At 38.6% G+C, this 144,179-nt stretch overlaps 5 protein-coding genes and 3 non-coding genes across 11 annotated transcripts; 3 read left to right on the top strand and 5 right to left on the bottom strand.

Annotated features, from left to right (window-relative positions):
• Window positions 1-38,518: 38,518 nt before the first annotated feature.
• On the top strand, window positions 38,519-53,732 carry LOC113038238 (far upstream element-binding protein 1). Of its 4 annotated transcripts, XM_026195527.1 has the most exons (20): window positions 38,520-38,710; window positions 39,303-39,396; window positions 39,741-39,776; window positions 39,892-39,931; window positions 40,039-40,085; window positions 40,965-41,036; window positions 41,146-41,203; window positions 41,291-41,453; window positions 41,575-41,673; window positions 41,768-41,866; window positions 41,970-42,072; window positions 42,279-42,515; window positions 42,627-42,787; window positions 42,944-43,080; window positions 43,179-43,255; window positions 49,014-49,139; window positions 49,443-49,517; window positions 50,019-50,078; window positions 50,364-50,518; window positions 50,747-53,732. In XM_026195527.1, the coding sequence occupies exons 1-20, from the start codon at window positions 38,618-38,620 to the stop codon at window positions 50,753-50,755; spliced, it is 1,941 nt and encodes a 646-aa protein (XP_026051312.1). In that variant the 5' UTR covers window positions 38,520-38,617; the 3' UTR covers window positions 50,756-53,732. The 4 variants fall into 4 exon arrangements, with proteins under 4 accessions (XP_026051304.1, XP_026051322.1, XP_026051312.1 ...); XM_026195519.1 differs by lacking the exon at window positions 50,747-53,732 and having other exon boundaries at window positions 38,519-38,710; window positions 50,364-50,740; XM_026195544.1 differs by lacking the exon at window positions 49,443-49,517.
• Window positions 53,733-53,735: 3 nt separating this feature from the next.
• Window positions 53,736-76,762, bottom strand: miga1 (mitoguardin 1). The gene is made up of 13 exons (XM_026199571.1): window positions 76,733-76,762; window positions 62,361-62,553; window positions 61,706-61,842; window positions 59,736-59,856; window positions 58,344-58,444; window positions 58,141-58,259; window positions 57,711-57,783; window positions 56,318-56,404; window positions 56,142-56,240; window positions 55,898-56,032; window positions 55,751-55,804; window positions 55,520-55,636; window positions 53,736-54,570 (listed from the first exon to the last, which is right to left on the bottom strand). The coding sequence occupies exons 1-13, from the start codon at window positions 76,760-76,762 to the stop codon at window positions 54,352-54,354; spliced, it is 1,485 nt and encodes a 494-aa protein (XP_026055356.1). The 3' UTR covers window positions 53,736-54,351.
• Window positions 76,763-76,848: 86 nt separating this feature from the next.
• LOC113041170 (proprotein convertase subtilisin/kexin type 6-like) lies at window positions 76,849-91,530 on the bottom strand. The gene is made up of 8 exons (XM_026199557.1): window positions 91,411-91,530; window positions 90,936-91,040; window positions 87,304-87,414; window positions 84,314-84,457; window positions 83,084-83,160; window positions 81,059-81,147; window positions 77,916-78,088; window positions 76,849-77,127 (listed from the first exon to the last, which is right to left on the bottom strand). The coding sequence occupies exons 1-8, from the start codon at window positions 91,414-91,416 to the stop codon at window positions 76,849-76,851; spliced, it is 984 nt and encodes a 327-aa protein (XP_026055342.1). The 5' UTR covers window positions 91,417-91,530.
• An 11,230-nt stretch (window positions 91,531-102,760) lies between these two features.
• Window positions 102,761-119,858, bottom strand: LOC113038231 (helicase with zinc finger domain 2-like). Its single transcript, XM_026195508.1, has 12 exons — window positions 117,173-119,858; window positions 117,003-117,094; window positions 111,634-111,762; window positions 111,146-111,316; window positions 107,331-107,475; window positions 106,579-106,680; window positions 106,146-106,338; window positions 105,482-105,616; window positions 105,149-105,361; window positions 104,629-104,785; window positions 104,198-104,368; window positions 102,761-103,337 (listed from the first exon to the last, which is right to left on the bottom strand). The coding sequence occupies exons 1-12, from the start codon at window positions 119,821-119,823 to the stop codon at window positions 103,204-103,206; spliced, it is 4,293 nt and encodes a 1,430-aa protein (XP_026051293.1). The 5' UTR covers window positions 119,824-119,858; the 3' UTR covers window positions 102,761-103,203.
• Window positions 119,859-125,115: 5,257 nt separating this feature from the next.
• trnak-cuu (transfer RNA lysine (anticodon CUU)) lies at window positions 125,116-125,188 on the bottom strand. Its single transcript has one exon. It is a non-coding gene; the product is annotated as a tRNA-Lys (tRNA).
• A 70-nt stretch (window positions 125,189-125,258) lies between these two features.
• LOC113038224 (uncharacterized) lies at window positions 125,259-136,910 on the top strand. The gene is made up of 10 exons (XM_026195495.1): window positions 125,259-125,360; window positions 125,926-126,075; window positions 127,329-127,400; window positions 127,513-128,015; window positions 129,229-129,550; window positions 130,452-131,253; window positions 133,563-133,772; window positions 134,227-134,465; window positions 135,079-135,177; window positions 136,116-136,910. The coding sequence occupies exons 2-10, from the start codon at window positions 125,929-125,931 to the stop codon at window positions 136,827-136,829; spliced, it is 3,108 nt and encodes a 1,035-aa protein (XP_026051280.1). The 5' UTR covers window positions 125,259-125,360; window positions 125,926-125,928; the 3' UTR covers window positions 136,830-136,910.
• Window positions 136,911-137,797: 887 nt separating this feature from the next.
• On the top strand, window positions 137,798-137,871 carry trnan-guu (transfer RNA asparagine (anticodon GUU)). Its single transcript has one exon. It is a non-coding gene; the product is annotated as a tRNA-Asn (tRNA).
• Window positions 137,872-138,709: 838 nt separating this feature from the next.
• Window positions 138,710-138,783, bottom strand: trnan-guu (transfer RNA asparagine (anticodon GUU)). Its single transcript has one exon. It is a non-coding gene; the product is annotated as a tRNA-Asn (tRNA).
• Between the last annotated feature and the right edge of the window lie 5,396 nt (window positions 138,784-144,179).

Genomic DNA, 144,179 nt, shown 5'->3' with positions numbered 1-144,179 from the left:
GGTGCTGACTTGACTCTGCTCATGAAGATTATTGTTGACTTGCATTTGTTCATGAAGATCAATGGTGACTTGCCTTTGTTCATGAAGATCAATGGTGACTTGCCTTTGTTCATGAAGATCCCCGGTGACTTGACTCAGTCCTTGAAGATCACCGGTGACTTGACTCAGTCCTTGAAGGTCACCGGTGACTTGACTCAGTCCTTGAAGGTCACCGGTGACTTGACTCTGTCCTTGAAGGTCACCGGTGACTTGACTCTGTCCTTGAAGATCACCGGTGACTTGACTCTATCCTTGAAGATCACCAGTCACTTGACTCTGTCCTTGAAGATCACCAGTGACTTGACTCTGTCCTTGAAGATCACCAGTGACTTGACTCTGTCCTTGAAGATCACCGGTGACTTGACTTGACTCTGAAAGGTCAATGGTGAATAGCCTTGTCTCTGGAAAGTCCATGGTGACTAGCCCTGACTCTGGAAGGTCAATGGTGACTAGCCCTGATTCTGGAAGGTCAGTGGTGACTAACCCTGACTCCGGACAGTCAACGGTGACTAACCCTGACTCTGGAGGGTCCACGAGCATCTGACTCGACTCTGGAAGGTCAATGGTGACTAACCCTGATTCTGGAAGGTCAACGGGGACTAACCCTGACTCTGGAAGTTCGACGGTAACTAACCCTGACTCTGGAAGGTCGACGGTGACAAACCCTGACTCTGGAGGGTCCACGAGCACCTGACTCGACTCTGGAGGGTCCATGAGCACCTGACTCGAATTTGGAGGGTACACCGGTCAACCGGAATCTGACTCAACTCTGGAAAGTCAGTGGGCACCTGACTCGACTCTGGAGGGTCAACAGGAATCTGAATTGATTCAGGAGGATCAACTGGAACGTGACTCGACTCTGGATGGTCAACAGGAGCCTGACTCAACTCTGGACAGTCAACTGGAATTTGACTCGACTCTGGAAGGTCAACAGGAACTAGCCCTGACTCTGGAAGGTCAATGGTAACTAACCCTGACTCTTGAAGGTCGACGGTGACTAACCCTGACTCTGAAAGGTCAACTGGAATTTGACTCGACTCTGGAAGGTCAACGGGAACCTGACTCAACTCAGGAAAGCCCACTGTAGCTGCCATCCTCTGCAGCTCCGGGCTGGCGGCCATCTTGTGCAGTGTCGCTGGGTTGGTGACCATCCTATACTGTGGTGCTGGCTCACAGACGTGATGTGAACAATTTTTGGAATCTCTAGGATTTTTGACAGCATGGCGAAATAATCCAAAAACATCTCTGCGGCCATCTTGGGTGTTGGCACTGGGCTGGCAGCCATCTTGCCTCGTGGTGCTGAGCTGGTGGCCATCTTGTGCTGTGGTGTGGGGCTGGCTTCCATCTTGCCTCATGGTGCTGGGTTGGTGGCCATGTTGCCTCGTGGCACTGAGCTGGCGGCCATCTGGTGCTGTGGTATGGGGCTGGCTTCCATCTTGCCTCGTGGTGCTGGGTTGGCGGCCATGCTGCGCAGCGGCGCTGGGTTGGTGGCCATCTTGTGCAGTGACACTGGACTGGCAGCCATCTTTCACAGATTTGTGCCTCCTCTCCCCTCACTGTCCACAATGGGTAAATGGCGGCTCCCTTCCGAACCCCGGGTCAACGGGAGGCCACAGTGGAGATCGCTGCTGGACCTCCTCTCGACTACTCACTCCGGAACACAACCAGGCGAGTACCCTCAAAGCCATTCCTCTCCCGTTTGATGGCTGGGGAGGAAATTGGAGCAGACATACCGCTGGATCTCTTGGATGGAGTCCTTCTGTAACGACCGTGCACCAGAGAGACACAGGGAGAGGGAGAGATCCAATAGCAGGTAAGATTTATTAATCAAATGAGGTTATCCAAATAAACAGTCCAAGGAACAAACAAAACAAAAGAGGGAACAGGAAGGAAAGGAACGGGAACTTGGAGGATGAGAAGGCAAGGGTAAATCTCGGGAGACGAGAACACTGGTAACACGAAGGGTAAGGACTCCATACAAACAACAGGGAAAGACTGGTATTTATAAGGAGGCTAATGACAATAGATTTCCGCACCTGGTGCAATTAACTGGAGTGCAATTACTGTGAAGACAGAACTAGACTAGAGGAATTCTAGTGCCTATGGTAAAGAGCCTAAGGGGAAGTGAGCCCACTAGATGACACCCAGGGAAACAGAGACTAGACAGCGTGACATTAGGCCACGTCAGCATCACAATTCAAGACTTATTCCTCACAGTGCATCTTCTTTCAGATACGAAATGTAGCTGAGATGAACCTGAATCTTTGTTTTGAACACTTGTGTTCGCGCATCTCCAGCCTGGTTTCGCGTAAATGATTATCCTATAGTGCGCGTTGTGCACGGACATTATAGGTGATCTCAGATAGAAAAGACAGTTTCATACGGATTATTTTAACAGAGAATATTTGTTTTCAACATGACTAACTTCATGTAATAAAAGACACAAAGCTTTCTTTAGATATACTGTATTTCTCAGTTTCTTCAACTTTTTAGATATTGGGAGTGTATAGGCTATAAAACTAATAGGCTTGTGTATTTTTTCCGTCATTATTGAATTAATTAAAAAACTATGAGTTTATCTTTGTAGTGTATAGGTTGGATAACCTGAAAAGTAAAATAATCTTGAAAGTAACCTGAAAGTAAAGTAATTAGTACTTTTTAAATGCAGTAATCAGTAATGCAATCAAAATGCAGTTTTAAAGAAGTAATTAGTCATTGTGGATTACTTTTTTTGATTAACTAACCAACACTTCTGCTATAATATCTGCATCTGTGCAGTTCATACAGTTTACAAAATATCATTGGGGAGCAATGAGTTCCCCATCTACTGTAGGCTAAGTTTTTGCTGTGTTCACCCCTCATCACACAACAGGTTTCCTCCAGTGAAAATGAAGCATATATGAAAGCATACTTTTTAAATGATCATGTTGCTATTTTCATTTGAAAATGTAACTTTTCAGTGTAATACATATTCCAGTGCATGAGGCAAAGAAGTTTGCATACTTGAGCTAAGGAAAGAGGGTTTCACTAGAAATGCAGATAGTTAAATTTTGTGTTTGTACAGTAAACGGGTGTAGGTGTAGGTGTGTGTCATATCATGAAGACTTGCATTTGGCTTATCCGTTTTTCCATTGTCATACCAATCTATGCAGCACAGTAGCAATACTGTGTGTGTGTGTGTGTGTGTGTGTGCGTGCATGCGTGTGTGCGTGTGTGTGTGTGTATATGTATGTACAGTATTGTTCAAAATAATAGCAGTACAATGTGACTAACCAGAATAATCAAGGTTTTTAGTATATTTTTTATTGCTACGTGGCAAACAAGTTACCAGTAGGTTCAGTAGATTGTCAGAAAACAAACAAGACCTAGCATTCATGATATGCACGCTCTTAAGGCTGTGCAATTGGGCAATTAGTTGAAAGGGGTGTGTTCAAAAAAATAGCAGTGTCTACCTTTGACTGTACAAACTCAAAACTATTTTGTACAAACATTTTTTTTTTTTCTGGGATTTAGCAATCCTGTGAATCACGAAACTAATATTTAGTTGTATGACCACAGTTTTTTAAAACTGCTTGACATCTGTGTGGCATGGAGTCAACCAACTTGTGGCACCTCTCAGCTGTTATTCCACTCCATGATTCTTTAACAACATTCCACAATTCATTCACATTTCTTGGTTTTGCTTCAGAAACAGCATTTTTGATATCACCCCACAAGTTCTCAATTGGATTAAGGTCTGGAGATTGGGCTGGCCACTCCATAACATTAATTTTGTTGGTTTGGAACCAAGACTTTGCCCGTTTACTAGTGTGTTTTGGGTCATTGTCTTGTTGAACACAACCATTTCAAGGGCATGTCCTCTTCAGCATAGGGCAACATGACCTCTTCAAGTATTTTAACATATGCAAACTGATCCATGATCCCTGGTATGCGATAAATAGGCCCAACACCACAGTAGGAGAAACATGCCCATATCATGATGCTTGCACCTCCATGCTTCACTGTCTTCACTGTGTACTGTGGCTTGAATTCAGAGTTTGGGGGTCGTCTCACAAACTGCCTGTGGCCCTTAGACCCAAAAAGAACAATTTTACTCTCCTCAGTCCACAAAATGTTCCTCCATTTCTCTTTAGGCCAGTTGATGTGTTCTTTGGCAAATTGTAACCTCTTCTGCACATGCCTTTTTTTTAACAGAGGGACTTTGCGGGGGATTCTTGAAAATAGATTAGCTTCACACAGACGTCTTCTAGCTGTCACAGTACTTACAGGTAACTCCAGACTGTCTTTGATCATCCTGGAGGTGATCATTGGCTGAGCCATTCTGGTTATTCTTCTATCCATTTTGATGGTTGTCTTCCGTTTTCTTCCACGTCTCTCTGGTTTTGCTCTCCATTTTAAGGCATTGGAGATCATTTTAGCTGAACAGCCTATCATTTTTTGCACCTCTTTATAGGTTTTCCCCTCTCTAATCAACTTTTTAATCAAAGTACGCTGTTCTTCTGAACAATGTCTTGAACGACCCATTTTCCTCAGCTTTCAAATGCATGTTCAACAAGTGTTGGCTTCATCCTTAAATAGGGGCCACCTGATTCACACCTGTTTCTTCACAAAATTGATGACCTCAGTAATTGAATGCCACACTGCTATTTTTTTGAACACACCCCTTTCAACTAATTCAACTATTTGCCCAATTGCACAGCCTTAAGAGTGTGCATATCATGAATGCTGGGTCTCATTTGTTTTCTGAGAATCTACTGAACCTACTGGTAACTTGTTTGCCACGTAGCAATAAAAAAATATACGAAAAACCTTGATTATTCTGATTAGTCACATTGTACTGCTATTATTTTGAACAATACTGTATGTATTCTCATTGGGGAACGAGGCCCCTTAAAACGAAAGTAGAATCACCCTTGGTTTGTATTAAAGTAAAAATGATTGATAAATACGTATTTCGAATGGAATGAATAGCAAGTAAATTGCGTGTCTTGTTCTTTATATTTGTTTTCAAATAAAAGCAACAGAAACAGAAAGGATATGATATCATGTTTATCAGCAACACAATGCATAAGTGTGAATAACGCAATATCCGCCTTTGAACACAGGTGTCTGCTCTAATTCAAGAAGTCAAATCTTTCCATCTTGACTGCACTTATTTCACTCCTCCCCTCACTGCAGCAGCCTACTATCACCTAAATGTCAGGCGAAGCTAGCCGTGTCTCGACAAGCCTATTTTATTTTTATTTGTATTTTTTTGGTAGGTTATGGTGAATGACTGGTCTGGCTTTTAAATGGAAGTGTCTCCATGGTTATAGAGAGTTATTTTCATATATATGGAAATTGTCAACATTAAGACTGACGTTCTGCAGCTTTCTTTCAGGTGTAGGCTATTTAAAATTTCTGCTTCTGCTTTTTCACAAACCTTACTATTCGACATTTCGTAAAAAAAAAAAAAACAAAAAAAAAAACAGCTTTTTTATGTTTAGAAATTAGATGAGCCGTGACTTGATCTGAAAACTATAACTAACAGGAAACAGCTTATTAAAAAAGGGAATGCAAATTTGAGGCAAAGTGAATGGCTTAGCTGTCATAAATTGTTTAAATGTCACATAAGCCTGTTTATATAAAAAAGTTTTACTCTTTAAAACATTTAATTTCTAAAAGTTATTATTATACACACACACATTCAATCTATTCATAAAAATAAAATAAAAACTTTAGTGGTTTACCACATAAAGAGCAGCAGGAGGCTACTTCCTCACATCATGAATGAATGCACTGTCTGTATCTGGATCTCTTTACAACTGGTTCTCTAAGAGATTTATTACCAGAATATTATTATATAATTGACATTTTATTTATGTATTTATCTATTTATTTATTATTATTTATTTTTTGGAGAAACAGCCAGAAACACAGTTGTGCAAAACACTAGCAAAAATTGAAGTTATACATTTATGACAAACATTGATTTATGACAAAAAGCTATAAATGCATCAAATTACATTCACAGAAATACAACAACAAACACAAACTTGCAATGTAACATACATACGTTTGTATTCTAATTCAGTTTGTAGTCCAAACACAGATCAGCACTTTCAAACAATTGCACATGCAGTACCTTTTGTGATACTTCTGTTGCAAAGTTAGCTTGTGATCTTGTATGTCCAAGAAGGGCTGGGAGTCGGGCAGAAGCATCTGTGACTTAAAATAGCAGACTGATAAAGTCAGACCTTCGAAAATGCACACGATACACAATGACCATGATGTTATGAACTAGATTTGTAAATCTAAAAGCAGGATGGAACTGTCAGGGCAAGAAACACTGGATCCAGTTGCGAATGAAAAAAGTGTTTATTTAAATGTTCAAGAGAGCAAAAGAAGCCAGATGGTAGGAACAAGTCTCCGGTCGGCAGTCACTCCTTGGCAGCGCAGGGACTGCAGTGGGCATAACCTCGAACACAGGAACTGAAACAGGAAACAGTGAAGGCGGCACGCCAACTCGAACCCGTAAATCCAAGCACTAGGACTACGGCATGAAACTCCAAACAAACTGGACTAGACGGCAATGTAAGGAGCGAGAATGACAGAGAACAGTAACAAACAATCTGACACCAGACAAGACAAACACAGGACTATCAGTAGGCCCACAGAAACAAGACACACCTGTCGCTGATCTGATTGCTCGTCAGCATCACCTGACACTTATGGCAAATCAGAGCAGTGACACAGAATGAGCAAATGGATCTGCGATCCGTGACATTACCCAACCCCTAGTAGAGCGTCACCTGACGCTCTCAGAGGGTCCTACCTGTTGATTGTAGTCATCGATAAGGGAGTGATCCAATATGTCCCGGGCAGGAACCCAACTCCTCTCCTCCGGACCGTAGCCTTCCCAGTCCACCAAGTACTGGAATCCATGTCCCCTCCACCTTGTGTCCATAATACGACTTACCGAATAAGCTGGTTCCCCATCTACAATTTGCGGTGATGGGAGAACTGGGGTAGGCGGATTAATAGCAGAACGAATGAGGGGCTTAATTTTGGAAACATGGAAAATGGGATGAATTCTCCGGTATGCCGGAGGAAGTTTAAGGCGGACCATCACCGGACTAAGAATCTTGGTAACGGTAAATGGGCCAATCAATTTGGGAGCTCATTTTCTACAAATGGAGCGGAGTGGAATATCAGTAAATGAAAGCCACACCTTTTGACCAACGACGTAGACGGGAGGCTTTGACCGGTGGCGATCGGCCTGGGCCTTGGTGCGTAACCCTACCTGGAGAAGAGTTCTTTCTAAATACTTCTGCTTAAAGGGGGGGTGAAATGCTCGTTTCACACAATATCCTGTTAATCTTGAGTACCTATAGAGTAGTACTGCATCCTTCATAACTCCAAAAAGTCTTTAGTTTTATTATATTTATAAGAGAAAGATAGTCTGTACCGATTTTTCCTGGAAAAACACGACCGACTGGAGGCGTGACGTGTGGGCGGAGCTAAAGAATCATGAGCGCGAGTAGGCTTTTGCGTTGAGAGCGTTTGGAAGCTGTGACACCGTGAGGAAAAAACCAACCAAAACAAACCATGGCTATCAGTCAGATTCAGTGTATATTTATGATCCAGAATCAGATCCCGAGGCTGAAACTGAACGAGAGCAGCAGCAGCAACGACTCGCTCCGAGCGGGGCTCGAACCCGGGTCTCGGATGGGAGGCGGACGCACTAACAAGGAGGCAGAGATATTTAAAGCAGTTTTACTCACCGCCTGCGGTTCCAACACACAATCGTGGCCCTTTTTCGTTGGGATTGCATCATCCTTAAGAAATAAACGATACGCAAATCCATCGTCAAACTGGGCCTTGTTTGTAAAACAAGCATCTTCGAAATGCAGGGAACAAACACTTGCACAACTCCGTTGATGCTCTGTAAAAATAAACTCCATCCACTGGTCCCTTAATGCTTTTTTTTTTTGGTAATCTGTGCAGGGTTGTCTTGTCCTGGCAACCAAACACACTTCTTTTGTGACATTTCGCAACGCGCTCTCTCTGATCACTGAATGCCTCTGCTCTAGGTGCTCTGCTATACGGGAGCACACGCTCTTCCGGCAGACGTGCCCTAGGACCCATATAAGGAAATTCCGCTCCATCTAATGTCACACAGAGCCATACTCGAAAAAAACTTTCCTAAACTTGTGACAAACCGTCACAAGTGTAAAAAACTCAGTATGCATGAAATAGCATTTCACCCCCCCTTTAATGTTACACTGTCTGATATGCAAAAGAAATCTATTGTATTGCCCTGGCTACTGTGTATAAACCACCAGGGCCGTATACTGAATTCCTAAATAATTTGCAGATTTCCTCTCAGACCTTCTGGTTACAGTTAATAAAGCGTTAATTGTCTGAGATTTTAATATTCACGTTGATAATAAAAATGATGCATTAAGACTTAAAATAAACTCTTTTGTAGTCAAGCAAAATGTCACCGGGCCCACTCATCGTTTTAATCATACATTAGATTTAATGATATTGCATGGAATTGATCTTACTGATATAGATATCGTACCTCAAAGTGATGATGTTACAGACCATTTCCTTGCATCATACATGTACATGATGCGTATTACTGATATTAACTATATGTCTCAGCGCTACTATCTGGGCAGAACTATTGTTCCAGCCACCAAAGACAGATTCGCAAATAGCCTGCCTGATTTCTCTCAAATGCTATGTTTACACCAAAAATACACATGAACTAGTAGAAATGACTGGCAACATGGGAAATATTTTCTCTAATACATTAGAAGCCATTGCCCCCATCAAATTGAAAAAGATTAGAGAAAAATGTACTGTGACATGGTATAACAGTAATACTCACTCTCTCAAGAAAGAAATTCGTAGTCTTGAGTGCAAATGGAGAAAAACTAACTTGGACGTTTTTAGAATTGCATGGAAAAACAGTATGTCCAGCTATAGACAGGTTCTAAAAACTGCCAGGGTGGAGCATATCTACAAACCTATTGAAAATAACCAAACCAATCCAAGATTTTTATTTAGCACAGTGGCTAAATTAACAAATAACCAAACGCCACCTGATTCAAATATTCCATCAAAGTTTAATAGTAATGACTTCATGAAATTCTTCACTGATAAAATAGATAACATCAGATATACAATTACAAATGTAGATTCTACAGCATCTAATACTTCAGTTTCATCCATCGCACCCAAAGATAAGCTGCAGTGCTTTACATCTATAGGACAGGAAGAGCTAAATAAACTTGTCACTGTATCTAAACCAGCAACATGTTTATTAGATCGTGTACCCACTAAATTACTGAAAGAGTTGTTACCTGTTGCTGAAGAACTGCTTCTCAATATCATTAACTTATTGTTATCTTTAGGTCATGTCCCAAAACCATTCAAGCTGGCAGTTATTAAGCATCTTATTAAGAAACCACAACTAGATCCTAGTGAACTGGCAAATTATAGGCCCATTTCAAATCTTCCATTTATGTCTAAAATTTTAGAAAACATTGTGTCTGCTCAACTGCTCCTTCCTACAAAAAAATGATCTGTAGAATTTCAGAAGAATTTCAGTCAGGTAACTGCACTTGTTAAAATTACAAATGACTTGCTTCATGCGTTAGATCAAGGATGCATCCCATTGCTAGTTTTACTTGATCTTAGTGCTGCGTTCGACACCATAGATCATGACATACTCATAGATCAATTACAAAACTATACAGGTGTTCAAGTGCAGGCTCTAAAATGGTTTAGATTCTACCTGTCCGATCGCTACCATTTAGTTTATTTAAATGGGGAGTCATATCATTTATCACCAGTAAAATATGGAGTGCCACAAGACCTGTCCTAGGTCCTCTTCTATTTTCAATATACATGTTGCCCCTTGGTAATATTATTAAATATATGGGATTAGTTTCCACTTTTGGCTGATGATACTCAACTATATATCTCAACGAGACCAGATGAAACTTCTAAATTATCTAAGCTAACAGAGTGTATTAAAAATGTAAAAGATTGGATGACCAATACATTTCTCCTGTTAACTTAGGATAAGACAGAGATATTACTTATTGGACCAAAAAAACAGAACACAGTTTGCAACTAGACGGATGTACTGTTATTTCCTCTTCAGTCAAAAATCTGGGTGTTATATTAGACAGCGACTTGTCTTTTGAAAATCATATTTCCCATGTTACAAAAACATTGCCAAGCTACGAAACATGTTACCTGTATGCTAAATATGGTTTTAAGCATAAATATGTTTCATTGCACCATGACTATTATAACCAAATACAGGGAAATATTCTTAAAATTTTATGGGGAAAAAAGTGATAAATTTTTTGATTTGTATTAATGTATAGTATAAATTGCTAACAATAACAAAGCGGGATCCTTATATAACTGCTTTTATTTTCACATCCAAATCCATTGGAAATCAAATCCTTAAATCCTGTCCACTGTTTACTAATTCGACCAATCACCGATGTCTCATCCATATCACCTGGCATCACATAAGCATGATATTTCTGTGCATCAGTTAGACACATAAAATGGTGTAGAAGTTAATTTCTAAACCAGTGGAACTCCATACTGCAAGCACAAAATATGACATACACAAAATAATCTCATTCACAGCGAGACAATTTATCTTTTATATTCGACAATGGAGTCATAACAGGGTCACATATTCAGTATCACAAGAATTTAAAATTTGCAGTGGAAAATTAAAGTATTGAGAAAAAATGTAAATGCTTTTTAAAAATTTAAATAAAGAATTTCAAAAGAAAAAAAATATCTGTTCTTAATTTGATTCTCCCATTTATATGGACACTGGATGCTTATACAATGTGTGTGGGAACAGCATTTTCATGTAAAAAAAAATTAAATGATTCTGCAGATGACTGCTCTATCCTGATTGACCAACTAGATTCCTCTTTTGTTTGGAGTTCAATAGCAGAGCTGAGATGTCTGGATTGTGGTAGTCTCATGTAGGCAGACCGAAATTCATGGTTGCTTTCACTGGCCAAGGCCCATCCACAAGGCCATTTGACTGACATGACAAACAACCAGCCACAGTTCAATTCATTCATCATCACATTTCGAGGCATGGAAATGTCGCCACAATAACAGACGGTGTGTAAAACTCTCTAACATATTTTAAAGATTCAATGCTGCGAATTTTAAATATGTTGCATACTTTTGAAAATCCAGCATTTAGTTGATCCTGATAAGTGCTCGTTATCACAGTTGTAAACAGGATGGCTTTCTTCATCCATGAAAGAATTTGGCGCCACGGTATCTTTGTCATAGGCGGGTGACGTCAGAGACCACGTAGCTTAAAAGCACGTGCAGCTAAACTGGCATTTAGCCTCTAGGAATGAAGTGCCGGCAGGGATGCCGGAAGTATGGCCCTGAGATGCAGTGTCTCATTCCCTTGAGGAACCATGGTTACATGCATAACTTCAGACGTTCCTCTTTAGGAGCTCGAGCAGTGTCGGAGGATACTTTGGGAATGAGTATGCTCGCTGCCAGATTTTAAAATCTCTGCCTAGTGTGGAAGAGCACAGCTAAGGCGAGAGAAAGAGCCAAGAGCCTTATAAGTAATTGGGGACATCCCAATTGGGGCCAAATACACAAATATTGCTACTTACTATGCAATCACATAATAATTACTGTTAATAGTGTTCATGGTCTGGTTAAATCTTTTTTTTTATTATTATTATTTTACTTCTGTCATATGCACAAAAACTGACAGGCACCACTTATAAGCTACTTCTAAATATTGAAGAAACTTAATTTTCTGTAAAGTTGCTTAGCAATGATTTGTATTGTAAAAAATGCTATAATAAACTTCAATTGAATTGTATTGCAAATCACAAAATGGGCTCAGGAATACTTCCAGAAAACATTGTCAGTGAAAACTCTATAAGATCAAAAAAGAAGCCATATCTAAACATGATCCAGAAATGCAGACGTTTTCTCCTGGCCCAGGCTCATTTAAAATGGACTGTGGCAAAGTGGAAAACTGACGAATCAAAATTTGAAGTTCTTTTTGGAAAACTGGGATGCCATGTCATCAGGACTAAAGAGGACAAGGACAACCCAAGTTGTTATCAGCACTCAGTTCAGAAGCCTGCATCTCTGATGGTATGGGGTTGCATGAGTGCGTGTGGCATGGTCAGCTTACACATCTGGAAAGGCACCATCAATGCTGAAAGGTATTCCCAAGTTCTAGAACAACATATGCTCCCACCCAGACATCGTCTCTTTCAGGGAAGAACTTGAATTTTACAACATGACAATACCAGACCACATACTGCATCAGTTACAACATCATGTCTGCGTAGAAGAAGGATCCGGGTACTGAAATGGCCAGCCTGCAGTCCAGATCTTTCACCTATAGAAAACATTTGGCGCATCTTAAAGAGGAAGATGCGACAAAGAAGACCTAAGACAGTTGAGCAACTAGAAGCCTGTATTAAACAAGAATGGGACAACATTCCTATTCCTAAACTTGAGCAACTTGTCTCCTCAGTCCCCAGACGTTTGCAGACTTTTATAAAAAGAAGATAGGGGTGCCACACATTGGTAAACATGGCCTTGTCCCAACTTTTTTGAGATGTGTTGATGCCATGAAATTTAAAATCAACTTATTTTCCCCTTAAAATTATACATTTTCTCAGTTTAAACATTTAATATGTCATCTATGTTGTATTCTGAATAAAATATTGAAATTTGAAACTTCCACATCATTGAATTTTGTTTTTATTCACAATTTGTACAGTGTCCCAACTTTTTTGGAATCGGGTGTATAGATTCATGGTCATTGTGTATCCTAAAATTAACATTTTATGGATTAGTTAAACATTGACATGTTTTAGAGGACTGACATGTTACATTTACAACAGAATTATGGGGACACACCTTTCTTTATTTAACTAAATAAAGGTGCAGTGACAAGAAGAAAAAAAAGTGTCTGAAAAGGATCTAAAAGAGTTTACTTCTGTTATTATATAGATAACTATGAAAAGGGGGTGAGGGTGGAAGAGGAAAACTGTAAGAATTATAAGTCAGGTGAGATAGGTGAATGTTTTAACACGACAGTTTTGTAAAGGAAAATCATGTCTATGACCCACTCAATCATAAGTTATGATATGTAGTTTGAAGAGAAAATTGTACAGCATAAGTTTTTCAAAGAAATACATAACTTAATCAAATGGGGAAAAAAGCCCCAAGATGGGTTTCACTCTTGCTTTTGAGTGTGCTCAAAATACATGAAATTCTGTATAATTAAAATGAGAAAAAAGCCGAGAGATGTGGGAACGAACGAGGCCGGTAGGGTGATTGGGAAATCCGCGACACCTGCGCCCCACCGCCGGTCTCTAGTCCCACAGAGGAGATGGAAGGATATAAAACTGGAGTGACGATAATGCAGGACGAGAGAGGACCAGGCTGATGACTGCACTATCCTGATTGACCAACTAGAGGAAATGTTTGGAGTTAAATAGCAGAGCTGAGATGCCTGCATTGTGGTAGTCTCACGTAGGCAGACCGAAATTCATGGCTGCTTTCACTGGCCAAGGCCCACCCACAAGGCCATTTGACTGACATGTCAAACAAACAATCACAGTTCAATTCATTCATCGTCACATTTCGAGGCATGGAAATGTCACCACAATAACAGACTGGTGTGTAAAACTCTCTGACATATTTTAAAGATTCTATGCTGCGAACTTGAAATATTTCACATACTTTTGAAAATCCAACGTTTAGTTGATCCTGATAAGCGCTTGTTATCACAGTTGTAAACACGATGGCTTTTTCCTCCGTGAAGGAATTTGGCGCCACGATATCTTTGTTTCAAGGAAGACCATTAAAGAATGTGACACACCCGTCCCACGGAAATCCTGTAGAATTCAACCAATCCGATGACGACTTCGACACTCCTGAAGTGTTTCCACTTTTGAATCCCATATTTTTTGTCGGGGAAGCTGTATGGAGGTGGTTACCATCTATTTTTACTTGACTATATTAACTTTTTCTCCTGTTTAAGGAAAGCAATGGAGTTAGTGTTATATTTTGTACTTTTTTTCTTTCTTGTTAGATTAGGTAGATTGCTTTTGGGGTTATGTTCTGTTTATTATGTTGGCCTTGACCCCTCCTGAAGTATGCTTCCTTGTGTTTTGTATCGTTTACAGTGTTGCATGTGAGTCAGTAGAATGGGAAAGCATTCATCCCTCCACCACTTTCTTTATTTCTCCTTCACAACTCTAGACTGGGGAGATATGTAACTTGAGAAAAAAGTCCCAGGTTATGCATGTAACCATGGTTCCTCGAGGGAATGAGATATGGTGTCAGAGGACACTTTGGGAACACCCTTCAGCTTGTCTGGCTCTGAACCATGTGTGTAGTCAGTCCAATGGATGGGCGAGACGTGATAGGCCGGTGATGTCAGAGACCAGGAAGCTTAAAAGCATGTGCAGCTAAGCTGGCATTTAGCCTCTAGGAATGAAGTGCCGGCAGAGATGCCAAAAGTATGGCCCCGAGATGCAGTGTCTCACTGGTGTCTCATCTCCTCGAGGAACCATGGTTACATGCATAACCTCAGACGTTCCTCTTTAGGAGCTCGAGCTGCGTCGGAGAATACTTTGGGAACGACTATGCTCACTGCCAGATTTTAAAATCTCTCCCTAGTGTGGAAGAGCACAGCTATAGCGAGAGAAAGAGCCAAGAGCCTGACAAGTAATTGGGGACATCACAACCAATGGCCAAACTTCAGAAGTATTGAGTCTTGACCCCAAGAGAGGGAGATCAGAGGACTTGAGGTTTTAGGATAGCATCCTGATCCACCACTTAGCATAAACTTCTTCTGGCCGGAGGCCTCAGCGCACTGTGGAAGAAACATGTAACAAGAGGGTGACTACACACTGACTGACAAAAGAGAGGGGGCGCTAATCCGAAGTGGCCACCAAGTACACTTTTAGGATGGAGTGAGTGAACCCTGCGGAGAGAAAGGCCTGCAGGAACTCCAGAACTGTAAAATCTGGGCAGGTAACTGGGTCGAGCTGGCGGTCTCCACACCAAAAACCTGTGAAAGGTTTCCACCTAAAGGTGTACAGTTTCCTCGTGGAGGTAGCTCTGGATTGGAGGATGGTCTCAGCAACCTCGGTTGAGAGACCGGAAGCTACAAGCTGTGCTCTCTCAGGGGGCCAAATCCATAACTTCCAACTCACAGTGGGGGCATGCCCTCCACCTGTGAGAGGGGGTCCCTCCTGATGGGAATCTCCCCTGGAAAATCAGGTCCAAGAACCATACTCGGCCCAGCAAGAATGGAGCTACTAACAACAGAACAACCCCGTCCTGGCACACTCTCTCCAGAACTCCGGGAAGCAGAGCAATCAGGGCAAAGGCATACAGACAAAGCCTCAGCCACGTCTGTACCATGGCATCAAGCCCCAATGAAGCTGGATGAGACAGAAAGAGAACCAAAAGGGACAGTGCAGATGCCCAGGACTGTGTTCTCAGTGAGAGGAGTTTGCCCTGGGACCACACAAGGATCTGGTACGCTAGTTTGTACATACACTGTGAGCGCAGACCCCCTTTGTGTTTGATATAAGAGACCACCACTGTGTTGTCAGTGCGCACCAACACATGGTGACCTCTTATGTATGGGAGAAAGTCAAGGTACAGAAAAGTAATGATACTTTAAAAATAATGACTTTATTCAACAGTTCGTCTTCTCCATCTCTCCCCATGTCACTGTAGGGACATTTTTGAGAGTGTGAGCTGATGCAGGCAGCGTACACTCTTCCGACAAGGTTGGGAACAAACCACACAATCGCACATCTGTCTTAACCCAACTCCTGCAAAGTATAAATGTGGAGTTGATGCAGCTGAACAATTCATATATTTAAATAAAAAATTATTAAAAATGTAAAAAAAAAAAAAAAACACAGTTGTGACTTGATGTTATCAGGATATGCACAGGAGACTAATGTAGGTGAATTCAGTACACAGTGTTTATTTGTGATTTAAGTGCACAGTGGATACTTCGTGTTTCAAGTTTGGGCAGTGCGATGATGGGAGTAAGTTTGTTTCAGGAATGTCACAGCCACAGATCGCTCATACTCGTTCTCTTCCCTTACAGATGCCGAAGTTAATTCCAGCTCAGGATAAACATAAGAGACAGAGACTGTTGGATCACAGATAGCGATAGAATGCTCCGGGGTCCTGGGGGCAGTAGAACAAGGTCACAGGTTAGTGTTTCAAAAGGGTGAGGATACATTACGTCTGGTTGGTAATGATGTGTCGGGGGCTCAGGAGACAACTGCGTATGGTCTGTTCCTGTTAGAGGCTTGACCCAGAACTGGGGCTGAGATGACTGCTTTATAGTGCCCTGATGAGATCGTTAATGCTGATAAGGAACAGGTGTGGCTGCTTAGCTTGGCAGGTTCCTGACAGATGTGTTTTATTAATGTTTATTTTTTCATGACCAAAATGATATTTACAAAGAGTTAATTTAGTTGTCAGAGAGAGTTTACCACACATTACAAAAACACGACTTTCAAATATTTATTATAATTATATTCATGCTTCTCCTGTATTCAAACCTAAAGTGACAGGTTCTGAACAGGAGCGAGGCCAGAAATGTTTAACTGGGGGGCAGAGTGTAGCATATGAAAACTGCATATTGAATTGCCAATAGAACATACAGCACAACGATTCAATACACGATACTAAAGCAATGAAAACAATCATTTTAATTTCAACATTTACTAATACGTTATTCAAATTAAAAGTTATACATGTTTACCATAACAAAATTATTTAATGTTAAGTTTAAAGTTTTCTGTATGTAAAGCCTTAGACGATGGGGCTACGCAGATGAATGAATTATGCTTCAACATTTAAATTTAACACTATGTTCAAACATGCGTCCTCACATAGTTAACAATTTAGGTGTGACTAACAGAAACTGACCAATCATTATTTTGACATGCGTATGGTATGCACCTATAGTAAGAGGGGAAATTAATAAACTGCCTGTAATTGACCAAGAAAACTCACATTAAACTTTAAAGCACATAAGTTATAATGAAACTATACATTTATAACTTTTGATAAATAACATTCATCTCGAAAATGACCAGCTTCTTACAGGGTGGGCCACAGCTTCGCCACTGGTTCTGACAACATGCCAGGTGTGCACACTAATCCCTCCCCCAACCTGCATGCTGAAAGACAAGTATAACATATGTTAAATTCATTCAACTGATTCATTACCAATGCTGTTTCAGGGCAATATTAAATGATCACTATGTGTCACCGTGGAGACAGGTGTCAAATGGTTTCAAAGCCTCGCCACATTTGCTTCGACTGTTTCATGAAGCCTCAGCTGCCCACCACTACGAAAAAGTACCCAGTAGTCAGAAATAACAGCACTGGCTCCGAAGTTAAAGATATACCATAATTTAACAATGCTCGTTCCTCCAAAACAGAGAAAACTTCTTTCACAGTCATTTATATATCTCTCTTTTAAAGTTGTAGCAGAAATGAGTCAAATCAGACAAATCAAAGAGTCTATCAGAGCTGTGTGCATTGAAACATGAGCTGAATTCCTCAGGAAGTCATAAATCAGTTCTAGTGCCACAAGAACCAAGCAAGATAACCAACCAACCAACTTGTTCACACAACAGCTTTCAACATTAACACCAATAGAACAATTATTGACAATTTTAATTCGAAGAAGAGATTGTCAAATTTATTGTTCGTGATTGGAATGCAACGCTGGACATCACATGTAAACCCAGGAGATCAAGTTAAATACTTGCATTGACTTCCCCCCCCAGCCAGTGAAACCAGACTGAAATTCCTAAGGGGGAAGGGCTTTAAACCTTTGTCTTCACAGAAAAGTCCTTTGCCAGAGAATGGCAAAGAAACCCTTTTTATACATTATATATGGACCAGAATGAACTCAAAAAAGACTTATGAATGAATCATTCCATTGCTTAACTCCATATTCATTTACGTGTAACCCACACATTTGACTATCATGTATAATCACTTATTGTGTATGTCTTTTGATAACTATAGGATACATAGTCATGTCTAGTATTGAAATAATCGCATTTTCTTGCTTGATATTGTCCTGACAATCATTTATTTGTAAAATATATCATAATCATGTTATAGGAATCATGTCCAAAATTAGACCCTGTGAGGCAAGAACCACATGCTTGGTAAGATAAACAAATGATTTATGATACCCACCCCAAGAACATATCTGATTGGTCAAGGCAACATTTGAGGGGTGGCCAACAGGAAAGTTTAAATACTTTGGATACGATTAAATTTTTGCTTTTAGTTCTAGTCTAGCTGCTGCTATTAGCCATGTCGGCTTTTAGTCTGCTTTTAGTCTAGCATTGCTTGTGCTATCAGTCATGCCTTGCTTTTAGTCTGCTTTTAGTCGCTAGCTGCTGCTATTAGCCATGTCGGCTTTTAGTTCCAGCCTCGTGCTATTAGTCATGCCTGCTCTTAGCTTTCAGCTTGTAGCATTGCTACATAGCTTTAGCTTGTAGCATCTAGCCATGCGGTTAGTCATCATTGTTCTTTGAGCGCGGCTCCAGCGTGCCTGCCTGCTGCTACTATGAGAAGGAACACAACCTAGTCTCGTCAAACTTTATTTCTTTTCTTTTCCGTTTGAGAGTTTCGTGTTCTGAGTTAAGTTTTGTAACGTCCATTCAACTTCAACCAGCGAACACGACTCTGCACTTTCAGCCAACGCCCAACAACCACGGGCTTCCCAAGACGTCACTTCAGAGACTGAACTTCCAGCCAATCAACGACCTCGGGATAGCCCTTTCACCGAGGCTCCTTCTTCACAGGAGATGCAAGCAACTTTACCTCCAGACTGTGACCTTTACTGGTGTATCTAATATAATTTTAACCTCATTGAGGAACTCAATGCGAGCGCTAATTACGTGATTGATGGTTGTTCATGTTTATGCAATTTAACGTATTGCTGTTAACTTGGGATTCCATATTTCCATTCTCTTAAACTCATCTTTCCCTAACTTTCGACCTTCCTGCAACTTGTGTGAATGTGTGTGTGCGTGCGTTTATGTGTTAGATTAGTTTATATTTCTTAGATTTATCTAATAAAGCCTTATTCATATTGAAAAGAAAAGTATCTTGTGTTTTGTGCTTACAAGTTAATGTCTTAAACTGCCGATCTTGTTACTGTGCTAATTGATAGTGTTTTCACTATAGTTTGGATATTAGTATCCAGCGCAGATTTGATGTTAAACGGCTCGTTCACTGAACCGCAGGCGCGTCTCCGTGAACAGCCGTGAAACAGTGATTCTGTTCAAATTCCCTTTAAAATCTTAAATGATTCCCTTTGAGCTAAATTGACCTGTTTCCCTTACATTTATAATGGTGGAGAATGCGGGCAGTTTAATCTAAATTGTGAGCATAAACCAAGTTATTTAATCTTTGATTTTGCTAAAGGAATGAAAGGTGAGAAGCTTGTGAGACTGGAGTGTGTGTTTGTGTGACGCGTGACGAAAGCAGCGCGCGCCCTCCCGCTTGAATGAAAGGAGCTAGAGGAGACTTTAACTCGAGTCCGTTTCCCCTTTGTTAACAGCAGTAAGTGAACTTAAAAGTAAACATCTGAGATCGTACAATAAGGTAGAAATTGAGCGTGTTCCTCATTTGTGTAATGCCTTGTTTTATAGCTGATTTGATTTCACTGCGTGTTCCAGTGTCTCAAACGTTATCTCAGTCACTGTTTGCTGAACGGAGCTAAACTGTTAGTGTTTAAAAAGGGATATAAATCGGTGAATAAAGAATAGTTTTGAGCGGGTTCCTCAATCTATTTATCAAAGTCCCCGTATTCATATTTCATATAGTTTAATTGCCAGTGCGTGTTCCACTGCCGAATCAAATTTGATATTCGACTCCCCTAAGTTTGTACAGTGTTGAAATGAGCCGACATTTCATGTAACATGCTTAACTGTATTTGCAACAATGCAACGATTCATGTGCTAATCCACTAGAATGTGTTTTGGTTGCCATAGTGACGACCGTGACCCGGAAGCCTAACGTATTTCCGGAGCAACTCTGAACTGTGCACGCGCAGCGCACAAACTCCGCGGTGTCGCTAAGCTAACGAAACCATTGCATTTACATTGAAGTCTATACTAATGCCACTAGCCTCAAAGGTTAGCAGTTAGCATTACCATCCAGTGGTAGAATAATGTGTGTTTGGGCAACGCTGACGTGATTTAACCATTTTAAACATCTTAACTAACACTTGTTAGTCTCTTACTTTTTATCGCTCTCTTTTCTCACTAGACCACTTATTTTGATTTTACTAGAAAGGGAAATACTGACTCACAATTATTAATTGTCAAATTGAAATTTAATTGAAACATTAAATTTATTTGGAAGCATTTAAAATTTCCCTTTCAGATCATTTCATATGATCTTTTATTTCTAGTATTCTCTTTTGGGTCTAATTATTTTAGGAATGAATAAGCCTTGAACTTTGGAAGTTAAAGTAAACTTATTCTTCCTAATTTATGTATTACCCATCTGAATATATGCTATTCAGACCTTTACTTATTTGAATGCGTTTTACCCCTCTTCCTGTTTTGGTTATACACTTAACCACTATTGTTTTACTTATTGATTTACTCTTTTTAATTTCATTTTTGCATATTTTGCCCATTTATTAATTTTTTTTAATTTTCCTATTTCTTACCATTTCTTTTGTGTATCCTAGCCTGGGAACGACAAACCTGAGCCCTAAAAGGAGACATTGTTATCCCTCACTACGAGTTCAAATAAATTAGAAAGACAACTCTCTTTCACTTAAAGTTTATTTTGTTTGATAAGTTGTGCAGCAACTAACACAACGCTCTCATTGTAGTTAAGATAACCGCTACTGAGACTTACCATCTCCGTCCTCTCTCTCCTTTACTTTCCTCTTCTCTTTTTACATTTGTAGGACATGTAAGAACCATCAATCAATTCTAAGTGAAGTAAATACACAATCGTGCCAAAGACGACGAATCATCCTTATGAATTTGATTGTAATCATCCTCTCACTTGTTCTTCCTAACCTCCCTACATTTGGAAACGCAATCCAAGTTTTAGCATCTCATCCAACGTTGAGATCAATTTAATAGAGATACGTGTTGAACAACTGTCGCCTTCGCAGCCTCCCTGGTGAGCGGTCCAACTGAAAGGTGTACGGTGTCAATCCTGTCAGACTAAGAAAAGAGATATCAGAATTATTATTGTATTCTTTTGTCCAAAGCAAGAAATATAATAATATTGTTTACGTTTTTGATAACATTTAATTGGAAAAAATAATTTTCCTCATTTGAAAGACAGAAATTTTGCTTGTCATTTGAATTTGTTTTTCATCTCTGTCTCTCTTTTCCTCTTCCTCATTAGAGTGACAAAGTCTTCGCATCTCTAGTCTACTTAGACACCCTGAGACCAACACAGTCATCACCACATTTCACTAGTGGTTCACAATCACTGATACAACACTTAGTTGTCCCACCACACATAGGCTTTTACTCCACACAGATCTGTGTCAGTCTCTCTTCTCCCCAGCGTGCCAACATGCCGCAGACTGCAGACCCCATTTCCCATGGGGAAGATGTGAACATTTGGCTGAGAGGCATAACAGACAGCCTCACTCCAAAGACATTTGAACTGTTATTATTTTTAATAATAATCCTAATCCTGAGAAGATTCCTGACACAAGATTCAAGCCAGAACAACAACCACAAGGAGCTAGTCAAGATCACGAGCTCACTAAGCTATGCCTTCACAACCCAGCTGAAACTGAGCGACAAGCACATCACCCACCTTCAAGAGGAGCTGACACGTGCTCAACGTCGCATAGACAAGCTGGAAGTGAAAGTTCAAAATCAACTCAAAGCACCCAGCGAGAGGGAGCAGGATACAACAGAACAAGTTATGAAGCTCCAAGCAGCCCTGGCAGCAGCTCAGCTCGACCAGCAACATACAACGGCTGCTCAGAAAGACCTGGTAAACAGACTCCAGTATGCCGAACAGCTACTAGAGAAAGCCAAGATAGACATCAGAAACAAAAACTCTGAAATCAGTGCTTTGAAAGACCACCTTGAAAGGTACAGAACTGAAATGGACAATCTGACCCAACAATTAGACGATACCAACGATGAGCTCTACATGGTCAGAAAAGAACTCCAAAATGCTTACAAGCACAAACTAGAGCCAAGAAAAGAGAAACATCTCTTAGCCTCATCACTGCTGAGCAGAGCAGAGTCCCACGACCAAGAACTGGCATATGACGAAAGGAGCGAAGGGCCACAACCCAAAACCTCACCTGCCTTCGCCACACAACCCTTTCCTGCCAACGAAAGAAAACCTCCCGTCCAAGGCCTTGAAGCTGCACACGGGATGACCATCAAAGACCTCAACAAGCTGTCTAAAAACATCAGCAGGTTCAACCCGAACTCCACAGAGAGCCCCGACATCCAAGCTTATCTGCGAGATATCGAATTTCACCTGGAAGTGAGACCTCATGTGACTGACAGAGACTGGTTATACCTCCTAAGAGCCACGTCCAGTTCCGAGGTACGAAACTTTCTAGATCGACAGCCCAGTCAAACCAAGTCAAACTACCAGCGACTTCGTGAGGTCCTGATTAAAGAGTTTACAGACCCAGAGTCTGAACATGGACTGTTAACTGCCTTGGAAACCAAACAAGGTCGTCAAGAGACTCCACAAGCTTACTACAACAGACTCCGACAATCCTACTTTGTTGCACACAACAACTCTGACCTTGAAGAGGATGTGAACTTCAAAACCCTCTTCCTAAAGAATCTGCACCCTGGAGTCAGTCACCATCTAGGTGTCATGGCCTGTCCGAACTCCATGACCATCCAACAGTTGCGTGACCTAACACAGAAGGCCTATAACAAGCAGAAGTTGGCCTCAAAGAAAGGTAACAAAACATCCACACTCTTGAACTCTGTCAACAAAGACTCAAGCCTTGCACTGGACGACACCCAGTGGCATCACAACACCAGAGTCTTCCATCAAGAGCACAGAGAACGTGACGCCCATATCCACGACCGCTTTCAGCCCAACTGCTGGAAAAATCCATGGGACCAGCCACGCTTCTCAAGAAACCAAAAGGATAAGAACATCTGGAAACCTAACCAGATATCCAAAGGTAATCAGCTGACTCATCCAAGAGCAACTCGTGTGGGTAAGCGACAACAAAACCCACCTCAGCACCACTCAGACATGCACAGTGCTGAGTATGCACAAGAACATAACCGCTTACCATTAGAAGACACGGAACAAGTCATGGAACAACTAAGAGAGTTCCTTCAAGACAATTTACATGCATATGACCACAAAGTTGAGTCGTGCTCGCTGTGACCAGCGACAGAACGGAAGGCCGGTGATCACCTGGTGCACCACATCAGAGATGACAAGCACCTGTTCAACAACGACCCAGAACGAACAAGTCTTTCACGGCCAACTGTTGATGAAAAATCTGAGGTACTAAAGGATGATGTCCTTTAGTACCTCAGATTTTTCATCAACAGTTGGCCGTGAAAGACTTGTCACTCAGTCACTAACAAACTGTCAAATGAACTCCAACTCCAAGTTCCAAATTCCCTGTCTGTGCAACAGCAACCACCAGAGCACAGAAGGTCAGAAAGTCTGCTACAGCCAGAAGGCATCACAAGAAGAATGCAACATAGGAGACAAGTTTTGCAACTCAGCTTCACACAGCCATGCCAAACTGCCTCCGACTGTCTGCCAAAGAACCTCCTGCCTTGCTGGACTGACCCCTCATTAGACCATGGACACGCCCTCATCCAAGCCAAGGATGCAGAGAGCCAGTCTTCAGTGACATGCTAGAAAAAGGGGGAGACAACACAGACTTGAACAGATCTGACCACACATGCACTACACCAGTAACACACAACATTACCTACACCCAGAGGTAAACACATCTACTGATAACACAGTCAACAAACATATTCTTCCCACAGGTAGAATATCCAACTTTTAGTGTAACAAAGTTACACATACCCACCATGAAGAAACGTGCAGCCATCCTCACAATAGGTAGAACACCTGACACTAAGTTAAGGTTCATGACACACTAGCTGCACCTGACATCCTAGCTCAATAGTAGTTGTAACCCATGCTAGGAAAACCCACAGCAGCCTTGTTTTGTTTTGTTCTTCTTCTACCTATCCTTCTCCTTCCCCTCTTTCCTGAGTAGGTGAAATGCCTAGACACCCTGCGAGGGTCGAAGGTCTGATATTAGGATTGACTCGCAACACCTAATATCCGCCAGCCACTCTAAACTGAATGGAAGCCAGAGAGCTCCATGCATGATAGGTCAATTCATTGAATTGAAAATGAAATTACTAGAAAACTAATGGTAAACATGTAAAGTAAGACAACCTAGAAGAACCAAACAAAGTTAACCACAAATTTGATTGATGAATCAAAATAAAAACAATTTCCAAGACGATCTAAACTATCCTCAATGTGCTAAACTACATTGACTAATTGAACTTAACCACGTGTACCTAAATAACCTGATGCCTGCACCAGTACAGTAACTGTCATGGAGGTGTTGTCTTGCTGTTTGCTGTGTTTGTCTGCTTCTTCTGCCTTTGTTTCTCCAGCGATCGACGATGTCTTCACCTAAACACCTCGCCAATCGAAAGGGGGATATATGTAGCAGAAATGAGTCAAATCAGACAAATCAAAGAGTCTATCAGAGCTGTGTGCATTGAAACATAAGCTGAATTCCTCAGGAAGTCATAAATCAGTTCTAGTGCCACAAGAACCAAGCAAGATAACCAACCAAACAACTTGTTCACACAACAGCTTTCAACATTAACACCAATAGAACAATTATTGACAATTTTAATTCGAAGAAGAGATTGTCAAATGTATTGTTCGTGATTGGAATGCAACGCTGGACATCACATGTAAACCCAGGAGATCAAGTTAAATACTTGCATTGACTTCCCCCCCCAGCCAGTGAAACCAGACTGAAATTCCTAAGGGGGAAGGGCTTTAAACCTTTGTCTTCACAGAAAAGTCCTTTGCCAGAGAATGGCAAAGAAACCCTTTTTATACATTATATATGGACCAGAATGAACTCAAAAAAGACTTATGAATGAATCATTCCATTGCTTAACTCCATATTCATTTACGTGTAACCCACACATTTGACTATAATGTATAATCACTTATTGTGTATGTCTTTTGATAACTATAGGATACATAGTCATGTCTAGTATTGAAATAATCGCATTTTCTTGCTTGATATTGTCCTGACAATCATTTATTTGTAAAATATATCATAATCATGTTATAGGAATCATGTCCAAAATTAGACCCTGTGAGGCAAGAACCACATGCTTGGTAAGATAAACAAATGATTTATGATACCCACCCCAAGAACATATCTGATTGGTCAAGGCAACATTTGAGGGGTGGCCAACAGGAAAGTTTAAATACTTTGGATACGATTAAATTTTTGCTTTTAGTTCTAGTCTAGCTGCTGCTATTAGCCATGTCGGCTTTTAGTCTGCTTTTAGTCTAGCATTGCTTGTGCTATCAGTCATGCCTTGCTTTTAGTCTGCTTTTAGTCGCTAGCTGCTGCTATTAGCCATGTCGGCTTTTAGTTCCAGCCTCGTGCTATTAGTCATGCCTGCTCTTAGCTTTCAGCTTGTAGCATTGCTACATAGCTTTAGCTTGTAGCATCTAGCCATGCGGTTAGTCATCATTGTTCTTTGAGCGCGGCTCCAGCGTGCCTGCCTGCTGCTACTATGAGAAGGAACACAACCTAGTCTCGTCAAACTTTATTTCTTTTCTTTTCCGTTTGAGAGTTTCATGTTCTGAGTTAAGTTTTGTAACGTCCATTCAACTTCAACCAGCGAACACGACTCTGCACTTTCAGCCAACGCCCAACAACCACGGGCTTCCCAAGATGTCACTTCAGAGACTGAACTTCCAGCCAATCAACGACCTCGGGATAGCCCTTTCACCGAGGCTCCTTCTTCACAGGAGATGCAAGTAACTTTACCTCCAGACTGTGACCTTTACTGGTGTATCTAATATAATTTTAACCTCATTGAGGAACTCAATGCGAGCGCTAATTACGTGATTGATGGTTGTTCATGTTTATGCAATTTAACGTATTGCTGTTAACTTGGGATTCCATATTTCCATTCTCTTAAACTCATCTTTCCCTAACTTTCGACCTTCCTGCAACTTGTGTGAATGTGTGTGTGCGTGCGTTTATGTGTTAGATTAGTTTATATGTCTTAGATTTATCTAATAAAGCCTTATTCATATTGAAAAGAGAAGTATCTTGTGTTTTGTGCTTACAAGTTAATGTCTTAAACTGCCGATCTTGTTACTGTGCTAATTGATAGTGTTTTCACTATAGTTTGGATATTAGTATCCAGCGCAGATTTGATGTTAAACGGCTCGTTCACTGAACCGCAGGCGCGTCTCCGTGAACAGCCGTGAAACAGTGATTCTGTTCAAATTCCCTTTAAAATCTTAAATGATTCCCTTTGAGCTAAATTGACCTGTTTCCCTTACAAAGTGTTTAGTATATATAATGAGTGGGGTTATTATAGCACAATTCCCACCCAGACCACACTGACAGAAATGATGGGTGGTTCAAAAATACATGGTCACATGATAGTAAAAGTGCACAGTTGCCAAGATGAAGGAAGTGGGTCAATTTACACACTGGCTCAACTTACCTCACTCTCCCCTACTTGCATTGAAGATGAGGCAGAAACAGGCTCAGAGAGTGAGGGAGAGCCCACTCTTATCAAAACATCTACAATAAAGGCAAATATTCCAGAATGTGCTGTATTCTCTTTCAATTGTATATTTGTAACAACTGGATAATTTGTAATAACAAGCACCCACTTTCCTTTTGCCCCCTTTTTTTTTTTTTGGCCACTCTCCCTACCTACAAGCTTCAGTGTAAACATTGAATCAAAATCTAATCGATCTGAGCGTGATTTAAACCTGGATCGCCGTAACCATTCTAAGTTTGTCTGCCTTGGGAAAGCTAGCGTTTCTCCGACATGGTGACACTCGTTGCCTTCTCTACTGCAGCTCAACCAGGTCTCGTCCTGGAAAATATGCATTGTAGTTCAAACAAGTTGTTTGTTGTAATTTTTGAAAAGTTAGATTTCTGTTAAATAAACAATTGGTAACACTTTATGGTAAGGGTACACAAATTACCATGAATACATTAATGTGTGAATTATGCATTACTTCATACATTAATATCTCATGAATTATCAGGAACTAAGATGAGTTCATAGTCTTTCATTCATGACTTCATGTGTTCACCGACAATGTTTTCTGGAAGTATTCCTGAGCCCATGTTGTGATTTCCATTACAGTAGTATTCCTGTATGTGATGCAGTGCCGTCTAAGTGCCCAAAGATCACGGGCATCCAGTATGGTTTTGTGGCCTTTACCTTTACGCACGAAAATCGTTCCGGATTATCTGATTCTTTATGCACTGTAGATGATAACTTCAAACTCATTGCAATTTTTCTCTGAGAAACTCCTTTCTGATATTGCTGCACTATTTTTCACCGCAGCATTGGGGGAATTGGAGATCCTCTGCCCATCTTGACTTCTGAGAAACACTGCCACTCTGAGAGGCTCTTTTTATAGCAAATTGATAAGTTGCAAATTGGTCCTCCGGCTGTTTCTTATATGTACAACTTTTCCAGCCTCTCATTATACCTGTTCAAACATTTTTGGAATGTGTAGCTCTCATGAAATCCAAAATGAGCCAATATTTGGCATGACATTTCAAAATGTCTCACTTTCAACATATATTCTATGTGAATAATATATAAGTTTATGAGATTTGTAAATTATCCCATTACTTTTTTACTCACAATTTGTACAGTGTCCCAACTTTTTTGGAATTCAGTTTGTAAATTTTTTTGAATGTGTATTTAAAAACTTGTTATGAATAGGAATTGTTAGGAAGGATTAAATTGGAATCATTAAATTACTTATGATTCCCATTCCTATATTCCCATTACACAGATCCTAGATAAAGGTTTACATATAAAGAATTACTTTTCTCAAGTGAATGTAACTGTTTAATTGTTGAGAGTACTGTTATTCACCTGGGTCAGGTATTCCAGGGCCAGTTCAGCCGGGCCGTCCGTCTTGCACTGACATGACCATTGGGACCTGAGGTTGCATATAACCTGCAGCAAAGAAGAACATGCTTACAGTATGTGAACTCTATACATTATTAATGTTTCTGTCTTTACCTGCTGCTGCTGGTGTAGGATAAACTTAATTTCTGTCTGGATGAGGCCAGTGGTATATACTATGGGAGAAAGAAAAAATAAACAATCAGATATCTGTACAGGTACAGATCATATGTTCAGAGACATGACACATAAAGTGAAGAGAATGTAAATGTTGTTGTTGATCTAGAAAAAGTAACACTGAAATTATATTTTGACTTTTAATTGACTTTGAAGTGTTGTTAATATTTTTTATAAGATTGTCAAATATATGTCAACTCTCACCAGGTGCCACCGACACATTGTCTGAAGGTACATTTGCTCCTCCCGTCTGTCCTACAAGAAGAATGCAGTTGAAACTAGATTAGATCATTCAGTTATCATACCAGAAAAGTGCTTTGTCATTATGAGAACAATCCATATCATTGTGTGCATTTTCTCAGAACTGAACCGGTTTCCTGGTAATCGCCAGATCATTAACCATAACTATGCCAACAAAAGTCTGCAACAAACTGAAACTGAAGCAAACAGAAAATAAGTGTGATATTTGGTTTGCACATTAGAGTGCAGTGGAGTAGCACAAGCAAGAAACACTACCATAGAGCAGTAATGAGTATCATAGTTAAAGCAGAAATACAGTTACATCTTGACTTACATCATCCTTTACAGGATGTAATGGATGAATACATTATACTTTACATTTGTTTTGAAAAGTGTCACACTTTTTGTAATTTCAGATGGTATAAAATTATGGGTAATCACTTACCTTTTAAAAAACATGATAGGGGGTTATAATGTTACTCTAAACTGAAAAACAATAGTAAGGGGGGATACATTGAATTCCATTGTTAGTCAGTGTATATTTATGTGTATATACATTTAATATGCAGTGTTTCAATGTTTGTAATTTTCTTGCATTCTTAATTTTCTGCACACATAGGGAGTCCCTGACCAGTGGTGAAAAAAGGCAGAAAAAGTTACTTAAGTACAGTGGTGGACAGTAACAGAATAGCTTTACTTCGTTCATGTACTTAAGTACATTTTTCAAGTATCTTTTCGAGTATCGTTTAGTGCGAGTCTCCAGTGAACTGAATTCACAAGTAAGAACCAGGAGATCTTGTGAGCGCGCGTGACTGATGCTGCTAAAAGTAAGTTACTGATGTCGAATTTTGGGATTAATTATTGTAACTGAAAATCATATTTAGGTCAAACTGACATTTGTTTGTGAACTAAATCTGCTGTAAAGTGTGATCTATTCAAGCCCTTTGAAATGCTTGAATGCAGACACATTAGCATCAGCGCCTCTTATGTCAAAAAAAGGAAACATTAAAATAAAAAATTAAATAACTCATGCACTTTCAAATTCCCTGCTTCTGCAATGTTAACAGTTTTATTAAAATGCTAAGTGTTCAGCCCTACATGACCTCTGTTTTTATGTTGTTTATTAACAGTATATATTTTTTATATTGTTTGAATTAACTAGCCAAGTAGACAGATATTAATTTTTATTCATAATCATACTGAAAAAATGTAAATATTGTTAGTTGATGCTAACTGTCTAGCTAACAAGCTTGCTGGTGCTAAGTTGAGGTCATTTTTATATAGAAAGTCCAAAAAGTTTTATCAAACCATCTATATAGATTACATCTGGGGAAAAAAGAAAGGATGTACATTATTACATAAAACATAAAAACAAAAATTAGCAGTTCTGGATCCACCTATACTGGCAGCATTGTCCTCTTGTCAGCTCTCCTTTAGCAGCATTGTTATGCGGCAGAGTGCTAATCGGAAACACCTGGTGGTGTAATTAGGAAATGTGTGTGTGTATGTGTGAGTTTATGGCCAAAATTATGCTAGTGGTTGAGCAGGGCAGGGGTCTTTCAAGTTTCAAGTTTAGTTACTTGTAATTTTAACATGCCCCATAGGCTAATTATCATTCTGGTAAATTCATGTAAGTAAATAAATGTGTCATAAAGGTCACAGACCTGTAAAGAAATTTTTTACAGACATAGTTAGAGACATTTCCTTGATTTCCTTGTCTGTAACTACTGGATATCAGTTTCACAAGGCACTAAATTAAACATTATGAGCACATAAGAAAATACAAATTTAAAAGGTAGGAAAGTTGTATTTTTTGTCATAAAAAGGTGAAGCAGGTGTGCTGGCTGTGACTGTTAAGTTTATACTTGACTGATGGCACAGAAGCTGCGGGTTATCGCGGTTTTTTTATTTGCTGCAGTAGTGACTACTTGCTGGTACATTTTATATTTCCTATAATATTCATCACTGAGACATGTTGACCTGAGATCTGTTGTAATTTTTTGTAAGCAGAATGTTGTCCCCCCAAAAAAAGATTTTAAATGTGTTATTTTGGAACAACATAGTTGCAAAAATTAAATATTTATCTCTGTTAAAATTAAGCCACTTCAAGTATTTTAGTGTGATATAATTGTACTTCTTTACATTACATACATAAATTCCAGCAGCATATATAAACTATTGACCAAAATAATAATAATAATAATAATAATAATAAATCATAAGAAATATCAGAACTACCTAGCTGGAGATAGATCAAGGGGAACACACCACCTCCTCAGCAAAACACAATTCTACAAAAGCATTCAATCTTTGAGACCAATTTATAAATCGCACAGAACCTTTAAAATGAACCTTTAAAATATATCATATGTATTATAATTTGCATAGATATGCTTAATTTTTTTCTCAGTTTACCTTTCAAAGCTTTACTAAATCTTCATCAAGCTTGACATGAGTGTCCATTTTTATCCTCGTCTGTTGTCATGTGTCAATATTTTTTTTTTTGTAAATGAAAATTATTTATGTCAACAAACACAAGGCATTGTATTGGGCTCTTGATTTGATCAGGTAGTTGGGAGACACTGCTTTTTACTTACAAGGATGAAAAAAAAAGGATTGGGTGGATTTTTATCATCATAGGGTGATTGTGTACACACATTGCCAACACACATGTATGTCCAAGCTACATGTGAAAGTGAATTTTGCATAAAATTCTCCTTTAAGAAAACTAAGTATTTGCAGAATGGACTGATACTGAGCCAAGAAAACTGTATAATTGTGATGATTGCGACCCAGTGAGATACAGGGAGAGAGAGATCCAAGTGCAGGTATGTTTTTATTAGGGTAATCCAAAACGTAATCCAAAACAAGCCAGGGTCAAAACCAGAAAACAGTCCAAACAAACAAACAAAGAAGAAGCAGGAAGGGAACAGGCACCGCGTGACATTACCCCCTCCTCCACGGAGCAGCTACCAGATGCTCCACCCGAACCCAAGAAGAGACCAAAGACACAAATAGACCAGGAGGGAGGTGGAGCGGCGGATGACCAGGGGGAGGGATGGAGGGCCAGGTAAAATGGGGAAACAGAGACAAGAGGACCAGGTACAATGTGGAAACAGAGACAAGAAGTGCACACACAAAATCAAGGAGCCCAGGAGGGTGGTGGACCGGCGGATCAGGGGGAGGGACGGAGGGCCAGGTCCATAAATGGAAACAGACAGGAGAGAAACAAAAATAATTTGTCAAAACAAGTCTGAAACAGAGAACATGAACAAGTTAAGGGTAGCCTCCGTGACCACAACAGGATCGGTCGGGCACTCAGAGAGTTTGACTGAGACGTGACGAGGCTCTGGAAGTTCCGCAGAGATGTGGAGAGACTCTGGTAGATCCGCCTAGCCGAGGAGAGGCTCTGGTAGTTCAGCAGAGATGTGGAGAGGCTCTGGTAGATCCGCCTAGCCGAGGAGAGGCTCTGGTAGTTCAGCAGAGATGTGGAGAGGCTCTGGTAGTTCAGCAGAGGCGTGGAGAGGCTCTGGTCTTTCAGCAGAGACGTGGAGAGGCTCTGGTAGATCCGCCGAGCCGAAGAGAGGCTCTGGTAGTTCAGCAGAGACGTGGAGAGGCTCTGGTAGATCCGCCGAGCCGAGGAGAGGCTCTGGTCAGCAGAGACGTGGAGCGGCTCTGGTAGTTCAGCAGAGGCATGGAGAGGCTCTGGTAGTTCAGCAGAGGCGTGGAGAGGCTCTGGTAGTTCAGCAGAGATGTGTACAGAGGCTCTGGTAGTTCAGCAGAGATGTGGGGAGGCTCTGGTCAGCAGAGACGTGGAGCGGCTCTGGTAGTTCAGCAGAGGCGTGGAGAGGCTCTGGTAGTTCAGCAGAGGCGTGGAGAGGCTCTGGTAGTTCAGCAGAGGCGTGGGGAGGCTCTGGTAGTTCCACAGAGACGTGAAGTGACTCTGGTAATCCCATGGTGTTTCTACTGGATTCCAGAAGATTATTGCTGACTTGACTCTGCTCATGAAGTTCATTGGTGGCCTGACTCTGCTCATGAAGTTCATTGGCGGCCTGACTCTGCTCATGAAGTTCATTGGTTGCCTGACTCTGCTCATGAAGTTCATTGGTGACCTGCGTTTGCCCATGAAGATCAATGGTGACTGGCCCTTGTCCGTGAATTTCCTCGGTGACTGGCCCTGACTCCGGAAGGGTCAACGGTGACTGGCCCTGACTCCAATGCTGACAATTGTGTTTTTTGTAAGACAGGTTTGTATTGTCTAACAACCCTCTCAAACAGTAATCTTCTATCATACATTCAAGGGCTCAAAGGAGGAATATAGTCTTTTCATGTAAGTGAATTGTTTTTGTGGTTTTATTAAATTGAGTATGGAATACAATGATGAAGAGCTTCCATTTCTTGATCCTAAAGTTTTAATAGTGGATCTTATCAACAATGGTATATAAAAAACTGACAAACGGAAAAAGCCTATTACATTAAGCAGCCATGTGCAACCAAGACATGGTTTGATAGTTTCTTAAAGGGGACCTTTAATGACCCTTTTCACAAGATGTAAAATAAGTTTCTGATGTCCCCAGAGTGTGTATGTGAAGTTTTAACTCAAAATACTTTACAGATAATTTTTTATAAATGTTTTTCAGAACATTTTTGTGTCTTCCCCTTTAAATGCAAATGAGCTGGTGCTCCAAGGAAGAGGACGGAGGGCGGAGCTTCAAGAGCTCAAGCCAGGGGGGCAGGGTTTCATATTTTATTGAAGCTTCTCCAGGCACCGCCATTGATTAGCGGACCCCCACCTGCTGTTAGCATTCCATTGACTCCCATTCATTTTGGCATCACTTTGACAGTGAATAACTTTACATCTGAGGTGTTTAAAGACTCCATTTGCCCATTAATTATTTCTAAAGAAACACGAAATTGTATAAAATGCTTCATTACCTAGTATCCTATGTTATGCCCCATAGAAGCAGTTTTTGTAAAAATAGACTAACGATTGCATGTGTGTGGTGCCGATACAGGATGGCTGCCTCCGTGACGTGCTCCGCATATGTTTTTGTGTTTTTGTTAGTTTGTCCTGTCTTTAGTTATATTCCTGCCATCAGTTTCACCAGGGATGAACTGCTGAACATTCGGCAGAACGCACCACAAGATGTTTTTCCGGATTTCAATTATTCAGACGTTTTAGTGAACATTGTTATCGGAGGAGCAGCGGCGCTGATCAAACGCTTCAGGACGCACAGACAGGGGAAGCGAGCGGGAGCGCTCGTCAGACTCAGGAAGCGCGGATTTCGAACGCCGTTTCCTAGCATCCATCTTGCAAATCTCTGCTCTCTACCCAACAACAAAACCTGGCTGAATGACACCATACCGGACAGCGCGCTCCATCTGCCGGACTTTCAGCTGTTTAGAGCGGATCGCGACGCAGAATCAAAAGGGAAATCGCGCGGCGGCGGGACATGCTTTTACATCAATGAACGGTGGTGTACAGATGTAACTGTGTTAAAGAAGACGTGCTGCTCAAATCTTGAAACACTCTTCATTAACTGAAAGCCGTTCTATTCGCCGCGGGAGTTTCACTCGTTCATTCTGGTCAGTGTTTACATCCCTGCGCAAGCCCATGTGAGCTCAGCTTTACAGAAACTCGCTGATCAGATCACAGACACAGAACAACATCACCCGGACTCTGTTTTAATAATTCTCGGGGACTTTAATAAAGCCAATCTCTCCCGTGAACTGCCAAAATACAGACAGCATGTTACATGTCCCACAAGAGACAGTAATATATTGGATCACTGTTACACCACAATAAAGGATGCATATCACTCTGTTCCACGAGCAGCTTTGGGACGTTCTGATCACCTTCTGGTTCATCTTATACCGTCCTACAGGCAGAAACTAAAATCAGCTAAACCTGTATCAAGGACTGTTAAAAGATGGACTAATGAAGCAGAGCAGGATTTACAATCTTGTTTTGACCTCACTGATTGGAGTGTTTTTGAAGCTGCTGCCACCGATCTGGATGAACTCACAGAGACCGTAACATCATATATCAGTTTCTGTGAGGATATGTGTATTCCTACAAAGACTCAACTAATTTACAATAATGACAAACCGTGGTTCACTGCAAAACTCAGACAGCTCCGTCAGGCCAAAGAAGATGCTTACGTGAAGGGGGACAATGTCTTTTATAAACAGGCTAAATACACACTGGAAAAAGAGATCAAAGTGGCAAAGAGGAACTATTCTGAAAAAATAAGGACTCAGTTCACTTCCAACAACTCCGCAACAGTGTGGAAAAGTCTAAAGAAGATCACCAATTACAAGACACCACCCCCCAGCACTGTGGAGAATCAACGACTGGCAGACGATCTGAACGAGTTTTACTGCAGGTTTGAAAGAACACCCATCACCTGCCCCGAACGCCTCCCCACACAACCATTCACACCATTCATAACTCCTGCATCCAGCCCTGAATGCCTCTCCAAACAAACGTTCACACCACTAACAGCTCCTGCAACCCATCCTGAACACCTCTCCAATCAAGCACTCTCAGCATTCTCACCTCCTGCATCCCCCCTCTCCCCCACACCTGCAATTCAGATCAGCGAGGATGCGGTGCGCCAGGTCTTCCGGAAGCAGAAAAGGAAAAAAGCACCGGGCCCAGATTGTGTTACACCAGCCTGTCTAAAATCCTGTGCTGACCAGCTGGCCCCCATCTTCACACGGTTTTTCAACAGATCGCTGGAGCTGTGCGAAGTCCCTTCATGCTTCAAACGCTCCACCATCATCCCCATCCCTAAGAAAACCAAAATTACAGGACTAAATGACTACAGGCCTGTGGCTCTAACGTCTGTAGTCATGAAGTCATTTGAAAAACTGGTGCTGGCCCATCTGAAGGACATCACTGGGCCCTTGCTGGATCCTCTTCAGTTTGCCTACAGAGCAAACAGGTCTGTGGAAGATGCAGTAAACATCGGACTGCATTATGTTCTGCAACACCTAGACAGACCGGGGACTTATGTGAGGATCCTGTTTGTGGACTTCAGCTCGGCCTTCAACACGATCATCCCAAACCTCCTCCTGCCCAAACTAAATCAGCTCTCCATGCCCACCTCCATCTGTCAGTGGATCAACAGCTTCCTGACAGACAGGCAGCAGCTAGTGAGGTTGGGAAAATACACATCCAGCACCCGTACAATCAGCAACGGAGCTCCCCAGGGCTGCGTTCTCTCCCCACTGCTCTTCTCCCTGTACACTAATGATTGCACATCTAAGGACCCCTCTGTCAAGCTCCTGAAGTTTGCAGATGACACCACACTCATCTGCCTCATTCAGGACGGTGACGAGTCTGCTTACAGACAGGAGGTAAAAGAGCTGGCTTTCTGGTGCACTCTCAACAACCTGGATCTTAACACGCTCAAAACAGTGGAGATGATTGTGGACTTCAGGAGAAACCCCCCTGCACTCCCCCCACTCACCATCATGAACAGCACTGTGACTGCAGTGGAGTCATTCAGGTTCCTGGGCACCACTATCTCTCAGGACCTGAAGTGGGACATTCACATTGACTCCATTGTGAAAAAGGCCCAGCAGAGGTTGTACTTCCTTCGCCAGCTGAGGAAGTTTAACCTGCCACAGGAGCTGCTGAAACAGTTCTACTTCACCATCATCGAATCCATCCTCTGTACTTCAGTAACTGTCTGGTTCAGATCAGCTTCTAAATCTGACCACAGAAGACTACAGAGGGTAGTCCGGACTGCTGAGCGAATCATTGGTACAACCCTCCATTCTATTCAAGAACTGTACTTATCCAGAGTGAGAAAAAGGGCTGTCAAAATCACTCTGGACCCCTCACATCCAGCACACTCCCTCTTTGAACTGTTGCCATCTGGTCGACGCTACAGAGCACTGAGCACTAGAACGACCAGACACAGGACTAGTTTCTTCCCCCAGGCAATCCATCTTATGAACAGCTGATAATAACTGCGAACACACTACACTTTATATTTATATACACATACACTTATTTATCTAACACACATACTTAGTATACACTTAAATTTTGCACATAATACACATGTACATACATAACTGCATTTTGTAATATACCTGCCTACAATTGTCAGTTTGTATATTGTCATTCACTATCTACTTATTTGTATTTTTTATTCTTTTATTATGTGTTTTATGTTCTGTCGCTGTCATTCTGTTGTACTGTGGAGCTTCTGTCACGAAAACAAATTCCTCGTTTGTGTAAACATACCTGGCAATAAAGTTCATTCTGATTCTGATTCTGATTATGACCTGTGACTCTCTGTCACACAGTAGAGAAATTACCTTATGGACAGGAGGAGAAGTTCGCAGACCATCTTTTACTGTCTATGAGGCAATCGGGGGAAAGTGGAGCCATAATGTCAAGGGAGAAGCCCATAGAATACTTACCAAAATTTGCTTCTGTTTCATGTTCACCGTCTCAGCAAGATTCGATGGGTGATTCCGTTTTCTCTTGGAACAGCTATTAGAAGACTTACAATTGTCAGACAGGTTGCTCACCTCACATTTATGTCATCAAGCTCAGTTTGAGTCTGCACAGTATGCTAGACCCCCAGGAAGTGTGTGCTTCTAATTGACTTCACTTGTCTCAGTTGAACCCAATTGGGTCGCTGTGCCCATTTCTTTTACTGTTAATGGCTCAATCTACTACAATACCGGTGCTAGCCTTTGCAAAATAAACAATCCACTATTAGTAAAAGCCTATTATCTTTACAGAAAATGCACTCGGTTTAAAAGTCAGTCATCTGATTGCACTGTATAAAAAATTGCACTTTATGAATACAAGGACAGGAGCATGGCATGATAAAAAATAACTCATGGTGCCATCGCATGCTTTTACAAACTTGTGATTAGATTTCAGCGGTAGATTTCACATTGCTTTCATATGCAATTTGAACTCCCACTTTATTCACAATCATTCTGGTAGCACTTGAAGGCAGCATCAGTAAAAAAAAAAAAATGACCATGGTAGCTTTAGCAACATTAGCCTTACAGAGTGCCAAGAATTTCTTTCAGAAAGGCAACTTGGAAAACTATTACATGATACTTCTTCTGGAGGTGTAGCTGGATCACGAACAGTTAGCACTGCTTCATCCTTCAGGAGGAACTTTTGTCCAAAGACTGCTTTACACTGACCCTCATTCACAAAGCAGGCTGGTGTAAATGATTCGTGGAGACATAAACAAATTTCAGTAGAGTTGAGGGAACATTTTCTTCAAAAACAAATTTAATCTACATCGTCTTCAACGGCTCAGATTTCAGGAGTAAATGGAGAGAGCTAATTAATAACTTACCCTCATGTTGTTCCAAACCCCTATGACCTCCTAAATTTTATCTAGCAGACGCTTTTATCCAAAGCGACTAACAAATGAGGACAGTAGAAGCAATCAAATCGAAAAAACAAAAGAGCATTAATATGCAAGTGATATATAAGTATATTAGTAGTGTTATATTTAATTTTTAAAACATTGTGCAGCATTTCTGTCCAAGCAATAATAAAATGACACATTTAATTTATATTTTTTCTTAAATCTAATTTTGTAAAAAAAAAAAAAAAAAACATTATTATCAAAATTAGCCTAGTAATGATAATAGGACTACTAGTAGTATCGTTAATAATAAATATAATGTTCATGATAGAATTAAAATGATGAGTATTATGGTTGGGCAGAAACAACCACAGTTAGGACTTTTATCCCATCTCCGTGGTATTCTGCCGGCCGGAAGTGGAGTCAGGATCGAAGCGGCTGCAGGCAGTTTTCTTCATCACGCTCTCCCGCTCGGCCATCTTCCTTCAGCTCGAAAAGACCGTTCCTGCAGACATGGCCGACTACTCTAATGTCGCTCCGCCATCCTCAAACACCGGTGGAGGGATGAACGATGCTTTTAAAGACGCCCTTCAGAGAGCCAGACAAGTGAGTGTTTTGAAAACGTCAAAAAAACTGTTCGTGTCTTTAAACTTTAAATTTAAAAAATTGATATGAAAGGTAACCGTCTCGTTACGTTAGCTAACGTGCTAACTTGAGGCCTTGATGCGTTGTAACAAAGAGGTTTCAGTTGTGTGTTCAGATTTTTCTTCTATTTCTTTCTTTTTTACTCTTTTATTTTAAAGCTTAATTTAAGACGAATGCTTTTGATAAATGATGAACCCATTTCACACTCGCTCCAACGAGCTAAAGAGCTAATTGTTTAAACTTACGTTACGAATTATTAGACAGTTAAGTAAACTGTGATTTTGCGTATGCACAAATAGTCACCTATTGCTGGAATTAGGTTACAAGGTATAGGAGGACCTTAATGTATATGTTTTTGATAATGTTTCCTTCCATCCAATTATGAATAAGGCATGTAAGTTAACGTTAATTCCAACTTCCTACGGTTTTGGGTCCTGCTGAATCGACCTAATTTGTTCAGGACAACAGTGCAGGCCACACACTGTTACAGTGTTATAATCATACTGAGTTATTGAAAAACTTTTTAACTCTGCCTATCACTATATTATTTTAGATAGCTGCCAAAATAGGAGGTGATGGAGTATCCCCCTCTCCAGTTTCCAATGAGTTTGGTTATGGAGGACAGAAGAGACCTCTTGAAGATGGAGGTAAGCTCATAGGTGCATTGTAGTAGTTTTGTTGTTGTACATAATAGTCAACATAAATCACAGTATAATCTCCTTAAATCCTGTGGTATTCTTAACTTATATAATGAATATATTGTTATATTTTAGTTAATGTATTTTTTATATTTTGACTGGATTTTATGGTATGAAACAATACTCACTGCCTCACAATATGCAACATTTGGTGTTATTTTTTTTTTTTTTATACTTATTTTGTACTCTGGTCAGCGATGCTATTAATTGTTTTAGATTCCAGTGTTTTGGTCTAAACTGTTTTGGTCTTCTTTTCTCTCTCTCTCTCTCTCTGTCTCTCTCTCTCTCTTCAGATCAACCAGAAACCAAGAAGGTTCCACCAAGTGATCGTAAGCATTGCGATTGTCTTCTAGAAGGAACAAATTAGCTATTAAATATGTATTTAACTGTTTTAAAGATATGTCTGTAGCTCATCTCATAAATTCATGCTTTCATTTGCATCAGCTTTTTCATCTGTAATGGGAGGCATGGGTGGCCCAACAAGGTAACAGTTTTATTATTTAATGGTTAATATGATCGTTTGTAATTTAAATATAATGGTACATTTCTGCTCTGCCTTTCGTCTAATGTTGTTTTCACATCTCTCTGCAGGTCTATATCAGAAGAGTTCAAGGTTCCAGATGGCATGGTTGGCTTCAGTAAGTGGACTTGTGGCACATTTTCACTGCGTTGTACGACTCGGCATGGCTCTGATCGGCTTGCTTTTCCACTGCAGTTAGTACTAGGGCTGGGATAATAAATGTATGCATCATAAATCGAGAAATGAATCTTGCATTGTTTCTAAGATTTTCCGAAGGCATCGCGATTCTCTCTTGAATCGATTCTGAGCTTAGTTTTTAACAGCAGATGGCTGAATTATTATTATTTTTTACTTAATTATTTGTGCTATAACTATATACCGTGGTAAAAGCTTCAGCGATTGTGAAAATTTGATGCCGTCACATATCTAATGTACATACAATAGGACTATAATAGGGCTGGGATAAACGATTATTTTTTAAACGATTAATCTAGCGATTATTTTTTCAATGCATCAATTAATCTAACGATTAATTTTTTTCAGACCGATTCAATTTCGATTATTTCCCCATTAATTGACTACTAACAATTTGTATATGTTGATTTACATATCTGAATGAAAAAAACATGAATTCCTTAACATTGCAATATACTATACTATAATACAGCAACCAATGTAAACTTGAGGGCTTTAAGCTAATACAGAAAGTGCTTTTCCAAAAAAAAAAAAAAATCTATGCTTGTAATTTATTTCCTAAGCTGAATAACTCCCCTACAAAATCATCCCCATTACTGATTCTTTTTTTCCAAATAGAGCTATTGAAGTCATCTGGGTTTTTTTTTTTTTTTACATCGCAAGATATGAATTTTCCATGCAGTGGAAAAGCAACATTACGAATTCGGAAAAACAAATATCCATTACTACGTGCTTTGGAGAAATTGCATTTAAATCTAATAAAAGAAAAAAAATGCCATTTTAATTAAACCCTTGTTTTCAGTTATTGGAAGGGGAGGAGAACAGATTTCTAGAATACAGCAGGATTCCGGTTGCAAAATACAGATTGCTCCTGGTGAGTCAAATTGCTGTGTCCTTGCTGTGTGTGTTTCACAAGTCTGATTGTTGTCAGCTCTTTAGAGGAAAAATAAATGGCAATGCTTATTCTGCACTCTACCCAACAGACAGTGGTGGCATGCCTGAGAGGTCAGTGACATTAACAGGCGCACCTGATTCAATCCAGTGAGTATCTCCACACATTCAGAAATTTTTGGTGGGGTATTTTTTTTTTGTAGTGGGTGAAATTAAAAAAAGAAATTTTTGTAATAGGGCTGCAAAGAGGTTGCTCTCGGAGATTGTAGAGAAAGGCAGACCTTCTCCAGCATTCCACCACAATGATGGACCAGGGATGTCTGTTCAGGAGATGATGATCCCTGCCTCCAAAGCTGGTCTGGTCATCGGAAAGGGAGGAGAAACAATCAAACAGTTACAGGTAAGGTGCACAAATTATGTTATTTGGTTTAAAGTTTCTACATTTTCTTTCACTTTTTACCATAAAAGTTTTTTTCTTAACAGACATTTACTTATTTAATTGTTCAACACTTGTGTAATAGGAACGTGCTGGAGTCAAAATGGTCATGATTCAAGATGGACCCCAAAACACAGGTGCTGATAAACCACTCAGGATCTCTGGCGATCCTTTTAAAGTTCAGGTGGGTACATATAAACCTTTGCAATTCTGCGTTGAAGTTATTCCAAATTATGGGCTGTATATCTAAATCAATTTAAATGTCTTGGTCTGTACAGCAAGCTAAAGACATGGTGATGGATCTAATCCGAGATCAGGGTTTCCGGGAACAGAGAGGAGAGTATGGTTCTCGAGTTGGCGGTGGAGACAGTTTGGATGTATGAACTGTTTTATAAGAATAACCTTTAGATTCTTTGTGATGTTATACATTTAGATAGAAATTTGAAAAGCAGTTTACTAAGTGTTTTGCTGTTGCTTTAGGTCCCTGTGCCAAGGTTTGCAGTGGGAATTGTGATTGGTAGGAATGGTGAAATGATCAAAAAGATTCAGAATGACACTGGTGTGAGGATTCAGTTCAAACCAGGTAAGAAAGATTTCCTATGTGCTCTTTTTTTTTTTTTTTTTTTTTTTTTTAAATCCAAATAGCTTTCAGACCTTTGATATAAAAATAAAAGTTTTTTTTTTCTCTCCAACTAGTTTATCGCCATGAAAATAGTTAAGGAAGTTAGCATGATGTTAAATCACTAGCCAACCAGACTTTTGATACAAATACTTGTTGTTTTGCTTCAGATGATGGCTCCACACCAGAGAGGATCGCTCAGATTATGGGGCCTCCAGACAGGGCACAGCATGCAGCAGATATCATATCTGACCTGCTGCGGAGTGTTGAGGCCGGAGGCCCCCCTGGTCATGGGGGCAGAGGGAGGGGCCGTGGACAGGGAAACTGGAACATGGGCCCTCCTGGAGGCTTGCAGGAATTCACTTTCACTGTGCCTACCATGAAGACCGGCCTAATCATTGGAAAAGGTAAGTTGTTGATAATTGCTTTACCTTTAATGGGATATGCAATTTTTATATGACAGAAATTTGTAATGAATGAACATGATGATGATTTCTTCGCACTCTCTCTCTCTCTAGGTGGTGAAACCATTAAGAACATCAGCCAGCAGTCTGGAGCCAGGATAGAGTTACAAAGAAACCCTCCACCTAACTCAGACCCTAATATAAAGATCTTCACAGTCCGTGGATCACCTCAACAGATTGATTATGCCAGACAACTGGTCGAGGAGAAGATTGGAGTGAGTGCCTGAATTTTCACTATGCCTAAATGTGCTCATTTTTGGGGTTAACATATTAATTGATTGTCTTTCTGAAATCTTTCTCAGACAAATTATCTCAATTTATTTATTGCTTATTGCCTGATTTATACTTAAAATGATTTTGGTTTGTCTTAGGGTCCAGTTAGCCCTATGGGTGGTCCTCCTGGGCCCCATGGAGGTCCTTCTCATGGCCCTCCCGGTCCACCAGGACCACCTGCTCCCATGGGTCCATACAACCCTGGGCCCTATGGCCAGGGCCCTCCTGGACCACAGTAAGGAGTTTCTCCTTCATGTTTAGCATGTGTCAGTTTTTTTCAATTAGTCTTTATTGACACTTATTTTTAAAATAAAATGTATTCTTATTCTACAGTGGTCCCCCGGCACCATACCAGCCTCAAGGCTGGGGCAACGGATACCCTCACTGGCAGCAAGGTCAGCCAGATCCCAGTAAGTGCTCATTTCATAGCTGTGCTAACTAGGGTTGGTTTGGAATTAGGTTACCATTTATGACTGTTGTGTACAAAACAGAATCAGAACGCAGATTTCAATGCCATTTAAATGCTTATGCTGTTGATTAAAGTATTTGGAGTAGTTAGCCTACCATTAGCTAGCTACATTAACGTGCTTAAAATAAAATGCCTAAAGCTAAACTTCCCTTGATGATTTGCAATGAGAAGTGTTTCTTATCTAAGACTGTTCTCCAACAAAACAGAACATTAACATATTTTTACCACACAACATCAGTCAGATGCTTTCTTTTGTGATCTGACGTGACTTCATATCACAGAATTAGGCAGAAAATATATTCTATACTGTAAAAAAGGCATGTTGATTAGCAATGGATTATAAATCTACTTCTGATAATACCAGACATGGCTTGAAGAACAGATGAACCATTCATCATTGCAGTCAAGTGTTTGTTCATTTTTCATCATTCAAAACATTTTCTGTCTTTTTATTCAGTCACATTGATGGCTGGATGGCTTAGTTTATATTAGGAATTTCAGGAGTGTCATGAGTTCTGTTACTTCTGTGATCCATATGTGGAGTTTCTGCGTGAGGGTGACCTCAGGCTTCCAGTACAAATGAAACTGATATTACATGCATTTAGCACTCGAGAAATAATACTTCTCTCAGAAGAAATTTGAAGTAGACACATAATCATCCATGTTATTCTCCAATGTTCAGGAGTTTTTTTTTTTTAATCGCAAAAAACACTCTGATGTGCCAAGCCACCAGAACCAAGCCTAACTGTATTGTTGCATCCCTACAAAGAATACTGTCTACTTTCCTGTTATTAGTACTGTAACTGATATTATTGTAGTGGGGTTAGGTGGCTTAGGTTTTATTGTAAATTTAATTTGCAAGAGCTACGTCACAATTCAAGGATTAACGTTCAAGAGCTCCCTTATCGGTTCTGTTTTCAATACCGGAGAATAAAAGATACATTCTTAGATGTTTTGTTAGTACATGTTATCTTACACATTTTATCTCCCCAACAGATTAATTTAAAATAAGTTTATAATGCATGTTCACTATTCCCAATTCAGAAGACTGCACACACAGACTACGTCTCTGAATGCTTCTCATACTCCCTCCTCTCTGCCCCATGCGGTGCAAATCCTGAGTCGTGGACGAGCCGTATACAGTTGCCGCATTCACGCAGCTGGTTTCGTAATACTCGGTTATATTCGCTTGTGGCCCTGCACCTCTCCTTGAGCGCATCTGGCAGTATGGATGAGGCTTGACGCACGTGCGCAAACTGCGTCGACTTTTGCCTGGCTCCGCGTTTAAAACGAATGTAAATTCTAACTGCTTGCTAATATCACATGAATGAAAAGAAAAATTCAGCACATTTTCCACTTGTTCTTAAAATCCAAAATCCAATGTAACAAATGTAATACTTTAATAATTGACTAAAGAAATAGTTCTTTATAAAAAATAAACAAATATTTCCAGTGAAATTCAGTAAGTTCATTCTGTAAAAGTAGTTATACCATTACAATCTTACAAAAATATATATAACTATTGTGAATAAATGTAATAATAAATCCTCTATGGACTATTTGGATATAAATATGAGATTAATAAAAAGAATAATTGATAATATTGTGAAACCCTTAACACATATATGTAATGCCTCATTCCAAACTGGAACTTTCCCAGACAAAATGAAAATAGCAAAAGTGTTACCACTATTTAAAAATGGAAGTAAACATATATTTACAAATTATAGGCCTGTCTCTCTGCTGCCACAGTTCTCAAAAATATTGGAGAAAATGTTCTATAGCAGACTGGATACATTTATTGCGAAGCATGAGTTAATTAACGAGGGGCAATATGGATTTAGACCCAAAAGATCAACCACTATGGCTATTATTGATGCTGTGGAAGAAATCACCAGTGCTGTAGACAGCAAAAAACATGCTGTTGGAATCTTTATAGACCTAAGGAAAGCATTTGATACCATCAATCATTCTATCCTTGTACAAAAAGTAGAAAAATACGGTATTCGGGGAGTAGCTGGGAACTGGATTAAAAGCTATTTAGATGAGAGACAACAATTTGTTAAAATGGGGGACACTGAATCAAAATGTATGAGCATTGTTTGTGGGCTGCCTCAAGGGTCTATACTGGCTCCCTTGCTATTCAACTTATATATTAATGATATATTTAAAGTATCAGATTTATTAAAAATTGTATTATTTGCTGATGATACCAACTTATTTTATTCCAACGATAACTATAATAGACTTATAAAGGATGTTAATCAGGAATTAGCCAAATTTAAAACATGGCTGGATTTAAACAAATTGTCACTCAATCTAAGTAAAACAAAAATGATTATTTTTGGCAATTATAAGGAAACTCCGGAACTACTGATACGTATAAATGGTATTGAAATAGAAAAAGTAACAGAAATTAAATTCTTGGGAATCACAATAGACAACAAATTGAGCTGGAAATCACACATTGGACACATACAAAGGAAGATATCAAAAAATATTGCAATCATAAACAAAGCTAAGTACGTTTTAAATTACAAGGCGCTGTATATATTGTATTCCAGTCTGATTTTGTCATACTTAACGTATGGAATTGAGGTCTGGGGTAATAATTATAAGAGTTCCCTGCATTCCCTTGTAACTCTCCAAAAACGAGCAATCAGAGTTATTCATAAGGTAGGATACCAAGAACATACAAATATACTGTTTTTACAAAGTAATATGCTTAAATTCATGGACTTAGTCGTTTTTTATACTGCACAATTAATGTATAAAGCAAATTGGATCCTACTACCTGCAAATATTCAAAAACTATTCATAAAAAGAGATAGCTGTTACAATTTGAGAGGTTATGGTCATTTTAAAGTACCGGCTTTCAGAACGACGAAGAAAAGTGTGTGTGTGTCTGTGTGTGGTGCCAGGCTCTGGAATAACCTGAGAGCCCAACTCAAGCAGTGCCCATTCATTTATCAATTTAAATCAAAGTATAAACAAGTTATACTGTCTAAGTACAGGACAGAAGAATGTCCTTAGGTGTAGAAATGGAATTAGCTGCAGAGCAATCTATTTATGTTGTATTTTTTTTGACTGACAAACTAAAAAGATAATATAAGTTAATCAAGATAATATAATTAAACTATTTATAATTATAAACAATTGTGGCCAGTAAATGTATTGAACTCATAACAAGTAAGGAACAAAAGATCAAATTAAAAGATTGGTGACTAGCGAGTTTTTTTTGTGTGTGTTTTTTTTTTGTACTTATTGAAGATTCTTCTTTTTGGAATTAGCAGAATGATTGTGAGTTAATATTGTTGATTGTACTGTCACTGGAATAGGACAACACTAATATGTGGCAACTGTCTTATCGATTATAGTAGATACCTACGGTTTAAATGTAAAAAAAAAGGGGGTAGGCGTCAATAAGCTTAAGCTTCTGCCTACTCCTTTTGAGCATCAGATCCACGGTTTTATTTATTTGTTTTAATGTACTTGATCATCTGCGCATGTATCCTTTTTGGTTTCGCCTGTTGTGTTGTGTTGATGATTGTTAGTTGTTACTATGTTGATTTTGTGGAATTCTGATGCCCAAATAAAAACAGATGATGATGATGATGATATAGAACCCCTCCCAAAACACAATTGAAAATGTATTGAATTTCAGGGTTATAATGGGAATTCTATTGGTTTTAATGTAAACTAAAATGGTGTCTATTTGATGGATTCTATTGGTGGGATGTAATATGGCAGTTGGCAACCAATAGAACAACAGCAATTCCTATTGGAATAATTCCTAAAACAAAAAATTTTGTAACCGTTTAAATGGAAACTAAGATTTTTTTTTTTATTATTTTTTTTTTTATAAAAGCAGGGTAATGATACTCAAACGTTGTTGCACATTATTTACAATATTGAGCTGAAGCTTGACTTTGCAAATTTAAAATAGCAAATCAAATCGCAATTGCACAAAATTGCACAGCCCTACAGCCTGCATAAAGTAGTTGTGATTTTTCACTGTTGTGACTTGCATAAAAAGTTGAACGACAGTCACTGCCTTCAGTCACCACCCCACCATTCTATTCTACTTTTGCCAAACCCATAGACAACATCATGACAAAAAAGCTGCACTCAAGCACACCACAAAGAGTGCAGTTGACGGCAAATTAACGTGCGTTCTGCGCATGCGTGAGAGGAACGAGCTGTCCATATCAGCCACTGTTAATAGTATATATTCGTCATTCAAAAGGAGAAACTGAATCAAAGATATAGGAGATAAGCGCAGCTATACAAAATGTAAACAAAACCGTGGTTGTTTATCATTTAGAAAATCACTAGTTGATAACTTTAATAATTTTAAGCGGCTCATGTGAAAACATTTGTGTATAAGAATGAATGGGAAAGATCACGTAACGTTTAAACTGCCTTTTGTCTGTAACGCCTATATATACGTGCTTGTTTTGTTGTACCTATAGAGTAGTACTGCATCCTTTATATATCCAAAAAGTCTTTAGTTTTATATTTCTAAAAGATAAAAACAGCTTTCTGATTCTCTCCAGAAAAAGCAGAGCTCCTGGAGGCGTGCCATGGGCGGAGCTATGATACTGATGTTTCGTGTTGTTTCCATTAACATATATTCACTTATGTGCTGTGATTTCCAACAAAAGACAGAAATCTGATGCAATTTTACTTACATGAATGGGGTCTTTTATCACTGGGATCGCTCCATGTGTCAAATCAGTGTCGGACCTGGGCCTTGTTTATAAAACAACATTCACTCAAATGACCAGAACACACAAACGCACTTGATGCACTCTGTTACTGCCCCAGAAAAACAAACTGCATCCACTGTTCATGTAACCCTGGGTTCTTTGGGAAGCTGAACACGGTAAAAACGCACTTAATTTGGAGACGTTCTTGAACAAATCCAGCACTGGCGACTATTTCCCGATGAAGTGCGTTGATATGCAAGATCTCACTCTCCTCTGGTCAACGTGTGCGCAGGTGGGCTTTTCCGAGAGAAATGCTCATGTAAGGAGTTCCACTCTCATCTACGTCATTGAATCCATGATCGAAAAAAAACAGCCCAAACTTGTACCAACCCGGAAGTAAGATTTTCAGCACAGAAATTCTCAGTCATTCTTCTAAATTATGAGTGGAACACACCAAACAAATTAGCCTAACCATTGTTTACCATCGGCACAACATTGGCCAACCATCAGCTTGGTGTATCCCGGCATTTACATACATTAGAATCTGCGCTGGATTGAATGGGCCGTCTCCAGTTTCCCTTTTGTTTTGCTGCCTCCAGCTAGTGCGGTGACGTTGGCAAACACTAGTTACCTGTGATTGGCCTTGTTGTGCATCACTCAACAACAGGCCAATCAGAAGAGGGCCTCATGAATATTAGAAAGGCAAAAATCGACCTGTTCTCAAGCAGACCCATTGAGAAAGGAACTGTAAAAATATTTTGAGATGGTTTTTGGTACTTATACCGCAAATATATATTGTTAAGGACATCAAAACCTAAAAAAACTCCAGAAAGGTATACATCATGTGACCTTTAAATTAAAGGTTATTATAATTATAAAAAAAAAATATATATATATATATATATATATATATATATATGTATGTATATGTGTGTGTCCTCCACTGTCGGTTTGTGGCTTTTTTTTAAGTATCGCTTGTTTGTTCTGCAGATAAAGCAGCGGCTGATGCTAATGCAGCTGCATGGGCAGCCTATTATTCTCAGTACCAACAGCAGCCCCAGGGCCCCATGACACCAACTTCTGCAGCCCCTGGCACAACCCAAACCAACGGACAAGGTACAATTATTAGTAGTAGTATTTAAAAAACTGTCAACCTTCACTCTAGATCTACTGTTGTCTGTTGCACAGTAGTACTTAGTAGCCTTTCAGTGTAGCCATCACTGCACAGTACAGTGTTGTCTTTCTATTAGTTTTATACTTTGTTCTGGGATGGCCATTTTTGACTAGCATTCATGGACAGGGCATTTTCTGAGACACTCGACCTGTTTGTGCAAAGTGCACCACCTAGCTAGGTGGAGGACTTTCTGCAGCCTTAGAAAGAATGGTTCTCAATTTCTAAAATTGTACCATTTTTAACAGGTGACCCGCAAGCTCCAGGTCAAAGTGGACAGGCAGATTACACCAAGGCCTGGGAGGAATATTACAAGAAATTGGGTATAAATATCTTGCCAAATGTAGCTTGAGGTTATTTTCTTTGAGGGATCAGGTTAAATAGCAGCAGGGCTTGAATAGCCAATCAGTCTAGCGGGGTAAATTAGTGGCCGAGTTTTGTCTCTGGTGCTTGTCCACAGAAATATTGGTCTCAAACCCTGCTGTTCAGAATGAGGAGCTGTAGTGTCTCAGATAGAATAGGATTACCACAAACTGGAAAAAATCTGAAAAACTGGAATGAGATTATACTGGTCAGTTTTGTATATGTAATGAATACATATGTACACATTCTCAAATTTGTGCCTGAGTTTACGGTTTCATTGTAATTTTAAATATGATATTTTAATGCTAACTAAATTTGTTTTAATTGAACAGTTATTTTAATGTTAGTATAAAAAAAATTGGTGGTAGACTTTTAGTATAGTTGCATGTTTTTGTCAGTAAATAATTGTAATTGTTATGTTTTAGCTCTTGATTAATGTCTGTTTAATCTCGTCTCTTCAGGTCAAGGTCAGCCTCAGCAGGACTACACAAAGGCATGGGAAGAGTACTATAAAAAACAAGGTAAGATATGGTAGATGCTTTGTTTTCTAAGTTTTGGGCAGCTGCAGCTCTTTCACAGTCCTCTGCAGTAGAGCTGCTGTGGTCTCGGGCTGCCCTAGAGTAAATTAGTGGGTTTCTGTCCCGCCACTCGGAGGTAGTGTGGCCGGGGTCGTTCCCCCTCTTACAAACATTGTCATGGAGTATTTTATCCTAAAATCTTGTATTAAGTAGTGGTTTACAACACTGCCAGACTCTTTTTCTGCTTGACCTTCCATCTGTAATGCTTTGGGTTTGATTTAATCTCAGGTCAAGCTGCGCCTCAGGCAGCTGCAGCGACGGCGTCTCAGCCAGGAGGTCAGCCAGATTACAGTGCAGCGTGGGCAGAATACTACCGCCAGCAGGCAGCGTACTATGGCCAAGGTGCGCCTCAGGCGATGGGAGCTGCACCCCAGGCTCAGCAGGTACACCTCCGCTAATGCACTGCTCTGTCTCTTGCACTCTACACCTTTTTTTTGCTTCTAACATTTACTTTCACAGGTTCAGCAGGTTTCCAGATGAGTCATCGATACAACACAACCTAACTCTTTCCTCCTCAAACAGGCTTCTCTTTTTTGGGGGGGTGGGGGGTGTTGAATAAATGTTTCTGTTCTTAACATGTTGTGTATTTCTTATGTATTTCTTCTGCACAGGGCCAGTAATGTGAAGTGGACATAAAGTAAATGCTACATTGTCAGAAAAAACCTTTGTTAAATGTTTGGATGCAGACGCCGTGATGAAGATCTTAATTTCATTGGTTTGAGTGTTTAAGCTAGATCGCAGACCAGCTCTAAAGTCAAGTATAAATATATATATATTTTTTCCTTTCTGTTTTGCCACTCTTGTAAATGAACGGTTTGTTTTTAGTCGGGTAATATTGGTCATTCCAGCTTCTGTATATCCTGTATCTCATGTAGTTTTGAGACTAATTAATAGTCATTTTCTTGTAAATCATCTCCGTTCTAAAATGATATGCCTGTTGTGTTTTGCAATAAAACAATGAAACCTCCTGTGTTGGTAAGTGGGGTGTAACAGTGGGGAATGTTCTGTGAAAATTTCATTTCATGTTTTGGGACCGGGTTGGGGGAGTGGTATGCAAATTTACAAAAATGCTCTTTCCTTTTTATTTAATTTTTTTTTCAACTGTCTTTATTGCCCTGAATTTTTCTTTTGATTCCTGGTTTGTTTAAAAACCTCGATCATTTGACATTGCTTGTTTAACAAATGGACAGCTCTGTTTTTATTCTGCGTTTTGTTTTTTGACTGGTCATTGCTGTGGATGTAGGTGTAGGCAGGTTATCTAAGGCAAGGTGGCTTGGTGTTGGCAAGGTATGTGACTCATGCAATAACTCTTCAGTGCTGTAGTGTTGCTCATTCTTGTACTGCATTTTACCTGGTGTGTTGAGGTAGTTTGCACTGTTAATGAGAGACATTTCCTCCCTCACAGGCGAGATTAGGAAGGTGGTAAGCAAGTATGCGTCTTTACATAAACTATTGCTTTTTATATTGTGACTGCAATCATGTTGCAAGTATTTTAGTTTGTTCTCCAAGTTTGCTGCTTTTTTACAGGGCAGGTCAAGTATTCTGATCAACAGTTATGTCTTGCGAAATTATTTTTCCCACATCCTATATTTTGTATGTCTAAAATCCAAATATCGTGTATATATATTTATATCAATAATGCTGCCATTTTAAAAACATTTTGATACAATTAAAAATAGCTTGAGAATGCAAACGTCGACTACTTTTTCTGCCCATTGTCTGTTAGCATTCCTCCAATATAGGCCTATAGGTTTTTGGAGACTCTGGCCTCCTACACCAGTGATATGAGCTCTCCACTGTAAGTACAAAATGTACATGACTTAACGGGCCAATTTGATTTTTTTCCTCCTGTCAATGCATTCTTTGACTGAATGAAACGCAATGTATTTAAATCTCTAAATGTTCAAATGCCCTTTTTTGGGGTAAGTATGTCAGGGGTGTAATTTTGTTTTGACATGTTTAAGATAATGACCTGACCCTTTTTCTCTTTGGATAATCTTTGGATAAACTAAACAGCATTGTGTGATATTTAAAAATTGAGTCGTTGCTATGTTGACACTGCTTTAGTCATTTAGGTCTTCTCTCGGACTTATATGAAACTGCTAACTATATCACTGTTTTTTAATCAGTCACTGTAGAAACAGCATCTTTTTCCATCTGCAAATGTGTGGTTTAACATTGAATAGACCTGGAAATTGTCTGTCTTGTGATTTGTCAAGTATTTATACTGCATAGCCCATAACTACCATCAACCAATTGCCTCTTACAAATACTGATTAGTTTTAATGTCCGGTTTCTGACCTGTTTGTGATTTAAGGTCATTGAGGCTGTAAATTTGATGCTATGACGATTTTTGGCTGTTCATTAGTGAGCAGTGCATTGTCTAATCTTGCAGTGTCATCTCTGACCTTGCACCTTAGGTTCTTCAGCAATAACACAGGTAAGAGTATCCTAAGAAATCAAAACGATTGAGCCTGTGATCTAGTGTAATGCCTTTCACCTTAAAAACCGAGGTCAATATGTGCCGCTGTTTTAATGAAGGATGTCTCTAATAGGAGATAAACTGACGTATGCCACAATCGTCATAATTTAGATATGTCGGAAGTATGTTTATTTATTTTTTTTCCATATAAATTGCATGAGATTGACCTGTAGTTAACAAATGTTTTCCCTCTATTGAGATCTAACTAGGATTATCCTGTTTACTTTTTTACTAATTGAAACCAATTTGATTTTGATTTGATTGCTTAATTGTTAGCTTCTGGTAAGTCTTCAGTCTGGTCCTCTTCTACTGTTACACAATGCATGCAGATGTGAAATGATCCAGAGTTAGCCCTATGAATGCATTCACTGATAACTGACGTATACTTGTATGTATGCTCATGTCATTGGTTCATTGGTTTGCAGCTTTCTTGTTGCCCCTCTGTAGTGCTAATGTTTGTCCCACATTGCTGCCTTCATTCTCACTCACAGTGTTGAAGATGCTGCAGGCGTAGTTCGTAGAAATCAGGTCCTGAGCTAGTTTGTCCTTGAGGAATCCTTTGAGTCTGTCCCTCCACTGAACGTAGACTGTTCAAAGGCTCCAATTATAAGGTAAAAATATCACAAGGAATCTGTCAATGTTACTGTTAGTTTAGGGTAATGCCAGTTAGTTTTGATTATATGTGGCAATGTCTCTGTATTATTGGTTGTCTGATGGTTCTATGAAATGTTTTTGAGTACATGCTTTGCCTTTTAAGTGTAGTCATCAGTGCTGTACAGGTGGATCATGACCAGGAACTTTTTTTTTTTCTTTTTTTCAAAATACATTTGCTAGACTGGTTTTTGTCAGTTAAACGAGAGTTGATTTAAACAAAGTGTTTATCTACTGCTGCATATCTATTTGTATGCATGCAAGATGTTTCCTTTTGAGCAAATTGTTCACAACAGAATTCGTGGGGGTCTTAAAACGAAGAGAAAATCGGAGGCTATCTGAGAAATTTGGAGCATGCCTTTGAGGTAAAACTATCATGAACTGTTAGTTGTTGAATGTACTTTTTGATGTTGGTCTGAAATGTTGAAGATTGTTGCCATTGTCATCAATAAAATTGTAATCACACATTGTTTTTTGAGGTTTTTATTTAGCAGTGTTAAATCGAATTCATACTTGTGTACTAGCTTAACATGTTTATGAACAAAATGCAGCTTTAATCCCAAAGAACATTACAAAAAACATCAATTGTTTGAGCTTTAATAGATCATGTAATGACTTAAATTTAGAACAGCCAGCTGTTTCATGTATTCTAACTGTTGGGAAATCTAAACTGAATTCATGGCTAGTGTTAAATTAATTCCCATAAATGTTCAGAGACTCTTAAGTGACCTACATGAAGACATTTGGTTTAAAAACCTCGAGAATAAACTTTTGTTTTCAGAACTATGAAAATACTCATACTTAAAACACAGTCTCAAAACATCAAGTACCCAAAAATTTTGATCATTCATTGAGCATATCACTCAAGTATAAAAATTAAAGCTACTGGAATACCACATGGAAGGCATATAAAATATACATCTCTTTCTGTTCTTACCCACTTCATTTTAAACAGTAGACAAACTTTATAATTCATTGACATGGCACTAATAACAACTTGAAAGACAAGAGTCATGACGTACAGTGGACTCCGCAGCTGTAGGTAACCATGAAAATGTGGAGGGTATGACAGACAGATGTAGCTCACTGAACCTGTGCTTCCAGCAACGCACTGGGTACCAGGTGCAAAGGTGTGCCACTACAGCCGTTTAAGTGATGGATCATGTCAGTGCCCAGATAGGCAAGAAGCAGTTCAGAGCGTTCGTGAAGCAAGTGCAGGATGTCCTCAGCCAAAGTGTCCAGACTACAGTAACGTACTTTATCCAGATCAAAAATGTCCTTCATGAAGAACAGCACCTGTTCCTGTGGACAAAAGACCGTTTTATTACTGTACGACTACATTCAACAAATCTGACATTGAAGACATGTGGTGAAGATTATACCTTTGTCTAACAGACCCCTGATCATCAGTATAAAGTTATGGAGAACACAGTCTTATTCTAGCCTACTCAGGGTTCCTCAAATCCAGCCATGGAGGGCCCTGCAGAATTCAATCTCTACTCAGACAAACCTGAGCAAGCTAATCAACTTAAATCAAGGTCTTCAGAGTTACTAATGAAGTTTTATCAGGGTTTGGGCTATACTCTGGAAGACAGTGGAACTCCAGGGTAAACCCTTCAAAGGGCATATGGTTGAGCCCTTCAAAATGGAATGCAGCAGAATGAAGCTTTTCAGGGTTACTAGTTAACTTCTAGGTTGGAGAAGGAAGTTGGCCCTCCTACAGCAAGATCGAACACCCTACTTTCATCAAAAAAGACCCCCTCCTGACCAGGGGTGCCCAAACATTTGTCTGGAGGGCCAACATCCTACAGAGTTTAGCATCAGCCAGCTTCAACACACTTGCCTGGAAGTTTCTATCGAGTCTGAAGACCTTGATTAGTTGGTTCAGGGGTGCTTAAATAGGATTGGAGCTAACCTCTGCAGGACAGTGGCACTCCACAGGTTTGGATACCCTTGCTCTGGACCAAGGATATCCAATTCTATGGAGATTAGCTTTAACCCTAATTAGACACAACAGAAGCAGCTACTTAGGATTTTCGAGTTTACCAGAAACGTCAGGGTGGGTGTGTTGGATTGGGTTTGAGGAAACTCTACAGGAAAGTGGTCATCTAGAAACAGGATAGGACTCCCAGGACAAACCATGGTCTTTTTCAGTTGTGCAAAAGTTCATGGACAAGTACTAGCCCTTGTACCGTAGGCATGCCATCCGAGACTGACATGCAGATACAGAGGTCATCAAATTACAGCTTACCTTGAAATAGCAGCAGAAATCATGCAGGGAACTTTTAGGGCCTAGAAACCCCCAGGCCAAGACAGGACTTATTTGTTCACACACTGCATAGAAATGCACGATGAAACCATCTTGAACCTGCACACAAAATTAAATATTATCAAAAAATATTTCTTTTAAGTCTGGCTGTTTGGATAGATTAAAATATTCTACTCTCTACAGCAATCAAAACGTTTACATTACCCACAATACCTTCATATGTTGCCTCTTCTGTTTCAGAACGGACCAACAACTTGATGCAACAGCCTATGATAGGAAAATACAACTTTATTAAATATCAGTGTAACCGGAATGTAATTTTGTTGAGGTTAGATCAAATGTTGGTGATTCTGTACGCACCGTTTCTTTGAAAGAGTTGTTGAGCCAACGATTGTTGACCACATTTTGAATGGATATGGGTGGATTCTCAAGATCCTCAAATGAGTCCATAAGGATGAAGTCAAGAACAATGTCATAGAAGTTCAGATGTTTAACCTGAAGAGAAAAAGCACAAACCTTAAACAACAAGGTTAATGTCTTTAAACTTGAATAGGGTTTAATATTCAGGACCAGTCTTGTATCTGTATAACAAGAGATGTTTCACCCCTCTGGAAGAAAGCTCCATCTCAGTGTTCTCCCAATGGTCCGTTTCCTCCAGAAAGCAGATCATTTCTTCAAACACCTCCTCAAATCTCTTTGGGCTCTTCAAACCACACAACAGGTCAGTTGGGTTGGGGACACTTTATGTGGAACCACATGGTAGAGAGAAAGAACACTCACCTTCCTTGCTTTGACTATAATCGAAGACAGTATCTTCTTTCCTGTATCAGCCAGAAATGCTCTGGTGGCTCTTTCACATAAGATGACCTGAATTAAAATACAATGTACAGTTACATTTTTTTCCCCAAACAGGCCCCATTCCAAATGACTCACTTCATGTACATTTGCAGTCTTGCAGGCTTAATGGACACATGTGCATGCCCAACATAATATAAGATCAGGCCCTTTCTATTAGAACATGCTATACTACTCCTAGTTCAATCTCTTGTTTTGTCCAGGCTGGACTTTTGCAACACTCTCTTGGCAGGTCTTTTTTAACCAGTTCTATCAAACCTCTACAACTAATCCAGTATGCGGCTGCAAAATTAGTCTTTAGCACATATCACACCTCTGTTCATCAGTTTGCACTGGATATCAACACTTACACTTTGTTGATTTGATTGGTTCTATTGTCCTCATGTAAGTCTATTGCCCTCATGTAAGTCCATTTGAATAAAAGCATCTGCTAAATGCTTAAAGCTGCAGTCTGTAACTTTTGACGCTCTAGCGGTTAACAAACAGAACTGCTTGCGTCTTGCGGAAGAACATTGTAGCCGGAACTACTTCTCTCTGTTTATGTCAATGAAGAATCACAAAGGTACTGGGTTACTCCGCCGCGGTACCCCCGAAGCAATCTAAACTAGTCCGAATATAAACACTTATTATAGATGTACCCTAATGATTCAGGACAGGCTAAAAACATGGTTTGGAAAATGGATTCATGGTGTACTCGCTTATTATATACATTTTGTAAATCTTGAACACAAAAAAAAAAGTTACGGACCGCAGCTCTGATTGGTTGTTTTTTACCGGGAGCGGATGAATTTCTGCAAATGGCAATAGGACCACTGGGAGGAGCCAGAGGAGCTTGATTTTTTTCACAGATTATCTGGCTCATATTCTACTGTCAGGACATGACAGGTTTCACATATACATTTTTACAAAAGTTACCTACTTCAGCTTTAAATGCACAGCAGACTTCAACCCTAAAGTTAAAGCATCTTAACGTTATAAAAGAGTGGATTTGAAGGAAGACCAATGTCAACAAGTCTGCAGTTTTCCTGCGGAATTGGGCTACTTTTATTTTATTTTATAAACACTTTGTTTAGCAAACCCCGTCCCCTCAGAATGAAGTATGTTTTTGAGGACCTGCTGGGCTGATTTTGTTACGCAGACCTTGCAACCCTGAGGAGGAATTATGAGGGTTTATGGTGCCATGTGGAACGGGACTACAGAGTAAATTAATCTGTCCAATGCAACACCATTAACATAGACTGTCAATTAAACATGATGAATTAAACGAATGCAATACCACCCCAAACCCCAATCAGGACATAAGAAAGAAATAATTTACCTGACATGCCTGCCGTATACAGTGCAGCTTTGCCAGGAAGTCTGTGTCTCCAAGACATTCAAGCATTTCAGTTCTGTTGTTTAAAAAAAAAGACCAGTGAACAACACAAAGCATATCGACCTAATATAGTATCAGCTCTGTGCATTATTTTTTAAATTTGAGCAAACATACCCTTACCTACAAAATAGATCTGTTCATACTCTCAAATCAGTTTGGATAAGCCACATTCAAATATCCAATATAAACATGACTAGACTTTATTCAAGCATCTAGTCGACAATATTATAGTCTGATGAACTATACACATCGGACAACTGAATACAGTGATTTGCATGAATATATTATTAATTAAACAACTATATAAAACACTTGATTCTGATTGGCCAATCAGGTATTCTGTGGTCCCCAATCCCTGACATACTCGACTCACCTTAGCACTCGGCAGGAGATCTTTCCTTCCTCAGCCATCTGCAGGGCGTCCTCATAGAAGGGGTGATGACACAGTGACTCCAGGGCATGGGCACTTCTCATCTCTCTGTGCTCAGATAACTGAAACAATATGCTAAATTTAAGAAAACATTTCTCATACCTTCTGTTTCTGTTACACAGGTTGCACAAAGACTTCCCTCTCACCTCTGCTGCAGAGACGAAGGAATCTGTTGAGGCGATACTGATTGAATCTCTCAGACATGTGTCCTCCAAGTCCTCCCGCACGGAGAGATCCATGTGCTTGTCTGCACAAATGAGGGAAGATTAGATTGAAGTGCCCTTATCTCGTATAGGTGAGCAAACTGGTCTAATTCCAAAACAGCAGACTGCATAAACCGATTCAGGACAAATGAGTTAATGGGGTTTGCATGTGGATGGGTGTGAATCGAGTGCCATGTGCTCTGAGGAGTGGGTAAGAGATAGACTCGTAAACAGTTGTAAGGTTGGCCCATGACCAGCTTCTTTATTTAGATACAGAACATGAGCGGAGTAATGAGACCTCAGTAATCAGAACACGCAAAGCTGCACATCTACGGTGTCTGGTTCTTTGTTTGATTTAGAACTTAAAATATGAACAGTTTGTAATTTATTCACCCTCACACTGTTTCAAATGTATGTGACTGACTTTTTTTTCTGCAGAACAGTTTTTGGTCCAACTGATGTTCACTGTATGGACTAATATGACCAAAAAAAAAAAAAAAAACTTCTTCAAAACATCTTGTGTGTCCCACAGCAGAATGAAAGTGGCCATTGGCCACAGTCGGTTTACACCTGCAGCCAGTTATCATCTAAATGGCTTTAATTGATCTATTCATTGCTTGAATATACAAATGAGTTCAATTCCAGACCCAAAGACCCTTGGACTGGGAATGCAGTATTGTTTTTACTTAGTGTTTATTCAGTGCACTTACTGTACAGTGTTTTTCTTTTCCTTACACAAGGCAGGCTTCTAATGTCCTTGCGGTCTCAAGTGGTCTGTTGTTCATTTTCATGTGTTTATTTTTTGACTGGGAAAAAAAAAATGGACCAGACCAGTGTTGCCAAAAATATTCAAGGTGCATGTGCGAGCTGACTGTACACAGTAAATGCTGTTAGAAAAATTTGGCATTACACGTAGTATGCTGAAACTTGATGGCTAGATATAGATGGCTAATTTAATTCCACAATCAGTTGCTGTTGTGTGTGCTATTTGTTATAAGAAATCTTTGGGACACTTTAGTCTCTTATCTGTAATTTTTTTCTGTGCAATACATTCTTGACAAGTATAAATTCTGCCTACAAACTTTAAACAGCCATAGTTTTTAGACTATTATCATTATTTTTTACATATGAAACCAGTATAAATTACGGTTTAAATATTTAAAAATACAAATTAATTGAACAACAATGCGTCAACCTGTCACACGTGAATTAAAAGTCAATTTTTTAGAGTAGAGTTACAGTTCACAGAGCCAATCCTATTGATAAATATTACATACGACCATTCATTCACTTCCACTCACTCATCTATTGATGTATCTTTAGTTTACCGCTCACCGCTTATAGGATGTGTTGAAGGGTCTGTCATTTCCAGCGCTCCCTCAAACTCCTCCTGGAGCCGATATGCTCTCTGTAACAGGGACTCCAGCTTTCGAATGAAATCTACACTGATGATGTCCTAATAAAGAATCAAATTTATCATTAGAACAGTTTGTTTTAAGAGCACAGAGATTCATCTTAGAAAACATGGCTAAGTAAACTGGGCCCAAACATTAACATTTGGTTTACATTTAACAGTATTAACCAGTTCAATAAACATTTAAACAGTTCAACAATAACAAGTTAACTTGTATAAAAATTTAGACACCGTATTCTGTTTTGCTCATCTTCTCCAGAGAAAGGCAGTGCCTGAGCGCACGCAGTGATCACACTCTCTCTTTTGTTTGTGGTCTATGTTAACAGTTCTGTTTAATACGAATAGAAGTCTGTCTAATAATCAGATGGTTAAAAGAATTAATGTATACAAAAAGTATTCTAAAGATTGCTTTCTATTTTATTAGTAATAGACAGGCAATTCTAATACTTTCTCGTTTGCCATCAGCATTAAGCAAATACGCATTTATATAATTTAAACAAATCTTTGAATGACTAATGATTATTTAATTTCACAAACCTTGTGGAGTGTGCATTTTTATCCTGTATGATCGTGATGGTCGGTCCGTGTGAATTGAATGCTTTAAACGTGATTTCCAATTATGCTGCACTTTATGCATTTGCTCACAGTAATAGTCATGTCAATTTCTCTGTGTGCTGTATGAAAATGAGTGTAACCTTAGCTTTATTTGAAAAATATGATTCCTAATGCACACAAACTTCCCAGAATACTGAGTGCCCTGTTGATTACAGTTGTTACTTCCTTTTAAATTATATTTTTATTAAATATTTTTTTTTGGAAAAAAATACTGCGTCATCTAAAGTAGAAGTAGGTTTATTTTGCACATTTATTTTATAATCCATTGTCAAATGATTTAAAATTCTTAAATATGAATAAAAAATTATGTTTATTTTCCAAGATATCGGCATCGGCTGTGAAAACAAAAAACAATATCGGTCGACCACTATTAAGACCTATTGGCAGTTTTATAATTTTTTTTCTTCAATATTCATCTATATAAACAAACAAACGGAAATACTATTTAAAATATGGTAAGTATGGGTAACCTATTAAATAGTATTAGTCATAACCTCTGACTACTGTTGAGACTGGCGAGTTTGTGATAGCGGGGCACACGCAAGAACAGCCGTCGTGGGGCACCCTGAGCGACCTAGATTCCTAATGAACGAGTAAAATAAATGTGAAAGTAAAACAGGATTGTCAAACATACACCTAAATTTAATATATATCAAACATCTCTTCTAACCCTTTTCATTTTTCGAGTCATATGAATAAAAGAGGTAAACATGTAAGAAAAATGTATTTAATCTGATATCATTGCGTTATATGAAAGGAAAGACAGCAACGCGCAAGAATCCTTCTACCGGATCATTGGCTACCGTCATTGGACCAGTGGGCGGACCTTACACAAACATTAATACCCATATATTATTTATGCACGACTGAATTTAAATATTTTTCCTTAAGCTACCTTTTAACATTTCTATTCAATGGTTTTAAAAAAAATTATTTTAATGATCTTTTAGGGGGCAAATTCTCAACCAAACCTTTATATGTGATTTATTTTGTGATTTATTGGCACATCATATAATTAATTATATTATACATTTAAATAGCTTGACAGCCCTAGTTAACATATTATATTCCTTTATTATTGGAACTCATAAACACGTTGGTTTAACGGGGAAAATAGTTTTACAGTTTACAGCACATTATTATTCTTCTAGTTATTTACCAATAGCAGCTAATGAATTGCAAGTCACACATTCACTGAAAATAACATACTTCCGCTTTGCAAAATGAGGAATATCACCCGTTCCTACTGAGGACTACAGTGGTTGGGGAGTAATACCTCCATGCTTTCTTCTGCAATGGCATCTCCAGCTCCCAGCTTCACGGATGCACAACTTTCCTCATCTTCCGCTTGCCTGCTGCGGAACGTTAGCGCCTGTTCCCAGCGCCGCAGAGCCTCCTCGAACAACTCCATTCCTGTAGGTGAGACATCAATTCAACATGTGGAACTTTCTGCAGATGAATGTATGTATGTATGTGTATATATATATAGTACACAGACATATTATGTAAAGAAATCTTTTACTTTAGATGCGAATAATTGCGATGAATCATTTGACGACATTAATAATGTTTCTATTTTATCTTCTTGCTTTCTTTTTATTATAAAAAAAAAGAAAAACTATGTGTGCTGCGTTAAACTAATCGAGACTTGTCACAGCACTTAACATATTTTTTTTTTCTCTTAGTTCATTTCTCTTGGTTCATGTCAAATTAATTTTGATAAATGAGTCGCACCTGACTATAAATCGCAGGACCAGCCAAACTATGAAAAAAAGTGTGACTTATAGTCCGGAAAATACGGTAAATATTATAGCTCTCCTGTTGGTTCTGACTGCTTCTATATTTTCCTCATTTGTAAGTCACTTTGGATAGAAGCCTCTGCTAAATAAATATAAATGTAATGTAAGTGTGAATGTAAGATGAGTTTTTACCCATCAGGTAGAGGTTCTCTGGAGTTGTGACAGGGATATTGAGCACGTTACAGACGTCACTGTCATCTCCTGCTCCGTCCCAGCAACTGGAGCCATTAGCACAGGTGGAGCTACTGGAGGAGTGCCTGCTCCTCACCTGAGAAGAGATTTCAACATCGCAGTTTCGCAGTAAAGCACTCACTTGACAAGACTGCTGAAGTCACAGATATAATATACAATTAAAGCTGCAAGCAGCGATGAACGGGCCCTCGCACCCGGGCTCACCGGCAGCGAGTGGCTTTAGTTAATAGGTGAATGGTGAGAAATATGCGTTTAAACTCATAAATATAAGTAGAATATATGAATGTTTATTCCATATATGTGCCAATCTTCCTGTTGCCAGCAGGTGGCGCTATCATTGTAATGGAATATTGGCCTTCAGATGTGTTCAGGGCAGGACTTTTATCGAACATGTGAGGTTTGGGGGGGATTGGACATTTTATGCCTGAGTTACAACAACTTCTCTTGCTGTGGCGAGACATCAAAATTTGTCATGGCTCCATGTACACGCCCTTTAACAAAAACTCAAGATCTCCACAAGTTAACATTGCACAGGCCTTTAGATTAGACTGAATAAAAAAAATACTTTAATCTCAAAAAAATTCTAGGAGTAGTTTGTTGCAGCGTAAAACATGTAACTTCCTGTTGCCAGCAGGTGGCGCTATGACTATAACTGAAAATGGGCATGTAGATCTGTTAAGGGCAGAAGTCTTATCTAACATGTGAAGTTTGGGGCAGATTGGACATTGTATGTCTGAGTTACAGCAACGTCCTTTTTCATGGCGAAACATCGAAATTTGGCAGGCCGCCATGGACACGCCCTTTAACGAAACCTCAAGATCTTCGCAATTTAACATCACAAAGGCCTTTAGATTACATTGAAGAAGTTTGGTGTTGATCTGAATAAATCTCTAGGAGGAGTTCGTTAAAGTACAACCCCTGAAAATGGCAAAAACAACACCAATTTTGAAGGGAAAATTCTAAATAACCGACTTCCTGTTGGGATCCGGATTTCGTACCAAGAGACTTTTTTGTAGGTATTGGAGTGTTACATGTGTGTACCAATTTTTGTACATGTACGTGAAACATAGCTCGAGGCGCACTCCGTTTAAAGTGTATAGGTGGCGCTATCGAGCCATTCTGCCACACCCAGTGGAATATTGGCCTGCAGATCTGTTCAGGCCAGGACTCTTATCACACATGTGAAGTTTGGGGAAGATCGGACATTTTATGCCTGAGTTATAACATCTTTTATTCCCATGGCGAGACATCGAACTTCGTTGCGGCGCCATGAACAAGCCTTTTAACGAAAATTCAAGATCTTCACAACTGAACATGGCACAGGCCTTTAGATTAGACTGACCACAAAAAAGACATTGATGTCATAAAATTTGTAGGAGTAGTTCGTCGCAGCGTAAAATATGTCACTTCCTGTTGCCAATAGGTGGCGCTATGACTATAACTGAATATGGGCATGTCAATCTGTTCAGGTTCGGAGTCTCATCAAACATGTGATGTTTGGGGCAGATTGGACATTGTATGTGTGAGTTATAGCAACTTCATTTTTCATGGCGAATCATCGAAATTCGCCAGGCCGCCACGGACACGCCCTTCAACGAAAACTCAAGATCTTCGCAATTTAACATCGCTAAGGCCTTTAGATTAGGCATACCAAATTTGGTGTTGATTTGAAGAAATCTCTAGGAGGAGTTCGTTAAAATACAACACATGGAAATGACCAAAATTACACAAAAAATGCTCATAATATTAAAAATAACCGACTTCCTGTTGGGTTTAGAATTTCGCTCCAAGAGTCTTTTTTGTAGGTATTGGTGTGTTACATATGTGTGCCAATTTTCGTGCATGTACGTGAAACATAGCTTGAAGGCTGTTGATTTTCTTGGTATAGGTGGCGCTGTCGAGCCATTTTGCCACACCCTCTTCTGAATCCTATATCACACGAAAATTTTCACCAGGTTTGACGCGTGTGCAAAGTTTCATGACTTTTTGAGCATGTTAAAGCCCTCAAAAATGCGATTCATTCGGGAGAAGAAGAAGAAGAAGAATAATAATAATTAAAGCTGCAAGCAGCGATGAACGGGCCCTCGCACCCGGGCTCACCGGCAGCGAGTGGCTTTAGTTAATAGGTGAACGGTGAGAAATATGCGTTTAAACTCATAAATATAAGTAGAATATATCAATGTTTATTCCATACATGTGCCAATCTTCCTGTTGCCAGCAGGTGGCGCTATCATTATAGTGGAATATTGGCCTTCAGATGTGTTCAGGGCAGGACTTTTGTCGAACATGTGAGGTTTGGAGAGGATTGGACATTTTATGCCTGAGTTACAACAACATCCTATTTCATGGCGAAACATCGAAATTTGTCAGGCCGCCATGGACACGCCCTTTAACGAAACCTCAAGATCTTCGCAATTTTAGATCGCAAAAGGCTTTAGATTACACTGACCAAGTTTGGTGTTGATCTGAATAAATCTCTAGGAGGAGTTCGTTAAAGTCCAACCCCTGAAAATGGCCAAAACAACACTAATTTTGCAGAGAAAATTCGAAATAACTGACTTCCTGATGGGATTCGGATTTTGTACCAAGAGACTTTTTTGTAGATATTGGTGTGTTACATGTGTGTACCGATTTTTGTACATGTACGTGAAACATAGCTCGAGGCGCACTCCGTTTAAAGTGTATACGCACTCCGTTGAAAGTGTATAGGTGGCGCTATCGAGCCATTTTGCCACATTCGATGGAATATTGGCCTTCAGATCTGTTTAGGCCAGGACCCTTATCACACAAGTGAAGTTTGGGCAAGATCGGACATTTTATGCCTGAGTTATAACATCTTTTATTCCCATGGCGAGACATCGAACTTCATCACAGCGCCATGGACACACCTTTTAACAAAAACTCAAGATCTTCACAACTAAACATCACACAGGTCTTTAGATTAGACTGACCACAAAAAAGACATTGATGTCATAAAATTTCTAGGAGTAGTTTGTCGCAGTGTAAAATATGTAACTTCCTGTTGCCAATAGGTGGCGCTATGACTATAACTGAATATTGGCATGTAGATCTGTTCAGGTCAAGAGTCTTATCCAACATGTGAAGTTTGGGGCAGATTGGACATTGTATGTCTGAGTTACAGCAACTTCCTTTTTCATGGCGAAACATCGAAATTTGTCAGGCCGCCATGGACCCGCCCTTTAACGAAACCTCAAGTCCTTCGCAATTTATTATCGCAAAGGGCTTTAGATTACACTGACCAAGTTTGGTGTTGATCTGAATAAATCTCTAGGAGGAGTTCGTTAAAATACAACCCCTGAAAATGGCAAAAACAACACCAATTTTGAAGGGAAAATTCAAAATAACCGACTTCCTGTTGGGATCCGGATTTCGTACCAAGAGACTTTTTTGTAGGTATTGGAGTGTTACATGTGTGTACCAATTTTTGTACATGTACGTGAAACATAGCTCGAGGCGCACTCCGTTGAAAGTGTATAGGTGGCGCTATAGAGCCATACTGCCACACCCGATGGAATATTGGCCTGCAGATCTGTTCAGGCCAGGACTCTTATCACACATGTGAAGTTTGGGGAAGATCGGACATTTTATGCCTGAGTTATAACATCTTTTATTCCCATGGCGAGACATTGAACTTCGTCACGGCGCCATGAACAAGCCTTTTAACGAAAACTCAAGATCTTCACAACTGAACATCGCACAGGCCTTTAGATTAGACTGACTTCAAAAAAGACACTGATGTCATAAAATTTCTAGGAGTAGTTTGTCGCAGCGTAAAATATGTCACTTCCTGTTGCCAATAGGTGGCGCCATGACTAAAACTGAATATGGGCATGTCAATCTGTTCAGGTTTGGAGTCTCATCAAACATGTGAAGTTTGGGGCAGATTGGACATTGTATATCTGAGTTATAGCAACTTCATTTTTCATGGCGAATCATCGAAATTCGCCAGGCCGCCACGGACACGCCCTTCAACGAAAACTCAAGATCTTCGCAATTTAACATCGCAAAGGCCTTTAGATTAGGCATACCAAATTTGGTGTTGATTTGAAGAAATCTCTAGGAGGAGTTCGTTAAAATACAACATATGGAAATGACCAAAATTACACAAAATTTGCTCATAATATTACAAATAACCGACTTCCTGTTGGTTTTAGAATTTTGCTCCAAGAGTCTTTTTCGTAGGTATCGGTGTGTTACATATGTGTGCCAATTTTCGTGCATGTACGTGAAACATAGCTCGAAGGCTGTTGATTTTCTTCGTATAGGTGGCGCTGTCGAGCCATTTTGCCACACCCTCTTCTGAATCCTATATCAGACGAAAATTTTCACCTGGTTTTACGCGTGTGCAAAGTTTCATGACTTTTTGAGCATGTTTAAGTCCTCAAAAATGCGATTCATTTTGGAGAAGCGGAAGAATAAGAATAATAATAATAAACAGAGCAGATACAATAGGGTCCTCACACCATCGGTGCTCGGGCCCTAATAAATATAGCTGCAAGCAGCGATGTCGGGCTCAAGCCATCAGTGCAACGCCACCCTGGTGGCATCGGGAAAACTGTGCCCAGCGGGCATAAGCATTTACAGTAACCCTCTGACAATCAAGTTTTAAGGGATGTGGCAGTTAAAGGGTTAATCCGACCAATCTAGACTTTGAAATCACATACACAGAACAATATATATAACTTTAGTAACACTTTATTTTAAAATGTATAAAAAATGTATAAGGTGTGCATTGTAGCTGACACCTATATGAACACATTACAATTGTTTTGTGACTACAAGTCTTTCTTCTCAAATGCTATTGAGTGGTCGCGAACGCGGATGGGAGAATGGCGCATATTTGTTTTGTTTTTTTTGAGCAACTGGTGCCCCCTCTGGGAGTTGGTGCTCTACAAAGACTGCATACTCTGCATATAGGGAGCGGCGGTACTATCTGGAAGATATATTCCTCAAACCATCGTACAAGTGAAGGTGATGCTAGTCCTTCAAGAATCGCTCAAAACCTTTTCAAGTGTACAGTTTCCTTTTATTGCATCTTGAAATAAATATTTCTGAATTCTGAATCAAACTGGGTTGTGTTTATTGATTTATTTTATAAGACAACTGAAACTTTAATCTCCTTTGTAATATATGTGCTTTTAAACCAAGAACAATGTAATTAGAGATGTATTCCTGCTTAATAATGACTATTATTAAGGGAAAAGGCTTTATAATCATGAACTATTTACTAATGCTTAGCTAATGAGTGCAGTTATTATAAAGTGTTACCAATGCATTTACTAATGTTAACAAATTAGACATTATTATACAGTGTTACCAAACCCTTTAATAATTTATTAGTGTTTTGTAATGATTTTAATGACCTATAAGCATTTGTGAAATAGTTTTGCTTGCATTGCAGCTTAATCTGTCAGTTGAAGAGTTTTACTGTTACATCCATGAGATTAATAAATGTCATGTCATGTCACAGGTTGTCATAGGTCAGTATCAAATGAGTTTGAAATTATAATTTGCAGCACAAATAAGGCTTCTTAGGATGTTTTTAAATCCCAAAAACTGTCAGAAAAGGATAAGGCCTAAGAGATTTCTTAACCTGTAATGAAAGGAAAAAAACACCACCATTAGCAACAACAAAAACAATAACAATTTAAAATATAGATTTTTTTTCCTGATTATTAAAGGAATGATTAGGTCTCTCTCTCTCTCTCTCTCTCTCTCTCTCTCTCTCTCTGCCAGACAGCCCCTCCCTACAATCCACACACACTGTCAGTCACCAAAGATTCACAGTCACCAACCCCCTCACACTCACACTCCCCCTCCCTCTCCCCCTCCCTTCCCTCACACAGACGGAGTGGCCAGAGTGAGATCATGTCAGTTGAGAAGTCTGACAGTTTTTTCTTTTCTTTTATCCATACAGTGTTGTAAAGTCATGAAACTATGCATATTTCCTCATAATGATTTGATCTCTGTATGAAAACATGCCTTGAAGTGTTTGGAAGCTGCAATTTAGACATACAATACAATTAATGTTTCCCTTCTTACTGTCATTTCAAAAAATCACCACGTCAAAACCGTTCAAGCTAACCAAAATCCGTTCGCAATTTAAGTTCCTCGATGTTGTTTCTTCATGTAGTCAAAGTTTGGTGTGTATAGTGTACTTCCCATGTGAGGAGTATGCATTAATTCACAACTGTAAAATCTCAAAAATACACATTCAAATCAAAATAGCTGACTTCCTGTTGATCGTAGCTTATGACTGTGAATTAGAAAGTTGTCCGTCTTGATAAGAACAATTTAAGTACCGAGTTTGGTGTCTGTAGCTAAAACTAAATAAAATGCATTATTATTATTATTAGCTGTACACTTGCTAAACATTTTTAAATATAAACTTATGCAATTGTGTGTGTGTATATATATATATATATATATATATATATATATATATATATATATATAAATTCAAGTGTACAGTTTTCTTTTATTGCATCTTGAAATAAATATTTATGAGTTCTGTGTTTGTTTATTTTATTTATTTTATTTTTTATTTTACATTTTTTTTAGGGAGATTACAGCCTTTAATCTCCTCAAAATAAATGTGCATATAAACCATGAACAATTTAATTATAGCTGTATTTATAAAATGCTTACTAAAATATTAATTTTGGGAGAAGGCTATATAAAGCATGAACTGACTATTTACTAATGCTTAGCTAAGAATTGCAGCTATTATGAAGTGTTACCAATGCATTTACTAATGTTAACAATTGAGACATTATTTTAAAGTGTTACCAAATCCTTAAATAATTTAAAAGTGTTTTGTTATGATTTCATTAACCTATAAGCATTTGTGAAATAGTTCTGCTTGCATTAAAGCTTAGTCTTCATCTGTGAGCTGAACAGTTTTACTGTTACATCCTTGAGATTATGTAAATTCAAATAAATGTCATGTCACAGGGTGACAGAGGTCAGTATCAAATGAGTTTGAAATTATTATTTGCAGCACAAATAAGGTTTTTTAGGATTTTTTTTAATCACTGAAACTGTCAGAAAAGGATAAGGCCTAAGATATTTCTTAAGATGTAATGATAACAGCACAATTAGCAACAACAACAAAAAAATAACTATTTAAAATACAGTTTTTTTCTGGTGATTAAAGAGATGTTTAAGTCTCTCTCTCTCTCTCTCTCTCTCTCTCTCTGTCTGTCTGCCACTCAGCTCACACCCCTCCCCCACTCACACTCACACACACACACAGAGTCAGCACACAGAGTGACAGAGTGAGATCAGATGTCTGACAGTTTTTTAATTTTCTTTTAATCATACAGTGCTGTAAAGTCATGAAACTATGCATATTTCCTCAGAATCACTGGTTTTCTAAATTAAAAATGTTTTTTAAAGGTTTGGAAGCTGCAATTTAAAAATACAAGACGATTAATGTTTCACTTTTTACTGTCATTTCAAAAAATCACCACGACAAAACCGTTCAAGCTAACCAAAATCTGTTCGCAATTTAAGTTCCTCGATGTTTTTTCTTCATGTAGACAACGTTTGGTGTGTATAGTGTACTTCCCCTGTGAGGAGTATTCATTAATTCACAACTGTAAAATCTCAAAAATACACATTCAAATCAAAATAGCCGACTTCCTGTTGATCGTAGCTGATGACTGTGAATTAGAAAGTTGTCCGTCTTGAAAAGAACAATTTATGTACCAAGTTTGGTGTCTGTAGCTAAAACTAACCCCCCCACTTTTGACAAAAGGTGGCGCTATAGAGTGCCTCCTTCACGCCCTTTTAAAAGCTTTTGCCATTGTCTAGCTATCACTAATACTGATATGTGTTTTGAGTTTCATGTAAATCTGAGCTTGTTGTCTGCCTCAAACTCACCATAACAGAACATTCAAGTTTGACACGTTGCCATGGCAACACTATATCAGATATCAATATCCCCACAACAGATTTACATCGGCCGTGTTTTGTCATTATTCTGATGAAGTTTTAAGTAAATCGAGTAAAAATAAGATGCTGAATTCAAAGCATTTGGAAAATGACACACTTCCTGCTGCCAGTTGGTGGCGCTATAACGTTGACTCTTAATAGCCACATATATACAATCGGTATCATACAACGAACAAACCCATGAAGTTTGATCAAATTCAGGAAATGTATGTGGATGTTATTAGACATTTCCTGTTTCTCATTTCTCGCCATAAGTTCCATGCCTCGCCACGGGCAAACCGTTCGAGATATCAAAAATCCCCTCGCAATTTTTCATCCTCAATGTCTTGAGATCATGTTCACCGAGTTTCGTGGCGAACGGGTTGAAAACCTCAGAGGAGTATTTCAAATTCCAGAGCATGCTTTTTTTAAACAGCCCTGAATAGCTGACTTCCTGTTGGGCGGAGCCTATGACATAAAGTGTGAAAGTTGTTCGGCTCAATGAGATCTATAAGTGTACCGAGTTTGATATAAATACATGCAAGTGTGTGTGAGCTATGGTTCAAGAATTCTGACTGTCTTCCAGGGGGCGCTGTAGAGCCCCTGTGCCACGCCCGGGTCCCAGCCTCTGCGGCGTCCTGATGGCCGCAGATTCCAATGTGTGTGCCAATTTTCAAGAGTTTTTGAGCATGTTAAGGCCCCCAAAACACCCCGGAAGGTTTAATAAAAAATAAAAATAATAATAAATATAGCTGCAAGCAGCGATGTCGGGCTCAAGCCATCAGTGCAACGCCACCCCGGTGGCATCAGGATAACTGTGCCCAGCGGGCATAAGCATTTACAGTAACCCTCTGACAATCAGTTTTAAGGGATGCGGCAGTTAAAGGGTTAATCCGACCAATCTAGACTTTGAAATCACATACACAGAACAATATATATAACTTTAGTAACACTTTATTTTAATATTTATAAAAAATGTATAAGGTGTGCATTGTAGCTGACACCTATATGAACACATTACAATTGCTTTGTGACTGCAAGTCTTTCTTCTCAAATGCTATTGAGCTTCAAATTTGCATTTGAGCCCATGTGAAAAAGTTGCATAATTTACATATGACTTACAGTTTGTTGTAATAAATATCAAACATTCAATTTAATTGTGCATTATAGCTGTCACCTAGATGAACAATTACAGTTGTTTTTATGACTGTAAGTCATTCTCTTCAAATGCTACTGACGTTAGAAAAGTGTATAACAATATCACATGTAACTTTAGAGACCTTCCCTAAATTTGAGACTCTAGAAAGTCCAATGTCAAGACAACTTTATGCCTGTTTTATTTTCTTTAGTTTTCTTTTCTCTGTGCCGGATTGCTGATGTCCTATACCCAGGCATAGATGTCCATCCATCAATTACGAACATTCAGCCGCAAACATGAGGTGTGAGCGGTCGCGAGCGCGGATGGGAGAATGACGCATGTTTTTTTTTTTTTTTTTTTTTTTTTGAGCAACTGGGATGGTGCCCCCTCTGGGAGTTGGTGCCCTACGAAGACTGCATACTATGTTATACTGCATAATGTTAACAAATTAGACATTATTTTACAGTGTTACCAAATCCTTAAATAATGTATTAGTGTTTTGTAATGATTTTAATGACCTATAAGCATTTGTGAAATAGTTTTGCTTGCATTACAGCTTTATCTGTCAGTTGAAGAGTTTTACTGTTACATCCATGAGATTAATAAATGTCATGTCACGTCACAGGTTGTCATAGGTCAGTATCAAATGAGTTTGAAATTATTATTTGCAGCACAAATTAGGGTTCTTAGGATGTTTTTAAATCCCTAAAACTGTCAGAAAAGGATAAGGCCTAAGAGATTTCTTAACCTGTAATGAAAGGAAAAAACACCACCATTAGCAACAACAAAAACAATAACAATTTAAAATACAGATTTTTTTTTTCCTGATTATTAAAGGGATGATTAGGTCTCTCTGTCTCTCTCTCTGCCAGACAGCCCCTCCCTACAGTCCACACACACTGTCACAGTCACCAACCCCCTCACACTCCCCCTCCCTCTCCCCCTCCCTTCCCTCACACAGACAGGGTGGCCAGAGTGAGATCATGTCAGTTGAGAAGTCTGACAGTTTTTTAATTTTCTTTTATCCATACAGTGTTGTAAAGTCGTGAAACTATGCATATTTCCTCAAAATGATTTGATCTTTGTATAAAAAAATGCTTTGAAGTGTTTGGAAGCTGCAATTTAAACATACAAGGCAATTAATGTTTCCCTTTTTACTGTCATTTCAAAAATTCACCACGACAAAACCGTTCAAGCTAACCAAAATCCGTTCGCAATTTAAGTTCCTCAATGGTTTTTCTTCATGTAGACAAAGTTTGGTGTGTATAGTGTACTTCCCCTGTGAGGAGTATGCATTAAATCAGAGCTCAATTTAAATATTCAAATCAAAATAGCCGACTTCCTGTTGGTCGTAGCTGATGACTGTGAATTAGAAAGTTGTCCGTCTTGAAAAGAACAATTTATGTACCAAGTTTGGTGTCTGTAGCTAAAACTAACCCCCCCACTTTTGACAAAAGGTGGCGCTATAGAGTGCCTCCTTCACGCCCTTTTAAAAGCTTTTGCCATTGTCTAGCTATCACTAATACTGATATGTGTTTTGAGTTTTATGTAAATCTGAGCTTGTTGTCTGCCTCAAACTCACCATAACAGAACATTCAAGTTTGACACGTTGCCATGGCAACACTATATCAGATATCAATATCCCCACAACAGATTTACATCGGCCGTGTTTTGTCATTATTCTGATGAAGTTTTAAGTAAATAGAGTAAAAATAAGATGCTGAATTCAAAGCATTTGGAAAATGGCACACTTCCTGCTGCCAGTTGGTGGCGCTATAATGTTGACTCTTAATAGTCACATATATACGATCAGTATCATACAACGAACAAACCAATGAAGTTTGATCAAATTCAGGAAATGTATGTGGATGTTATTAGACATTTCCTGTTTCTCATATCTCGCCATAATTTCAACGCCTCGCCACGGGCAAACCGTTCGAGATATCAAAAATCCCCTCGCAATTTTCCATCCCCAATGTCTTGAGATCATGTTGACCGAGTTTGGTGGCAATCAAGTAAAAGACCTATGACAAGTATATCAAATTCCAGAGCATGCTTTTTATAAACAGCCCTAAATAGCTGACTTCCTGTTGGGCGGAGCCTATGACATAGAGTGCGAAAGTTGCTCGGCTCAATGAGATCTATAAGTGTACTGAGTTTCATATAAATACATGAAAGTGTGTGTGAGCTATGGTTCAAGATTTCTGACTGTGTTCCAGGGGGCGCTGTAGAGTCCCTGTGCCACGCCCGGGGCCCAGTCTCTGTGGCGTCCTGATGGCCGCAGATTCCAATGTGTGTGCCAATTTTCAAGAGTTTTTGAGCATGTTAAGGCCTCCAAAAACCCCCGGAAGGTTTAATAAAAAATAAAAAAAATAATAATAAGAAGAAGAAGAATAATCCTTAGAAGAACAATAGGCTCTCGCCCCTTCGGGCTTGAGGGCTCTTCGCCCTTCGGGCTTGAGCCCTAATTAAAGCTGCAAGCAGCGATGAACGGGCCCTCGCACCCGGGCTCACCGGCAGCGAGTGGCTTTAGTTAATAGGTGAACGGTGAGAAATATGCGTTTAAACTCATAAATATAAGTAGAATATATCAATGTTTATTCCATATATGTGCCAATCTTCCTTTTGCCAGCAGGTGGCGCTATCATTATAGTGGAATATTGGCCTTCAGATGTGTTCAGGGCAGGACTTTTGTCGAACATGTGAGGTTTGGGGAGGATTGGACATTTAATGCCTGAGTTAAAACAACATCCTATTTCATGGCGAAACATCGAAATTTGTCAGGCCGCCATGGACACGCCCTTTAACGAAACCTCAAGATCTTCGCAATTTAAGATTGCAAAAGGCTTTAGATTACACTGACCAAGTTTGGTGTTGATCTGAATAAATCTCTAGGAGGAGTTCATCAAAGTCCAACCCCTGAAAATGGCCAAAACAACACTAATTTTGCAGAGAAAATTCTAAATAACTGACTTCCTGTTGGGATTCGGATTTCGTACCAAGAGACTTTTTCGTAGATATTGGTGTGTTACATGTGTGTACCGATTTTTGTACATGTACGCGAAACATAGCTCGAGGCGCACTCCGTTTAAAGTGTATACGCACTCCGTTGAAATTGTATAGGTGGCGCTATCGAGCCAGTTTGCCACACTCGATGGAATATTGGCCTTCAGATCTGTTTAGGCCAGGACCCTTTACACAAAAGTGAAGTTTGGGCAAATTGGACATTTTATGCCTGAGTTATAACATCTTTTATTCCCATGGCGAGACATCGAACTTCATCACGGCGCCATGGACACACCTTTTAACAAAAACTCAAGATCTTCACAACTAAACATCACACAGGTCTTTAGATTAGACTGACCACAAAAAAGACATTGATGTCATAAAATTTCTAGGAGTAGTTTGTCGCAGTGTAAAATATGTCACTTCCTGTTGCCAATAGGTGGCGCTATGACTATAACTGAATATTGGCATGTAGATCTGTTCAGGTCAAGAGTCTTATCCAACATGTGAAGTTTGGGGCAGATTGGACATTGTATGTCTGAGTTACAGCAACTTCCTTTTTCATGGCGAAACATCGAAATTTGTCAGGCCGCCATGGACCCGCCCTTTAACGAAACCTCAAGTCCTTCGCAATTTATTATCGCAAAGGGCTTTAGATTACATTGACCAAGTTTGGTGTTGATCTGAATAAATCTCTAGGAGGAGTTCGTTAAAGTACAACCCCTGAAAATGGCAAAAACAACACCAATTTTGAAGGGAAAATGCAAAATAACTGACTTCCTGTTGGGATCCGGATTTCGTACCAAGAGACTTTTTTGTAGGTATATGAGTGTTACATGTGTGTACCAATTTTTGTACATGTACGTGAAACATAGCTCGAGGCGCACTCCGTTGAAAGTGTATAGGTGGCGCTATAGAGCCATTCTGCCACACCCGGTGGAATATTGGCCTGCAGATCTGTTCAGGCCAGGACTCTTATCACACATGTGAAGTTTGGGGAAGATCGGACATTTTATGCCTGAGTTATAACATCTTTTATTCTCATGGCGAGACATCGAACTTCGTTGCGGCGCCATGAACAAGCCATTTAACGAAAACTCAAGATCTTCACAACTGAACATCGCACAGGCCTTTAGATTAGACTGACCACAAAAAAGACATTGATGTCATAAAATTTCTAGGAGTAGTTCATCGCAGCGTAAAATATGTCACTTCCTGTTGCCAATAGGTGGCGCTATGAATATAACTGAATATGGGCATGTCAATCTGTTCAGCTTCGGAGTCTCATCAAACATGTGAAGTTTGGGGCAAATTGGTCATTGTATGTCTGAGTTATAGCAACTTCATTTTTCATGGCGAATCATCGAAATTCGCCAGGCCGCCACGGACACGCCCTTCAACGAAAACTCAAGATCTTCGCAATTTAACATCGCAAAGGCCTTTAGATTAGGCATACCAAATTTGGTGATGATTTGAAGAACTCTCTAGGAGGAGTTCGTTAAAATACAACACATGGAAATGACCAAAATTACACAAAATTTGCTCATAATATTAAAAATAACCGACTTCCTGTTGGGTTTAGAATTTCACTCCAAGAGTCTTTTTTGTAGGTATTGGTGTGTTACATATGTGTGCCAATTTTCGTGCATGTACGTGAAACATAGCTGGAAGGCTGTTGATTTTCTTGGTATAGGTGGCGCTGTCGAGCCATTTTGCCACACCCTCTTCTGAATCCTATATCAGACGAAAATTTTCACCAGGTTTGACGCGTGTGCAAAGTTTCATGACTTTTTGAGCATGTTAAAGCCCTCAAAAATGCGATTCATTCGGGAGAAGAAGAAGAAGAATAATAATAATAATAATAAAAAACAAAGCAGATACAAGAGGGTCCTCGCACCTCGGTGCTCGGGCCCTAATAAAAAACAAAGCAGATACAAGAGGGTCCTCGCACCTCGGTGCTCGGGCCCTAATAATAAACAAAGCAGATACAAGAGGGTCCTCACACCATCGGTGCTCGGGCCCTAATAAAAAACAAAGCAGATACAAGAGGGTCCTCGCACCTCGGTGCTCGGGCCCTAAAAATTGACACTTAAGACTGGTTTTTTGACTTTCCATTCATTAAAAAGATTTGTCATGGTATCCACAAAAATATGAAGCAGCACGACTGTTTTCAACATTGATAATGATCAGAAATGTTTCTTGAGCAGCAAACCAGTTTATCAGTGTGATTTCTGAAGATCATGAGACTCTGAAGACTGAATTAATGATGCTGAAAATTCAGAATAAATTACATTTTACAATATATTCATATAGAAAACTTCAGTGACATTACAAGAGGACTCCAGGAACAAACTCTTTCTTGTGCTGGTGTAACAGACGTCTATGTGACTTAACTATTTTGCGGTCGTAGACCTCTCCGCTGCTGTACGTGGTGGCGAGGGTGGAGGAACACACCTCCAGGTACCAGGGCTTGTTGCCGTTTTCAGTGCTGCTGCTGACGGAGATGGTGTAGATGCTGTTGGTGTAGCCGTCGCAGGAGCAGTGATCGCCCTGCCGGCCCCCGTTACCAGACGCCCAAACAAAGATGGAGCCCAGACCCTTCCGGCCCTGCAGACACACATGAAGGAAATATGAAGCTATACAAATATAAATGAAAACATGCAATTGTGTATACATCGTTAATTTTGTATTTTTATTTACTATTAATATTTTGAAATAGTTTGTATTTTTCTATTTACAGTTTTCATTTTAATTTCAAATAAAATTATATGTTTTTGTAATTTTATTATTATCATTGTTTTTAAATGTTATTGATTTAGTTTTTAATATTTCTATTGACATTTTTTATATATTTTAGTTTTAGTAAATGTATCACTTCCATTTGATCTAAATGTATTTTTTTTCATCGTAAAATTTTTAAAAACATTAAAATATCAACCAAAAAAAAATAAATACAAATTGTTCTTATTACTGAAAATAACAACACTGCCTCTAGCCGACAGATCACTTTTGCAAAAAAAAAAAAAAAGAGGAAGACACAAATAACTAGTAAATATTCAGACAAAACTTGTTTTGTTTAGAATTTATTTTCTAAATATTTAAGCAACTACATTTTGGGAAAACAAACATTAAAACATGGTAAGATTACATTTTACAACATTTCATGTTGAATTTCATACAAAAATAACAATATTATGATTTTTCACTGTTACAGTGATAAAAAAGACCATAGAGACCAGACCTAGACAAAACCATCATAACATACTAGTCCAGATCAGCTTTAGGCAGCATCTTTGAACTTCCCTTCAAATGTCATGATTTCAATTTAGTCTTAAATTTAACAGCCCCGACAACGATGAGAATTTCATGTTCGTGTGTGAGTTTGAGACAGCAACCTTTTTAATTCCCAGCTCAAAGGCTTGTTTGGCCAGAGGCCCCGGCCCGTCCACGGTCTTCCCGTCATCGTCCGGGCCCCAGCTGGCACTGTAAATGTCGATGTAGTCTGGCCTTATTCCCAGAGACTTGGCCTCTACCACATCAGTCACATCTCCATCAAGCATTCGGACACCTTCGAGAAATAGTTGATCCAAAAAAAAAAAAAAATAATGCAAAAATACAGTCATTGTATAATCAACCCAATGTCGTTCCAAACCTGTATTATTTTCTTTTCTCTGAAACTCAAATTTTAGGAATAATGTCCAGGCTTGCATGCAGCGTAAACAGATGGTGGTTTACACTGCCAAGACACAAAATGCACAAGGAAAGTGTCATGAAAGTAGTCTCTTGGACTATATTTCAAGTGTCAGTTAGCCATATGAAAATTTTGTGTGAGCTGAATTTTTTAACAGTTTTTATGCAACGGAGCAAATGGAGAGTGACACACAAAGCCAGACAGAATCATATGCCATATGTTTGTTAACACAAGTATTCAATGCTGATAGTATTTCAAATTAGTAAATTACACATATAATACACATTTCAAAGTAAAACGATGTTTTTAAGTGAAACAACAATGTGAACTTAGCACGTTTCCTAAATATCTGCAAAAAATGTTATGGTATGTTTATGCTTTATCACAATCAAAAAAATAATAATAAAAAATGACATACAGCGACTTTTTAAGACTTTCTATGCACCCAATGAAACCCTGTTAAGGGCACAATGATGAAAGTTAGGGTTCAGCTAAAGGAAATGAGCAGGCAAAGTGAATCAGCTTAATTCAGAAAGTCCATAAGGAGGTTCCTGCCATAATATAATAACAAACATGTGTGTGTTTGTTTTCCTGTGTGCTCATATTAAGACTAGAATAGATCCTGACTGTATAGTGTCAGACGCTGTGTGCGTGTGTTATTATTTCTAACACCATATGCTCAGTATCACTCAGTACGTGACAGAGTTTTCCTTCCTTGAAACACCTCTGAGGAGGTTCAACACTTCTCTATCATTCCTCTCACTTCTAACAAGCTGCGTTACACCTCAAACTGATTTCTCGACTTCTCATACATCGCAGAGTAAACACTTTTCTGAAGCGCAGAGCAGAAGAACTAATCATTTCTACATTTCTAATTATGGTTAAGGGACGTGAAGTTTTACATAGCAGCCAAAGCCAGGCCGCTTAGATTAGAAATGTCATTAGAAGGCGATGAAGTCATTGGCTTGAATCTGACACGTATTAGCTTTGGCGGCGTTTCAGTGATTAGGCAGGGGGGGAAAAACATAAACTGTTGAGCGAAAAGACCTAAAGCATGTCTTTCGTTGTGCTAATCTGTCTGTATCAGGTTTGGGAAAATTACCAACTCTCTTTCAAACATAACTCCGCAGATCTTAAAAGGAATATCTCGCTGACAGGACTTTACAGTTGAGATATATAACGAGATGTGCAGCCAACATTTCGATTGAGGAACAAGTCTCCTTGTATTCTTCAAAATGTGGTTATTATTGGCGTTTAACCCTTTAATCCTCAGGTCATGCAGAGAACAGACTTCAGGTGATGCCAAAAAGTTTCTAATCCAGTCAACAAACACTATCCCTGTATACAATAAACACAACTAATGATTATTTAATTTGATTAATAAAAAAATAAAAAAAATGCATCTCCAGTGTTGTCCTCCAAACAATGTGTAAATTTAAGGTTATGAAAAAAAAAGTTATTATATCCATGTAGACTATACTTATATATAGCCTTACATTACCAAAAACAACATCTGGTCTGAAGCTTAAATGACTATTAAAAATTATACTTATAATATAAGCCTATCATGTAAGTTTTGCACTTAGGAAAACATGTCTTAAGCACTATAAAAACAGATGTATCTGTCAACTGCAAGCTTAGAAATTTTTTTTTAGCTATAAATATAAAGCATGTCTCTTGTTCACGATAACTTGATTCATGCATCTTTCTGCTATTTTTTTTTTAGATCATCTTCATCCATAAAAATGTGTTATTCTGTAAATCAAATGCCAGATGTTTTTTTTTTTTTTTTATCACAGAGCACGCAGATCTTATTAATTGCTAAGCAAATTCATTGTGTTATCAGATTAATGGAGTACGTTTTACATTTGAAAAGAAAATCAATTTCAGTCTTGCTACTTCAAAATTGTGCATTTAATTATTTGTGTTACTTGATGTTTCTTTTGTAATTCTGAAACTTACTAGCAATTCCTGAGTGAAAATTTGTTGTACAGTTTTTTTTAGTGTAGTAAATAAACACCGCTGTCCTGTTCTATTTTATGAGAAACAATAGGACAGTTTTAAAGCTTTAAAAATGTAAACAAATCAAATATGTATTTATGCAAGCAGCATTAAGAAGCAAGATACAGAAGGGGTTTAATGCACTTCGCTAAAGTGGGATGTTATGGATGTGGGATTGTTGTGGATTAAAAAAAATGTTGAAGTAGTGGGTTATGAAATAGTCTCCAGTGCGTAAATGAATGCAAGCAAATGAATTCAACTCTTACTTGGCTCCTAATAAACAGACTTGCATTTGCAGCCCTATCCTCACGGTTGCTAAACTTTATGCATTTGGCATATGGTGCAACTGGAACAAAACTGACAGAAACCCCCTGCCAAGTCTGAGCAAAGGATGCATTTGTCAGTCCTGCCACCTGTGTGTACAATAAATAAATATTCACATCCTTCAGCGCAGCTGCGGGCCTGAACAAAACGGACCCAGATGGCTGATGGCATATCATGAAATCCGCTTTTTGATTAAAAATGATCGGCCTTTTCATTGGATTAATTGCTTACGAGCGCATGAATGTCGGGTGGATCGCTGTCCACTAAATGAATGACCTCTCCAAGCAGAGGCGGACAGGAGCGCAGGCATCTCGTCACTTTAATCCTGTGCACACATGCAGAATAATCCTGTTTTATCTGCTCCGACTGTGTCTGAAACCTGTTGCTTAATCAGGGTTTATACACTTGCGGCAATTGGTCTGTTTCGCTGATCTGTGTGTGTGTTGAGTGTCAGCCGTAGCGGGTCTCAAACTGAAATAGCATCTGACATTTCTGAAAGAAAGCTGACCGTAAACAGACTACCTCCTATGCGAGCGTTGTAGGCTATACCCACAATGCAGTGCGAGTTGTTGGCTACAGCAGCGACTTCACCTGCGCATCGTGTCCTGTGCCTGAAAAGAAAAGAAAATTCAATCATAATTCACACCAAGATCTAATATTTGAGATATTATAGTGCGTCTGAGCCTGAGTTTGATCAGAAATTGGAGTCTTTCTTTTCTATTACCTGCTTATTTTATTCTGACCTCTTCACATGGGTAATTAAAACTGTAAAAAGGCTATAAAAAAAAGCCATTCAAGCCAAAGTGATTTGCCTCATTGTGTACGGCTTAGGGTTGGTAAGATCTTTTATGTTTTTTGAAAATATCTTATGCTCACCAAGTCTGCACTTATTTGATTAAAAATACACACTGTATCCTTAATAATACAATATTCTAACATTTTACAGTCAGGGTTTTTATAGTTAAGTAAAACTTAAACCATAATTTTTTTTTCTTTAAAGTGACAAGGCAACAAAAAACTGAAACTGAACTACAAAGTAGTAAAAGCTATACAGAAGTATTAAAACTAATTAAAAAGAGAAAAAAGAAAATGGAAAATACAAAAATAAAAAACAAACTACAAATATTAGATATTATAAATATATCTCAAGGATACTAAATGACGTTGTTTGAAATGTTGTGAAACAATTTGATATCACTAATAAATATATACATATATGCTCATAATGACTGATTTTTAAAAAATGCATTCAATTAAAAATACAGTAAAAAAAAAGTAAAAATTTGAAATATTACAACAGATTAAAATAACCGTTTTCTATTTTAACAGTGTAAAATGTAATTTATTACTTTGATACAAAGCTGATTTTTGTCTCAGTGTCACATGATCTTGTATTAACAAAGTAAAGAAGGTGAACTTTGTTTCCTTTTCAGAAACCAAAAGCGAAAACTGTTTCTGAAGACACATTTTAAAGCTCATGCGAGTCAATCCTCTGTCCACCCCTGTCACTGTGGATCCAGGAGCACAGGAGTGCTGCCAGCTGCTTTAGAAATGCATTGCTTACTCATTCTCTCTCATTCAAGTGACTTCTTCACTAAAGTCTCTTTCAATGTTTTTTCCCCCCTGTCCTCACTCAGTTAAGTTTCTGCTCCGGGAGACACGTTCCACACTTCACTGTTTTCCAGTTTCAAATGTCCTGACGAGTATTAACAAAACAGCACTTTGAAGTTTTTCCTGAGCTCTTGGCAGAGTTCATTGGTAAACATGCAGAGAACAAGCATTAAATCAAGTCCTTATCAAAGACAGAGACGTTTTCAATTAAATCCACTCCCACAGGATTGGATTGGATTCAGTGCTTTGCCACAAAAGAAAGCTCTTCATTCTTTGACATGCAGAGTCCAGCGTTACGACTTAATTTGCATCGCTCCAAATATCACAGTCCTTGAAGATGCCAGAGTTTCAAAACATTGCTCTGTTTGTCATAGTTCTATTGTGGTCCAAAATAGCCAATGCATTGTAATATTGCATTAATCTCAAAAATTTTTGCATTACTTGGTTACTTTTTGAGCGCTTCTTAATTGAAAAAGTGATCCTTTTTCTTGTAAATTAAAAAGTAATGCGTTAATTTATGAGTAATCTGATTACTTGATAACAACTACATATAACACTAGTCTCTAGCAACTAAAATCTCTCTTCAAACTAACCAGCTATTTAACTACACAAAGCTTATTACCTTCAATATTCAAATCAATCTTCACATTTTTTCAGCTTGCAGGTTAGACTTTGTGAGGTCAACGTTTCCAGCTTCTGCTGGCACAGAAATGAAGCGCATCTTCACCTTTACAGATCAAAAATAACGCTGAGACGTTCAGAACTCGCTTCCTTCCACACCAGATCATTATGAAATCCCACTGGGTTTATTAGATAATCTCACTGCTTACAGGATGTGACGGCTTTCACTTTCCCTCTGCATGATCACACACAGCCAGACACGAACCTGTTTGCAGCAAGTGAGGTGCGTTTAGTTTTGAGGACTTCAGGACTCACTTGTTCTCATTGCTGAAGTCGTATCGTGGGGTTGGGTCGTAGTCATTTCCGTTCACATCGTAGCTCGCCAGCTGGTCCTAAATAACGCACAAAACACAAATATATCACCTGAGGAATTTAGAGCGAAATTAACATTATGTTTTCCACTTTAATTTGTGCTAAAATATGTAACAAACAATTATTTTATAAATCATACTGTGTTGAGCAGTGTTAACTAAAACCGAAAGTATTAAAATCATTAACATGAAGTGAAAAAAAACTAAAATGTTATCTGAAAAAAATAAAAGCTTTCAGTTATACTGTCAGTAAATATTATATTGAATAAAAAATGGTGTAAAAATAGCTAGTACATTTCACCAATAATAAAAAAATGGTAATTAACACAAAATTAAAAGCGAAAATCTTAAATATAGTAAATAATTGGTGTAAAACTTGCTAGTAAATTTTACTAACAATTCCAAGAAAACAGCAAGTAATGCATTTAATTAATTTAATCGAAATTTTGAAGTAAAAATAGTGAAATAGTATAAATTAGTCTCATTTACAATTTTTTCTTATAGTGTAGTTGGAGAGGAAATTGTATGTTTGCTTAGTTTAATTTAAAGCTGAAACAGAAAATAACAAATATAAACCTGAAATAAAATGTAAAAAATAGACATTTAAAAATTGAAAATACGGCATAAAAATATAAAGAAATAATAAGACTATAATAAGACTATCATACTATATTGATGATACAAAAATAATACTCAAGACACCCCAGGTGAATAGAGTAAAACAAAAAAATCATTAAATAAATAAATGTTAACAAATCATTAAATAAATTAATGAACTTAACCACAATCGTATTTCCACAACTGACTGACTTCCTTAAGATTAGCAAAAAAAAAAAGTAATTTCAAGTTTTTTATTTCTATTTAAATATGCATGTATTTGCATACATCTCCAGAACAGAAAGCTGAACTTTGGATAAATCCAGATTTTAAATTCTTTTATAACATGGATTTTAATGATATCTATATAATTGAAATCTACGCATTTATAAAGTATAATAAAATAAACACATAAAAGTGTATTTTTGGTGTTTTCATTCTTCTAGTCTGAAAGAAGACAATTTATGAAAAGCCCAAAATCTCAACAATGTTTCTACCTGTAGTGTCTGTCTTGCCTTAAAAAATGTATTTACAGCAATAATGCATGATCTGCACCAGGAGATAAAGATAATCTCACATAATTCTGCACCAGATCTGGATGGTTTCTCTCAATACCGTCGTCCAAGATGGTGACGACCACATTTCGACCTGTGTAGCCTCTCTGCCAGGCAGCAAGGATATTCATTTCTGAACGGCAGTGGCTGTTTGTATCATTACAGTGCTGCAAAACAACAGGAAGTCATCAACATCAACGTACCTTCACCTGCTATCAGTTTCAGGCACATGCATTTGACTTTGAAAACAGGAAGCATTGGAAGACAATTAAGCTGTTTCTCAGCTCTCCAGAAACATAAGCCTTCAGTGAAACGATGTCTCAATCCGTCTGAGAGGAAATATGATTAAATGAAACGGGTAGATTCATGTTTATTCAGCAGCAGAGGTTTGCGTGTCCTTGAGGGGCTCGTTTATGATTCTTTTCAACGTCGTCTTTGAGGACACGATCAACAAAGACGTCCCAGTGCGAAGTCAACATCAGAGGACGGATTGAAAACAGTCTCAGATTCCTTTGTGCCGGAATATTAATCAGACAAGAGCAAATAAACACAGAATATGCTTTAATAATGTCTGAAAACATCGGCTCTAATGGATTAACCATTAATCGTCTGGTGTCTGGTACTGATATATGCAGAACAAAAGGATTTGCATAACATTGACAAGGTCTACAGTTCTTCAAAGGCATTTTAGAAAGAGTAAAAATGATAAAAGAGCGACAGTTTACAAGGATCAAGACGTCTCTTCGATCAGTAATCAATGGGAAGCAGAAGTACAATGCAAACAATCATTATAGAAAGGCAATTAATTTAGCTACTTTTTACCTGTGTCTGTATTTATTTATTTGTTCAGTTCAATTCAAGTTTATTTGTATTGCGCTTTTAAATCGCGATAAAAATTGTTGCAAAGCAACTTTACAGAAAATTAAGTTTCTAGAATATTTAGTAGTAGGTTATCAGAGGTGACTGTCAGTTTATGTGCAGAAATGTACGGAAAAATCAATTAAAGACATAATCAAACAGACAATGAACACTATTTACAGCAATTATTATATGATTCAATTAAACTTATAGCAAACTTTGGTAGATCTGGTGTCCTAAAAGAACAAAATTTGTCCTTTTAGGGCTTGACTTGGAAAGCTCAGATTAAAAGAGAAAAGATTTATATTCAGTAAACTGCTTTCTGATTTTATCAATCGTTTAACCCTCATCTTGCTCCATAATCATCATACAGCAGATGCTATTTAAAATATGACATAAACAAACCACTGAATCTGAGTTTGAGTCGATTCACTGAATCAGAACTGATTCATTTATTTTTTACCTGTTTGCTCTCAGTAAACCAGACGAATAAAGAGTAAACAGCACAGAATGAAGACGAGCAACAGAAAAGGGAGGAATTCAGGGGCTTTGTTGAACTAATTCTAATTATACAGCAAATCAATCAGTGTCAACTATAGGTCAATGACAGACAGAGACGTTATACAAACAAAATACTGACATCTAAAGTTACTAATGTGTATTGTCTATAGCAGGGGTGTCAAACTCACACATAACATGTAGTTTCAAATTAGCCTGAAGGACTTGATTAGTTGGATCAGATGAGTTTATTTAGGGTTGAACCCCCAGGCTCTCCAGGAATTGAGTTTGACACCCCGCTCTGTAGAGTCCGAACACCTGGATGTAAAATGCATCAGTAATACTTCCTTGTGATTTTTCGAAGCTTGTACTTGCCAGTTGCTAACAGGAGTTTAAATGGACTGCAGAGGTTGTCTGGGACATTAAATGTCCTCACGCTGAACACATAAACTCACTCGTCCGCTGTTACAGAGTTCCTGGAGGCACATTTATCAACAAATATTAATTTTTTTTAACTTTCAAGACCAAAATAATGCAACGTAATAGTGCAATCAGAATCATCCACGATAGCACAAAAAGAGCACAGTGGATCCTATGAAAGTCAGTTTCCACACTAAATAAACTCTTAAGGTTCATTAGTTAACATTAGTCAACTGCTATACTTTCTCAAGAGTTTATGTCTCACAATTGTGAGAATTTTTCTCCGATTTCTGTTTATATCTTTGAATTCTGCTTTTTTTTTTTTGTTTCCACCACAGAATAAAAAACAATTAAAAAGGTAGGTGCAACTTTATCCCACTATTATATTTTTTTCACAATTGCAATTCTCACAAATCTGTTTAAATTTAAGACATTTTCCAAAGATATAAATTTAGAACTGCAAATATTTTTTTTATTTTAAAAGAGAACGTTGCAAGTAAATTTTTGAAAATTTGGTGAAAACATCTTTATATTATATTATATTATATTATATTATATTATATTATATTATATTATATTATATTATATTATATTATATTATATTATATTATATTATATTATATTATATATATTTATAACATATTTATATTTATTTTGCTAAAGATTGAAACTGTTATCAGAAGCTATTGTCTAATGATGTATATATAACCTAACTTTAACTTTTTACTTCTAACGGTTTCTTCAAAATTGTTCATTTATAAAGATTTTCTTGATGAACAAATCTTTAAAGAATCATAAACTGTGGTTGGTCACAGAGCTTATTTTCTGAAGAAACATTGACATTCTTGATTCTTGAACAACTATATAAAATTATGCTTATGACTTTAATTTGGCCTGATGGATGCCAGCGTTAGTGTTACTGTTCATTAATTTTCTCCCAACCATCACTGAACCTACAATAAACTCATTTGCTTCTTAGGGAAACAAACTGGTGCACACTCACTGCTTTCACACAGTTTGGTTTTTATGAGGCAAGAGCACTGGAAACAGCCCTGCTATAAAACATCAGGAGCTACACAAACAAGCTGGTTTAATGAAGAGCAAATCAGTGACCCTTTTCTCTAGAAGTCATTGGAAACAGCAATGATTCATTTGCTAAATATCGTCATTAAAAAAAATGGTAAAAAGACAGCGCAGATATGAAATAGAGGACTGAATGTGTGAAATATCTACTAACAATGTACCACATGTTGGACCATTCGGGATCGTTGAAGTGGATGTAGTTCGGGTCGCTCCTGGGGTGGCGTTTGACTCTCGTCTTCACCAGCTGCTGCTGCGCCCAGTCAACCTGCAGAAAGAGCATCACAGACTAAACCGTTTCAGCTCACCTTCACGCACATAAACACGTCTGTGGAACGCGTGCCCTGTATTTAGTCATGCTCTAGCTTTTCCATTACATGAGGTTAATGAAGTCATTGGATTTTGAGGAGAAATAAATGGGAACACAGTACTCCGAGGCATGCTTCCCCAAATCCAGCCTGAGGAAAAAATAAAGTCACATCATCCAAAATATTTAGAGATTTTCTTAATAATTAAATTTCATAAAACATATGAGTTTTGAAAGGAGTTTCTTACGCTCATTTATTTTATTAAAAATACAGTAAAGATTATGAAATATTATTACAATTTAATATAACTATTTTCTTTTTGAACATATTTTAAAATGCATTTTTTTCTTGTGATTCAAAGCTGAATTTTCAGCATCATTCAGTGTCACATGATCCTTCAGAAATCATTCTAATACGCTGATTTGCTGCTCAAGAAACATTTATATTATTATTATCATCAGTGTTGAAATAGTTGTGCTGCTTCATATTTTTATGGAAACTATGATTTTTTTTTCAGGATTCTTTTATTATTAGAAAGTTCAAAAGAACCGTATTTTTGTAACAATGTAAAAGTCACTTTTGAACATTTTTTTCAAATGCATTGCAGAAATAAAAGTATTCCCTTCAACCAAATCTTACAAACCTCAAACTTTTTAATAGTAGTGTAGGATGAATACTTTAGGGTGTTTGCTCTAAGTATGAACTATTTCAATCATTATCATTACATTTTGGTAGTGCAATCATATTTCATCCTGAATACTTAATATAAAACCTACAATGAATGCTAGTGTGCTAATCTAAAAAAAAAAGTGCATTTCATACCGCGCTTGATAAGTGCAGCACGGGGCACATCCAGATCCTATCTAGGTATCATTCCCTTAAAATGCATCATGTGTTTTAAATAAGGGATTTGCAGTAGTTTTACAGTAGTCACCCAGCCATGGCTGTAAATTAATCTGTCCTCCAGCAATGCCCAAATTCATGGTTCCCCTCAGAAGAGCTTAACTTTGGAATCACTAGTGCAATACGCTTTCTAGCTTTCATTAAAAAGGTCCAGAGGAAAATGTAATGAAAATCACATACTGCATTAATTATGTTTTTCTCTGTGTCAGTCCCAGTGCTTTAAAAGCATGGATTGAGTTGGGAATAAAAATGAATGTACATGAAATAAATCAATAAAAGATGTATTCCATTTGGTTCTACTTGTTCCATTAAAGATCCTTGAATCTTTGGATCATACAAAAAAACTCCTGAACCACGAATGAATCTCCAATGAATTATTTGGTGGTTAAATTGAATGTCATGAGAGAAAATTAACAGACAACACATCTGAACAAGCTGCATGATCAACTGCAGTTGACCAGTGTTGAATGGGGCGAATGATGAACAAATGACTCCTATGAACCAGTTCTTTTGAATCAATCAACCGAAAATCCAAATTTCTTTCAAAACATCATACTGACCCCAAACTTTTGAATGGTAGTGTAATTACTTATTGAACACTGGTGTCTTGTATCTCTATGCAACAACATAAGGTTGAACATGGCATGATATGAAATATAAAAAAATCTGTCCTTTTGCGAGGACACCAACACATCTACTGGAAGAGCTTTTTTTTTTACATTCTTTTCAGGCTTGACAGCTCTTTGCTTGTGGTTACAAAATATTTCGCACTGTCTTGCATGGCCTCTGCCTGTGGCCTGACACTGATGAAATGGGTTATTGGGCTTCTGCCATGCCTCACCATTTGTACACATGGCCCGGGGCAGGGTGTGATCAGAGGCCCTCCGTCAGATGCCCTCCAACAGACCTGAACTGTTTTATTACTCCCAAGTTGCCGGCTGTCACGAGGAGATAATCTTAGCAGGAGAGGGCCACTTTCCAAACCCTGGAAACAGCTTGAGTTTGAATGCCTGGTTGCTCTGTCAAATGAAGTCTTGGACAAACACGGCTGCCTGTCATACTGATGCGATGTGATTTAACGTGCAGGATGGAGAGGCTCAACGGCCATGAGAAAAGTAGGGAGGGCACAATTGTTGCAGAACTTAACAGCTTGGCTCATGAATATTCTTATCATTGGGTAGTCATCATTAATATTCAACAGGAGTCCTGGCTCTCCTACCTGATTTGCTGAAAGGCATACAGAACAATGATAAATTGGCACTAGATGTACTAAGATCGTAAAATACTTTAGATTTATAAAAATAGTTTGCATTTGTGACTAACATAAATTTGTCCTTTTGTAAAGTCCAAAAAAAAAAAATATTATTACGTAAAAATTGTTCCCCTATAATGGTTGCTAAACCTCCTAAGAAAATTTTATTATAGTTTTGAAAGTTTTACTAGTTTAATTCTATTTTGGATTTTTAGTTTCAGTTTAGTTTTAGATGATTTTGATGATGCATAATGCAGTCCATCCAGGTTTTTGCGATCTTGTGAATGCTATGCATTGACCAATTCCATTTATGCATTCAGCAGACGCTTTTACTAAAGATGAATAGAGCAAGTACTCAAAAAGTAATATTTATTAAACAAAACGGCAGATTTATTAGACAACTAGATTATGACTGCAGCATTATCTTGCATTTTTTGTTATTTAATTTTATATATTTGTGTTATTCGGGGGGAGCAATATTGGCTAAATAAAAATCCAAAATCCACAAACAAACCGATTAATAGGTGTTCAGCTGCACATTTTTAATATTTTGAATCAATGCAACTGAAGACAGTATTCATGAAAAATAAACAATAAAGAATAATATTACATTTACATTGTAATATTACTCTGCAGAGGATCCATTGGGGAGCAAGTGATGTAATGCTGAATTTCTCCAAATCTGTTCTCATGAAGAAAATAACTCATCAACATCTTATAATATAACTGGCATATTGCCAAAGCATGAAAGAATAATATAAAAACCTTTAAAATACATATGTATTCAGTGACAGTATACAAGCATCTGTGTCTAAAACCATTCTGTATTTTCAGTGAAGCAGAATTATGAATATGTATATACTTGTGCCACCATTTACTTATGCAAATCCACAAACACACAAAAAAAATCCAACAAATATCAAATCTCTTTCATAAGTTGCAGCCAATTTAAATAATTTTGAGCCTGCAAAATTCTGTTGTTGACTGCAAGATACCATTAAAAATGATACATGAATGACATGACATGAAAGATTATGCCATAACTCAACCCCAAAATGACAAATGAGTCCTCTTCGATAATAGGTGAACTGAAGAGGACTACTTGAATACATATCCACATCTTTAGTTTAAGTCCTTATGACACGTTGTGACTTCTGTCCATGATGATGCATCAGAAACGACTCCATACTAAAAATAATACCACTAAAGTCAAAGTTAAAGTTTCCTTTTTTATTGAACACTTTCACTACAACACAGCACAGGTGCCATACAGCCCGCCAAATGTTTGTTTAGTGCTGGCATGTGGTCAACGGAGGGAAGGCTTACCTTCGGGTCCATGTGAATGAAGATGTGAGTGCCTCTGGTGACAAAGGTGGATCTGCGGACCACCCTGCTGTGATGGAAATGGTAATGGTGCTCCAGTCCTCCGATCTACAGAACAAACAACTATGAAAAACAGCAAGAGAAATCACGGCCCCACATTTGAGAAAGGCATTTTATCAGACAGCTTTGGTGGACAGAAATTGCATCTTGGCAGGGACTAGTCTACCCAAAAAGAACCAATATCAACACAGACTCCAGTATGAAACCTTCATGCACATGGATTGTTATTCGAACCTCATAAAAGCCAAAGTGAATCTCAGTAGAACGGACATATGGTACACAGTGGGTGGTGCCATGAAAGGCAAAATCTAACTGGCACATGTCTACTGCCCTCAAGATCTGACTGGGATTCACAGCACATCTATCACACACACCGCTACTTCTGAGACAAATAGTTACAGGGATGGTCTTTACTCACTCTCATGTTGCTCCAAACCTGCTTGCTTGTCAATGAAAGCCATTTTATTTTGATGGCTTTGCATGAGGAACAGATACAAATGTGCAGTAATTGCTTAAAAGTCCTCTCCTTCCAACATATTTAAACTCTCACCTCATGATTGCAATGTTCCAAAAGCATTTTAGTGTCCATGACATCAAACTTGGAATGATGTCATTTCTGAATCAGAATTTTGGAACTCTGGTGGAACATTCTGATGAATAAAGACAACTTGTGTGTACTACTTGTAAGCAACTGTGTGTAATTCTTTTTTTTTTTTTTACCTTGAATTATCAATTTCAACATCATTCTAATAAAGCAAATGACTACCGTTTCTTTCCACGCTCCCACCAAAATGTCTGTTCTGTGTCTGGGAGTATATAAGTTTAATGAAATGGTGCAAAAATAGTAGATTATTTTATAGCAGCAAGAAATGCAATTGTAAAGCCAAAGCTGCTTCAAGAGAAGTCTCCAAAATCAGCAAAAAAAAAAAAAGTGTTATGCTTCAGTACACAGGAAAGGAGACCAGAAGCCTTTTTATCGGATTTCAGTGTGAGGACAGGCTTCAATATGCTGAATAAACTGCTTTTGTGGAAAAACATCTTATCATTTAATGAATCTAAAACACATTTGCCATCAAACATTCATTTTGGATTGATCTATTTTTAGAGTTTCACACTGAAAAATAAATGCTGTCACAGACAATTTGCAACATTCCTTTCTTTTTAATGGTATCCACAAACAGTTATTGATTATCGCATAACTCTGACAGATATTCAGTGACATTAAGAACATGATCTGATATTTTATTAAAGCAAGTTGACTGTTATGATCACTAGTTTTCCTTATCTTTTCTATGAAGAAAGTCATACAGGTTCGGCACAACGTGTTTATTTTTCAGAAAGGCTGTCTGTAAATTAACTCCATCTTTCTGATTCCCCTTGCTGTCATAAAACACAGAGCATAACTGAGGTTCATGAATTAGGTGACAGAGTGGACTTAAAATAACCCTTTAACAAAGAAATAAACTAGATCTGCCACTGTGATGGCAACCAATCTTCTTAATCCAAAGTTCTGAAGTCTTGGAGATAAGTGAACTTAATAGGAACCAGATTCAAAGCATAATATTAGCCTATAGCAGTGTTAATTTGAACAAACCCCAACTCCAGATATCCTAAGGCCCTCTTAGAGAGAAGTGCATTCCATACTGTGCGGTTGACTTGGGAAACAAGAGCTGAACAACATGTTCAAACAATCCACAGGATGATTTCTCAAGTCCTCATGATGTAAACATGGTTAGGAAGAGTTTATTTAAGGACGGGGGGCATTTCTGGACATACTGCAAGAATATGACGCAATACAGCAAAGGCTCTTCCAATATTGTTAAAGGTTCAGCATGCAATTTTTGTAATGTAACACAAAAAAATTATCATATCACTAAAACTTTTGCTTTGAGATAAATATAGCCAATCAAGTGCTCAGGTTTGTTGACCCACATGTTTTTAGAGGTTGTGGTTTTATTGAAAGGATGTTTGGGTGGTCTAATTTAGTGGTAGTTGCTAGTGTCGTGATCCAGACAAGTCAGAAGTGGGAATACTCGAGCTGAAATTTCCTATTTCCAACCTCTTTCATAACTCAGAATTCTTTTACCTCCTCTTGAAACTAACCATTGGAACATTGCTTCAGTAGGCCAGAGTTTCAGAAATTAGATCAAATTTAGATTCTCATTGGTTGATCAATCTCACCCAGCTATACAAATTATTTTTTTTAAGTAGGAGGAGAGAAAGACTGAATGACTTGGCTGCAGGTAGATGATTCACAACAGCGGAAAAGAGGTAAAGTAACATAACATAAACAAGCTTATAAACTCTACAGTATTTAATAGGTGCACATTCATGTTGAATCCAAACATGGACAGGTTTGCTTGATCTCCTTGTGCTTGGAAACACGTGCTTGGAAACTATGCAAAGTATGAGCAAGTTACATTAAATAAAGCTTGGCTTGCATGATTTGGACCAATCCCCGAACAAGTCGCAATTTATTATTGGATGTCTCACCAATCAATAAAACATCAAAATACATGCACAGTTTAATTTTCCTATTCAGCTCATGTCGATATGTAATAATTGTACATATTGTTGGATCTATGAAGTTACATTTCAGTGTTTAATTAAGTTTACTTTTGAACAATGAACAGTTTTGTTGTTTATGTCCACAACTTTAATATAAAACCTGTGTCCTGAAGTAGTGAAAAACATTTGTTTACAACACATTCTAGGGATTTTTAACCAAGGGGTAATCCTGAGTTATCTTGTTTCCATAAAACCTACTCAGTAATCCTTATCCTGCAGATTTCCAATAAATATATTTAAACCCCTGGGAAACGTTATTATTTGCATTATGAGGCTGATTGGGCAACCATATCATCTGCATGTCTGATTTGTTTATCTTAGCCGTTAGTCCACAGAATTGTAAAAATAAAATCGTCTCTTCATCACTCGAATGAACTTGATTCACCTTATTGATTGACATTTTCACTTGTGCACGCAGTTTCTTCACTGAAACTAAACTGAAACGTGCGCGTAAAAGTTTCTACTGCTGTACATGGTTCATGAATATCTAATTAGCCAAGCGCTGAAACCGTTAATGATTGGTTGACTGTTGCTACACAACTCACAGTCTCATTTCTAGCACCAAGTTGTTCACATTTTGCACGAACTGCGAACCCCTGCGTGCGAATGTAGCATGAAAGCCCTAAGCAATGCATTTCAGTGCGCAAGTATTTGCGTAAATTATGCATGACCTAACTTTGCTCGTTTTTTGATAATAGTCTCATATCAGGGATGCTGTACTCTCATGGAACTCACAGATGCGTTCAATGCGTGACCAGGAAACTAAATTAAAATCAGGAAAAATATGCCTACCTGACCCAAATTGGTAAAGCCATATTTAGAGGCGAGATAATCAGCTTCTGCTGGTCCTCCAGGGATCCGAACAGCCCAGTGATTGGTGTAAACGCGAGAAAGCGACGCTTCCCATAGCCAAAAAGTTGACAACACAAAACCAACCAATAACCGCATATTGCTTGTCGATAATCCAGCCGGTTATCTTTGCTATAAATGATTCAGGCAGGAGCGATCGCCTCCAAACTCATCGAAACACGAGCCTGTGGATGTGCATCAAAGCTTCAGTCCTGGCACGCGACGCGATGCATCCCAAACATCCCCGAGTTACTCCAGCGTTATTCTCTCTCATTCACAGAGCAGCATCACCTCTTACCGGTTCATCCGGGAGCTCAAGTTCAACAAACCTGAAATATTTGTCCCGTTTGCACGCTTTGATGTAATAAGTGTTGTTATGTAAGCCTATGGCAGAACGAGCGCGCGCCACTACTGAGGTTAGCTTCACGAGCCTATGGCTGTTTGCGCTTGGCAAAGTGTTTCAGATAGACGCCAATAAAGGCGTTTTTATCCAGACAAGCGGCGTGCTGTTACTGTATGAGGTCACTTACTTTTGAACAAGACCTGGTGATGAACCCTAATGATTGCTTACAGTACAAGTATATTTCTAACTGTTAAGGATGAGTATTTTCGTATGAAACCTGTCAAGACTGTGTCCGTGTCTTAGGCTATATAAAATACCAAATTGAAAAGAAAGACAGAAGAAATTATGACCAGCTTATCAGCAGATCTCTCTTATTATTATTATTTTTAGTTGTTCATTTATTTATTGATGTTGAATTACATAGATATATTAGAACTGTATCCAATAACCCCAAAATTATTTGCAACAAGTTAAATGCATTTGATAATAAAATATATAGTTTTACAAACAAGGCTGTTGTAAAAGAGCTCTGTGATTATTCTTCAATAATTCTCATTTTACGTTCCACGGCAAAAATGACTGCATAGGTTTAGATTTTCCATTTTTCATTAGTGTCTCACGTCATACACTAGCTCACAAAAATCATGATTAATGAATCACAGGTTCACATATATGAATAGAAACTGATACAGATCTCTGTTTCCACACATCCTTTAATTAAATTAGTAAAAGAATAGAAACATTTCCACTGATGCTCTGAGACTTTTAGATCCTACTGTGTATAATTTAAAATTGTATGTAATGCAAAAAAAAAAACAAAAAACAGATTTGACTATATCCTTTATTTTTCATTTCCTCAATCTGATATGATGGCACTGATACAAAGTGAATTCAAAGCCAAGTTCTGTTTCAGAAACCGGTGATATAGTTCTCTTTCTACTTCTATCCATTCCATACCATCTGTGCCTTCCCTGCGGTGTTAGAAAAAATGATCAGAAGAGCTCTTTTTATGAGAAACATCACCAGTTGTCTAAATTTAGACTTCATTTGCCAGATTCACTGTCAACTCATTACATTAAATTTTTACAAAACATACAATTATGGCAAATCTAAAAGTTCCTACTGTTATCTCTTCCTTCATTGTAAGTCTAAGGGATTTGTTTGTATGTTTGTTTGTTTTTTGCCCATTTTATCACCCACCAGGCAAAAATAACAGGTCTGATTGCTTGGGAAAGTAATAGCACACCTCTCTTCAACAAGCTGCAAGATTTGAAGTGGCACAAACAACGTCTGATGAGTTCCAAACAGCGATGCTCGCCTCAGCAGACATCTCTAATAAAACAATAGACGGCCTGAAATGAGTATCTATTAAGTAGCCGAAGCCCATTTTTAAGGAATATAAGCTCTGTGGCGCCCGACTGTATATATTCATAGCTCTCTTTAAACCTCATAACCTCAGAAGACGTTTACAGGACAACAGCGGAGCGCAATCCTCCTTGAAATCTTGTTGAGCATTATCTGTGCTGTAAGCTGTGCTTTAAAGGAAATTCACAGTCTGGAAGGGATTTATTTCATGGGTATTCTGCACGCCTGATCAGCGTCGGTCTTCATTTGGCCTCCCTGAATATAGAAACCTATGTTTCTTGTGAGGTAGTATTCCCACTCAGCATGTTTTTACTTCAACATCCCAAGCAGTGAAGGAGAATAATAAAAGCATTAGGTCATTTGAAGAGTGCTGTCATGTTTATTCTTAACGTTAAACTTTATCTCTGAGGAAAAGCACCGCGCTGTTACCTTTACCCAAGATGTCCTTTGTTATCTGAAATTAGGCTCTTATGACATTTCATTTACAGTTATTCATTCAGCAGACACTTTTATCCAGAGTGACTTAAAAATGAGGAAAACACAAGCGATTCATCCTAAGGAGGTCGTAACATGAGAAATGCTGCAACACACAACATTACAAACACAGAAAGTTTCAGACTGTGCCTGTTTATCCTCGTTATTTATTTATTTAAAGCAGTGGGTTTGCCTTCTTTGCAAATGATGCAAAACGATGAGTCTTAGTATTTAGAAGGCAGAATAATCTTATTGACTTCCTTTTGGAAAAACCTTTGCATCCAAAGCATATACTTGCATGCTCACAGGTTTTGAAACTGGAAAGTCCATACAGCTAAAGGCATTTACTGAAGGAATAGTTCACCCATACCCTCAGGCCATCCAAGATGTAGATGAGTTTGTTTCTTCATCAGATTTGGAGAAATGTAGCATTACATCACTTGCTCACCAATTGACCCTTTGCAGTGAATGGGTGCCGTCAGAATAAGAGTCCAAACACCTGATAAAAACACAAATTAATATATAGTAGAGTGAAAAGCTGCGTGTTTATAGGTGTTTATATGTTTTTAACTTCACACAGTTGCTTCCGGCTAAAATATATATTCATAACACTGATTTCTCCAGTGAAAAATTGGTCTTGTCTGAATTGAGAGAAAAATAAATACTAGAAAAAATACTAACAATAAGCGCCGTTTACAACCCAAAACAGTCCAAACACATATGTTGGTGGATTTTTGATTTTGAGTCGACAACAAGAGATGGACTTTTCACTGGAGGAAGAGTTATAGATTATGAACAAATGTTTTTGGCCAGAACTGACGATTTAAAATTAAAGAGCCTTAATGTTGGGTTTCTTACAAACATGCAGCTTTTCGCTTCACAAGATGTTAACTGATGGACTGGAGTGGTTTAGGGATTACTTATGGATTATTGTGATGTTTTAAATAGGCTGTTTGGACTCTCATACTGACGGCACCCATTCACTGCAGAGGATCCATTGGTGAGCAACAGTGTTAATTTCGTTGACGAAGACTATGACGAAAAATATTCGTCAACTAACCTTTTTCACGGACGAAAACTAAATAAAAACTAAATAAAAAGTCAGATATGATGACGAAAAACGTGACTAAATATAACTGACACTTTAGTCAACGAATAAAAATGAGACGAAAATATATGGGCGGGACGAATGGAGAAGAGATCCAATCAGAGCGAATCTTTGAGGGTAGGTTGATCTATGCAGAAGCAGCCGAGCCATTTTAAAAAGCCGCGGCAAATGCAAGCGCCACAGCTAAACAAACGCAGCAGCAGTTACACAGAAAAGAGAACAAAGATGAGTTTGCAGAAATTCGCACAGTTTCGAGGACGTTTTCATAACAGTTAAGTTGTTTACACAGGGAACTACACTGCGACCTTTTGAAATGCCATTGCGACCCAAATTTTTATGGGGTCGTAAATGTATCACTGATTATTTTTGTACCTACTTATGTGTAATGCTATGTTTTAATATAAGCATTTATTAAAACAGAAATGTGTAAGAATACGTTTTATAACGTGCTCCAAGCATTCAACACATCAAGTTGGCTTCAGCCCCGCGCTGCGGGAAAGTTGAACTGAGCAGCTGGTTACTCGCGCAACACTGAACCGAGTTCTCCTTCAGGACGTTTGCGTCCTCCTGCACCTGAACGAACAAATACAAATCGCATTTTAAATAAACATAAGAAAAAGAGCGAAAAGTGAAAGAGCTCAATTCAGCAGCGCGGTGTTCAGGGAGCAAGCAGAGACGCGTCTCAAAGTCTTCTTGCTTTTGTACCGACAACAAATACATACTAAATATGTCGAAATACCCGTCTTGGAAAGTGTTCGAAAAGGTCTGTAGTAGTGTCTTCAGTGAAAGTAAAGAGTTGGAAAGAAATCGGATGTGTATCTTTATAACGGATGCATTTGTCTCTTAAAGTGACCGCGCCTAATTTACTAGCTCTGCTGTCAGTGTCTTTAATGTATGAAAATGAAAGTAAATCACTCACTGCTCTTGATTAAATTACTTTGTAGTTTTAACAAGAATTTATCCAAAGTCAATCCAAAAATCAGATAGAATAGATTATATTGTTTTACTAATGACTAAAAAAAAAAAAAAATGATTAGGGACCTGAGCATGTTTTGCTTAAGTGTTTCTTTCTTTAATTGCTAATGCAACCTTTTCACACCACAGACTGAACCAAATTAAGCATTGCATCAGACATTATCAAGATGAATTTGTTGTTCTGACACAGTTTAACCCTGAGTTATTGTCATATTTTATTACCAATTTCTAAACTACAGCAGATAAACTGTGATATTGTAAGAAACGTTGAAGGTGTCTGAATACATTTTGGTTTGATTGTGTATTTTATTTTACAGTGAAGACTATGCAGTGCTATTTTAAATGAACAAAAACAAACTTAAAAAATGTAAACTTTGTGTAAATATCACAAATAAAGAAATATAATGAACATACAATACAAATATAATATAGGTGGTTGTCTATTTCAATAATACTGTACTTCATCTTGAAAGAATGTCATTTGCATTGCATATCATTCAGGACGAATGCATATCTTTTTCAGAGAGCATGTATATTTTTCATTGAGAGCAGGCCTTATGTTTATTTTATAAATACCATTCCATAACAGACTGATGGAAACATTTAGTCAAGTCAACTAAGTTGACTTTGTTCTACTAAAAAAAAAAAACTAGACTAAGACTAAAAGACTTAAGACTAGACTAAGACTAAAACTCTTATGATATTTAGTCGACTAAAACTAGACTAAGACTAAAACATTTCAGATGACTAAAATGTGACTAAAACTAAATGGTGTGTTATTCAAAAGACTAAGACTAAGACTAAATCCGAATTTGCTGTCAAAATTAACACTGGTGAGCAATTGACGTTGCTAAATTTCTCCAAATCTGTTCCCATGAAGAAACAAACTCATCTACATCTTGGACAGCCAGAGGGTGAGCACATTTGCAGCAAATATTCATTTTTGGGTGAACTATTCTTTTAGCTCAAGACAGCTGTGTGATATAACTTGTATAGTCACCATATGTTGGGTGGAAAAACACACACTTTAGTATTTGCCATTTCTTCAAACTTTGTGCTCGAGGTCCATACTGTACGTGCTGCAATTTAAATGCAAGCACATCTTTATCCTGTATCATTTATTTATTTATTTATTTTGCTGCCCACAGTGCAGATTTTGGCAGGTTGAATTGGCTCACACATTGCTCCAGAGATCTTGGCCAGATGAATTTCTCATGATTTCTGGCAGGTGTGTTAGAGGCTAACAGGTGGATATGTCAATCTGTCACTTACCTGTTTATCATAGTGCCTTTTGCACAGTTGGACATTTTTCTGCATAAAGCTTCTTCTGTATGTGGCCATCACAGCTTCCCATGGCTACTTTTTATAAGATTAAAAACTAGATCCAATTTATTGTGCTGGATTTCTCCGTGGTTTGACTAAATAGAGACCTGTATTATGTCATATCTGCATCTCACATCTGTTGTACATCTTGTTGAAAAATGCTGAAAGTTGTGATGTCTTGATGCCAAAGTGTACTTTCAGAAGGTCAAAAAAAGTTGAGATAGTAAATGAAGTAAATGATCAGGATAGTAAATGGAGATGCGCTACTAAATGGTGCTTTTAAAAGCAAAATATGAAATAAATCTCTCTTTTATTTGATTAAAGCATTAACAACATACAAAGTATAAAATATAATCTATGTCTATATAATATATATAATAGATAACATGCATCTTTTTTTTTTTTTTTTTTACAAATATACTTAAATATACGAGATACAATCGCTGTCTTTCTATATTTATATCCAATATAAATTTCAACTTGCAAAAGTAGAATTTATTATATATAATATAAATAATATACACATTTATATAAGTAATGGTTAAAGATTGCAAAAATGTATATGTATATGTATATCGTTCTGGATTTATTGTACTATTTTGGAATAAGTCTGATTGCACATTTGTCTGCATTCTATTGCAATATAAATGTTTCTGAGACAGAATTTGATGAGTTGTCAGGAAATCAGGTTGTTATTATGTGAGAATGCTGCCACCTACTTTTTGAACATATAAATGAATATCACTTAAAAGTAAAAAACAAGCAAAAAGAAAAACAACAACAAGTTATTAACACATCCTATATATTCGTATGTTTATTACAGCAGTGTCTCTGTGAGAGAGAGAGAGAGAGAGAGAGAGAGAAACAGAGAGAATGCAAGAAAAATTTTCATGCACAAAGTTGTAATAGCTTTTCGGGCAAATGTCCCAAATGAGTCAATGTCATAAAATGAAGTCTTGCAATCTCTGTTTAAATCCACAGATGTCTCTTTAGATTGAGACAGACATGATAACATTTTCCCTTGGTTAATAGTTGCATGCATTGCTCTGTCCCAAGTACAAGACTTGTGTTCCCTGAATGACTTATTTGTCATGCTCAGATTTGTCCCAGGTTTCTTTTGATTGGAGGCGACTCATTTGCAATGCGTTGCATAACACTGGCATCAGTTTTGTTAAATCCCAGTGCAACCTTGAGCCTTTCTTGGCACAAACCTCTCATTTCATACAGATTAGTCCTAAATGAAGCAGTGCTGCACCACCAGAGAGGGCTTTCCACAAGTTAATTAACTCCTTCAAACAAGAGTAAAATCCATAGGAAATGTCACGCAAGGTCAATCAGTGATTATAATGGACATGAGTTTGGGAATAAAAGTCTCCAAATTTGAAAGCAAGCCAAGCACCGAATACTTGTGACAAGTGTTTGGTTCTCAGAGCAATCTCACGCAATGTGAAACACTGCTGGAGAGTTTTTTTCTGGAGGCCTCCTGTTTCTTAGACCCTCTTGAAACTTATTTGTAGTTTGTCTGGGCAGTGGTACAAACAAGCCTGGGGTAACAGCGAGTCTCCTGAGCAGTGCCCAGGTTGGGGAAATCTGCTGGACCTTGTGTTGGGACCTGAGGCCAGAATATATCAAGACACATGTACTAGGTTCAAGCGATCTATCTGTTTCTAACCATCATGATTTGGGATTCAAACCACTCATGTCTTCAACAGTTTGAACATGGCAAGAACTGGCTAAAGAATCAAACCCTTGATTTTGTTTTGTTCGCACCGTTCCAAAACTCTGAACACAGGTCCAGACCTCATTAAATATATGTTTTCACTTTGATGATGTGTTGATTTATGACTGATTTGTGCATTATTTTAAAAAGGGTACCGCCCCGTGACAGGTTTGTGCAATTTTTCCTTTTTTTTTTAAGAATGTAGGTCACTACACATTGCCTGATCATTTACAAAAATATTTTAATATAAGGTTTGCCAACAACTAATCACAATGTGTTTTCATATTGGAATGTTTCAGTAAAATATCGACAGCAAGCATTTGTACATTTTCCAGATATTTTATCCAGTCACTTAAGATGCATCAGAGTAAAAATTTTTTTGCCAAAAAAAATAAAATAAAAATAGAATTGCAACTCCTGCAGAGTTTAGCTCCAGTTTGCCTCAACACACCTGCCTGGAAGTTTCTAGTATGCCAAGTAAGACCTTAATTATGAGGCTCCATCCTCTCAGCAAGAGCAGAAAGGAAAATATTACATTAGACACCCACTATAGCTAAACTGAAACACATTTAAAATAGTTTGAACAACAAATAACATATAAAAGCAAAAAGTAAAAAAAAAAAAAAAAAACTCCAATCATGCCAAGGTCAAAATTATTAATTAAATTAAATTATTAATTAAATTAAATTATTAATTAAATTAAAATTATTTTTCATGAATGTGACCTTTAGTTGGTGCATTTCTGCAAAAGGGTCACCCATATTCACAAAACAGATTCCACTCAGTAAAGCATGGATAAATTACTCCAAATTATTGTCAATAGCCTTATGTATGTACAGTATATTTTGTCAGAGATTAGCATGCTCACATTTAAGTAATGTTGAGAACATATTCAAACTGAAACTTAATATTCAAAAGAAATTCAATAGGTAATGGAATTAAAGTAAAAAAAAGTAATTCACACTGGTCCATAAAATGCAAATTAATTGATTAATTATAAATAATGAAAAACCATCGATAATTAAATAATCAAAACCAATCAAACCATGATTCAGATTCACTTCATTTAATTTACTTTGCATTTCTGCAATCTGTTATTTAAATTTGAATTCCATTTAGATTTTTAAATTAACTGGCATTAAGCATTCTCATTTTAGGTTTTGATTGGTACACCAATGAGTGCTTGTATTTTTAATTGTTGAATAGTGCTTTGACCCTTTCAGAAACATGTGCTTCCTCATGTTAAAACATAACAATTTAATATGAATTTGCACAGAACTAGTGCGAAAACGAAAGCATGAAGGTCCATATCTACACATAACTGTCACCGAATCATATAAAATTAGACCATATGAATTAATACAATTTATCCACCAATTTTCCAAAACGTAAGATTTTGCCCTGAGATTGTGTTGGTTTCCTAATATCTGAATACGATAAGATGAAGGCCAGAGAATCCACCAGACACCTGCTCCATGTGAAGCACTTACAGTGAGAACGTCACTCTCCTCTGTTTTTTGACCTTAATGTCACTAGCTGGATTCACCACACAGTGCGCTCTGTAATAGTGATCCAGGAGTCTGTTCCAAAGTTCACAGCATCTCAACAGGGTACTATTACCTAAGAGATAACATAAAACGGTACGTTACATATGTGCGCATAAGTGCTGGAATGAAAATTTAGAGCGAACTTCTCCACAGGACCTCTGTACACTTCAGCCACATGTAAAAAATGACTGCATGACATCGAATTATATGAGACAGCAAACCAAATGGCATTTATTTGACAGAAACATAACACAGGCAAACTTTTAGAGCAAAACATTCACAAAAAGAAGCTTGTTCAGTTTGAAATGGCAAAACAATAGATCTAAGTTTGAAAAAGTATTGTGTCGCTTTATGTTTGTAAAACATCAAAGGAAAAGTTTACCCAAACATTTTGATTTCCTGAAAATGTATTCACTCTCAGGACATCCTAGATTTAGATGAGCTGGTTTCCTCATCAAAACAGATTTGGAGAAATGTAGCATTGCATCACTCACTCACCAGTGGATGCTCTGCAGTGAATGGGTGCCGTCAGAATGAGAGTCCGAACAGCTGATAAAAACATCACAATAATCCACACCACTCCAGTCCATCAGTTAACATCTTATGAAGTAATACTCTGCGTGTTTGTAAGAAACAAATCCATCATTAATTGTGGATTATTTTGATTTTTTTATCAGCTGTTTTGACTCTCATTCTGACGGCACCCATTCACTGCAGAGGATCCTTTGGTGAGCAAGTGATATAACGCCACATTTCTCAAAATCTGTTCTGATGAAGAAACAAACTCATATTATTTAGTTTTTGGTGAAAATGACGTGTTTGCAGTAGTGAGGAAAGATCTAGAATTCAATATTTGATCATTTGATTCATGAGACAATTACATCTTTTAATGTGGAATTTTATGGTCACTGTGAAAAAAAATTCACTGCTTACCCAGAATGCACAGTCCATCCTGTGCACGAGTTATGGCAACATTGACCTGATTTGGATCAGTGACGAATCCAAGTCTTTTTCCAAGCCAGGCTTTACTTGGTCTGTCGCTTTCTATATCAGATATGGAGCAGGAGCGTACAGTAGAGAGGATCACATATGGCCACTCACTTCCTGTACACATCAATTTACATTCAGAGCATTAAACGTTCTGTTCTGTTTTGCCAATCGTTATTGACAGAAACAAAGCTTAAGAGTGGGAAGGAGTCTCAAATCCAATAAAGGCACTTACAGAGAGAACAGAAAACCATTTAAAACTAAACTTAACATGCATAATAATAATACAACCAAATAAAAGCTTTCTTAAATGTAAGGTAAAATGTAAATAAAGACTGAATAGAGAGACTTTAATTAGAATTTTCAGAATAACACACCTTGGCTTTTCATAATTGTGCAAACAGTGACATTTCCAATACCCTTCGTCTCTGCTGTCTTTTTGATCTCTGATACCTGTGCGTTGTAAGGGGTCAGAATTGCAATATGCTCAGGTGCCACACGTGACTGATTAATCAACAGACACGCCACATGGACCTGGGGGGAAAAAAAGCAATACTGGTGAAAAGGTAATACTGGGAATATGATGCAGTACACTGAGTGAGAATGATATGTTTCATCATTACAACTCATGCTGCCTTCAACTTCTCCTAAGAAATTCCTGCTTAAAATGTGATATAATAATATTTAGCAATTTCATATCCACTTTTTAACCAGTTTTCAGCAACATGAATGTGTAATTTACGTTTTATCAGGGTATTTTATCACTATATAATATTAAATTTTGTAATGCAAGCTTGTAGTCTCTTAAATGGATAAATGACTAGTATTTTCTGTGAGTATTTTTCTGTAGTGGTTTATCTTCAGGTGAACTGAAGGCAGCATTAGTCTCAGACTTACAGCTTGCTTTGCCTCCTCGGTGTTGGCCACTGAGTTCTCATTGCCCTTTTCTGTGGATACAACTAAACTGTCTTCTTTTCCTTCCACATGGCCAAACAGGATCGCCGTTGGCAGTCCGTACTTGTTAAGCAGGTAGAGGGGTCCTCGTTCAGCTCCAGTTTTCAGTTTTCCTTCATAAAACTCTTCTGAAGGAAACCTGCAAATTTCTTCATGCTGCCATATGTGTGTATTTGTTAAACGCCAAAGCAAAATTAAAACTTTGTTAGACTTTTTACTAAATGTTTTCTATTGTTATTTGAGGGAGAATCTTAGTGCGTTTATCAAATATTTTACCATTCTGTACTGCGTGTCCAGCATTTTGGCCATATCCATGTAGCGTTCAAACAGAGACTGCTGCATGCCCATATTTTTCACGAGGGCACACTGCACTATTGGCCGTATCTGTTGATGATCGCCCAGCAAAACAATCTAAAAAAAAAATTTGGACAATGATTTTTCATATAAAAATATGTTTATTACCTTATTTATTAAATTTTGTTTTAATAATTTTTTTTTAGGTAGGTTTATTGTCTATTAGTTTAAAAAATATGTGAAAAAGTATGCATTACGCAAAAAAAAAAAAAAAAAAAACCTTGAATATTCTCATTATCAAACATTAATTTAGCATTTATTTTATTTCATTCCAACTATGCTGAACAAATTATTTGTCACGGAAACATTATAGGATGTTGTTGATATTTCACATTGTGGGTTTCAGTCTTCCATGCAGCGTTTTCATTTTGCTCTATAGATTATCGTGTGCATTGTGGATTATAAAGATGGCACTGCGTAGGGAATTACATTTTTCACATACAAAGAAAAAAAATGACTATAATGACATAGGGGAACAGGGAGCAACTTTGGACAAATTGCAAATGGCACAAGTCTTTTCCATCTGACAGAATCCCTTTGGTTTTGTTTGAAAACTGATGATAGATGATGACATCCCAGAACTCACCTGCTGTGGATTGTATGAAACTAATGGGATGAAGGCCTCTGGTTCTGTTGCCATGGCACATTCATCAATGAGTATCTGCCGGAAATCCATGACCGCCAGGATTTCGGGTTTCAACGCTGATGAGCAGGTGCACAACACTACATCATAATTCTGAATCTCATCCTTATGAGCATCCTTCAACAGTTTCCTGTAGCTGCAAAGCCACATTCACCACATAAACAGAATGATGATGGCAATGAGAAAAACACTGTGTTATAGAGTAATATCTCATATAGGATGATTCAATGATCTTGATTCTTCTGGATTATCTTTATATTGGATATATCTCTCTGGTTTTTCTAAATGCCTCATAATAAATTACCTTACTTTTCACGTTCATGCATCATCGTGGCAAGCCTCTGAATGTTAAAAAAAATACAGAAATTTGACTCACGTCTCTACTTCATCCTCTTTTAATTTATTCTGTTCATAGTTTTCAATTTGTTCCGAATAAGGTTTCTCAGGTTTACGAACAAGGTACATCAGTGTAATATCCCTGCAACAAAATCAGATGTTTAATGGGTATATTCACACACTATTTGTTGTGATGTCTGTAATGTGGATCCAAAGGTCCACCACTGGTAGACAGTTTCACTTTCACATTCAAAGATAATGTATGCCTTCCATAAGTTTTGTAGATGTACATTTCTTAAACCCAAAAGTGTAATAAAGGTATTAAATAGCCATGTTTTCCTGATTCTTAATAAAAGTGAATATTAAGCATCTGAAAAATCAAGATATTGACATTATTTTTTTGATGTGAATATATATAAAAGGTACATTTTTAGTTTCAACATTTTTTGTTGTACAGACATTAATCTTTGAATATGTTCAGCATATATGCAAATACAGTATATATACCCATTTGGTTTTCAACCCCTTATAATGAGTAAAATTTAAGAAACCAAAAGAAAAGGATCTAAAAGTATACAAAGATATTTTAAAAAATTGAGTTTTTCATTTTTGTATGGTCACCATTGACATATAATACAAGGATTGCTGAAACTGATTTTTAACAGATTTTACTAACAGACCTAGTAATCATGTGTAAAAAAAAATTATGCTGCCATCTTTCTAAAATCATTTACCGCCATACAATTTGGTTTCAAAATCTTTTAAACCCATGTACAAAATAGTGGCTCTTACTTGAGCTCTTCTTTTGGTTTATCATCTCGGAGGGATTTGCGGCAAAGCATTAGGTCACTGCCTGTATAGGGAAATACACGCATTTCCATCTGGTCACAGTAGATTCTCAGAGGCTTTAGGACTCCCTTCAGTTTCAATAACTGCTCTGAGACACAAAATCAATGTGGTTATGTAAGAACAGTTTATCATGTAAAACATACTCTAAGTACTCCCTCTCCTTGAACTGTCACCTTATCGTGGTGGAGAGGTTTGAGTACCCGAATGATCCTGGGAGCTATGTTGTCTGGGGCTATATGCTCCTGGTAGGGTCTCCCAAGGCAAACAGGTCCTTGGTGACGGGCCAGACTAAGAACAGTTCATAAAACCCCTTATGGCGGAATTAAAATCAAGGACCGTGACGTCGCCCGGCATGGCGCAGCCGGGGCCCCACCCTGGAGCCAGGCCCGGGGTTGGGGCTCGTATGCGAGCGCCTGGTGGCCGGGCCTTCCCCCATGGGGTCCGGCCGGGCTTAGCCCGAAGGAGTGACGTGGGGCCGCCCTCCTGTGGGCTCACCACCTGCAGGAGGGAGCGTAAGGGGCCGGTGCATAGAGGATCGGGCGACAGTCGAAGGCGAGACCCACGACGACCCGATCTCTGGACACGGAATCTGGCTTTAGGGACGTGGAATGTCACCTCGTTGGCGGGGAAGGAGCCTGAGCTTGTGCGGGAGGTCGAGAGGTACCGACTAGAGATAGTCGGGCTCACCTCAACGCACAGCTTGGGCTCTGGAACCACACTTCTTGAGAGAGGCTGGACTCTCTACCACTCTGGAGTTGCCCATGGTGAGAGGCGGAGGGCTGGAGTGGGTTTGCTAATAGCCCCCCAGCTCAGCCGCCATGTGTTGGAGTTTACCCCGGTGAACGAGAGGGTCGCTTCCCTGCGCCTTCGAGTCGGGGATAGGTCTCTCACTGTCGTTTGTGCCTACGGGCCGAACGGCAGTGCGGACTACCCGGCCTTCTTGGAGTCTCTGGGAGGGGTGCTGGAAAGTGCTCCGACTGGAGACTCCGTTGTTCTACTGGGGGACTTCAACGCTCACGTGGGCAGTGACAGTGACACCTGGAGGGGCGTGATTGGGAGGAACGGCCCCCCTGACCTGAATCCGAGCGGTGTTCTGTTATTGGATTTCTGTGCTAACCACGGTTTGTCCATAACGAACACCATGTTCAAGCATAAGGGTGTCCACCAGTGCACGTGGCACCAGGACACCCTTGGCCGGAGGTCGATGATCGACTTTGTGGTCGTGTCATCAGACCTTCGGCCATATGTCTTGGACACTCGGGTGAAGAGAGGGGCGGAGCTGTCAACTGATCACCACCTGGTGGTGAGTTGGATCCGATGGCGGGGGAGGAAGCTGGACAGACTCGGCAGACCCAAACGTACTGTGAGGGTCTGTTGGGAACGTTTGGCCGAGCCCCCTGTCAGAGAGATCTTCAACTCCCACCTCCGGCAGAGCTTCGACCGGATCCCGAGGGAGTCTGGAGATATTGAGTCCGAGTGGACCATGTTCTCCACCTCCATTGTCGCTGCGGCTGCTCGGAGCTGTGGCCGTAAGGTCTCCGGTGCCTGTCGAGGCGGCAATCCCCGAACCCGGTGGTGGACACCGGAAGTAAGGGATGCTGTCAAGCTGAAGAAGGAGTCCTATCGGGCCTGGATGGCTTGTGGGACTCCGGAGGCAGCTGACAGGTACCGGCAGGCCAAGCGGACTGCAGCCCGGGTAGTCGTGGAGGCAAAAACTCGGGCCTGGGAGGAGTTCGGTGAGGCCATGGAGAAGGACTATCGGTTGGCCTCGAAGAGATTCTGGCAAACTTTTCGACGCCTCAGGAGGGGGAAGCAGTGCCCTACCAACACTGTTTACAGTAGAGATGGGCACCTGTTGACCTCAACTGGGGATATCGTCGGGCGGTGGAAGGAATACTTCGAGGATCTTCTCAATCCCACCGACTTGTGTTCCGTTGAGGAAGCAGTGGCTGGGGACTCGGAGGGGCACTCGTCCATCACCCGGGCTGAAGTCATCGAGGTAGTTAAAAAGCTCCTCGGTGGCAGGGCACCGGGGGTGGACGAGATCCGCCCCGAGTACCTCAAGTCTCTGGATGTTGTGGGGCTGTCTTGGCTGGCACGCCTCTGCAACATCGCATGGCGGTTGGGGACAGTACCTCTGGACTGGCAGACCGGGGTGGTGGTCCCTCTTTTCAAGAAGGGGGACCGGAGAGTGTGTTCCAACTATAGGGGGATCACACTTCTCAGCCTCCCTGGAAAAGTCTATGCCAGGGTACTGGAGAGGAGAATTCGGCCGATAGTGGAACCTCGGATCCAGGAGGAACAGTGTGGTTTTCGTCCCGGTCGTGGAACACTGGACCAGCTCTATACCCTTTCCAGGGTGCTGGAGGGTTCATGGGAGTTTGCCCAACCAGTCCACATGTGTTTTGTGGACTTGGAGAAGGCATTCGACCGTGTTCCTCGCGACATCCTGTGGAGGGTGCTCCGGGAGTATGGGGTCGGCGGCTCCCTACTTAGGGCTGTTCGGTCCCTGTACGACCGGAGCAAGAGCTTGGTTCGCATTGCCGGCAGTAAGTCAGACCTGTTCCCGGTGCATGTTGGACTCCGGCAGGGCTGCCCTTTGTCACCGGTTCTGTTCATTATTTTTATGGACAGAATTTCTAGGCGCAGCCAAGGGCCGGAGAGTGTCCGGTTTGGGGACCATACGATTTCGTCGCTGCTTTTTGCGGATGATGTTGTCGTGTTGGCATCCTCAGACCAGGACCTTCAGTGTGCATTGGGACGGTTTGCAGCCGAGTGTGAATCGGCTGGGATGAGAATCAGCACCTCCAAGTCCGAGGCCATGGTTCTCAGTCGGAAAAGGGTGGATTGCCCACTTCAGGTTGGTGGAGAGTTCCTGCCTCAAGTGGAGGAGTTCAGGTATCTTGGAGTCTTGTTCACGAGTGAGGGAAGGATGGAACGTGAGATTGACAGACGGATCGGTGCAGCTTCTGCAGTAATGCGGTCGCTGTACCGGTCTGTCGTGGTGAAGAAGGAGCTGAGCTGTAAGGCAAAGCTCTCGATTTACCGGTCAATCTACGTTCCTACTCTCACCTATGGTCATGAGCTGTGGGTCATGACCGAAAGGACAAGATCCCGGATACAGGCGGCCGAAATGAGCTTTCTCCGTCGGGTGGCTGGGCGCTCCCTTAGAGATAGGGTGAGAAGCTCGGTCACTCGGGAGGAGCTCAGAGTAGAGCCGTTGCTCCTCCACATCGAGAGGAGCCAGCTGAGGTGGCTCGGGCATCTATTTCGGATGCCTCCTGGACGCCTTCCCAGGGAGGTGTTCCAGGCACGTCTCACCGGGAGGAGGCCCCGGGGAAGACCTAGGACACGCTGGAGGGACTATGTCTCCCGGCTGGCCTGGGAACGCCTCGGGGTCCCCCCGGAAGAGCTGGAGGAAGTGGCTAGGGAGAGGGAAGTCTGGGCGTCTCTGCTTAGACTGTTGCCCCCGCGACCCGGCCCCGGATAAGCGGAAGATGATGGATGGATGGATGGACATACTCTAAGCATGCATGAAAATGCCAATTCTTCAAAGAAGTTAAAAAAATTTTCACTGCACTTGGTACTATCATTCCCTTAGGAATTATGTTTTATCAACACCTGAAAAGTAAGAATGATGGAACTGCACTGGCCAAACATTTGTGCTTTGTATACAGTAAGTTTCTGGCTTCCTTATAAAAAACAATCAGACTAGGATATATGCTATGTATTAAAAAAGACCACCAAACACAATTCACCTGCAACAATGTCCACAGACTTGTTGGAAGGTCCACAGTAGAGGATGGCAGGCTTTTTGGGGGGTTTCTGATCAGGGTTTGCTTTGAAAGATTTGGAAGAGGCCAAAAAGTCTTGGTTCTTCTTGAAAAACCAGTAAACAATGTGAATACCAACCACTGTTTTTCCAGTACCTGTGGATGAAATATTGCATTGTATGGCATATAAGTAAATTTCTTCAGCATTTTCCACAACACATCTCCATTCCCAAGACTGCAAATCAGTCTGATTATTTGCATTGATGATTATTTTTGCATTTTCTGACACTATTCACAACAGTGAACAAAATTAGTCTGCAATGGACAAATCTGTGAAATCAAATATCAGTTTGGAAAGATTGTGACGTTCAGTGAATTGCTTAATACTGAAAATAAAAAAGTGACCTTACAAAGTTTGACAACAATTACTAAAGCAACTATATTATTACTACATGCAGTATTTTAAATAGTACCTGGTGGGCCCTGGATCACTGTGAAAGGTTTCTTCACAGCCTCTTCAACAGCTTTCTGCTGGCTCCGATTCAGACGTGGCAGGTTCAGGCTTTCATCCAGATCATCCAATTTTATATTTTCATATGGAACTAAGACAAGAGGGTTTTCAGCACATTAAAATAAGAGTTACATAAGACATCCATTTACCAGAACAGACAAAGCAGTATTGCAGAGGATTTCATTCATTCCTTTTTTTTAATCAATGGTAATTAAAGGTGTTAAAGGAACACTCTACTTTTTTGAAAATAGGCTAATTTTCCAACTCCCCTAGAGTTAAACAGTTGAGTTTTACCCATTTTCGAATCCATTCAGCCATTGGGTCTCTTTGGAGGGTCTGCCAGTAGCACTTTTAGCTTAGCTTAGCATAGATCACTGAATCTGTTTAGACCATTAGCATCTCGCTCAGAAATGACCAAAGAGTTTCAATATGTTTCCTATTTAAAACTTGACTCTTCTGTAATTATAAAAATTTACTAAGACCAACAGAAAAAGAAAAGTTGCGATTTTCTAGGCTGATATGGCTAGGAACTATACTAGCCATATCATCCTAGAAAATCGCAACTTTTTATTTTCTGTCGGTCTTAGCACACAATGTAACTACAGAAGAGTCAAGTTTTATATATGAAAAATATCGAAACTCACCTGCTAAAAGATCGGCTGAATGGATTCGAAAACGTAAAAAACTCAACTGTTTAACTCTAGGGGAGTTAAAAAATTAGCCTTAAAAAAAATAAATAATAAAGTGGCTAATATATGTTTTTGACTCTACTAAACTAAAGCATAAAAATACCATAATAGGTTTGCAGATATTTAAGAAACATGCTAAGTTAACATATTTGTTTATCTGAAAAACAATGCAGTCAATTATTTTCCTTTAAAAATGTGCGTTCCGGGTCGGAATGTCAGTCTCTGTTTTGGCTTGTGAAACCTGCCCACTGCCAGTTTACCCAATTGTATTTCATCACCCTGGGTTGCGGAAAACACAATTTACGGAAAACACAGCGTATTTAATTTCATTCATCGCCAAGTGCGTTCGTTCTTGTTTGTGTCGTCAATCTGGCAACCTGCATGTGCGTCAAGTCTGAGGAGGAGGGGAAAGGTGAAAAACATCTCGGTTACGTATGTAACCATGGTTCCCTGAATAGGGAACAAGATGCTGTGGTGACGTCACCTGCTGGGAACACCCCTCAGTGTGACGAATGTCTGAAGCCCTATACCACCCCGCCAATCCTATTGGCCAAATAGCACTTGACACTGCCCTACGCATACGTACGCATCATATACCTGGGTGCCACGCGCCATTTCGCTCAGATTTCATGACTGAAGAAGAAGAATGCTATCAAGGTATGGCACGGCCAGGACCGCAGCATCTCGTTCCCTATTCAGGGAACCATGGTTACATACGTACAACCGAGATGTTCCCTTTCATAGGTCACTTCGATGCTGCGGTGACGTCACCTGCTATGGGAACGCTTTACCAAAACGCCTGACGTACCTGATAGCTGGGATCCAAGGAAGCATCTGCTCAAGCGGAGAGAACCCGGGAGCCAGGAGCAATCCTCACATCCAGACTGTAAGACTTGATAAAAGTGCTCGGTGAGGACCAACCTGCCGCAGCACAGATATCATCCATAGAAGATCCACTGAGAAAACTTGAGAAGAAGCCACTGCTCTCGTGGGATGAGCTTTAACTCCTAAGGGTGAAGCGAGTCCACGCGCCTCATAGGCAAAAGATAATGCCTCGACCAGCCAATGGGACATGTGAAAAACCTGCCATAAGAGATTCACCGTTTGGGGGTGTAATCTCCATTTCCTTGCTCCTGAGTCTGTCTGGATAGCAAATCCGCTCCGAAGTTCAAACGTCCGGGGACATGAACAGCTCGGATCGACAGAAATTTGTTCTGAGACCAAAGAAGAACATGTCTCGCCAGCCTGCACAGTGGGCGAGAGCGTAATCCTCCCTGATGATTCAGGTATGACACAACCGCTGTGTTGTCTGATCTGAGCAGCACATAATGGCCCATCAGCAGATTCGAGAAATACTGGCGTGCCAGAAAAACCGCCAGTAATTCCAACCTGTTTATGTGCCAAGTGCGTTGTGCCGCTGTCCACACTCCGTGGGCTGGGCGCCCTTGACAAACAGCTCCCCAACCGGTCAAAGACGCATCCGTTGTGACGGTCTCTCGTAAAGCACTAATCCCCAGCCAAACCCCAGTTAGGAGAAATTCGGTTGACATCCATAGTTTTAACCACATCACACACCTCCGTGTCACCGAAATCGTCCGATGCAGAAGACAACGGGGTCAAATATTTAGTCTTTTCGTCCACCACTGAAAAGGGCGCATGTGAAGTAATCCCAGACGAATTATGGGGAATGCCGCTGCCATTAGACCTAAAAGTCTGAGGCACAATCTCACTGTCACTGTGCGACCCGCTTTGAAGCACCGCAAGCATGACACAATCGACTGTGCACGCGGGAGAGAAAGCTTTGCTGTCATCGCGTGAGAGTCCAAGTCTATTCCCAGAAAGGTTATCCTTTCACTTTTCTGGAAATTTGTGCGTAAGCCCAGGCTGTGTAAATGATTCAGCACAAGATCCCGATGAGAGTGTGCTTGAGTCTGCGATTGCCCTAATCACCAGCCAATCGTCTAAGGGGCCGTTCACATAATGCGTCTTTTGCGTGCGCAAGTTCGTTATTTCCAATGTAGGCCCCACGGCATGCACGCTCATAATGGAATCGACGCGGTCGCGATGCATCGAGTTAAAAACATCTCAACTTTTCAGTGAGCCGCAAGCGCACCGCGGGTCATGTGACAAGAACTAACCAATCAGCTTCATCCTTTCCTGTTACAACTTTGAAAACTCAGCCATGGTGAAGGAAGAGCTGTTCATAGCTGTATATGGATTGCCATTTTGAAATAAATTTAATAGCAGAGCTACTGCGAATGATTTCTAGTGCTGCAAATCTATTTATCCTTTGCTGAAATTTCCTCGTTTTCATGGAGAGAGCACGTCATGGTTGCTTAGCAAAGGCAAACGCCTCAGGATCGCTTCTGCCCGAGCCCTTCGGAAAGAAGGAGAATGTGGCGCGCCTAGTGTTTTCCACGTGTTTTTAGGCGCGATATGTGAACTAAGTAGTTCAAAACACATACGCCCTGGAGCCGCAATGGGGCCAGAGCTGCGTCCATGCATTTTGAGAAAGTAAGGGGAGCCAGAGCTAAGCCAAAGGGAAGAACGGGGTATTGATACGCTTTGCCCTCTAAAGCGAATCTGAGGAACTTCCTGTGTCTAATGATGATCTGAATATGAAAGTATGCATCCTTCAGATCGATCGTGACAAACCAGTCGTTTGGTTGAATCTGAGACAAAATAGACTTTACAGTCAACATCTTGAATTTGCTCGGCCTGAGTGCAAGATTCAGACGGCGTAAATCCATAATGGGTCGCAATCCGCCGTCTTTTTTTTTTTTTGGTACCACAAAATAACGGCTGTAAAACCCTGACTCCATCTGAGAGGGGTGTACTTCTTCTATAGCCCCTTTGCTCAGCAGAGCTGACATCTCCTGTCGCAGCACTGCTATTTTCATCGGTTTCACCACCGTGGAAAGAATTTCGGGGAAAGGAGGCGGGCCTCTTCGAAACTGAATGGTGTATCCGTGACAAACTGTGCGTAACACCCATTGAGAAATGTCGGGCAAGCGTTCCCGAACGTGGTCCGAAACAATACTAGTGGTCTCAAAATTTCCGCTTCCTGCAATGCTGTCATACACGTTAAAATGTCCGGGCACGAAAAGCTTGCTGCGTTCGTGCACAGGAGAAGTGTATGCGTAAGAGCCGTTGCGTCTCGTTGTGTATAATCCTGAAACGTGTCCACGGCAGGAATTAGGCCAACAGATTGAACATCGGGCTCTGCCGCTAGCGAAAAAGCGGCGGCTGTGCGAGCAGTCATAAACGGGTCGTCTGTGCAGGACCCTTGAATCACCCCTCGAATTCTGAAAGCTGGATTGCGCAGAGTTTCTGAGGGAACGTTTGGCGTTACAGCTCGATCCAATGCTGCTCGAAGTGCTGTTTACTGCGAGACAGTTAATGTTAGAGTGTGGGGACTGCAGTGAGAGGGTTGGATGTGCATTAGCAGTCCAACAGCACTCTCTAGTGGAGGGCACAGTGCCTGGCGAACAGGAAGGAAGCGCATGCGTCAAAGTCACTGCGTTTCATTGTGTATAATCCTGAAGCGTATCCACGGCAGGATTTAATCCAACAAGATAAACATCGGGCCACACCGCTAGCGAGAACGCGGCAGCTGTGTGAGCAGTCATAAACTGGACAAATTCGCCAGTCTCTTGTGCCGTCCCTCAAACTCTGAAGGCTGGATTGTGCAGAGTTTCCACAAGTTTATCCACCACGCGGGTAGCCACATAAATAGCTCACTGAGGAAGGGGAGGCGCGTTTCTCCTGTCCGCTCGGAGGGAGAGAACCGCGTGTGCCGGCCAGAGCCTACTCTGAGTTCGAAGCAGCGGTTGGACAATTTAGTTTGAAAACATAGTTTGAAAAAGCAAATCTGCTGATTAACACACTCGAGTGGGGGAGAGCGAGCAAGTGGAAAAACTCCAGTGCATCACTGTATTCATAGTCAAGCCACACATATCGCCCCATACCAACACCTCGTGTGGGGCATCGGCGACCGCAGAAGAGAAACGGTGGGGGTTAGACGTGAGGCAACTTATAGAAATACACTCCAGAGTGCGGATTATTTTTTTTATTTTTTATTTTACTGTAGCCATAGGCTATCACGGAGAGAACATGTAGAGAGGCTGCTAACGAACCTCTCATGAGTGCCTCCTCGTGATAAACTCATTATACGGCTCTTACCTTTCGTTGACTCATCGCGTCCGCGAAGAGGAGTTAACACTGCTCGTAGAAACCGCTGGAGAACGTGAGATGAATCCTAGGGCACAGTTGATTCGCTTCCCTGAAGGGATGAAATCTGAGCGGAATGGCGCGCGGCACCCAGGTATATGATGCGTACGCATGCGTAGGGCGGTGCCAAGCGCTATTTCGCCAATAGGATTGGCGGGATGGTATGGGGCTTCAGACATTCGTCACACCGAGGGGTGTTCCCATAGCAGCTGACGTCACCGCAGCATCAAAGTAACTTATGAAAGGGAAACTCCTCTCCAATAGCAGTGTGTTAGTTGTAGAATGTCTTGATGAATACAATATTGTTTGTAATTTGCTTCTAATAAAAAAAAAAACAACAACTAGAATGTGAAGATGTATCTTAATATGATTTTTGGGCATATCTTCTGCACTGCCATGTTGCTGCACTTACTGGCATTCAGTTCTTTGAGTCGTTGATTTGTGGCGACATTTTTCACCAGGTTATTAGCCCGTTTTAAGTTTTCAATCACATGTTCCCTAACCCTGCAAAAAGACTGCATTAGCATATGTATAGTTGTGTAAATCTGAAATTTAAAGAAAGAAAGAATAAACATCACTCACAAATATGGAATTCTTTTGGGAATGACCTCAATGGTGAAGTTTGTTCCCTGTTCAAAAACCTTGGGTGGGATGTAACTCATAGATATTTTCGTGATCTGAAATTTTATTTTGTTTTGATTGTCTCCATTCTTCTGTTTCTTCGGTTTGGTGGTTACTGCATGTGCGACCCATGTAAAAGGTAGTGAACCCTGCAGGTCTAAAATTTCAGAACTATTCATATGTTTTGGATCACTCTCACTGTTCTCCAGTTTCTGATCTCTTAGTCTGATGCATAAGAAGCAGTTACAAAGGTCAAACTCCAGAGACCACTGTTTTTTCTGAGTCTTTGTCAGATAAAAGAACCCTTGGAGATTGGTTTCATCTCTTTTCCATGTTATACGAACACCCTCTAAAATGACGCTGTTATTTTCTTCCAAAGCATTATAAGCGGTGTCTATCTGACATAGTTGGCTCCAGATGTTCTGGTACTCCTTGCAGCTCTCATAGGAAAGCTTTGATGCTTTGCACACTGTTTTGGAAAAACAATCAATAGGGTTTCTTGCGTGCTCCAAACAAATCTCAAAACGTTGATTAACACTGAGAAGTTGAACTACAGGAACTGAAAAGCCATCTTTGAGTTCAGTCCCAAGCTGCACCTGAACAACCGTTCCCAACTTCAGCTCCATGGTAGGTTCCTTATGATGGCGTTGTTCTGTTGAACAAGCCTTACTTGTCACACTTTCCTTTCCTTTATCCTCTCCTTTTTTCATGTCTTGTAGGCATTGTTTAATCTTAACCCAATCCTGCTGTTTCATGGCAGACACCAGTCTTTTCCACAAGTTGCTTGACACTGATGTCTCATTCTTCATGGGCTTTAACGGATATGAATTCTTGAATGTTTCACTGAATGAATACACTCTTCTCTTCCAGTTAAGAGTCATGGAGTTATTTTCCTTGTTGTAACTTGGCTGATCCACAACTTTAAGTTGCTTGTACATGATGCTGATGACGTCTAACTTAGAATGTAGTGGGAATGATATTGTGAATTCATGCCCCTGTGGAGTGAGCTGGTTCACCACCGCCAGCTTAACCACATCTTTGGGTTCAAACTGAACCTTTTGTAGCTGCACCATAGCAGCATCATACTTCTCTTCTATCTCCATGCCAGTTTGGCAGAACCTATTGATCTCAACTTGAGTGTAGTCAGCTTGCTTTAGGATCTCCTTGGAAAGCGTGGTGTGCAGAAGTCTCTGCAAGATAAGGTCCAGATAACGCCTCATTGGAGATGATGCCCAGGTGTATGCGTCCAGTCGTAAATCATAGTGACCCAACCTGGAATCCATTGAGGAACATGACCTAAGGATGACCGCTTTCTTTTGAATGTCACGAAACTCCCGAACCATAGGGATAAGTGTCGGATGGATTTCATCTGAAGAAATTAACTGCATCAGATTATAATAGTCTTTGTTCTTTGCAAATTCTTCCATCTTTTTAAATATGGATGTGATTATGTTAAAAGATGTGCCATTGTGCTCCATATTTTCATATTGTGGATCAGACCAAACATGCTCTTCACTATGTTCAGAATCTACTTCACAAATGCTTGAAAAGTAAGGCGACATGGGAATTAGCTCAACGTATTTCTTCTTAAAATGAGTAAGTTGTTCTGGGTCTGGCTCCCCATGGCACCTCAGTGGTGTGAGATCACGTGTGACGTCTGTAGATATGAGTTTTTCAGCTGCAGCACTATTATAGAGATTCATTAGTTCCTCCACCATTGCATGAGAGCAACTTTGCCCAGCCTGCCTCCCAAACGGCCATACATCTTCCAGCCTGCATTTTCGGTGCTCTTCGGAGAAACGGTAAGCGACAGCTACACAATCCTCCACGCAAGAGAACCGCAGAGGCTCAGAGTCATCCGAGCAGTACTTCTGAATAATTTGGTCAGCCTCTTCGTATGACATCCGTCTGTCGGATATAATCAGGGTTTCAGAAAAATCTAAGTTTAGTATATGGCTTGTTTTCTTGTCAATGTCTATCAGCAAGGATATTGCCTTCCGTTTCTTTTTAGGCAAAATACTCAAGTGGTCATTGCTCAGCTCTCTTGAAAACAAGAATGCCACATCACCCTTCTCTGGAGTGTAAATTGTTTTGCCACGCTCTCTAGCGAATTTGTCTTGCTCGCTATCTTTGGAAATGCAACTCGCGACGTCTGTAATGTGAATACCGATCTGATAGCAATCACAGTTTATTTCTCTCACACTAATGGCGTCATCCAGGTCTTCAGCTGAAGGTGGGTCAATGGTGAAAGTGATAATGTCACTCAAATTCGTCCTGTGTAAAACTTTATCGTCTTCAGGTTCTTGTAGTTTTAATGGTGGAGGTGTGTCTTTACAGCCAAATTCAATGTCTAGCATTTCATCCCAAGCATCACACTCTGGAATTACATTTGTGACAACTCCGAGAGGGTGTGTTTTCTCATTTTCCCATTTTATAACCTTGACTTTCAACATTTGGTTCTTGGCAATGTTTACAAATTCCTTTCTTTCCCAGCGTCCACACTTGTATTGTCGTATTTCAATTATGCCCATGTCAGGCTTAGTTTGAACTATTCGTATTCTGGTAATTTTTTTGTTAACAGGTGTAACAAGTTTTGGGTTGCCCTCCACCATCTTACAGATGAAGGTTAAGGAGTTTTCATCTCTATTTATTAGTCTGACAACCCTCCCTTTTAAAACTTCACCTTCCTGCGGACACTGTTCTCTGTTTAAGATCATTACACATACTTCATCTCCAGGCAAAGACCTGCCCACATTTTCTCTACCACAGATTTTGATGCAGAGCGTTGGATCGTCGACAGGCCTTGCATATGCCTTATCGGGTCTTTCCATTACAAGTTTACAGTGTTTGAAAAGATCTGGATTGGTATTCAAAAGTTCTTCAATATCTTTCTCAGAGAGTTCCTCATCAAATTCAGAGTCATACTCCAGACTTGTGCATTGATAGAGGGCTTTGTAAACGGTCTTGGAGTGATTCTCCTCTGCGTTGCTGCTGCTAGCAGAGTCACTCTCTTCTGATAGCGAGGTATCCATGTAATTATGTTTGGATGTGCACCTACAAACACAAATTGAGATATTAGGCACTTAATATCAGCATGAAATTAAAACTTACCATTATTTGTTCTGTCATTCCCAAAAAAGTCCTGATCTTATTGTGACCTATTCCTCCATGTAAGTCCAAGTTTTCAATTTAGTTAATTTTTAAGTTTTCCTTTCTCTTTGGATTTTTACAAGCTGTTCGTGCATAGATAATATCTCTAAAATGGCAAAGACTAAAGTCTCAAACCCAAAGGGATATTATTTATAAAAGTTAAGACTTGTCCACACCGCCCTAAAACGCCTAGTTTAAACATGTCCCCACATGTCTATGTCACTGTGTGGGAAGATTTGCATAACATCGCCGAAGAAAGAAGAAAGAAAGAAGGCATAACATTGATTTTTGCTGTAGTATTGATACTTCCACCGTCGTCATGTTGTGGAGATCCTGTGCGTTTCGTTGTGCAAGTGAAACCACTTTATTTGGCCTTCCAAAAGAGGACACAGCTAGAAATCAGTGGTTAAGTTGTATTTACAACACTGTTTCAGAACCGTTAAACCCAAATATTTGTCTGTTTAACACAATTATTAACAGTTTACCTCAGGCCTGTTTCATGAACTAACAATACCACCTGTTCTGACATGCAGTCTGTAAGTACGTTTACATATTTAAAGAATTTGCCACTGATAATTCAAACATGAATTTTTTCGCAGTGTAAAGTAGCTCTTGTTGTTTGTAGTTTCCTCGATCACAAATGCAGACATGGTTTTATGCTTCAGCAGTGCGATATGCAACGTAACGTGTAAAAACACAGTATAAGTCATTACAATCAGTCATTATGTCCCCACTGGATACAACAAATGCATTGTTTGTAATGGGTTTTATTGGTTTTGTCTCTTCGTGCCGGGACACACGGCATCACAGTATGTTAAGGGGTGTAACATTTCCGTCACACGCTTTAAGTATTTGGCCAATCACAATGCACTGGATAGCTAGCCAATCAAAGCATACTTGCTTTTCCGAATGATTAGCTTTGTAAAAATCAACACATTTCAGAAAGGCAGTCAGGGCATAGAGGAGCAACAATCTGTGGAAAATAATGTGTTTTTTGATCATTAAACCACATAAACACGTTGCATTACACCAAATAATGTTCTTTTTTGCAACGTCATATGACCCCTTTAATAAAAATGTCATAACAGGACCTTCTGGTGAAACGAGACACAGACTTCTCTCTGGTGATATATGCTGGACTTTTCCAATCTTAATCCCTAAACTCTGCCCCAGAAATCTCACACTCTTCTGCCTCCATTTTTGAGTGCAACACCCACATCTCAAAATTCAACCAACAATGGAGTCATAAAAACAATCCAATTACAATGTGCAAGAAAACAATGTGCTTCATTGTAACTTTAAAGACAAGGAGACATATACAACATGAGAGGGAAAGAATAAAAAAAATATATATATATTTATACTATTCAACTATACAGATACAAATGTGTATGAATAAAAACATAAACACTGTGTTGCTGTAAAACACTGGCATGCAATGAAAAACTTGATCTGATTTTGTAGTTTTTCAGCATATTCATATATAGGCTATTCATCAGAAGGATCAAACACAAAGAAACGTCACTTCTTGATCTGATAAACCTCACCTGACAAAATTAGGCAACAACCTGTTTCCCTGAACTGACATGATGTCATACCACACTGTACTTGAATAGGAAATATGAAATATGCCAGGAATGCACAGACAAAATTTTAACAGAAGAACATTTGGGCGCATCTCTTCACAATACAACAGATTATTATTTTTTATTTTTTTAAAGAATAAGAATAGGCCTATGTGATTAATAAATGTGATGAGACCATTTTTTAAGAAACACAAGTAAATTAGTATTCTTGATAGAAAACGTTATAGTTTTGAACTAAAACGAGGCATCTTTTTATGAAAAAATAAAATGTTCACGTCTTGTCTCAGCTGGATGTTTGCATATAGCTTCTGTCGATTGTTGCTCCGCCCCTCGTGTACTTTGATTGGCTCGTCGTCTTTAGTTAATGCAAAATAGGAAATGTGACTGACACAATACTACAGGTAAATACAATTACACACACAGTACAATTTGAAAGTTATCCAACTTAATAAATCGGACATAAAACTTACCTTCTCGGCACGGAGAAGGAGCCTCGTTGAAGGCTTTATATCACAGTGGTGCTGAGAGAGAGTAAACGTGCTGAGAGAGAGAGAGAGAGAGAGAGAGAGATGCTGTGCTCTTAAAGAGGAAACTGAGCTCAGGTGCATTTCCTGTTCTCCCGGTCAACAGGTAAAGGGAAGGAGGATCGTCTCACGTTACTGACGCTGTCATAACAACAACCACTATTGTTTTTATTGTGTGGTTTTAGGGTTCAAGTTGAACTGCTCACCACACCTATAAAATATGTGCCACAATTAATTACGGGCGAGTCAAATCGTTAGGCATCGTAAATCTAGTTATTACTCAGGTTAAAGTTTACATGTGTTTCCATACCCTCTGAAACCGATCGAGTATCATCCTCGTGTAAGTTAAATTTCTCTTAAATCACGTGATCGAGTTTTCGATTTGCTTGTTAATAGCATATTATTTTTACAATAACTTGTAGCATTTTTTTTTTATTTATTTATTTATACATATATACATCCGCTAGGAAAAAAAATTTAAACATCCATAATAAACTTTATATGGCTGTTGTACTTTGAACTTATTACAAGTCAGCTGATTGGAATCGATCATCTACACGAGACTTAACATGAAAACCGATGAGACAATTAATACTTAACATGCTTAAATAATCCAAAACGCACTCCCAAAGTTATCATTAATCAATATCCTTTTACATATAATATATAAGTTGCTTTTAAATGAAAATGCGTTCGTTTCTTTTTTGTTTCACAGTCTGATAGGCTTCAAAATGCCATAACAGAAGCAGTACCCAATGTCCTTTTTCCTCATCAAACCAAATGTATTCAATCGTCACATCACCAAAGACACATGTTATTTGTTTACGTTGATTTTTGCTCTTGACACACCACAGGTATAGGCCTACACTTGGAAATTGACAGGGCATTGTTGGTTGTGGTGGAAATGTTACAACTGAGTCCAGCATTATGTACAAATGTGTATACATTGTGCAGTAAAGAAGTGAAGTGTCTGCACACTGAAAACTACTGCTCCAGAGGAATTTAATCAGGCAACATTTCGACTTTCAGGTCTCCATCAGGCACAATATCAATGTGAGGTGAAGTCAACTTTAAATAGACACATTTGATCACTTTAATTAGGCACACCCAAGAAATAATGTGACACATACAAGTCATGTCTATTATGTGACAAATACAACTCATGTAACAAGCCACAAAGATTTTTTGAGTTTCTATAAAAATGGCTTAATATCAAAATCCTCATTCAACCCTAAAGGTGACAAAGTATTTAAAGTATAAATCCAATTATTATTATTAGATTATTAGATTTAGCAAGTATTTTTTTTAACTTTTCAGGACGATTTTTATTTACAAGTTAAAGGTACTGCAATGGGTAGTAAAATGGCCCCTAATTATGTTGCTTATATTATATTGTATTATATTGCTTGTATATGGGAGTGTTTGAAAATGACTTTATTTTAAATGAGTCAAATTCTTTTTTCCCTAAGATTTTGCTTTATAAACGGTAGATTGACGACATTTTTATGATTACTAAGGCCACACCTGCAGAGATGTTGAGGTTTTTTAATTATCTTAACTCAAGGACTGAGTATGTGAATTTCACTATGGAATGTGATCCAGTGAGCAGTAGTTTTCTTGATGTTCGAGTATAAATATGTGATGGGGAAACTCCCAAACCAATGGATCGCAATACTATTTTAAGAGGTGATAGTTTCCATCCTAGACTTTTAGTTAAGAGTATACCTATCAGCCAATTTAAGCGTGTGAGCAGAGTTTGTAGTAAGGATAAATCTTACACTCATCAAGCCAATGATTTAACTAAATGGTTATTGAATCGTGGGTGTCGTATAGAATGGATCGAAGATGCCAAAAAAGAAATTCAGCGAGACATCTCAAATGCAGTGTTTGTGAACAAAGCATAATAATAAAACGCAAGCTCATAATGTTCCCATGTGGACGATAAAATACTTTGCACTGGGTGCGGAGTTTCGTAGAGTCCTAAACAAACATTGGCATATTATTTCAAGTGGTCCTAAATTATCAGGTGTCTTCAAAACTGGTCCAAAATTAGTCTTTAAATATCAAAAAAATCATTGTGGCTTTTTTGTTAAATCTGAATATCCTTAACATATCAAACGAGACATTCCAACTCTTCCTCCAAGTAATTATAGATTTTATAGAAGAGGAGGGGATTATGAGTATAAATTATTACAGAGGGAATGTTTTGGGATTTGTACTTTAAAAACGTTGTCACCTTTAGGGTTGAATGAGGGTTTTGATATTAAGCCATTTTTATAGAGATTCAAAATATGCTCGTAGCTTGTATCTGTTACATGAGTTGTATTTGTCACATAATAGACATGACTTGTATGTGTCACATTATTTCTTGGGTGTGCCTAATTAAGGTGATCAACTGTGTCTATTTAAAGTTGACTTCACCTCACATTGATATTGTGCCTGATGAAGACCTGAAGGTCGAAACATGATTGATTAAGTTCCTCTGGAGCAGTAGTTTTCAGTGTGCAGACTTCACTTTTTCACTATTTGTCTATATCATTCAGTTGTTTTGCACCTGCGTCCTATTCGGGTGTTTGGGATGTGCACACCATTTTATATTTTCGTTACTAAAGGTTTACACAGAGTCTTTAAGATGAAAAGTAATCGCCCAACGTGGGGCTCGAACCCACGACCCTGAGATTAAGAGTCTCATGCTCTACCGACTGAGCTAGCCGGGCGGTGAGCGCAATGAAGAATATAATGGTTTTACCTGGTACTGTAGCCAAAACAACTATTTCCATTCAATCTGTTCGTTTGATTTTTTTCGCGACTTTCAATCACTAACGTTAGTTGCGCGCGACTGATAACGATTGCTAGGCTTTTTTTGATGGACTCGAATTCCAAAGCAAGGTAACAAGTTACTTTTAACTAAGTTAACAGCAGTGCATTAGCAAATGTTTGGATTAGTCACGTTAGATTATACACTTCATCAACACGCAAATACTCACAACACAACCAAATAAAGCACTGCCAAATGCACTTCAAATAAAATTCTTTATTTGGATGTGATGTGAGCATTTGCAGAGTGTGTGTTATCAAATTGATGAAGATTATATCTATTTGCATGTGTTTTCTTAAGTTGCAGCGCATCGAGTTCTCTCGGCCACCGCACTATATGTCTGAATTAGTGATGGGTCAATACATGTTTTTATACAGTCAATGGTCAATGCATGTAGACCCATTAACGTGATTGCAAACAGATTTAGTTTTTTTTCTAGTTGAGCTGAGCTTGTAATCAATGCAAATCTTGTTTGCATCAAACCAGGACTCACAGGGTTTGCCAGTTTTTTTTATCCACCCACCCTTCTGTAATAAAGAGAGGAAATGAGAAACTAATGAAAAATTATGAAAACAAATGCCTAGTGCATCAGGTTCCTAATGAAGTAAACGTATTCATATTCATGTTTGTTTTCAGATTATGCCAAAATCAAAATCCCATAAGGCTATGAGTGACGAGGCGTGGATGTCCCGTCTGCAGCGGTTTGCATCCTCAGGGAACTGGCCTTCTGATGCTGGAAACAGACCTGCGCCCCGGCAGAGGAAATGGCATGACCTCTTTCAGCAGGTGTGTGTGGACTATAAGAGTCAACTCACAGGAACTGTCAAGAAATGGCAGGCCACATTAACCATTAAGATTATTATTATATTATTATTATTTTTTTTACATAATTTAAACCTCATACCCCAAAGCATTGTTAGTAGCCCATAGCAATGCAGAATTGTCCCATTTTACTACAATACGAACAAAATAATGGTACATTATTTAAGTTGTAAAGTGCTATTGTTAGTCTTCATTGGGGTTTCCCAAACTGAGGTGCGTGATGGATCTGCAAGGGGTTCATGAATTGATAAAAAGTATTGCTGTCAAAATTAGTGCATTAATGCATGCATATTTTTTTCAGTTTAATGCATTAAAATATTTAATACAATTAACACAGGGGCGAAGCTAGAGTCAGTCATCCCACTCACAACTGCTGTCACTTTTTTCTTGACAAGAACTGCGTTTATTAAGGCCAAGGATATCTTTACAACCACATCACTGGGAGATTTATTAGACACACAGTCCATCTTCACCATGAGATGTTGTCAGGCCATATGTCAGAAAAAAAAAAAAAATTCCTGTTCTGTAACCTTTATCATTTCATATTAACACGAAATGTTGTCGTTATGTTGTCGATGAGTCATGAAGTTACCAAAAAGGCGATTAAAGCTGCATTAAACTGTGCATGTAAGTATTTTTTATAAATGAGTCCCATTTAAGAGCATGTCTTTGACATTTAGTGGTTTTTAAAACTGTCCTGGAGCAGCAGCACGGTCTCCTTCATCTGACACCTGATTCAACCTATTGACCTATTGTAGGAGACTCCCAAAACAATATTAGGATCACTAAAAATGGCATAATGGAGCACTTTAATATTAGATGGAATTAATCGCAATTAACTGAAGAAAAAAATGTTAAATAATTTTTTTTTCTCTAAATGATTAACAGCACTAATAAAAAGTATAATTAAATTATTATAAAAAAAATATTAAATAATAATTATATAAACCATAATAATGTAAAGTTAATTTTAAAACAAAAAATAATGCCAATGTGTTACTAAAATATGTTTTTTCTTTTTGCAAAAATATAATTTCTACAGCTGTCAAGAATGTGTTGTGTGTTATTAATAAAATATATTTTAATAATTGAACATGTATTCACGTATTTAGATTTTTTTTATTTTTTTTATTTGAGAGGTACAATACAACCCCAGCCATTTATGACCATATTATGCTTGCCACTGAACTGAACATGTATGTATTGTGTTATCATAGATAAAGAAATGTCCGATGCAGATTCCTGGACGGCCATCGGTGAACTGCTTATGTGGATTCCACTCTCACCGGGTAAGACACACACACATCTTAAAACATGTAAATGGGGTTACAGTGTTTCCCACAGACTTGCACTCTATTTGTGGTGGCAACAGGCAACAGTCTTCTGTTGTGTTTCTCTAAGGATGAAGAAGATGATCCTGCTCCTCCTGCAGCTGATTCGGACTCCGCTCACAATCCTGGTCCTGGTCCGGTTCAGTTTTGGCTTCCAGATGAGATGAGAGAAACAATCCCGTCAGAAGATCAGAGGTGGATCGCAACAGAGCTCTTTCACGGCGACAAACTTCGTCCAGAGGTGGACATGTGGTACGATCCGCCGGTCGCAGCACAGACCTCCGTCCAGGCTCCATCTCCAGAGCATTTCCTCAGTCACAGCCTTCTGGTTTGGATGCCTAACCATTTGTGGAAGGCCGAGCTGCTTTGTCCTGTCTGCGGCAAACAGCTGCTTCACCACAGTGTCCACAAGAGAGTCCGAAAGGTCCTGGACATTGACAGGTATTATCTTATGATGACGGAGACGCTCCGGTGTACTTCATGCCAGCTAAACTACCTGTCCAGCAGCCAGACCGTCCTGAACCAGCTGGACTTACCTCGCCGTCAGTTGTTCAGACTGGTTTTGACAGAGCGGTGAGTTACAGTCTAATATCATGACTGATATAAAAACACAGCCATGCATCTCGAAGAAAACAATCAGATGCAAAAAAGGCCTAAAATTACCAAGATTGATGATGCAATGATGAGTTCAAAAATAGAACTAAAATTTAACATCATGTACTGTTTCATGCAAATGAGAATGAAGATTTTTCACATTTTATATATACTGTATATACACACTGCCAGTCAAAGGATTTTTTTAAGAAGTCACTTCTGCTCATCAAGGCATTTAATCAAAAATACAGTTACATTGTGAAATATTATTACAATTTAAAACAACTGTTTACTATTTGAATATATTTTAAGATGCAATTTATTCCTGTGATCAAAGCTGTATTTTCAGCATCATTACTCCAGTCTTCAGTGTCACATGATCCTTCAGAAATCATTTTAATATGATAATTTTATTATCAGTTGTGGAAATAGCTGTGCTGCTTAATTTTTATTATTATTTTTTTTTTGAAAGCTGCAATACTTTTTTCAGGATCCTTTGAATAAAATAAAAAAACTAATAAATGAATAAATAAATAAAGCATTTTTTCAAAATAGACATCTTCTCTAACAATGTATCACTTTTTCATATTTTAAAACATCCTTATTGAATGAAATTGTTCATTTCTTTCTAATAAGAAAGAAAAAAAATGACTGAAACCAAACTTTCAAAAAGTAGTGTATATTGTTACAAATTATTTGTAGAAAGGTATGATTTAACTTACAAGGATGTTCAAAAATGTAATTTTTTTTATTTTTTCTCTTACAAAGTAAGCTTTTTTTCTTTTCTTCATTTTGTTCGGTCACTGGCCATAATTCTTACTTAAAATCAGGATTAGATATAAAGTAATTTCATACAAGTGCAAATCAGCCGATTTTTCAGAATTGCTGATTAAGGAAGAATAAAAGACGACCTCACCTTACAAATGGTTACTGAAAGTAAAAAATGCTAGGTAATGCATCATAATTTGTTAGAAAGTGTGATGTGCCAGAGCAAAACAGACACTATTTTTGGACTTAGCACTCTGAAATTAGTCAGAAACAAGCATCATAACCCTAAGAAGATCATAGAACCATTGCCACCAAGCCCTCTATGATCAACTTAGGATGCTTTTGAGTTTTAGAAAAAAAAAAAGTGCAATCAATTATTATTATTTTTTTTGGCATGGTCTAAATAAATCTCTCGCACACATAGGTATGCATGTGACATGCGTGTTGTCCGCATGCTGAGAGATCGGACGCTGAGCTTCACCCATCTGGCTGAGCAGCTGAGAAACATTCATGGAGGCGAGTGGCTTGATCACTTGTCGCTCTACATGGGCGAGTGTGCAGACTTTGTCAGTCGCCCCAGACTCTTCCCGGCTGCGTGTCCTGAGCCACTGGAGCCCAGCGACATCCCTAATAGCCAATGGCTGCTGTCAGTTTACGGCCGGGACATCGTCAGTCGGCTGGAGCACATGAAGGCCAGCATCACCTCAACATTTGGGTCCATATTAAAATTACATTCAACAGTGCAGGTATTTGGCAAGCTAAAGGAAAGTTCTAGGTTAAATACAGCGTGAGCTTGCAAAACTGTGAATCATGCTGTTTGTAAAGTCATACAGAACATCAGATGTGTTCACTTGCTGACCAACCTTGTTTAAGTTATGTAAAATAAACTTATATAGTTATAGAAATGGTATCCTCATCAGAAAATGTAAATTCTGTCATCAAAAATGTGCAAATGCCAATGAGATGATGCCAGTAATAGTATTGAAGCAGCTTCAAACAAAAATGAAAATCCTTCTTCTGTGGAGCATATGTATATTTTTTCCAGTAAAATGCTCTTAGGAATGAACGTTTACCCCAAAATATAAAACAACAGAGACAGAGAGAGCATCCCTTTTTCCTAAACTAGCAATAGTAGTAAATGGGATTGAGATACTATTATAGGTTTTATGAATTTTTGATTTCCTTTTCAATTTTTTTTTTATTATTGATTTTCGTTTATTTTTAATACATTAATAAAGATTTCTTTGTCCATTTTAGTTTGAGTTATTTTAGTTCATTTAGTAACTTAAATTAAATGAAAATTTGATTTGACTTTTTAAATGTTTTATTTTATGTAGTTTCTGTTAACTTTTATTTTAAGGAACAAAAGTGTTTTTAAATGGTTTTATTTTTAGTTAACAATAAAAATACTCCATTTAACAGATTTCAAATAAACTATAATAATAAAGCTCCATAATATTTCCATGCAATAATTACATGATGATTAAAATTTTGTCATAAATCGTAATTTTCATGGCTAAAAACAATATTATAATTTATTATAACAGATACAACTTTTACAAGTTGAAATCTTATGTGCATCTTGAATAGTTTTTAATTTGCTTGTAGAATAAAATGATGTTGTCAGTGTGCACTCTTTTATTTCAGATTGCAAGGAAACTGTCGGGAAGAGCCGAAGGAGACAAGCACTGGTTGTACTCTGTGTCCAACGAGACGGGTCAGGTCCTTATCAGCGTCCTCACGGCTCAGGAAGGACCCGGTCTGGACTCCATGGCCTCAGGCTTGATGAATCGTTACCGGCAGGCTGACACGGCTCCTCCGGTGCTGATGTACGTGGACTCGGGCTGCTGTAGTGAGAACGGGCACAAGAGTGAGATGCAGGCCAGGTCTGGAGGATGGCCTGACCTCCACATCAGGCTGGATGTCTGGAGCTTCATGCTCCGTTTGGCGGCTGGGTGCACGTCTGACACCCATCCCCTGTACTCGGCTTTCATTGCACGTCTGTCAGTCTGCATCTTCCAATGGGACCCGCTCGACATCGCCCTGCTTCGGCAGACAAAAAGAGAGCATCTGGAGCAGGAAGGGGTGCCGTTCATCACGAATGACCTCGTAGACAGCCAGATTACCACGAGAGAGCTGGTGCTTCACTGCCGCCGCAGGACCCGTGGAGTGGAGACCACTGTTCGCTATGTTGAGCAGCTTTTGCAGGAGCTGAAGAACTGGAGGGATCTGTTCGGCGTCCCTCTGCTGGACGCGGTTAAGATGGAGAACATCTGGCACGATCAGAAGAAGCACGTGCCGTGCATTCAGGATGTGCCAGGTGTGATTCTGTACACTGAAACAGGCACCAGTGTCACCAGGAGAGGACTGATTCTCACTAAATACAGGTGTGCCAGGGGCTTGACGGACCTCCAGTCTTTCCACCGACATCTCAACAGCTTCATTCCAGGTTTGTGGCTCATTAGAATTATAATAGAATCAATATACACTTTATTCCTCTCAAAGATGCTGCTAGGAAATAAAAAGTATTTTTTGAAAACCAGATCAAATTAAATAAACATTTTGAGAAGCACATTGTTTTTATAGAATATATCTTAAATTAGATTTCTTATACCATTAGTAAATTTAATTTATCGTTTACATGTAAAAAAAAATATAATAAGGATGTGTTCATCTGTTATTCTAAATAATAATACATACATTTGGAAAAAATCAGACCAACAGGCTAGGAGGGGTTCGAAAAAGGGGTTTTTCAACATAAATTAAATTGGAGGACCAGACGTTTGGAAAACGATGGCAAAATTGGTATCTATGTTATTGGAATACCTCAAAGAATAATTTCATTGAATTTGTTTGAAATTTCATTATAACTTTTGACCTCAAGCCCATACGAAAGAAAATATATTTACCAATATATTTCTTAAAATATATTGTCATATATTGTAATATATTATTTTCCCTTTTTATTTTCTAATATATTATATATTTGAATACATTTAATAATATATTAATGATACATATATTATATAATATATTGCAAAATATACAAATGATTGCCACTTTCAATATATTGCAATATATTGGAAAAAATAAATATATATAAGAATATATGCCTAATATATTACATTATATTTTCCAATATACTTCAATATATTTTTGTTTCATAAGGGAGAAGACGCTGCCCCGAAATGTTTTGAGTACCATCAGGGCATGGTGCCAAAGAAGACACATAGGCCTGCCTAGTATCGTTAAGATACGCCTATATGTTTGTAAAATATAGGATTTTATGACAAAATAAAAAATTACAGACATAGGAAAACTGCGAGTTGCACCGAACCTAAAAAGAGACCAGTTTTGTGATTTTTAGGTCAAACCAATCAGAAGTTATAAATAAAAATAGCCATTTATCATATTTGACCGTGGACCACAAAACCAGTCATCAGGGTCAGTTTTTCGAAATTGAGATTTAAACATCATATGAAAGCCGAATAAATAAACTTTGTTAGGATAGGGCAATATTTGAAAATACAACTATTTTAAAATCTGGAATCTGAGGGTGAAAAAAATATTGAGGAAATCACAATTGAAGTTCTTAGCAATGCATATTACTAAACAAAAATTAAGAAATTTACAAAATATCTTCATGAAATATGATCTTTACTTAATGTCCTAATATAACATGCAATTGTTATAACATACGGCAAGTTTGGTCTCAATACACCAAACCATTGCGGTTATAGCGCCTCACATCCATTTTTGCGTGATCTTCGTCAAATTCATTCACCTGTTATTCGAGAACGGTTTAACTAATCAACTTAAATTTCATAACGTTTTGCCAGCATGGTCTGAAGTTGATCTCTGGCAATTTTGGTCAAAATCAGACAAACTAAAAGTTGTTTTTTCAGACTACTAAACATTGCAAAGAACCTTGATCTGTTACATTTTTAATTTGGGTGTCCAATTGACTTTGCATGACCCAAAGATGGAAAAGAAAAAAACATTTTAATCATGGTTCAAAGGTTTTTAGCATAAATATAAGTACAAATTTGGACAGTTGGTGTTGCTAGAGGGATAGAGATAGAAACTCCAAATTTACCATGTTAACAGATTAAACTGTCCTCTATCTGTGTGCCAAATTTCATAACTTTCCTGTAAGTGTTTCTATGAGCAGCCATAAACTTCCAGAGCAGAAGAGGAATGTCAACAAAGAATGTTAATAATAAATTAAAATATAATTATGAATAATAAATACAGATACGCCATTTGTAGTGAATTCATGGAAACCATTTTCTGTAATGAGTAAATTTTTTAATGCTCTGCATGCTTTGGTGAGATCATATAAGTATACTCTTGCTTAAAGATGCTTGCTCAGTTTGACCCGATTGTTTGAGACCAGAAAAAAAAGCATTAAATCTACAGTAAATATAGAGAAGCAAAGTTACATTTTTTTTTAAAGAATATATTTTGATTTGTTTTACTTACTTTTCTATTTTTATTGTTTAAATTAACAAACTTTAATGAGATGTATGCATTTATTATTATTATTATTAAACTAAATCTAATGTTATAATACAGTACAATTAATTTAAATGCAATAAATAAATGTTGAAGGACTTATATTTAATGAATTAATGAAAGTGCATCTCTGAAATCATTTAATTGGTTAAGATGCTCTTTCTAAATACAGTCTTGTTTAGAGCTGCATGCTTAGTTTGACCTGACCGTTCTAGAAGACCCTTTGTTCTACTATTTTAACAGGTGTTGGTGCTAACAGCCTGAATTTCCAGTTGTATCTTCTGGATGGCTTGTACAAGTGGAATCAGGAACAGTTAGCGACGTCAATCGGCACCAAACCCTCATCTGTGCTCAGCTATGCAGGAGAGATAGTGGAATACGTCAACGACAACTACCTCCAGCTGTTCGGCCGGAAGCTCGTGCGGACTTTCCCTCCACCCAAACAATACACTGGTAAAGCTCTCGCTGTCCATGTAGTTAGTCTGTCTCAATTAGCAGCATCTGTACTTGTGCACAATATGCACATTTATGTGGGACACATTAAACTGATCAAAAGTGACAGAAAAGACATTTATAATGTTATTGCCGTTCATCAAATTCATCCTGAAAAATGTTTTCACTAAAATATTAAGCATCAGCAGATATATTCACATAGAACATTGTTATTTGAAATAGTTTCTGCTGTATCAAATAAATGCAACCTTGGTGAGCAAAAGAGGTTTTGTTCAGATACATTTAAAAAATATCTCACCTACCCAAAACATTTGAATAGTAGTGTGTATGTCAGTAATGTTTATCCTTGCATATTGATATACATGCAATTTATGTTTATTATCCAGAATACAGTATATACATACAAGTACACTAGTAATTAGTTCATAACATTCCATATTCCATATTTTTTTAGGAGAGCTCATTGGAGTGGACTATTTGCTCAGGCAAATGGGACAGCCACCTCAAACAGTGGACCCCGACACTGAGGAGACGATCCAGCTGCTGGAGGATGTAAATGATGAAGGGCAGGAGGATGGGGGGTTTGATGAAGATGTCAGTATTGACCCAACTGTGAGTTTATTCCTTGAGGATCCACCAGCCTTTCCCTCCACCTCGTCCACAGCTGAAGATGCCCCAGTACAGATCCCTGAGGTACGCCAATATATGCACCATGAATTCAAGAGTTTATAAAGTAGAACATTAACATTATACAACCTTCAGTTGATGCAACCATGAATATTTTGTCAGTTTTCCGTAAATAATGATTTGTGGTTTTTGTTCAGCTGCACTATAAGCTTCATACCAGTGCAATTTAATTTAACTTGAATCATTTTTATTTAACTGATAACAGATTTCACACAAAAAAGAATGCCATAATTAATATAATTAATTTGGAAATATATTAATTACATTTTTAAAATTATATTGTTATATTATAGTTATATAGCTTTGTTACAATAATTGTAATTATTATATTTATACAATTGCTGATATAACTTAATAACATACTGGTAAAATAATGTATAGCCTGAATGCACTGTAAGTCGCTTTAGATAAAAGTCTAAAGCTTAATGCATAAATGTAAATGTATAATTATTATTATTACGTAAAACTATTGTTTTGTATATAATACAATTATTGTGCTTCAGCAGTACTTTCTGTGTTAGTTTCTTGTGATAATTTCTGTTCGGAACATGTATAGTTTTAGTAAGTTATCTAAAAAAATTGCATATGACGTTATTTTTATCATCTTTTGCATTTTCAGACAGTGAAAAATGAGAACCCGTCAGGTTTGGATGAGGTAGACAGACTCGCTGATTATCTTGTGGATCTGAGGACTGAGAATCATCTCAGCAGCACGCAGGTATGAAACATAAATCAACACTAACTTGAAAAAATAAATATATGTTTACATAATATAATCTAAACATTTGTGAATGAGCTGTGTTTCTTATATAATCAAGTTTTTATGCATCAGTGTCAATCCATGTCAAAAACATTTACTGTACATAGCTTGATGAGAATATAGAAAATACTAATGATAAATGAGGAGAACATAGGTCTAAAGCAGTGTTATTTTAGTATTGTTAATCATTATTCCAGATTTTTTTTATTAATAATACATTTTTGTATAATTTTAAATTATAAAAAAAATGCATTTTTAAATATTAAAATAAATATATTTAATTTTAATAAAAAATTTTGTAATTTTATAGTGTGTTTTTTATTTTAGTTTTTTATTTGTTCTTTTGCGTTTTAAAATGTTTATATAGCTTATAATGGTATATCTATATAGTTAACAAAATAATACAGATTTTTTTTCTTTTCTTTTCTTTTTTTTTGGACTAATAACTAAAATAAAACAAGTTTAGATTTGAATATTTCACTTTTACATTTTTACGTTTATTTTATTTTAAGTAAGAGAAATGTTTCAGTTAACAAAAATGACCCTGGTCCAAACTGTTCTATGTATTATACATCATCTGAAACCACTTTAATTTTGCCCTGTGAAGTTGATTTAAAACAGTAAAAGCAAAAAAAAAGAAAAGAAAAGAAAAAACATGTAGATTGTGTGGGCCTGATCATTTTATGCATCCTAAGATGAGATGTTACGTCATTAATCCACACCACAGCTGCTATCAGCTTTATAAAACATGATAGAAATAAGTTACTGACCTGGTAAATAATGCTAACAACGTGTTGCTAGAAGCATGCTGGTAATGGCTAAAAAACATATGATCAACATGGTATCGACACGTGTTAAATCATGCTAAAATCATGTTAAAATCCACATCTGTTTAGGTCAGTGACATTGTGCAGCTGTGGCACAACCTGTCTGAGCTCAAGAAACAGCAGAGAAGCTCAACGTCTTCGCCTCAGCAGCGCTGTCCCCTCGTGGATGCCATTTTACTCAGGCTTTGTAAGATCTACAGGGGCCCGGACGAAGAGGAGACGGTATGGTCCCTGGTTTTACAGGATTACTGCAAGATACGCCAGGTGACCCTGGCTGATGCTAACCTGCAGCTGCTGGATATGAGTAAGAGCCGTCTGATGCAGTGGCGTAATCAAACCCATGCAGCCGCAGGAGAACAAGCTCCCCCGAAGAGGCCCCCGGTAGATATAGCCAAATTTCCAGCTGTCCGACCCAAGCTAGCAGCACAAATGCAACCAGTCGTCCAGCTTCTCCCCGGGAAGCCTTTGGGGACCTTCGGCCCTCGCTCGGCCTCAACCCTCACTGTGGTTGCGATTCCACAACGCCTCGTTCCTTTACCTCCGGCTACGCTTTTGTTCATCCCATCGACTCCTCACATCGTCCCAGCTTTGAGCAGACCGGGCTCCCAGCGTCCCGTCGCCCGGCGCACCTGCAACAGGAAGGTAGAAGCCAACACCTGCAAGAAGTGTGGGTCATTCAGGACGGCCGCGACCGGACACAGTCAGTTTAGAGGCACTGTCTTCTGCCCTGCCACAGAAACCCTGTCCAAAGAGCAGTGGCTGGAGAAAATGAGAAGAAAGTAGATTTACAAGTGTGTTTTGTTGTTGTTGTTGTTGTAATTATCCTTTGCATATGTGTGATTATTGTTTGTGTGTTTGGTTTTATAACAGTCAGCGACTGGCTAATTTGAATAAAAAATAATTTTGTAGTTCACAAAGCAGCACCTTGTCTCTTATCTAACACTCCTTTTAAAATTATTTCTGTTTGCTCTTAAGTATAAAATATCTATATGTTCTACAGTGAATGTATATTCATTTAGCATTATTTATGGCACAGACAATACATTTAAAAGCAAAAAATAACAATACATTGTAAAAAATATATGTTTATTGAGGAATTACTTCACTTGCAGGAATCTTTCAGTAGAAAAGCAAGCGGTTATTTATCAGATACAACCTGTTCACAACTAGGAACCCGCTTTTCATGTTGCTTATCATGTGCTAGAAATGTGTTTCACATGTTAACATCGTGGTAAAACATGTTAGAAATGTGCTACAACAGGACAGAAACATGCGTCTAATGTTAAAAAAATCAAAGATTGGATTTTTAGCGTAGTACTAAAATATGTTAAAGCATGCTAACAAAACCTGAGAACGAGCCACAACGGCTACATGTAAACATCGTCCCAGCTGCGCACTCAGTGGCTTATTTGTGTTTTTTTTTTTAGCAGTTTGATGAGGTCTAATGTTTGAAGTAGTTTAATATGGTCTGACATCTCCAAGTAAAAGCTTAAAAAGTTATTTTAAACTCTCAGAGAGGGCTTTGTCAGCCGCTGCATTAGACTGCATTGTTAGACTGCACTGCCATCTAGTGGACAGTCTACAAAGACACCATAAATGGTAGAACACGCGGAATCATAAGACGTAAGACCGTTTCTTAACAATAATGATTATATGGTCATTGTGTTACTAACACTTATTTCATCACAATTTCTGTGAATCGTGCGTGTCCTCACATGAACGGCTTTGGTTTTGAGCGCTGTCGTAGCCCCGTCTCTGTGGCGCAATCGGTTAGCGCGTTCGGCTGTTAACCGAAAGGTTGGTGGTTCGAGCCCACCCAGGGACGAAAATCTTTATGCTTTATACGACTGCCACCTAGCGGCGTGAAAAAAACATTTACATTTCAGAGACTTTTACATTTCTTTACAATTGTTCTATTATAAAAGCAGTTCTAGCAGGGGTACGTGATGTAAATAAACATACATATCATAAAAACTCAGTCGAAGGGATATATATTGCCGATATTTAAGATTAAATGCTCTGTAAGTAATTAGAATCCAGATTTGTGTGTGTGTGTGAGAGAGAGAGAGATAGGCAAAAGTTCACTTCAAGAATGAACAAAGTGCTGTTAAAAATTAGGTGTGTGAAAATACAGAACAAACGACCTACTGAATATGATTATATCACTCTGTATGAAGCGTTTATTTTGTGTTTATATGTTTCTATCGGCTGCATGAACGTGTTAGTTTGCTTTTTCACATCACTAGCTTTAAATATGCAGCTTCGCTGGCTAACCAATCCATAAGAGCGACCAGCTGAAAACTAATTAAAGTAGATCCCACTCGTGCAGCGCGCAAAACGATCCTCACGAGGCGTCGGTGATTCCGCCACTAGAGGCCGCTCTCGTACCGTATAATGACAGCGGACCCTTCTCAGTCACTCCAAGCAATGACATCGTTTAAATTATATTATAAATGAAACAGTTTATATTATAGACTTGTAAAAACATAATCTAAGGGTAGAAACTTCAAATGTTTTTTTCTGAAAAACGAAAACGGAATCATCTATCTATATGCTAACAGACGGGGATGCCCACTAGATGGCAGCAGGATAAAGCATGAGGACATTAATCTCAGAGTTGTTTCACGCCGCTAGGTGGCAGTCGTATAAAGCATAATGATTTTCGTCCCTGGGTGGGCTCGAACCACCAACCTTTCGGTTAACAGCCGAACGCGCTAACCGATTGCGCCACAGAGACGATGTCGAATATGTCTGTGACGTCATAACGTTTTATATAGTACTTCAAGCTTCGAAAAAAACGTTTTTTCTCTATAGAACACGACAGACGTTTAAATCCATTAAGAAAATGCACCTTTACGCTGGTTTGCCAAACCCGCCATAAGATACCAGTAGAAGAAGAAAAATCCATTAAGAAGTGCAAACCATAGCTCCCAACGTTGGGCTCGAACCCACGACCCTGAGATTAAGAGTTTCGTGCTCTACCGATTGTAATAACTGATAGAAAAACTGAAATAGCCAGCTGCAGTGTTATTTGTCTGCATGTTTTCTTAACTTTTTTGCCATGAGATACGCGTTCCTCTGCAACACACCAGTACGGTTTACCTTCAGTTTCTACAAACATAGGCCTAATTTTTTTTTTTTTTTTTTTTACAAATTAAGTACAAAGTAGTTCTCAAAGTTTTGTCAATTTAAGTCAATGATAGGCTGTATTTTTTTCGTAAACCAACAATAAGCTATCAGAATCAGAATAAGAATTATCTTTATTCGCCAGGTGCAAGGAATTTGTTGTGTTTTTTTTTAAGGTGCTCCTGGTACAGACAGACAGACATAGTGATGATGAGCAAATGGATGGACAGACGTTCATATGCATAAATACACATCTGACATGAGAAAAAAAAAGCAATAAATAATTTGAAAGAATCTAGAACAGTAGATTGATTTATGTACAGATTTGTGTGTTTTTACTCTATATAGAACTGATATGTATTTACATAATACTTGAGAAAGGCAATAATTAAAGATCTAGAATGATTTATGGAAATGAATTACGGAACACAGAATTACATCTCCACTGTTTTGAGCGTGTTGAACTCCAGGTTGATGTGACTGCACCAAACAGCCACCTGCTCAAGTCCACAAACAAGATCCTTGCATAATAAGTCTCTGGTTTGTCCAGATGTTTTAGGATAGTGCAATCCCATATTGACTGCATCATCCACAGACCTGTTTGCTCGGTAAGCAAACTGCAAGGTTCCAGTAATGTCCTTCAGGTAGGCCAGAACCAGTCTCTAAAATGACTTCATGACCACAGATGTTAAAGCAGCAGGTCATTGAGTCCTGTGATTTTTTTATTCATTGGTAAAGGGATGATGGTGGAGCGTTTGAAGCATGAGGAGACTTCACACATCTCCAGATCTGTTGAAGATCAGTGTGAAGATGGGTGATAGCTGGACCGCACAGGCTTTGAGGCAGGCTGGAGAGACACCGGATGGACCTTTGGTTTTCTTTTTCTTTCGCTTCCTGAAGACTTTGCACACGTCCTCATTGAAGATTGAGTACAGAGAAACAATAGTGGGGTGTTGATGGCTGTGCTGTGAGACGGTCAGAGCGGGTGTGGGCTGTAAAACCAGGCTTTTGATTTTCAAACCTGCAGTAAAACTCGTTCAGGTCTACAGCCAGGTGTTGATTAGACTCAGTGCTGGCGGATGGGGTCATGTAGCTGGTGATGGCTTTCGGGCCGTTCCACACTGAGAGAGTCATTACCTGAAAACTGTTGTTTAGCTTTTCAGAGCAGTTTAACTTTGCAACTCTTATCTCCCTATTCAGCGTGTATTTGGCCTGTTTGTACAAGTCTTTGTCCCCACTCCTGCAGGCGTCCTCTTTGGCCAGGTGAAGCTGTTTGAGTTTTGCACTGAACCAAGGTTTTTTCGTTGTTAAAAAATAAATAAATCCTGGTGGGAACACAGAAACTGATGTTTGTTTACACAAAGAGTAACAGGTTTTGTCACTCCACCTGTGTTATGAATCATATCTTTCTCTCCTTTTCTTGTGTTCTTATCTATCATGTGACTTCTTGTCGGCAAAATAAACAATTATGAGCTAGAGAGAAAGATATGAAAGTGCCCAGTTCATCACCCTTGGTGTTCGGGCCGCATGCAAAGAGAGGCATCTAAAAACACTTGAACACCGAATTTGCATCTTTTTGCTCATGTAGCAACAAATACTTACAAAATATGTAAAAAATACCACGTCTTGGAAAGTATGTTCAAAAGTGAAAGTAAACAGTTAGGAAAAAAACGGATGTGTAGGCTATAATATTGGATGCATTCATTATTCTACTGCTATTTTGGTTTGATAATTATTACATTTTTACAGTGAAGACTATGCAGTGCTATTTTACATTTTTAATCAACCTCAGAAGAAAGCACGCACACCCTAATAGCATATTTAGCAAACGATCCAGTGCCTGTTTGCATTTTTGAGAGCATCAAAAGTTTCTATGTACAACGTGTTATTGCAGCGTTGGGCAAAGAAGCCGACAGCTAATTTCATTGGTTTATATTAGGGTGTGGGTCAGGGTTAGGATTGGTTGTAGCTCTAACTTGCTTCAACAAACCTCACCTGTGCTGAAGTTAACTGAGGCTAAACACATTCAAAACAAAGCGAAAGTAAAACCTGTGGGCATTAGGCTTAGTCCAACAAGATAATCATCAAATTTTTTAGTTTAAAACCTGTTATATCTTTTAAAATCAGTTACAAATAAACGTACATAGGTCTTATTTGAATGCAACAAAACAAAACTAAAACTACCAAGAATGATTGATTACCCCTTGACACCACTTTTATTAAGTTTATGCAGCCAAGCATAAACCAAGGTGTTTTCCCAGCAAAACCAGAGGTGATTTCCAAAGAGCTTTCTGACAACAAACTCTTTGAATAGTGCTCTTTCAGTTCAGTTGCTTTAGAGTTTATCTTCTTTTTAATAACCAGTGTATTTTAATAATTTTATAAATGAATTATTTCACAGCTGAGTGTTAGTGGCAGGATGGAGTTTGAAACAGGAATGAATGCTTTATCCAAATGAGTTACTGTGTTTGTTATGGTGACATATTTTAATTATTATAATGTCCATAGAAATATCGACATAAAAAAAGACCTTTAGCACCTTCCACTTTGAGAACTTGAAAACATAAAAAAGTGAAGGCATTCAAACTGCTTTAATTGTTAAGAATCATGTTGGACAACATTTCTCAAATAAAAGAGACTGAAGATAAATAACATTGTTATATTAAATGGGAAAATCATGGAGGTTGGACATATTTCCATGGGAGAGAATCTACGTTTAATGTGTTGACTGAGTTGAATTACAAATGCTTGTCTCTTTTGGACATATATGGAATACATTTGTTTAGGGATTTAGTGATGGCTTTTGGTGATGACAGATTTGTAGCCTATTGTAGAAGGGTACTCTGAAGGGAAAATTTGCTATGACACAAAAAGGGAAAGTGAAAGTTTGTGGTGTGGCATAAATATGCTGCAGATCTGTAATAGTGAACATTGAGAGCCAAGCCACAGTGTGGAAACTATCAAAGACATGGACATGATATACAGATATTTCACCTCTCTGGTAAGTTACTTCAATTTGATTTAGAGAAATTGCAGTATTCTTTATACAGGATTTAATTATGTAAGGATTTAAGTGTGTAAAACAGCAATGAGAAGCAAAAGCAGGATCAGATTGACTAAAATGTTAACATTTTAACTTTTACTTACAAGACAAAGCCAACTGAAGTAACAGAATTGATAACAATTTAGATTAGGGAAACACATATTCACTATTAACACACTTTTGCTTTCAAAGATCGTCAATGGCCCCAGATTATTGTTGTTTCACTTTCACAGCATGTTAAACATACAGTGCAATCTGTAGAAAGATTAAATACTAGCTTCGATATTTGACCACTGTTTTGGTAAAACTGTTGCAATAACAGTAATTTGGTCATTTATGTCTGGAGTGCAAAATAATACATTCGTGTCATGTCATATTTTGTCCAGAAATTCATTCATAATCATGTCAGCAGCGGTAAATTTTATTTTATGAACATCATTCATAAATTATGTTCATATGTTCACAGTTTCTGCTTATAGTGTACATACACTTTTACATAATCCATCTGTATACTATGTTCATAGTACACCTATCTGTATATCATGCTGATAGTATTTAAAATCCATCCATTTAATATCCATAATACTTATCTGTATAGTTATTGTATATTCTGTACTTACTGCTTATTGCACTTCTGGTTAGATACTAACTGCATTTCGTTGCCTTGTTCTTCACATGTGCAATGACAATAAAGTTGAATCTTATTTGTGTTCAGATAGATTCACTGAACAGCGTCAATAAGGGACTATAGTCCAAAGATGCATGTACATGGAGATATATAGATATATTTACTCTTGTTTACTTCATATTTCTTCAGACAGAATAATCGTTTCTATTCATTTCCCACTGATTTACACGATCTGAAGAAGTGTAATAGCTCCCATGGGCTCTCTGTGTGTTTACACCATAGACAGAGTATCGAATGTTGGAGACTTATATAAACAGGTGTAAAAGAGCGCGAAGAGCTGCTGAACACAGGTGTCGGGTGATCAGGAGTGGTTTCTTGCTCGCGCCGCCCCATTCACCCTGTGATGCGTTTCCTGTTTTTACTTCGTACATATCTGATCATAACAAACGCAGATAAACCAGTGTTGATAGCGTAGCAGTTTTGTTGATAGATTTAACAACTTTTTATTTCCCCAAAAGCACCTAGCAACAAATGTAGATATTTAAAAAAAAAAAGTTTTGCCAACTTTTGTAAAGTGACTTAAATGAAAAAGGCACACATTTTCAACTAAATTATACACAAAGAGGAATCCATACTAGCCAGCCAAGCAGCACTGGAGAGATCTGGAGAAAGATGCCTATCAGTACAAACATCAAATGTGCATTAAGCTGCTAGTTCCATTTGGTCAATAATATATGCAAATTTATGATACAGCATGTTATTAGTTCAAGTCTGCTTTATTGTCAATTCTTCCACATGTACAGTACATACATACAGAGAATCGAAATTGCGTTACTCTCAGACCCCCGGTGCACACAGATAACATTAACATTAAAGCCTAAAAATCTAGATCAAAATATTAAATGTAGATACAACTATACAATAAGGGTATGTTAGAAAAAGACATATAATAAAATTAAAAATAAAGTTAAATAAAGCAGCGCAAGGCACATGGCAGATAGAGTGCAAATCAATGAAGTGAACAACAGTGCAGAAAGATGTCCTTCAGTCTACTGGCTTGTAGTTTATAATTGTTGTTCAGTTAGGTACACTTTTTCTACAAAAAAATATGTAGAAGCACTGAAAAGCTACTAGTCCTTAAAGTTGTAAGCCTGTAACCTTAAAAGACAAAATACAATGTGGAATCTAAAACACAGGTAAAACACCTGTGAAAAATAAATATGGATTGTTGCTTCATATTACCAGTACATTGTATTCTATTTTACAGAACTTTGTAGCATTATTCGTTCCTTATTGGTAATAAGTACAGTAGAAGTTGTAGTAATAGTAAAATTTA

This window comes from Carassius auratus, chromosome 2, assembly GCF_003368295.1.
Source record: "Carassius auratus strain Wakin chromosome 2, ASM336829v1, whole genome shotgun sequence".
NCBI classification, from domain to species: Eukaryota; Metazoa; Chordata; class Actinopteri; order Cypriniformes; family Cyprinidae; genus Carassius; species Carassius auratus.
This window is presented reverse-complemented; position numbering and strand designations above follow the sequence as displayed.

Bases quoted from the DNA above. Each gene is read 5' to 3' on its own strand.
- miga1 (XM_026199571.1), bottom strand. From the start codon at position 76,762: ATGATCTTCAGAAATCACACTGATAAACTG. The intron at 58,445-59,735 runs GTGAGCGGTAAA...TCATTTGTGCAG, and splicing joins TTCAACACATCCTATAAGCG to ACAAGCACATGGATCTCTCC. The intron at 55,637-55,750 runs GTATTGTGGGTA...TTTTGTGTGCAG, and splicing joins AGAAGAGGCAACATATGAAG to GTTCAAGATGGTTTCATCGT.
- LOC113038224 (XM_026195495.1), top strand. From the start codon at position 125,929: ATGCCAAAATCAAAATCCCATAAGGCTATGAGTGACGAGGCGTGGATG. The intron at 128,016-129,228 runs GTGAGTTACAGT...TCGCACACATAG, and splicing joins AGACTGGTTTTGACAGAGCG to GTATGCATGTGACATGCGTG. The intron at 134,466-135,078 runs GTACGCCAATAT...TTGCATTTTCAG, and splicing joins CCCCAGTACAGATCCCTGAG to ACAGTGAAAAATGAGAACCC.
- LOC113038231 (XM_026195508.1), bottom strand. From the start codon at position 119,823: ATGGTGGAGGGCAACCCAAAACTTGTTACACCTGTTAACAAAAAAATT. The intron at 111,763-117,002 runs GTAAGTGCAGCA...CTCTTGTCTTAG, and splicing joins ACTCAAAGAACTGAATGCCA to TTCCATATGAAAATATAAAA. The intron at 111,317-111,633 runs GTACTATTTAAA...TTTCATCCACAG, and splicing joins AGTGATCCAGGGCCCACCAG to GTACTGGAAAAACAGTGGTT.
- LOC113041170 (XM_026199557.1), bottom strand. The intron at 87,415-90,935 runs GTAAGCCTTCCC...CTCTTTCTGCAG, and splicing joins TCATTCACATGGACCCGAAG to GTTGACTGGGCGCAGCAGCA. The intron at 81,148-83,083 runs GTGAGTCCTGAA...TTTTCTTTTCAG, and splicing joins GACTTCAGCAATGAGAACAA to GCACAGGACACGATGCGCAG.
- LOC113038238 (XM_026195519.1), top strand. From the start codon at position 38,618: ATGGCCGACTACTCTAATGTCGCTCCGCCATCCTCAAACACCGGTGGA. The intron at 38,711-39,302 runs GTGAGTGTTTTG...ATATTATTTTAG, and splicing joins CCCTTCAGAGAGCCAGACAA to ATAGCTGCCAAAATAGGAGG. The intron at 39,777-39,891 runs GTAAGCATTGCG...CATTTGCATCAG, and splicing joins GAAGGTTCCACCAAGTGATC to CTTTTTCATCTGTAATGGGA.